The following is a 144,179-nucleotide window of genomic DNA, read 5'->3' as shown; positions in this document are numbered from 1 at the left end:
GCTGGTTTGGGTCCCATTATATCCTATGAGAGAAAAAATAAAAATAATTTTCAAAAATTCATAAAAAAAATCGTACAAGTGTCTGATTGCTTTGGGGTTGGGGTGACAGGTACCCCTGGGTGCCAGCTACCATCCTACCAATTTTTGGGTGTCCGAACCACTCCGAACCTGTTCAAATCCAAACCGAACCAGGGGGTGATTCGAACAAAACCAAAACCGAACCACCCCCTCCTGGTTCAAACCTGGTTCGAATTCGAACCGAACCGGGTGAACTGGGTTTGTGCACATCCCTAGCAGCAAATCTCCTGATGATTTCTCTCAGTGGTTTCATGTAGACTAGCTGGGCCGGGTGCATCCCCTGCCAACCCACATCCCACCTTTTTCTTGACCCCCTCCATCGCTTTCTGGCCAGCCGGGCACCGGCTTCATCTCTCCCCCCCCCTTTCTGGAGGGCAGGAGTGCTTCTTCTCCCTTTGCCCCCCCCCGCCCTGTTTCTGGCTGGCTGGCCTGCGCACTGCTTTGTAGCTCACCAGGCACCAGCTTCTTCTCCCTCCCTGCCCCATACTCTTCTGTTAGAGAGTAGTCTAACAGAACTTCTCAACTAAGTGCACCAGTGCAGTGGGGAAACAGCAATTTCCCCTTCTCTGGGAAGCCCTCTGTGCCATGCCAAAATATGTCCCCTAAGGACTGTCCAGCTCTCAGGGATATATTTTCTAGTGGAACAGATGGCTTCCTTGGAAGGGGAGGGCATCAGAAATTGCAGCTTCCTTGCTGCACTGATGCATCCTTGTTCTGTATGGCAGCTAGTATAGCTACAAACCTTTTAACCTCTATTCACTGTAATACAATAAACTGAATCCTAATAACAACTGCTGCAAATGGAATAAGTTCTGTTCATACAAAGGGAGAAAGGCAGTTTTCACTGATACCCCCACTTACTGCTGCAGCCCCCATGTCCCTCAGGTCTGCTCCTGAAGGTCTGCAAACTCTTCTCCAGAGCAAATTTTCCAGGGCTGAAGAAGGAAGCAACTGATCGTCAAAAATCACCCCTCCCCATTGCATGGACAGAAGCTCTTCTGTTTGTAGAAACCATTCTTAGGATCCAACCCATCACCATACAGTACATATGGTGGCTAGAAACATACTTGTGATGTTATTGTGTGGTTTGGGCAAATCAATGGTCCTTGGCTTCAGATCCCTAGAGACTTATCTCACAAGGTTGTCTCATGGTCATGCATAGCAAAGATATAAAGCACTTACTCAATTAGAACCTTTAGCAACATTAGTAGTGATACAATAGTAGTAGTAGCAGCAGCAGCTAATGTGGGATAGTTTCAGATGATCTCAGGGAAAGGCAAAGCAATATTGGTCAGCTGATGCTATCTGAGATTAGGCCTGTGCAAATTCATATTTGAAAATTTGGATTTTATCCAAAATTGCCCCAAATCAGTAGAAATTGGTAAAATCTGAATCTGATTTTTTTTAAAAAATTGATTGGTAAAGTCAGAATTACTCCCAAAATATCAAAAATAATTTAGGAAATACTTCGGAATGTCAGAATTAGCAAAATTGAGTAGGATTTCCCCCATAGAGGTGAATGGGGAAATTGAAAAAGAAATTCACTAAAAATCACTGGTTGGTTCTAAAGTGTTGATACTTGCCACGCATAAAGGGAATGGGGTCAGGGCCTCAAGTAGTGGATCTCAAGATAATTGGTCACTCTTCTGATTTTTGGTTATTTTTTGGAATTTTTCTTTAAAATGGCTAAAAATGGTGAAATCCAGCTTGTTTCAAGCCAGAACTTTACAAAAACTTAAGACCCTCCTTGGACCATCATTCACCTTTTGCCTTTATAAAAAGGGATAACAGCATGCCCCTTCCCCCTTCATTTATATTTCTAGAATGGATGGGCATACAGTTATGAAATCTGGCACACATGAAGTCTAGACTGGCAGGACACTGTTTTATCCCCCCGCCCCAAGCTATGGGTTAATCCTAATTTTTGGTTATTTTTTTAAAAAAAATCTTTAAAATGGCTATAAATGGTGAAATCTGGCATATTTCAAGCCAGAACTTTTTTTTAACAATTCTGAAACTGAAGAACTTTCTTGGACCATAAATCCACCCCCATGTGCAGGAAACTGCCCTTTGCCTTCATGCTCCTTTTGCTCCCCCTTTCGTATTTCCTGAATGGATTGGCATACAGTCATGAAATTGGCACACATGAAATACACATTGGCAGGACTCTGTGTTATTTTTTCAAGGCTATGGGTAACTCCTCTGATATTTGGGGAATTTGTGGAGGGGGGAATTAAAAATAGGGGAAAGGGCTAAAACTGGCTTGTTTCAAGCCAGAACCTTACAAAAGGTTCCGGATCTGAAACCCTCCCTAGGACCATCATTCCATCCCCATGTGGAGGGGAAAGGACATTCTTTTGATTTTATATTAATTTCTGTTTTCCCAGTATACAAGCACAAAGCCAGTAGAAGTTAAAGTTAAATGAACATTTTTGTTTTTGTGGTCAGAAAGAATTTCTCACTTTCCCTTCTAGCCATTAAGGGATTAAAGGGTGTGAAGTCATTTTAATCCCTTTTAAAATGTCTGCCTGTTTCTGCAAAGGAATATATATATATATATATATATATATATATATATATATATATATATATATATTAAAAAAAATCCAAGGAATGTCCTTTTTCCTCCACATGGAGGTGGAATGATGGTCCAAGGCTGGGCTTCAGATCCCAAACCGTTTGTAAAGTTCTGGCTTGAAACAAGCCAGATTTCACCATTTTTAGCCATTAAAATTTTTTTTTCAAAAAATTCATCAAAAACCAGAGGAGTGATCAATAGCTTTTTAAAAAATTACATAGTTTTCTTCTAATGTGGACTTCATGTGTGACAGATTTCATAACTGTATGCCCATCCATTCAAGGAATATAAAAGGGGGGCGCAAAAGAGGCATACTGTTATCCTTTTCCATAAATGTAAAGGACAGATTCCTGCACATGGGTGTGGAATGATGGTCTATGCAGGCTAAAAACAAGCCAGATTTCACAATTTTTAGCCAATTTTTAACAACTATTTCAAAAATTCACCAAAAAGCAGGGAATTGGCCATAGGGTGAGAACCAGCTCGAGGTTGAGCCAGTTTGCCATCGAACCAGGACTGTCTGATGGCTCACCCTCGAGTGAAACAGGGCCTGGTTTGGTTTGGTTCAGCTCAACTTTGATCCGAACCCCCTGTGCTGGCTCAGGGATTTGAGGAGTTAATTAAAACAACAACAGCTTAGCACCAGGTCCAGCAGCCTCCAGAGAGGGGGTCTTCAATTATCCCTGCTCCCCCGCTGGCCTCCCCCTGATCAGTTCGGCCTGGTTATGGGCCTTTCTGTTCCTCTGCCTGCTTGCGGTGGCTATTCTGAAGGCTGCCGTGCATGGCCATTTGCATGCCCGGGTCATGACTTCTAGAGCTCCCCACCCTTTGAGCTGGGCCCAACCTGGTTTGGCCTTGAGCCAAACTGGGACCTGGCTCAACATGCATGGAACTCAACCGGGCCTTTCTCAGTTCGAGTCCGGTCCTATATGAACCAAACTGGACTTTTTGGTTCCATGCACACCCCTAATTGACCACGTCAGTTATTTTTTGTTATTTTATTTTGATTTCTCCATTGACTGCTATGGGGGGAAATCCAAATTTTTGATTCAAATACTGAATATGATCTGATATCTGGCATCACCAGAACCCATAGAATCCAAAATCAAATTCAGATCAAGTCAAATCTGAATCTGAAATTTCTGAATGTGTACAGGCCTATCTGATATACTATATGCTCATGAAGTCTTTTGTATGCTCTTGTAACTGATTAAGGAAATGCATGTGTAGACAGCATTATCTATACAGTTCCACAAGCTCAGAAAACCTAAATGTTACCTTAAATGGGAATATGTGCTTGAAATAAGGTTCCATGTGCTCAGCCAATGTTGATGCGGATATGGATACTTCTGCATTTCAATGCTCATCAGAGTCTCAAGCTGTGTTTTGTGTTTTGATATGAATTAGTGTTTTGTTACAAATAGAGCTGCATATCCTCACCTGTTGCTAATAAGTGCTCATAGTGGTGCATGACTAGAGCTGGATCAGGGCCATGGCAATTATTGGCTTGAAACCTCATCCAGCCATTTTAAGGCTTAAAACAAAAATATGAAAAATTCAATAGAATGGATGCTCATTTCCATAAGCACTCTTGCTGTAATTGTGGAAAACGCTGAGAAATGAATTCATCATGCTCCGATAAAGATCGTCAGTGCATTACAGTTAAAAGCAGCAAATATGTGTTGCAAAACAGTTTGCCCAAATGTTTAGCTTAGTTCAGAAACAGTAAATGTTAACACGGTAATTGCAAATTGTTAATACTGGCTTGTGTTTTTTCCTATGACCCAAACTGAAATTGATATAAACAAATGCCTCCTGCAATTATTTTTCTTCTTCCTGACTGTCCGCTTTTGGCTAGGAGAACAGTGAAACATGGTGTACTTAATGGAAAGAAGCCGTGGAAAAGAAAAAGAGGAAGAATAGCTTTGTTGCTGAAGCATGGGATGTCATTTTAAAATGCCAAGATTCAACTTTCTGGCATGAGAACTAATGTGATTTAAGTTAATTGTTTTCATTTCCCCCTATATCTCTGCATTTAGCATCTGCAGAAGCAGATGCCTCAAGTTCTGAGGCTTGTAGTAGACAGGTGAGACCATTATCTCTGTACACCTTGCCACACAAAACTACAGCCAGTGTGCCCAAGCAAGGCAAGAACAGGACCGGGACCTCTTCTATAAAGTCAGCCCAATAGAGGTGGACTGGCCATCCAACTCATACACCTCCCATGGATTGGCTGTGCTGAAAGTTCTACTCTGCCCAGCTTCTGTTTGTTCATAGAGAGTTTCTGTCATGAATTTTGGAACTGCTACATGGATACTTGGGTCTTGATGCAGCTTTCCATTGTTTCTGGATCTTTTCCCTCCACGTCAGTAACACACACAGGCAGCCACTACGTGCATTGAAACATCAGGCAAATTCATCCCCCCACATACATGTGAATGCATGCACAATCGCATTGACAATCCTTTTCATTAATGAAAAGCATACATGCATACTAACTATGAATAAACATCACTATCTACAGCCTGAACTGTTTGCTACTGCTCATCTGCTTTCTATTCTAAACCCTCTCTGGCTTTAGGTATGGGTGAACCAGTTCTAGATAGAACCAACCGGGCTCAATGGTTCTAGGTAGAGCCCAAACTTTAAAATAACAATTAGGGCTGGTTCTAGTTCAAACAGGACTGAGCCCGGTTCTAATAAAGCTGGTTCTAACTGGCTTGAGTGGCTCGAGCCTCCATTTTGTATAAGAAAGAGACTGTCATCTATTTTGTGACACTTGTGTCACTTGCAGTGATTGGTTGTGCTGCAGAACCTTATTGGCCAGATTTGTCTGGCCCTTTGAGTGGCTTTGAAAGTGTGTCACTCAGGGACATCTGTCACCCCATTTGCCAGAGGGGAGTGATGGGGGGTGGTGCTCCAAGGAGGGTTAGTCAAAGTATATTTAAAACCGCCTTGTTGCTTGGAATTTCTTTGAATCTGCTGCTTGTGTCTGCTGCTGCTCTTCCTGCTGCCTGAGAGAGACTGAGATGCTACTACTACTCTGGTGGTCTCCAGAGAAAGGTTTTACTGACTCCTGCTTTCCCATGCCACCTCTTTTTAAAAGAAAGAAAGAAATTACAGTATTTAAGTATTTTCTTGTCTGGCTGTAGTGTGCTTAAAATTTGTGTGTGTGTAATGAGTGAGTGTGTGGTGGGGCCCTAATCCTCCCTCCTGCTTGTTGCCCAGCCAGCTAGCCTGCCTGCAGGCCTATGGCCCATTTTTCTGGCCCACTTTTTTCTACGTAATGAATCCATATGTAGAATCTATGTGCCATCAGAGAATCCAACACATATAGATTATCTGATGTCAATAGTGTTGGATTCTCTGGTGGCACATAGATTCTACATAAGGATTCATTATGTAGAATCTATGTGCCATCTGAGAATCCAACAGTATAGACATCAGAGAATCCACATGTGTTGGATTCTCTGATGGCACATAGATTCTACATAGGGATTCATTATGTAGAATCTATGTGACATCAAATAATCTAATCCCCATTATTCTCTATTGGAGAAATAATAAAATTAAAAAATATTTAAACAAAATCACTCCTTTCATCAGTTGCTTTCAGCTTGGGTGGTGGTTGGCACCCAAGGTGGCCTACCATACACCTCACTTTGGCACCCCTGTGTACTACCCATAGGGAGTAATGGGCTGGTTTGAGCTCCATATATTCCCTATGGAGAACCTTTTAGAACCAGTTCTAAGGGGGGTTCTGTTTCAAACCAAACCACGGGCCCGTTCTAACAGTTTAGAACCTAAGCCAGTAGAACTAGTTTGAGTTTGGTTCTAATTAGAACAGGGCCAAGAAAACGTTTGGTAACAACTTTTGGTAACAGGTTTTGTTACCAAAACGTTTAGTAAAAAGAAAACACTGGAGACAAAGAACCTCTCCCATCACCTGTTTCACTGGGATTTGGTAAGAATACTATCAGTGCTGGCTAAAGGGGTTCTGGTGCCCTTGGCCAAAACTGTCCCCTGTGCCCTATGATCTTAATACGCATGCAAAGCATGTAAGTGCTGCCAAGCCCCATCCCTGATGTCAGACACAGGGGGTGGGCCAATACAATGTTCCCCACCCACCCGTGCTGCTAGCAAGTTGGGCAGGACACATGCATGCTGCCACCTCTCCCTCTCCCCCAGGCTGGGCCACCTCCTCCTCGAGCATGGGATCCCTCTTCGCTTTTTCATAAAAGCAGGAAAAGGGCAACAACTGTCCAAATGCTCAGGCAGGACAATGTCAGCCATCGGAAATCTGCTGCACTAGCCACTGCCAATGTGCCCTCTTTTATTCATTCATTTGCAGCTGCTGCCTCCAGCTGCACTGCACTTACACTATCTAGGCTGGATCTCATGACTCAAGCCATCTCTCTTCCCTGCACTTCTGCTATGCCACCTCAACACCTCCAGGGACAAAGAAAGTTCTGGCGGGGGCACCAACCATCCTCTTACGGTGGGGCTCCCTGGGTCCCCGCTCTGAGGCAGCCTGCAGACATCAGGCAGCAACTCCTTCTTTCCCTCTGAAGGGCTTGTCATGGTTGGGCTGGGAGGGGTGTGAAAGGGTGCTCCTCCTCCTTCCTTCCACCCTCCCAGCAATTCTCTGTCCATCTGTAGATCTCATTGGAAGTCTTGCGAGTTCTCTGAAGTCCTCTCTTGGGAGACTGCCAATGAGATCTCAGACAGAGACGGAAGTGGTGGAAGGGAGGAGGAGGAGCTGGCTGGCTGGGGGAAGAGGGAGTGGAAGGGGAAGATTGGGGTGGCAGCAGTGGCGTGTGTGCCAGCTGGGCTTGCCAAGGGCAGATGGGGGGGTGAACCCCAGGTGGTATCAAGTGTGGTGTTACTAGCTGAGCTTATTTCACCCATCTCCCAGAAGCCCTGTTTACAGCTGCATCTCCAGGCTTGGAGATTGCACTTTTGCTATGCTCAGGAGCCGTACCACAGTGTGAGCTCCTAGTTTATGTTATGCATGGGCACAAGTCGCTTTGTTGGCATTGGACTGGTCACCCCTAGATTTGGCTGCAAGCAGCACAAATTGCAATGAGGATTAGCTTCACACCTCCTCGCTTTATTTAGAGGGCCAGGCTTAGCAGACTCCAGAACTAGCTATTGCAAGTTATCTGGCATCCGAGGTCATTTTAGACTTAGGATGAACTCTAAACCTCCCCTCATCCTCTCACAAGAGATATAACACCTGATGCTAAGGAAGCAATTAGGCTAGGAAGGGAAAGCAGATAAGACAAGTGCAGCAGCAGTCTCCATCACAAAAGGGGTGAGTCAGTGACGTAACTTTGAAAGTGTGCCTATTGAAACTTTTGATAGAATTATTGGGAGAGTCACTCCCAGCACAGGATACTCTTTTGATGCACCTGCATACTCTAGTTTTCATTACAATCAGCCTTGCATACAATAGGCTATTCCCAAGTATTGTATTGCATACAATACTGGACTAGGACCGGGGAGACCTGAGTTCAAATCCCCATTCAGCCATGATACTAGCTGGGTGACTCTGGGCCAGTCACTTCTCTCTCAGCCTAACCTACTTCACAGGGTTGTTGTGAGGAGAAACCTAAGTATGTAGTACACCGCTCTGGGCTCCTTGGAGGAAGAGAGGGATATAAAATGTAAATGTAAAACATAAAACATACAGTAGGCTATACCCAAGAAGGATGATCAGACACAATGCATTCCATGCCAGCCTGTCTGGGTTCTTCTATTGAGCAAAGTATGACAAAAGAAATATGTCTCCAAGGCCCGTTTTGGCATATAACTATCCCTGACTCCATGACCTAGTGTGCTCTCCCGTGTCACTGGAGACTCCAGCTGCAAGACATCGCAACAAGTATGTTCCCTCGTGCTCCTCACTTGGGATTACACAGCAACAAGGACTTCAGCAAGACCATCTTCATGCTCCCTTGTATGCTATACTTGGGATCCTGCTGAGGATTCCCTATGCTCTCTTGCAACCTCAAAAGAGCCTGAAATCACCTCCTGGATTCATCCGTGTGCCCTTCCAGCCAATTTTCCTAGCAGGCATAGGGAACTGGGTCCACCAAGACACTTATCTCATGGGTTTCCATCCTTTCACTAACTTTTGCAACCTTCCTGCTTTCCACCTCATGGTCCCTGAAGGACATGAGTCTCCCACTGCTCAAAGCTCTGTTTCCTAGAGACAGGTACAGTCTAGTGATTGTCCGTTTCTCAGGACATCAATCTATCACATTGATTCAAATTTTCCCCTTCTCCCTCTCTTAGCATCTCTCTCTTGCCTGCCTAAGAATTTACACATAATCTGGAATTTAAGCTAAATGTGCCTTACAATAGTTTATTTTTAAACATATTTGTATTGCCTTTACGTTAGTGCCACCTAGTAACTTAGTATTATTGCTTTTATTTGTTTTTCTTACAATAAACTCTTTTGATTTAATTAAAAACTATCTCTCAAGCTGGTTGTCTTGAGTTCAGACGCTTGCACAAATTAAAACTGCTTGGAACAGTCTCCCCTTTTGAGCTAAATCCCTCACATTTGCCCAAACTGGGGGCACTGACCAAACACCCTCAAGGCAGTTCCATCAACAGTGGGGGTGCCCCCAAACCAATTGCGCCTCTCTTCGATGCCCCAAAGGCCAGTGCCTTGATCTGGTCCTGAATAAAGTTTTGCCCTTGAGTCGGTATTGACTCCTGGCGACCACAGAGCTATGTGGTTTCCTTTGGTAGAATACAGGAGGAGTTTACCATTGTCTCCTGCCACACAGTGTGAGATGATGCCTTTCAGCACCTTCCTATATCACTGCTGCCCATTATAGGTGTTTCTCATATTCTGGGAAACATATCAGTGGGGATTCGAACCAGCAACCTCTTGCTCGCTAGGCAAGTCATTTCCCCACTGCACCATTAGGTGGCTGGCCCTGAATACTATAGTCCTATTCACACATTGAGGTCATTCACGCAACCAAAAACTGGGTAGGGCAAGTGTCCTACCTAGGTTTGGGAACTGTGTGTGCTCTCAATTATCAGTTGTATGAGAGCAAACAACTAGGCAGGAGGAAGGAGAAGTGATTGTGCGGAATCAAGGTAGGAGGAAAAGGTGGGTAGGACAGCACTGTCTTACCCAGCTTTCATACCCAGCATTTGACCACGGTAGGAGGAAAAGCTGTCCTACCCAGCTTTTTATTCTACCTTGATTCCACACAATCACTTCTCTCTCCTCCTACTTAGTTATTTGCTCCCACACAACTGAAAATTGATAGCACAGACATTGAATTGGTAGTCATCCCAAGCCTGGGTAGGACACATATCCTATCCAGTTTTCAGTTGTGTGAATGACCTCATTATGTCCAACACACATACAAGCAGTGTGCACAGGTACAGATCTGTACACAAGTACAGTTATTCACACATATTAAACACAGCAAGAGCAGTAAACCTCATATCTCTACCATGCATTTGAAGGGCCTATACGCAGATTCACTTTTAATATGAATGCAGGTTCACTTTTAACATAAATGCCGGTTTAGCCATTCACACAAACAACATATACAAGTATACAGACATCTGTACACTCATAGAAAATAATGTATGAACTTATTTAAAGCTTATTAAAGGGCTTAAGTTGTTAGCAAAAGGGATGTCAGGATTCTCATCTGCCTAGAAATATTAGCCTCTGATTTGGGGCCCTCCCCGTAATCTACATGGCCTCTAACTTAGTGGGGAATCAAATGTACTCTGCACCTGCCCTGGGGCATTTGCATCAGGTCATATATTCAAGAGCTGAATTTGGCATTGAAAACAAATGCCAGATAAGCTTTGGCACAAACTGAGCCCTTTTCGGGATGGGGGTGGATGAGCTACTAACGGTATAGAATGGTAATTTCTCTTCATCAGCAGTCTTCACCTGTTTTTCTGTAGTGGGGATAACAAGTACAGGGACATGAGCAATTACTTCTCCTCCTGGCAAGTACTGCCTAAGGTCTCTTTCAGGTGGAGTGGTTGAGTGGAAGGAGTGACACACTGTTCACAATGCATCAAGAAAGTGTAGGTCATCAGGGTAGGGAGTGTGCCAGTTTGTTGGACAGCAAGTCATCTGTGATAAATATTCCTAGAGGAGTCAGGGGCGGGGGGACTCTTAACTCCAGGAACTGTATTTCCTGGATTGACTGGGTGAATTGAATGGATCTAAACTAAACTGATGTCATACGCTCCTAGAAGATGTCCATTCTGCCAGACTAGTGGAAAAGAACAACTTTTTGGCTGTAGAAAGAGAATTACTCCTGCAAAGAACAGGGATTTCTCCTGGATGTCTCCTTCCCACAAAAGGCATGATGGTGAGTCCAGTTGGGAAGGCTTTGCTATTCCTACCTCTGCACTGGTTTATAAGGAGATGGACACAACCAGACTAATGAAGATAGTTCTTACATTACATTACACTAAATCAAGTAAGGAATATAATATATCTTCTTAAATATATCGCGACTCTAACTTCTTACCAGCGTTCATGCCTTGATACAGTATAAAAACACACCCATACTGAGATATGCTACTTTGTGATCATCTCAGAGGCTGAAACCTGGCACCAGAGACGCACCTACTAGATAACCCCCCCACCCCCACCAGCTGTAAGTTAAGCATCACTCCCCTACACACACACACACACTCACTCACTCAATCTTTATTACAGTCATAGACCAGCATAAACACACACCCACACACCCGTAACACATGCAGTATTTTTAACACATGGATACTTGAAGGCACAAACAGCAACTGAACTCCCAAGAATGTAAGAATATAAAACAGGTATATTTATGCAAATACTCATTAGCAGAAACATTTCAACATGCAACTTAACATATTCCCATCCCATATATTTCTTTCCTCACTCCCCCCAACCCACCTGCCGTCTCTAAAGCAGAGGTCATCCTCGGCCACCTGGCACAGGTTACACTCACGCTTGGCTACCCAGTGCAGCATGGTGACCATGCCACCTGGGACAGACTAAAGCGGATTTGGGGGGCCCCAGGGAGTGTGGAGGCTCTGGACTTCGGCCTAGAAGTCCAGGGGTAAGAGTGCCTCTGTCTGGCAATATAAATTGAGTGGGGTCATTCTTCTTGACAGTTGGCATGCAAGCTTCACCCTAGACAAAAACATGGCTATTTCCCATCAATTGTGACATGTTACTACTTCCTGTTCCCAAGTTCCAACAGAAACATTTACAGCAGCTCAGCAAGCTTTCCACAGTGAGAAAAGCTCCTATAGAAATGGCACCATGGTGGACATTCCATTTGCATACCAGTTAATCTGGCCCTGGTGGTGACAATGCACACCGGCACTTCTTGACATGATGCACACTTCTAATATAGATGGTGGGGGCCTGCAGCACTGCTGCTGCAGACCCAGAAGCAGCGGTGCCACAGTAGAGCTTGGGCAAGTAGCGCTACCAGAATCACCATAGAGTTGCAAATGGGAATAACTGCAGTGATGCTGGTAGAGCTACGGCCCAATCTCTACAGTGGTGCCACTGCTTCTGGGTCTGCAGCAACCGCGATGCAGGTTCCTAACATCTGTGTTAAAACTGAGCATCATGTCAGCCACTGTTAAAAAGAAGATGAGATAACGTTCTTGCTACTACTCCAGCTGCTTGTAGCACCCAGGTGGATATGGGAGTGCAATTTACCCCCTCCGTAGGAATCACTATGTTCTACCATGTTCTTCAGGGTCAAGCACTAGAACCGTGCTAATAGCTAAAGGCGCTTTGTTAATGCTACAGATATTTTGCTGCTGAGTAATCATGCACAGGAATAGCAATGGAGCTATTAATTCTGTCACAAATAGCTCTGTGTATGTGGCCTCTGAGTGTTAAGAACACAGATGAATCATACTGGGACACATAATCTGATAGGCGCGTGGTTTGGCTTTCCAAATAACCTGGGTGTAACATTCTCTTATCCCATCCCCACCCCTGGACCAAGCCATATTTCACAACGTGCCTTTTTCAAAAAATTAAAACTCTAAAAACAAATATAAGAGGCCATCGTTTCAGAGGCTGGAGTGAGTGACAGTTCTAGCAGGCAATTAGTTTTATAATAGCTCAGATAAACAGCTACGGCATGTGCTAAGCAAGGTAATCAAGCAATACGTCTTCTCTTAAATGCCTCTTTTATCTGCCAATGTGCTTTTATGCAACGGCAGTTAGTGTCCCAAAGCTAAAATCCACAGGCCTTAAAAGAAACAGTTTGATACGAGTGCCATATACAGCACAGACAGCAATAACTGTTAACTTCCCCAGTAGTATATCAACTGTTTACAGCCTCGCTCCTATACAGAATGGGTTTCAGCTACAGCAGTGCGTTTGCCTCTCTAACCCTTGTAGCCAGGCAGCAGCAGAGTACATGGGATACCATAGGAGAGGAGAGGATGGGGCTGCTCAAAAGTCACATGTATCATTTGGCTTTGATGGGGGATGGGATTTAAGCAGGCTGTTGTTTGCTATAGCATTGCAAATGGAAAGTGTACAGTTTTTGAAGGGAGAAAACAAGGGAGAGAGGAGGGGAGATGTTAAAATGGGGTGTCACTAAAATGGTGTCAGCTTTCTTAGGTTCTAGAAACTTGATTCATTAATTGTCTAGGAACTTGATTCATTAAGGGCTGTGGTGTCATCACCATCGCCATCCATCCATCCATCCATCTGCAGTCCACCACCTCTATCCATCCATCTGCCTGCCTCTCCTCCTCCTCTGCCATCCTCCCTCCTCCTCCTCCTCCTCCTCCTCTGCCCCTGCCTCTTGTGAGCCTTTCCTGCTTCTGGCTCCCAGTGGAAGCTGCAGCAATGGGTGGCTCCTGATGGGTGGGCAGCTGAATGAGGGGCCATGTGCATCACTGTGGGTGAGCAAGGGCTGTGCATGAGCCACTCAGGGGTGAAAACATAGGTCCCCCTCTCCCTTAGCTATGCTTCTGCTCACAATAATCATGTTGATCAGGAGGGAAAATTACAGATCTGGAATTCAGAGCCTATGTACATGTTATATCCTGAAACGCCCTCTGCCTTCTATTTTTAGGGAAAACCATTCCAGTAGGGGGTGGTTTGGACCATAGGAACATAGGAAACTGCCATATAAAGAGAGCTCCGGCTATAGAGCGGTATATAAATGTAAGTGCTATATACTGAGTCAGACCATTGATCTATCTAGCTCAGTATTGTCTTCACAGACTGGCAGCGGCTTCTCCGAGGTTGCAGGCAGGAATCTCATGCATAGGAATAGGGAGGGAAGACGCGACCAAGAGGTTCACGCAGATGAGACAGTAAATCTCTTCTGGAAAAGTTTGAAGGTTATGTGCAAAAAGACAAGAGTATCTCTTCTAAACAGCAATGGGACAAATTATGGAAATGGACGTTGGACGTAACCCCCGCCCCCGATTACCTGATGTGCCTTGTAATCCTCCACCCCCGAGTTACAGTACTACCTGCATATACCTCATAACCTTGTGGGTTTCCAAATCTTTGTGTGTAAATCTTTGTAGCTATATCATGTACAAACAACCACTTTGTATATAATTGTGCTTTGCAAACGTACTGTATGCTTTGGTAGTTTGTTGGTTCAATAAAAAAATCTTGTCCTATAAAAAATCTTGTCCTATCTTGGAGAAGCCAGAGAGGGAACTTGAAATCTTCTGCTCTTCCCAGAGCGGCTTCATCCCCTGAGGGGAATATCTTGCAGTGCTCATACATCAAGTCTCCCATTCATATGCAACCAGGGCAGACCCTGCTTAGCTATGGGGACAAGTCATGCTTGTGACCAGAAGACCAGCTCTCCTCTGGTCCATAGAAGCAGCTGAGGTGAAGGGACATTTTTACCTTTTCCCACCAAATTGTCTCCCAGCTGTTTTTAGCTGTGCAACCCTTGGCATTACAGTTTTTGTATCTAATAATGTATACCCACCCTTCAAAAGCAAATTGCCCAGGGCTGCTTACAAGACAAATACAAATGAGACAAGTAAAATTAATGTAACACAAATAAAACAGAAAAAGAGCAAAAACAGCAGGTAAAAACAGTAGCGTAAAACCAACCTTAGTAGGGGCTCAAATGCTTAAACAGCCGTGTATGTGTGTATGTCTTACTCTGGCACTGTAAAAACTTCAGAGTAGATGCCAGACAAGTCTCCCTGGAGAGAGCATTCCATAGACAGAAGGCCAGAAACATGGAGGCCCTGTTCCTGGGTACTGTACTGTTGCCACATCTTAGAAAGTGGGGCACTTGAAGGAATGCCTCCATTGAAGATCTCAGTGATGGAACAGGCCTATGTGGAAATTCTCAGTCCTTCAGGCCCATGTCCCAAGACACGTTGGGCTTCAAAGGTAAGCACCAGCACTTTGAATAGTGCCTAGAAATGGGCTGGGAGCTAGTGTCGCTTTTTAATAGGGATGTGCAAAAAATTTCGGGCACAGAACGATCTGTGCCCGAAACGAACAATTTCGGGTGATTCGGGGCCGAACCGAATCACCCCCGATGCCCCCCGAATTTTTTCGGGCACGAGCCGAATCACCCGAATTTCGGGCACAAAAAATTCGGGTGATTCAGTTCATGGTTGATTTTTGGCGATTTTTTAAAGTTTTAGTGACTTTGGGGCAGTTCGGGGGCATAGCATGGGATTTGGGCAAAAGGAGTGGGGTAGGGTGGTAGTGCCTAATGGGTGCAGGCTACCACCCCAATTTCAGGGGGATTGGGCAAAGGGCTGATTTTTGGTAAATTTCTGAAAATTTCATGTCTTTGGGGCAGATTGGGGCATATTGGGGCAGAAAGTGGGGGCTGGGGCAGAATAGTGGGGTGGGGTGGTAGTGCCTCATGGGTGCAGGCTACCACCCCAATTTCAGGGGGTTTGGACAAAGGGGTGATTTTTTGAGAATTTTTGAAGTTTTGGTGACTTTGGGGCAGTTTGGGGGCAGAAAGTGGATCTGCCCCAAAATAGTGGGGTGGGGTGGTAGTGCCTCATGGGTGGAGGCTACCACACCAATTTCAGGGGGATTGGGCAGAGGGCTGATTTTTTGAGAATTTTTGAAGTTTGGGTGTCTTTGGGGCAGATTGGGGGCAGAAAGTGGATCTGCCCCAAAGGAGTGGGGTGGGCTGGTAGATAGTGCCTGATGGCTGGAGGCTACCACCCATCCCCAATTTAAGAGTGATTGGGCAGAGGGGTGAATTATGGTGAATTTATTTGTATGAGGTTTGTCTTCATAAGGTGAAGTGTGCTAAATTGATTACTTCCTCATAATATTCATAGTAAAGGAAAGTGTGAAAAAGTGAAAGTGGGGTCATGAGAGTTGTTTAATTGAAAAAAATCTCATTTGCTATGATAGAATGAGAATTCACACCTCAGAAAAAACTTCGCGACATGGTTTAGTAACTGAGGGGCCTTATAGGCCTCAAAGAGGCAGTGGTGAACATCTGTAGAAGGCTAAACAGTGTCCATAAAGATTCAGATTAGTTCCTGGAGGTGCAGCTGGAAAAGATAAGCTTGCTTCCATTAGAAAACAAGCAGCATGCAGGCACCTGCAGTTGTCTTGTCTCCTGAATTTTTTTTTAATCTAAGCTACAAAGCATTCTTTTAGCACTATGCTTCTGCTAATCAGGGAAATTCACTTTGGGAGTTTCTAATGAAAGAATTTGAATGCGAGTTCAAAAATAGGCAGCTCTTTGGAATGGACTACCTGGTAAATGCCATGAAATGTTTTCTGTAGAAGAGGAGTCAAAGAAGAACTTAGGGATATAGTGACTGATTCTCCTCCTTTTCTGCAACCACCTTGTAGTAGAACTTTATAATCATACTCTGATAATTATGTAGTTTGTCACAACAAAACTCCAAGCCCACACAAACTATTCAGTAATGGTTGCACTGGTGGTGAAAGGTGCATGCAACAAGCAGTAAGCATGGGGTTGCCATTCCTCCAGGACCGGCCTCCCTTGTGTCTCCAGGGAACCAGCATCAATCCCCAGGTAGCTAAACCATCCTGGGGATTTGAATGGCTTGATATGGTGAAAAATGTAAGGAGAAAAATCTCCAGGAATAGCTTACGTCAGAGTTGCCAGAGTTGGGAGCCTGAAGCAGGCACTGTGTAATCTGTTCTGAAAGAAAAAAAAGATATTGTTGTTCCTCCGTTGCCAGTAAGGACCCACCAGGACTGCTGCACAACTTAAAAGGCCGCTCCAATAGTGTAGTGATAGGGTTGCTAGAGAATAAAACTGCTTCTGATTAGCAGCTCAGTGCTCCGTCCTTGGAAACAAAGGAAAGAGTGCTGTGCTGCTGCCCAGAAGTGGTTTTAAATAATGCCATTGCAGTCCCATTGCTACACCATTGGGGTTGCGTCTTAAGTTGGGCAGCACCATGGATGGAGACTGGGGGGAAACCCTACGATCAATGGAGGGTTGCCTGTCATGTCAGCCATTGGGTGACATCTTGACTGACAAAGTGCATGTGTAAAGAGGGGCTGCAGGGATGCAATGGGGGTCCACATGCAACCCCCCCAAGAGGCCAGCAAAGCATCCTCACTGTGCTCAGCAATATGTTCCCTCTCTTCATTTTTCCTCTTCTTTCATTAAGCACTCATTTCTTCAAAACGTGTGTGTAAAAACAAGTAGAAGTTGCCAACATTTCCATTGCCTACTTTGGTCCACACCTGTTTACGCACTGGGAATTTATTTATTTGTTTATTTATTTATTTTTTAACATACCTGTATACTGCTCAAAACACAAGTCTCTGGGCAGTTTACAACAAAACCATAAAAACAAATACAATGGTTAAAACATTACAACAATTACATATTTAAAATGTTAAAAACTATTAAAGTCACAATTAAAGCAGTATCTAATTAAAAACCGGGGTGAACAAATATGTCTTGACTGCCTTTTTAAAAGTTGTAAGAGATGGGGAGGCTCTTATTTCAGCAGGAAGTGTGTTCTAAAGCCTTGGGGAAGCAATGGAGAAGGCCCATCCCTGAGTAGCCACCAGACGAGCTGGTAGCAACTGCAGATGGACCTCTCCTGATGATCTCAATGGGCGGTGTGCTTCATAGTGAAGAAGATGTTCTCTTAAATACCCAGGGCCTAAGCTGTTTAGGGCTTTATAGCTTATAACCTAGGGAATGACCCTAGGAAGGATACTCTCCTTGTTTCACAGCTGCCATTGCTCTATAGATCTCATGTGTTTCAGTATGATTAGTTGTCCTTCTGGATGAGAGACTGGGATTGATAGAAGGACCAGACTTAAGGTAAGCTGCACAAGAAAGACCCAACCGGGACTTGTCCATGTCAAATCCCCTGATATTTTCTCACCATTTGAAGTGAGAAAGACATACACAATGTCCAAATGAGGAAGACAAAGACAAGTCAACTGGATTTCAGGATTTTCTTGATAAAGCTTCCACCTCTGGATGAAAATACAAGAAATAGCACTCAACCAGATATGAGTTCTTTTCCTGGAACTCTTCTATTCCCAGGGAAAGTGCAGGGGGCCTTGTTGGCAAGGATTAGCACAGACTCAGTTCTCTTTGTTGTCTTTCTTGAGCTTCCATTGTATTGTAGTGTAACCCAGCTCATCTTTCAAACAAATTATAGCTTGCTTTTTTAACTTATCTGGATCATCTTACTATATGATATAGTACAGCATTATATAGGCAGCCCTGTGTGTTTGAAACAAATCATAAACACCAACTTAATTTTTTTTTATTAAATTCACTACAGATCCTTTAAAAAAACTGATGTCAAAGCCCAAAGTCCGTTGCAAAAAACACCAAAAATCCACATCAGCGATAAAATCAGAGCTCTTTCAAAGAGAAAAATTGCACTGCTTGTTTATATGGCATTTCTCCACAGACAATCCTATTTTGCTCTGCTCATTCAGTAGAAACAAACAATTGCGCATAGAACTGTCACACTGGGCGAAAGGCAGCTGTTCTGTGTCTTCTCCACCTCTTGCAGCCAAGCAACATGGATTGCTGCCTTCCATCTCCCTTCTCTTTTAGCATTTCAGAGAACTAGAAATGGGACACCTCCCTCTCAAATTAATCATTTTTGTTTTCATCATTCATGAGTATACAGATATATATTTCGGGTAGCAAAACGACTACTGTATAGTAAACATTTTGATGCACAATTTAGTTGCTGGAAATCTTTCTAATGGAGCCATGGCAAGTTTTCGATTGGAGAAGAAAAATCTGTAAAGGCAGAGCAAATGTACAAATGTTTGCAGGCTGAGTCACTCTTATGGAGCCCATTCTGCTTGTCTTTTGAAAGGAGTCTTGTAAATCTACAGAAACAAACAGAACTTCTCTCCCAGGGCCAGTTTAGACATTCTAAAAATCTCTCCAAATGATGTGCCCTGACTGTCCCTGGGGATGCACTGGGGTAGAGAATGTCATGTTTGACCCAGTCTGTTCATCAAGAAAGACACAGCTTTCCAGTGGCAATTTCTCAGATGGCGCTCCAACAAGAAGACATTTCTCAGCTGACGCAGTCCTGGGAATCACTGGCTAGAAGCGACTGCATCCATAGATACTTCAACTGTCACATTACATTTAAGGATGTGCACGGAACTGGCTGGCCTGGTTCGGTTCGAGTCTATACCGGACTCGAACCTGACTGGACCAGTTCGGTCTGGCACCCCTTAGAACCCATTCCCCCCGGTTCGATCCCGTCTGGGCGGGGGTTGTGAAGGTTTTTTTAAAAAAAATTGGGCCTCTGTATGTCGGCGCGGCAGCCCTTTACACCGCCACTGTCAGACATGCACAAATGGCCTCTGCAAGGCCCTGGGCCTTGCCAGGCCTTGCAATTTGTGCATGTGTGGCGGCAGTGAAAAGGGCCACCGCGCCGACATACAGAGGCCCAAATGGGCCAAAAAAGCAGGTTAAATGGGCTCTGGCAGTGCTTACCATGGCTGGTGGGGGGAGGGGGGACGTTCGTGGCACCCCCCGGCAGCCTAGAGGAAGCCCCCCGAAGGAGCTAAAGGTAATTTTTTTTAAAAAAAATCACTAACCCCCCCCCCGAATCATTTGGGGGGAGGTAGGTCCAAGGTCAGACCAAACAGGGTGTGTGTGTTCCAGTTTGACCCTAGAACCATCAAACCGAACCGGTTTGACTTAGAACCGAACTGCTCTCGAACTGTTTGCACATCCCTAATTACATTCTCTCCATGAATGTGTTCTCAGGTTCAATGTTTTTGTGGAGTCTGAAGAACCATCATGTTGAAGAGCCAATATGGTGTAGTGGTTAGAACACTTGTTCTGAAAGTGGGGGAAGCCGGTCAGATGATGCTAGCAAACTATGAGGTTTGCTACATAACTTGAGAGAATTCACATTTATTAGCCCTATCCAGATATATTGAACACTCACAGAATGCGTGTACAGTGTACACAGGTAAAGTTATTCACACATTATGTTGAATGCAGGTACAGCAGTGCACATCCTATCCATACCTTGCATTTGCAGGGCCTGTACCCAGGATCATTTTAAAAATTAATGCAGGTACAGTCATTCACCAAAAAACCAACCAACCATGAATAAGTCTATAGATATGTAAACTCTACAACATATCTAAACAGAGTTGTTGTTTCACAAGGCTTAGGAAGCTAAAATGCCATTCTGAGGGCTGGACTAGAGTGAGATCCATGCTCAGGTCTCCCATCATCTTTTATTTTAGTCAAAAGCAGCTTGCTCGCTTGCTCCCCCCACCCCAGGTGTGTGGAGAGGAAAAATGGGATCAGGACCATGGTGCTGGCAGAAAGAAGAATTACCCTTACCTTTACACCTTCAACAGGGAAAATAGCAGCTTGACAGGACTTTTTTGTAGGGAAAATGGCACATACCAAGTATATACTTCAAGATATTTCATTTCATACTGAAAAGGAAACAGGTGAGTTTATGCACAGATGTCAGTGTCTGTCCTCTGTCCATTCTTGATAACATTTCTTTTATTCCCACTTTTTGTTCAAAAAGAAGTCCAAGAAGTCCAATTTAAATTTGAATTAAGAATGCAGTTTAACATCCATAGAATAAAATGCACACAATAAAAAAATAAAGATACTGGAAGATCATGTTCAGATTTTTTAAAAAAATGCCTGTCTAATTTTTTTTTTTAATTCTGTGCTTAAAAATGTTACAGGTATTTTGAAACTCTAACTGCAGTGAGATGGTAGAGTCGTAAGAAATTAGATAACTAAACGTTTAATTTTTTCCCCTCTTATTGCAGAGGCGTTTTCTCCAGTGTTACCCTATGTTCTCAAAGTCTTGAGGATCTTTTTTTAAGCTTACTTTCCAGTAGGCTTATGAGATCATCTGGCATTCTCTGTGTGTGTCCATATGTCCGTCCATATGTGTGTCCCCAACTATCAATTTCACAAGGCCTGGTAGGGATGTGCATGGAACGGGCTGGCCCGGTTTGGTTCGAGTCTGGACTGGACTCAAACCTGACTGGGCCAGTTCGGTCTGGCACCCCCTAACCCCCCCCCCCCGTTTTGGTTCGGTCTTGGTGGGGTTGCGAATGGTAGATAGATAGATAGATAGATAGATAGATAGATAGATAGATAGATAGATAGCTTACCCCCCTTGGGGGAGTTCCTAGAGGTGGGGGTCCGCGGTGGTTCCCCCTCCCCCACCGTCTCTCTTTATGGTCCCCTCCAGCCAGTTCAGCTGACTCTTCAGCCGCTTTTCAGCCTCTTCCCCTCAGCATGGCCCACAGAGGGCAATTGCACAGGTGCACAGCCTCCAAAATGGCCACTGCACTGAGGGGAGAAGGCGGCTGCCTCCAGGAACTCCCCTGAGGGGAATAAGGTTAAAAAAAAATCTTTTTTGTATTTTCTAAAAAGTTTGTGAACCCACCAAACAGTCGGGGTGTGTGTGTGTCAGTCTGGGGTCGGACCAAACAGGGGATGGTTCGGTTCGACCTCAAACCTTCGAACCAAACAGGTTCAATGTCTAACTTCTCAAACGTCGAACCTGTTTGCACATCGCTAACACCTGGATGAATATGAACCAAATCGGGTACAATTGTAGGGACACATAGGGACTAATCTCAGTGGCATAGTTTGTGATTATGTCATCCACCCCGATCCAAGATGGTGTGTATGTAAACCTTTGAGGTGCAAGTGGGCTAACTTGTGAATCGCCTAACCAATTTCAGCCAAATCTATGTGTCCTCTAGGGACACATAGGCATGCCCAGATGGTGTGGTGTGTGATGATGTCATCCACTCCAATTCAAGATGGTGGCCATGTGAACATCTGAGGTGCAAGTGGGCTAATTTGTGGACTGTCTAACCAATTTAAACCAAATCAGGTACAGTTGCAGTGAGTGACACAAATAGATACCTCAACAGCATAGTTTGTGATGATGTCATCCATGCTGATTTAAGATAGCAGCCACGTAAACTTTTGAGGCATAAGTGGGCTAACTTGTGAACCACTTAACCGATTCGAACCAAAATTGCTGCAGCTGTAGGGACACATAGGGACACCTCAATGGCATCATTTGTGATAATGTCATCCACCCCAATTCAAGATGGCAGACACATACACTTTTGAGGTGCAAGTGGGCTAACTTGTAAACCGCTTAACCAATTTTAACCAAATGTGGTACAGCTGTAGGGACACATAGGGACACCTCAACAACATAGTTTGTGATGATGTCATTCACCCCAATCCAAGATGGTGGTTACATGAATGTCTGAGGAGCAAGCTGGCTAATTTGTGGACTGTCTAACCCATTTGAACCAAATTGGATACAATTGCAGTGAGTGACACACAGGGACACCTCAATGGCATAGTTTGTGATGATGTCATCCAATTTGATTTAAGATGGTGGATGCGTTAACTTTGGAGGCACAAGTGCACTAACTTGTGGGCAGTCTAACCAATTTGAATCAGATTTGCTACAGCTGTATGGACACATAGGGATGCCTCGATGGTGTCCCTTTGTGATGATGTCATCCACCCTGATCCAAGATGGTGGACATGTGAACTTTTGAGGCACAAGTGCACTAACTTGAGGACTGTCTAACAGATTTGAACCAAATTTGGTAAAGTTGTAGTGAGTGTCACACAGGGACACCTCAATGGTGTAGTTAGTAACAATGTCATCAACCCAATCCAAGATTGCAGACACATGAACTTTTGAGGTGCAAGAGATCTAACTTGTGGACCTTGACTGGAATCAAATTTAGTCCAGTTGTAGAGACAGTGAAAGGAAAGTAGGCTGATTAATTCCTACAAGAACAACTTGTTTGTTTTGTTTTTAATACAAGAAGAGACAAGCTTAATCAAAACACAAACCCAGACTCTAAGGGAAAATGCCAAAAATGTTGACTAAGTCTTAATAAATATGATCCAGTTTTGAATGTTCATTTTTTGATACAAGTGATACACCAATGGAGCCACTGAAGCAAATTTATCATTAGTGATGATAAAATGGCCTCTTAATGGCCAGGGGGACAATCAGAAATTGAGCAACATGCTGGGGAGAATAAATTTTTGAAAATATGTCCTACATAACCAACTTTAAATGTGGAGCATATTTTAAAAATTGAATATTAACTTTCAGTTACATAGTTTCTAAAATAAATAAAGTCTAGAGTATATATAGATGACCTAAAATCATGGAAATCTCATTTATAGTGAGGTAAAGCTCAGGTTCACATATTTTCCTGGTTATACCTGGAAAATGTCAGCTGCTCACTGCAGCTTATCTTTAAAGGCAAATTCATGCAAATAATAAAAAGTAAAAGTGAGATTAAGACACAGTGATTTCTCCCTCAAGAAAACATTTAGGATTACAGGCCAGCATGCCGTTATCATCCATGAGACTGGAAACAAAACAGTGATATAAACACAGTATCCAAACCACAGAACATGACTTGTTTAAAAAATTAATGTCTGTGAAGTAAGGCAGGAAACGAGATTTATCCTTCTGGGAATTTTTTGGCATGAATATAGAACTAGGCATGCTCAGAACCTGTCATATCCTTCATCTCTCACGGCACTCTGAAGTAAATCAAATTTTACTCAAGTTAAGGCAAGGGGAGCACAGTCACCATCTGAAACGTGTAGAAATCCTTCTGTTTGACATGGCATTAAACAGAAGAGGGCAAATTACTCTGTGTTGCCTTAAGGATTATTGTTGTACATTTTGTGTCTCCTGCCCGTGACAGTTCATTCCCTCCCTTGCAATGAACTGGATATAAGCCTACATTTAGATAGATAGATAGATAGATAGATAGATAGATAGATAGATAGATAGATAGATAGATAGATAGATAGATATGTATGTTGTAAATGGTATCCAAACTTGTCTCTTGGAGCAAGGTGTAAAGCCTTTTAAGTGACTTCAGACAAAGTGGCAATTTGGGCAGAAAGTCAGCTATTCCTTGTAGCTATACTAACTTACAGCACATTACTTCCATAGAGGTATATCTGGGAGTGAATAGCATGGAGAGACAGAAGGAGAATGAAAATAGAGAGACATTACTTGCTCTTCTAATGTTTGTAGAAGCTTGGCTCATCCAGTGAAATCAATTGAAAGTAGACTGCAGAAGCCTAAGAGGAACCCATTGCTGCTAGATGGCATTGCTTGCAAAGGCCAGTAGCACAGGGAACATTTGGAATAGCTATGAGAGTTCGTAATCAAACACCTTTGTTTCAGTGGCCATATATTTTGGAGTCAGACAGTGCTCAGTCCACTGACTGACCACACACAATGAGGATCTATGCACACATCTTCCCTGCCTCCCTAGTATTTGGGCCGTGCATAAACGAGCTGTTCAGATGAACCACCCTGATTAGGGAAAGTGGCTCATCCTTATCTTATGTAGTCAGCTGATGGACAGGCTTAAAATAATATTCGGGCCCTGTATAGAAGAGAAATTTGGACAAACTGCTATCCCTCCTTCCAGGGGCGTAGCAAGGTTGGAGTGGGCCCAGAGACAAGATTTTAAAATGGGGGCCCCCTCACTGACGCTCAGCTAATGAAGTAAAGAAATCTTAAATTATTTTTTTTAAGGTTTTGTAAATTGTGGATGATGCAAGTGATTTAATAGACATGCTGTTCTGGTAGCTCCAGGTCTTAACACTCCCATCAATTTTGGAGGATGTATACAACTGAAGGAAGACCGGGCAGGTGCGTGGCTGGGGGAGTCAGTCATGTGACTTGCCTCTGGGGGCCCCCCAAGGCAGTGGGCCCCCAGACAACTGTCTCCCCTTGCCCTATTATAGTTAAGCCCCTGCCTCCTTCCCACCAATGATTAGGGAAAAAGACCCTAGTGCACCAGGAGTGGAGGAAGAACATGCACTCATGGCACAATGTGTCCTTATTGTGTGGTTGGCTGGTGAACGAAATGCCAACCAAGCCAGCACTTTGTCACATTCCAGGGAGCAACAACAGGGATATTCTTACCCTCCATTTCCCCTGCTTGTCAATATTGCATGGGGTGGCCACTTTTGGAAAGAGAGTATTCAAACAGATTGGTCTAACTTAGTGTAGCATAACTCTTTAGTCTAACTCAGCATAGCACAGCATAGCATAGCATATGCCCAAATGTTACTGGAAAGAGTTCCATTTATTTCAGTGAAATTTATTTCCCTATAATGCATTTAGAAATAAGTGCAAAGCTTCTTTGACTAGGGTCAAAGAGGAAGTCTGGCTGAAGTGAGGTATCACAATGGCAGATTACTGAGCAGGCCTATTTCCCATCCTCCAGCTTTCATTCTTACAGAGTCACTAAAATGAGTGGGGGACGAGTGACATGTTGAATGTTTGATACAGATGCAAAACTGTCTGAAGGCTGGCCCTGAGATAAAATGAATATTTGTGTCATAGCTGGATGAAACAAATGCTAAAGCTGCTGGCACACACTTTGGATAATCCCATTGGTTCCTCAAAGTATGAGATATCATGGTTGTGTTTAAAATTACTGATCCATTCTGTTCACTTCTTAATATTGTAAGCACATGGAGTGGAAGTAACTGTGTGTTTGTACTTGCAAAGACTTGTATAATGAAGTAGAATGCTGTTGTAGTGTTATTCACAGAAAATCTGGCTATGTAGAAACTATGTTTTCTTAAGAAAGAAGGCACAAAACATTGAATGCTGACATAGGTGGATTTGAAACAGTGGAGTCTTTACTAAGGAAGAAATCACATTGATTCAATGGAATACATCCCACACTCAGACTGCTGGTGCTGCTCTCATCTTTCAGAGGCACAGCAGATTTCTATAATGAACAGCAACCCTCCCTTGCCACTCATTTAATACATGTGTGTTAACCTGCAACATCATCCTGTAAGAATGAGATGGGAGAATATTCCATTTTTTAATCTATTTGCAACAATAAAGTTGGCAACCAGAGCAATGGATGCTGGAAACTGGAATTGTCTGGTAGGAATTACGGAGCATGGAGCAACCAGCAGTTGGTTATTGCATAAACAGGCTTCAAGATGACACTTCTGATAAATATTCACATTGTTGGTAACTGAAATTTTAGAGTATTATTCCTTATTCAACAACATTAAATAGAGTGGCTGACATTCTCTGCAGGGTTATGAAAATGGAAGTTGTGTTGCAGAGATGCAAAGAGACTGGAGCTTAACTGTGCTCCAGTCTTTCCCCACAGTCCCAATAGTGGTGGCGGAGCAGCAGGGAGGGCACAATTTTCACTGCTCTCTCCAGATTGAGTTTTAACTTCTAGAAATCAACCCTTGAGGGTTCCCCATCTGATGAAAGGAAAGTGGGTTTTTGGCTGGTTCTTGCACTCTGAAGGTGAACAGGACATCCATGCCTACCTCCTACACCATCCCAGGTAAGTTCTTCACCAGGTGGCACCAAAAATATATTAAACACTTCACCAAACAAGCCAATCTAGAAAGAACATTCTAGAGTTGGGGTATCACAATGAAAAGGATTCTGTCTCTGGTCACTATCCTCCTCACCTGAAGTTGGGGGACCTGCATAAGGTGGAAAAGGAGCCATGTGTATCAAGCCCCTCGCACCCTGATATATCCTGAGAGTAAACTGTACTTAGGCACCCAGCTCAATTTTGAGGAGGTTTGCAGAATTGGGGCACGAAATGTTAAATAAAGCTTGTACTGTGATATTCCATGGTGTAGTTAGCTCCATCCTCTTTAATTTCAACTGTATCATGCTTTATAATTTGAAGGAGAATCTCCCCTCTTTAATCTGAAGAATGAACATTAACATCATCAACTAAAATTACTCTGTAATTCATTATCTCATAACAATTTAAGTTAGTCCTACTAAGTTTTCAGATGTGGGTTCCATGGCTGTTGAAAAAGAAGATGTCAGAATGTAATAAATAGGAACTCATCTTTCCTCCAAAGACAAAAGAGGAGGGGAGGAAGGAGGGAATATTCCTTGTTTCATTTAGTTGTGCTGATGATGAATAGGAGTAGTAAAATCCCAGTTTGCTGATGTCTTTTGTTTTGGAAAAGGGATAATTTGCAGTAACCTTAGAGGCTCAAGAGACAAAAGCGTTTCCTTCCATTTTTAACTCTCAGTGGCAGGGAGGGAGTGCACTTATGAGCAGCTAAGCATTGAAGAATGTATATCTCTCTGTTTCCCATAGAGGGCTACCCTGATTTGAAATATTTTGTTCAGATATCAGTCTTGATCCATGGTGGCTCTTACATGCATAGTCCTTGGTTTCCAAAGGGAACATTTCAAAAGTCAACTATGCAAGACACCCCATGGTAGCTCTGCAATCAGGCGAGCACAAGGCAGCCTTTTTATTTAAACAGATAACACTTTTTGCTGCACTGAAGAGAAAGGACTTTCCCATTCTGGGTGCCTGGGTGCATATCATTCTACTCCCCTTGAACAGTAGGAGATGGGGAATGGACTGAAGGACTGAACAGCCAAACAGGAGACAAGAGGCCCCAGATCCAGTAGGACGTGGAAGGGGAGGATGTAAAGGGCCCCAGGGTCAGAGGGTATGTTAGGTAAGGCAGGCGGTTACAAGAAGCAGCAGATAATATTGGGGAGCAGAATGGGATAGAGGTGACGAATCAAACTGAGGGTTAATAATCTCAACAGAAGACTAACAAGCCTGGGTATAGTTGTGATCTGTTGAGATATCACACCTATACAGGATCAAGTAGGATAGGTCCAGGAGGGACCACTAAGCCCAAGTTCAGTTTTGTCAAGGGTAGCAAAATGCCTGGGAGTTATCCATACATGGCTTCATGCTTCGGGATAAATGTTGAGTGAAGCCACTTCGAACTACATTCGCGGCATTGAGGGAAGCAGCCTCTCCCCTCTGCTCTCGGGTTTTGTTATGATACAAGTTCACATGGCATGCATCTGTGTTTCCCTTCTAGCCGATGGGCGGGGGAGGGGGAGCTTCCTAAAGAGATATATCTGCCTTTCTAAAGAGAGCATCCTTCTTATCATGCTAATGATTCTATATCAGTGCCTTTCCATATTTGCTCTGGTGTTTTCAGAAAAAGTAGCTTAAAACCAGCATTTTAAAACCCGGAAATATGTCGAGATAAGCTAGAATTCGCATCTCAAAGCCCAATGTATATGTGTGAAGGATCTCGAAGGGACTTCGGGGTAAGATTGACTGGTGTGTGAACACACACACTCTCTTCTGAAGGAGATTCGGGGTAAAAGTCCCACCTGTAAAGCCTCCTGGGTGACCTATAAAACGCAATATCCGGACGCTATATCCATAAGAAGCCCACCGCAGTGAGATACTGACTCTTTTGATATTATCATTGTATTGCTATAAATATCGATAAGAAATGAATGTATGTATTGTTTTTGCTTTCTTTAAACATATTCCCTCTTTTAAATTCAGCACATCCATCCATCTGTCCCTGTATAACATTTCCTGTTCAATAAATCTGGGAGGAAAGAGAAAGAGGGAGAAGGAAAACAAAACAAAACACTTCTTCATTTTATTCTGATTTATTTTAAAAGATTCACATCCTGCCTTACTAGTAAAGAGGCGGCTCATAAACCAATGCAATGCATGGCATTGATTTGTCCTCCTGATTGCAAGCCTGCACAAGTACAGCTGTACGCACATAAGCTCCCCTTTCACATGTGCCTCCAAAGGCACAGATAGGCAGGTGGGCAGGCGAAGTCCCCTCCACACACTCACTGTATGCATGGAAGAGAATGAGTGAAAGGCACAGCCGTGAGGCATAAGGTCCGCTCCGCAACATTTTGGGAGTGATGAACTGCACCATACTCCCATTCTGATAGTATGTATGCCCAGAAAACACATGGGTGATTCATTAGGTATCGCATTTGCGAGGCATATGTGACACCTAATGTGCAAATCCAAGTGCGAAACAGAAAATTTAGGCTTGCTGCAGATGCTGTGAAGCCTGTGAAAAAACAAGCAAATGAAAGAGGGCAGTAGAGAATAATTCCATACTCTTGCTCGCCTTTGGGTTTGATTCCCACCAGTTACAATTTGTTTGCTTCCAAATACTGTCGGTGGCCTGATTTTGTATATAATCAAGCAAGTTATACAAAAAACATTTGCGGTGATATTGGAGCTATAAAAATTAACTTGTGAAGAATTCAATACTGCTAATGAAAATACAGACCAATCTGAATAATTTTTCAAAATGACAGCTGTTTTGCTAATGAATCAGTGAAATATTTCTCATTGAGTCAAACAATATTGGAGAAATTGTGGTATAGGGAAAGGATATCCCTTGCTGTGCAGCGTAATATAATATGTGCTCCATGGAGTAGGAAACTTTAATGATATATGCAGTTTTGTTATTAAAAGTGAGTTATATATTTTGCTGTGCAGCGGAAAATTGTGACCCAGTATAACATATCTTCACATTGTTTATAACTTGAGGAAAACCAACATTCAAGGTTCCCAGTTCACACAGTAGGAATTACATTTATGTTGGCCAAAAGTAATTTATATAACTGCAAGGAACAATAAAACATGAACTTTATAGTGTTTTTTTACGTAAAAATAATACAGAGCTTGTAAAATTGAAGAGATTATTATTGCAGAGAAAAGGACAGTAACTTAAATTTGAAGCTCATTTTACAGAGATGATAACAAATTTTAAAATGCAGATTTTGCATTCTCTTTTAAACCTTCAGGTCTCCATGTTTGCTATTTTTTTCCCTTTTCATTTTTGTGGAGTAGACTTGGTAAACCTTGCTTCTTTAGGAACAATAAATAGTATTTACATCACAGATGAACTTCATTTTATACAAGACCGTAAACTCCCAACTAGCAAACACCTAATTGTCACAGAACATTGAAACGGGTCAGATTACTTCCTTCCTGATTGAGGTACATTTGACTTTTATAAAATATTTTTGCTGATTAGAAAGGCATGAACAATAACATGGAAATTAGCAAAGGAAGAAAACTCAGGAAATGGCATCTTTGTTTTGGAGGTTTCCTGTATATTCTGTATGAATTTAAGGGGCTATAGATAACTGCTATTGCTTTTTGTGTTGGATGCTTAAATGAAGAACATCTACCAATTTACTTGTCTGCAAAAGAGCTCTCTGGGCAGTGCATGTGACCAAACAGAAGGGGTACAGTACTTATGACAGAAAAAGCTGAACTAAATTTGACTCTGAGCACGGCATTCCCATGATTCAAATGTCACATGAAAGACATTTTACACAATCAAGTTGTCACATGAAAACTGTTGGAAACCTATTGCTTTGCTTGTGATACTCTTCTTAATCTGTGATTATCATTTCAGGTAATTAAAATAAGAAGTCAAGACAGCTCTAGAAACGTGTATTGTAATAACAGATCCACAGATGCATCAGGCTGCATGTAGTTATACAATGACAGCAAGAGCCAATGCGGTGTAATGTCAGACTCGGACTGGGGAGACCCATATTGAAGTCCCCACTCAGCCATGAAGCTGACTGGGTGCCCTTGGGCCAGTCATTACATCTTACCCTCACAGCACTATTATGTCGATGATAGAGGTGGGCCGGGAGCACTGTTATGACAATGATAGAGGTGGGCCGAGAGGAACCATGTATGCCATCCAGAGCTCCTTGGTAGATGATAAATGTAATAAATAACATGTTTCCAACTGTTGGCAATACAGCTCATCAGAATCTTGAATGAGCAATGGGGATATCGAATTCACCTTTGTGTCAAAATCATATGAATTAGGTCTTGGCAAAACAAACATATTTTAGGTCAAGTGACAAAGCATTAACATTTACAAACATGTTTTCATAAGTCAGGGTGCATGGCAAAAAAAAGTTTGATCTTATCTGACCGAGAAATTGTCAGGAGAGCCAACAAGCTGTCCCCCCCCACCCCCCGGCAACTGACAAAGTCAGATTGGATTGGACTCAACATTTTCCCAACATTTTGTCAGGCCACTCCCCTCCTCCCCAACTGCCCTCTCCCCATTTTCCTCCCTTTCTGTGTCTCTCTCCCCCTTCCTGTTCCCCTCCCTTGCTTGGACCAGCACAATGTCTTTTTCTGGAGGCTGGAGCCAGCTGCCTAGCCACTTGCTTCTTGCCACAGCTTCTGTTTTAAAAGGGATTTCCTCTGCCACCCCCCACTTTAAGGTCCCGAAGAGTGGATTGTAGGAACTGCAGTTCTTTTCATGGATGCAGCTATCGCTGCAAACAAACAAAAAGGTTCTCAAAACAGTTTACAGAGAAAAAGAATTATAAGATGGTTCCGTGTTCCCAAAGAGCTCACAGTCTAAAACTCCCCCTCTTTCACACATACACCTGTAGACCCCAGCAAAAACCACTGGATGGACACTGTGCTGGGACCTTGCTAAACATAAGAAAATCACCATGACAAAAGATGTCACTTTGCCCAGTTAGCAGGGACTACATCACAATCTCAGTGTTCAGTGCACTTGGTATTACTTCCATTACCTTACAATTACAGCATATTATCTTTAAGAAGCCTCATAACAGATCTATCAGGAAAGACAATGTTATCATTATTAAGTATTATTATTCCTAAATTGCAGAGGGAAGATTGAGGCTGAAAGAGAGTGGCTTTCCCACTGAATTGTTTACTGAGGTGAGATTTGGATGAGGGACTTCCTGGCTGTCTGTGGTACAGCCAGCACATGGTTTGCTCCTGTCGGCAACATTCCCTTCACTTGATAGAGTCCTAGCACATGGATAAAGCAGACCCATAGTCAACAGAAGGAGTTCAAAACAGAGCGGTGTGTTTGCTTTGGTCGCAGGCAGAGTGGATGCAAACATGAGCTCTCCGTTCCCAGGAGGCAAGTGGTTCACAGAGGAATCCCATGGCTTTGGCGACATCCACAGAGGGTTCGTTCTTTTATCTTAAATGCTTTGCTCTGGCTCTGCTGGGTTTTTTTTCCCCCCTGACAGCCGGAGTGTTATGGAAAGTACAGTAAACATGCAGGAATGTAAAGTTATGCTTTCCATATGAACTTAATAAAAACACTGAAATTTCTCATTGAAATCCTGAGATAGCCTTCAAATGCTGTATATAAAACAGTGGTGGGGGTTGGGGTGGGGGAAGTGCAGTCCATAAAATATACTTACTTCAGGATGGTGATAAGGCAAGACACCATTTGGACACTGCCCACGTTACTGCAGTGTGAACCTCGCATCTTGTGCGCACACAGCACTGGTGTTCACACTCACCTTTATCTATCTTCGGTTTTGTTGTTTTGTCCTCCCTCACATTTTAAATTATGCAGGAAATGCTCTGTCAGGCAATCAGGCTGCAATCCTACACATATTTTAGGCATCTGTGTAACATTATACACATGAGTTAATGTGAGTAAAGATTATGCAGAGGCACAGCCACAGTGCAAGAGCTGGAAAGAGTGCAGAAGAGTTTCATTTTCCGCCATGCAATGTTTGGAACCTGACAGCTCTGTGGCTAGTTGTGGATATGCCATGCATAACAAGGTGCACGCTGTCCCTTCCTTTGCATACATTCTGAAGCATGGGAAACGTAATTCTTTTGTTCGTCAGCGCTCTGGGTGGGGAAGCTGTGGAAGCAGCAAAAACAAAAAAACAAACCCCAAACCTTTCATTGCAAAGCAGGAGAATAATTCTTCAGCCTGAGAGCCTGCAGTCATCCTAATACAAGATAGCTGGTCCTTGGGCATTATCTATTCTAGCTCACCCAAGATAACTAAGAACCAAAATATAACTACAACCACCACCACCAACAACAACAAGTAACTGGGCTGGGTGCAGATCATCTGCACCTCTAATTGGCTCAGGCGTTTTCTCTCACTTGCCGCCGCTGCTGTTGGGTTTTTTTGCTGGCCGCCTGCCAGTGCCTAACTTCCCACCCACCCACCTGCCAGCCCGCCACCACTTCCTCCAGTCAGCTGGCTGCCTCCTTGGCTCCTCCTGCTGGCGTGGCTCCGCTGGCTGGCCTCCTCCTCCTCCCTCCGACGTGGCTTTGCCCACCAGCCGGCCACCTCCTCCTGCCAGTGTGGCTTTGCCCACCAGCACGGCTCCACTGGCTGGCCGCCACCTCCTGCCAGCGCAGCTCCACCAGCAGGTGCAGCTCCGCCAGCCGCCATGGCTATTTCTCCCCCCATCCCCGTCGCTTATCCCCTGGCAGCTGCTTGCAAACTTTCGCAAGAGCTGCCACACATGGGATTAGCAACGGGGACATTTAAGAGAATTATATATAAAGATAATAACAATAACGATAGTGGGCAGCTGCAGAAAAATGTGTTCATTACAAAACCCCAATGCATTATCGAGACAGAAAATACTCAGAAGACTATCAGTGGTCCAACAAGATTTGATTGCTAAAGTAAGAAGTATCTCTTTGGAGCACTGACATTTTTTTAAGTCTTTCCCCTTGGGATTTTGTAATACATTTTTCTGCACCTATGCACTATTTTGTTTTTTGGCTCAGTTTCTGGTGTTGCCCTCTGTTTTCCCTATGATAACGATGAACCTTTCCTGGACAATCTGTAAATTCAACTGTTCGAGCTGTTTGATAGCTGACCAATCTCTCTCTCTCTGTTGTCATTCCTCTCCTGACTTCCTTCTATCATGGAAATCAAGGTAGCATAGATGCAGTCGTCCCTAGGCAATCAGCCAGGCACTGGCAAGAACCAGACCTGCTTAGCTTCAGCAAGGTGGTTCATCATGTGCTCTCAAATCATGTTCTGGGTGGGAAGTGGGAAATGCCAGATGGAGTTAGACAATGACAGACGAGCGCCCGCAGAGCCCTGGGTGGAGGGATCAGCCGCCCACACAACTGCCAGCTCTGTCACGGAGCTGATGGGGGCTGTGCAGATCGGAAACCCACTGAGCTGGGAGGCTGCTTTTTAGGTCTACTCATGAGTTGCCATGGCCCAAAGCCGCGCTGCGGCAACACATGATCTGGAAGCCCGGGTTAGTGGAGCGTTCACTCCACTAACCTCGGCTTAGGGGAGGGTCACCCTAGCAGGTTACCCACTTTGGTGAGACTGGGCTCAGCTGCGAACCCCGTGGTTCTCATGCGTGGGCAAAATCAGGCTAGGCTCCCTTAGCCCAATTCCGCCTGATTGTGAGAATCGCCTCATTATCTGAAGGCATGTGATGTGACTAAATTACTCCTGAGAAGTCCCACTGGAATTAAGTAGTCCTATAGGATAATTCCTGAGCAGAACTATTGAATAACTTTGTCTGGATGCTGCTCAGTCATCTTTACTTTGTCATAAGCTTTGGGGGGTCAGAGCTTACTTTGCTGGATACAACTGACAAAGAATACATTACTGAAGGATACATGATAAACTAGAGCAGGGGTAGGCAACCCTCGCTGTTGCTGAATTACAACTACCATCATCCTCAGCCACAATTTATTGGATTGCCAAGGTCACCTAATCCTGAATTAGAGCATGATACCCTTTAAAAACCACATGTTTATTCCAAGTACTACTAATATAGCACTTGGAGATTTCAGTTTCCAAAGACGTAATGGATGGTATACAAATATGGGCAGTATACAGATATTTTGCGCAGAAAATAGATAAACAGACAGACAGACAGATAGATAGATAGATAGATAGATAGATGTCATCTGCAAGTACCTCTGTATGTGAACCTAACTTGCTACTGCTACTATCAACTTGCACTGCTCAAAGGTAGAAGCACAAAGCACAGTATTTCGTCCCTCATCTTGAAGCTGAGAACAGTTTCCCAAACCTGCTCATAAAAATGAAGCGATGGATCTGACCAGATCCCACATATTTTTAGAATCGGTTGCACACCGTTGTTCGTGGAGGAAGACAGGATGCATGATTTTCACATATACACTTCTATATTCTCATCTTGCTCCAGCAGCCAAATATCTGGTATAGATCAGAACAACAATGTGATGCAGTGAATTCATGTGAAAAATATTTGCACATATTGAGAACATTTGGGTGATTTAGCGAAGGAGGGAGTAAGACCAGTTTGTAGAATTTTATTACTCTAACTACTTCCTGTCCATCATTGTAAACAAAAGACTCATCAGCTGGTTTATGCAATGTATCTGCAGTTGACAAAACGACTAGCTTCCAAGGGGAGAACAAATATCTCCATCAATTAGTCATTTCTTTTATGAAGCAATTACAAGGTAAAGGAATTTATGTGAAAATAAATGTGGTTAAAATGAGAGGAACATTAGACATTTACTAGTGTGGATGATAAGAGCTATTGCACCATCCTGGATTAGTCCTTTGCTTATCTTTATTGCCATATTTTTGCAACATGCTGTAAGCAGTAGGCTGAACTCATAAATATTCTTTTCATTTCATAGGGTTGCAGTACATCTCCCCACTACCAATGCATAGCATTTTGCATCAACCCCACCGAAAGATAGGATATTCTTGAGGCCCGAGTTGACACATTCTTACAATGCTTTAGAGCAAGGGTTGGCAAGCTTTCAGAAGTGGTGAGCCAAGTCTTCGCATGCTAGTAATACATTTTAACATTATCTCTGATTTGGCTCGGGTGGTGATTTAGAGGGGCTGTGAGCAAGGCAACACCCCACAGAGGACCCACATGATCAGAGGGTTCCCTGCAAGGGGTTGCCCTTCTCTCCTCCCTACCCAGTTTCATCATACTGCCCTGAAAACCACCCCCAGAGCTGAGTCAAAGAATACAGTACCTTTGCAGGATAAGTAAATGACTCTCTCTCTTTTTTCCCTTTCATGCCATTAACTGGACTAGCAGTGTGAGTGCCACTCAAAATCATTTTGTGTGCTACTTAGGAACATAGGAACATAGGAAACTGCCATATACCGAGTCAGACCATTGGTCTATCTAGCTCAGTATTCACAGACTGGCAGTGGTTTCTCCAAGGTTGCAGGCAGGAATCTCTCTCAGCCCTATCTTGGAGAAGCCAGGGAGGGAACTTGGAATCTTCTGCTCTGAGGGGAATATCTTGCAGTGCTCACACATCAAGTCTCCCATTGATATGCAACCAGGGCTGACCCTGCTTAGCTATGGGGACAAGTCATGCTTGCTACCACAAGACCAGCTCTCCTCTCCTGGGGCATAGGTTGCCTACTCCTGTTTTAGTCTATAGCTTCCCACTTGGTTACTAACATAAGGAGATTGCCAGGTTCTTATGCTTTTTGTCAAGGACCTCATACTATATCCATTATGCAGCTCCTGCTGCAATGGGAGAGATGGTCTTGGCTAAGGACTGGATGCTCGATGATGTGCATTGCTAGGCGAATGGTCTGTGAGGAAAGTTCATTGCTAGCAAAGCACCTTGTTGGCACACTCAATTATGTAGAAAAATTAATTTGGACACGCACAGTTTTTTGGTACATTTGATATAACTATTTCCTTCCATCTGCAAACTGTGTAAAAATGTACACGTTTCACCACAATGGTGAACATGGCACGTGCATTAAAGTCACCGCCATTCCTTGTCCCCAGACCCAAGCCCAAGAAGACACAGACACCAAGTGTTGGGATAATGGGCCACAACTTTATTGAAATTAATTAGTTGAGTAGCAGACAGAAGGAGGGAAACGCTCCACCCCCCTTGACAGTGTGGGCATAACAAAGACCAGGTTCAGACTTCACAGTCCTAGCCCGTGTCCTAATTGGGCAACACACCCTGACTCAGAAAAGAAGCAGGTAAGTGAGCTGCTCCTATCCCTTCATAGTCAACCCCACAGGGGTCTGGACACTTCCAGTCCTTTGCAGCTCCCGGACTGCTGAGCCCTAAGATTTGCGAAGTCCTGAAGCAAGTCTCATGGCCAACCAGCATCCCTGGGCCACAAAAACCACAAGGGAGTGTTTGACCAATCCACCAAATTAAATTACCAAGGGTGCTCACCGATGTTCAGTCCCAATTCCCGACAACCCAGCTCGCACTGCCCCTGCCCCGTTGTGACCATGAACTAACTAGAAACCAGGTAAGCAGGGCGAAGTAGGCGGAAAACCCCCCAACACAAGCCAATCTTGTGAGGCCAAAAATTCCTACTCGGCCCCCAAAAGGACGGCCGGCATAAGCCCGCTCTGCGCCTAGAGACGGGAGGGAGGGGAAAGCCTGTTTTCAACTCAAAGTTTGGGGCGGGGAGCAGCAGTAGCTGCCGCTCAAACCCCGCCCCTTCAATACAAGCCCATCAATGGGCAGTCTCTTGGGCTCGTGCAGAGGCAGGGCTGGGACAAATCACCCTCCCTGCTGCACGAGGCCTTGGGAGGGGCATTCTGACAAAATAAAAGAGGCCAAACCATTTCCCGATTACTGCTGACAAAAGCAGCGATTTCAATACACATTGCCACCCATATGAGGGTCTCAGATGTAGTCTTATACCAGTATACAAAAAGAAGTTGCTCTCTCCCAGTCATTATTCTTTCAGTCATAACTCTGTGTCTAAAGTGTTGTGACCAGGCTAAGTATCTTCTATTCTTTTTTGACATGACAGTATACATTTACTGAATGTATGGGGGGTGGCAGGGCGGGGTTGCATCTGCATCCACACATGGTACAATCTGAGATTGTTCCTATCCTGGTGAACTATGAGAAGATAAAGTTTATTCAGGGTGGGGCAAATTTCAGGTATGTGGAATCACACTGAGTAGCAGGTTGTAACATCCAATGTGACCACTTGGGGGGCACATTTGGTAGCATCCAGAATACCACTGGCTTTATCTGCATCAGTGCAGAGCCATGACAAAGCCATTGCTAAGGGTCAGGGACTGTTGATAGTTGCATGGAATTATCAACACAGGGAGCTGCAGGGGAAGGGGGCAATATCTGGAAATGGTGAGTGAAGAAGTGCCTCTGTTAATGGTTCCTATCGTGGTATCCTCCTTCCCTCTTCAGTGCGCCCCCCCCCATGTACTGAAGGTCCCCTGATCCTTAGCAATGGCTTAACACAGCAACACCTTATCAGTGCAGTGTCATTAGATTCTTATACCAGCCTTGAATTTTAGTGGTGTGAGAGGTAGCTCTCTAGCTATACCAGTACATGTATGGACAACAATAGTGTAATAATGTGGTTTTGCAAATTAAAATGTCTCTCCTCTCATTCTTAAGGCAGGAAGGCTTGATCATTGTTCTTTTAAGTTTTGTTGTGTGTGAGCTTTTCTGTTACAATCTGTAGACGTAACTGAAGTGATGGTGGTGGTGGGAGTCCAGTTCAGAAGTGATCAGCATGAAGTGCTCTCCTTTGGAACACAATGTTTTGCTTTGAGTGCCTTGACTGGACCTTGCACAGCTTGCAAACATTGCCTGCTGTCTCCGAGACTCCAGTTTCAAGATTGTCTTCAGGAGGACCACTTTTCATGTGAAATCTAACAGATACGTTTACAACATTAAGGAAAGGAGGTATACATAGTGCAGTTTGGAAATCACACACTTCGCTATTGGAAGACTGATAGATACTGTGATATCTATATTGTGTGTATACATATAGTGCTCAAAGCATTTTACATAGAAAGATAAAGAAGGAACATTCTCTCATAATGCACATATAACCATCTTGAATTGAATTCTAAAGACTATACTGTATAGTATATTTTATGAGAGAAAGTTCTTTATTATTTAGTTTTTGATGTAAATTGCTTTGAGCACTTTTGTTGAAAAGCTGTGTATAAATTGTTGTTGTTGGAGGAGGAGGTGGGCAGCAGTTTTTCCAATCAGATAAGCACCCAAATGAAATTAAGCAATTTGCCTTTATATTAAGAACAGTCTTCTACAATTTTCCAGGAGCTCTGTGAGTGAGTGAGAGTGTGTGTGTGTGTGTGTGTGTGTGTGTGTGTGTGTGTGTACAAACATATGTGTACACACATGCAATGCCCAAGTGCAGTTTATCAGGGCTTAGTAAAATCTTGTAATGTGGACCCTCTTTCCCCCATCATGAAAAGCCATGTTTTTTCTCTAAATTCCAGGACAGCATCAGAGGATTACTAGGTCAGACACTAGCTGAGGGCTCATGCCAATCGGAAGACCTGCCTGATCAATTCCTGGACCTCCAGTACCCACCTCAGAATCCAAAAGAAGTGGTGATGTGTGTTGACCAACAGACTCACACAGCTCCTGCCTTTGCCTGGCACACCCTTCAGTCATTGGGACAGAGGCCGCTGCAGTTTTATGGGGCCCCTGGGGGATATTCTGATGGCCAATGGGAAGGGCAGAAGAAGGAAGAACTTGGGGATAGTCCAGTGCTGTAACCACTACAGTGGGTCTTGACCAAGAGACTAGCATGGCAGACACTCCTTCTCCTCTCTTCCCATAGGCCAATGAAAGTTCCAAAGCCTTCTGCATCATAATTGCCCAAGAAACATGTACAGCAGCTTGTTTTCCCATCCTCAGCAGTGAATGGTGAGGATGCAGTGGAGGCTCCTCTTCTTCCTATCCTCCAAGGGCAAGGTGGTGAGGGAGAAATTGCTGATGATAAAGATACATCCCCTCCATCTCTGAGGGAGGGCAGGATGCCTCCTTGTCTTAAGAAGGCAATTATTAGACCGCTTCTGAAGAAGCCTGCCTTAGATCCCTCAGAGTTGAACAACTACAGGTATTTAAGAGAACTAGCTGAACCCGCACAGAGCTTCTGTGCGGTAGTTTACTTACTTTTTGGAGTTGTGTTGTGAGAATTTGGCTGGTTGTGAGAATTTCGCCTTCTGCCCCTCTGCCCGGCCTGCCATCTCCCCGCCTTCTGCCCCACTGTCCCGCCTGCCATCTCCCCACCTTCTGCCCCACTGTCCCGCCTGCCATCTCCCTGCCTTCTGCCCCACTGTCCCGCCTGCCATCTCCCCGCCTTCTGCCCCACTGTCCCGCCTGCCATCTCCCCGCCTTCTGCCCCACTGTCCCGCCTGCCATCTCCCCACCTTCTGCCCCACTGTCCCGCCTGCCATCTCCCCACCTTCTGCCCCACTGTCCCGCCTGCCATCTCCCTGCCTTCTGCCCCACTGTCCCGCCTGCCATCTCCCCGCCTTCTGCCCCACTGTCTCGCCTGCCATCTCCCCGCCTTCTGCCCCTCTGTCTCGCCTGCCATCTCCCTCACCTCTTTCCCCAGTGTTGTCTCTAAAAGCCCCCAGGTTTTTGTGTTTGTTTCTTTGAATGTTTTTATGGAATCACACAGAACATCTTTCTCCTCCCTAGCTCTTACCCCTGTGTTTGCCCTAGAAGTCCTTGGGGGTTTTGTTTTTGTTTTTAGTGTTGAGTGTGGCTACTGTTGGACCGATGTTTTTCAAGGTAGTACTTGGGCAGGGCGGGGGGAGAGATCTGGTGTTTGCTTCTCCTCACAGTCTGGCTCTCCGTGGCTTCCCCCCCCCCCACCAGCCCTTCAGTTTTCTCCCCCGCCGATACAGTGTGGGAGACTAAGCTGAGTCTCGCCTGTCAACCGTCTCCTCTGTCCCCGCTTGCCCCTACAGCCGGGCCCCTTGCAATCTTTGGCCTCCCAGACATGCCCGCGGATGCTGTCTCCACGGCCGCCAGGTCCTCCGCCGCCACTTGCCCTCAGGCTGTGCCTCTTGCAATCTTTGGCCATGCCCCCCAATGCTGCCTCTTGTTTGCTGCCGGCCAGGCCTGCCGCCGCCGCTTGGCTCCACGGCTGCCGGGCCCGCCTGCCACCTCTGGCGTCCTCGGCCATGCCTGTGGGGCCACCAGCCAGGCCCGCTGCTGCTGCCGCCGCTTGCCTGCGCGGCCGCTGAATCCTCCACCGCCGCTTGCCCCCGTGTCCGGGCCCACCTGCTGCATGTCTCCCCGGCCATGGCCTCCTCCTCCCTCCACACACCCCTTTTCCTCCTGGCGGCGGCGGCGGCGCTCCGCCCGCCAGCCCAACCTGCTCCTGTTTCCTCCGCCGGCCCCAACCTGCTTCCTCCGCCAGCCCAACCTCCACCGGCCCAACCTGCGGCCCAACCTGTTTCCTCCGCCGGCCCAACCTGCTCCTCTTTCCTCCGGCGGCCGGCCCCAGGGTGCCGCCGCCAGGCCCGCCACCTCGCCTCCATGGCCGGGCCCAGCCCACCCCAACTCTGCAGCTAGGACTGCCTGGCTCCCCGGCCATGGCCGCCGCCGCCTCGCATAATTCTCCTGGGTGTGCCACCAGGACCAATCAGGTGCCCCCTGCAGCCCAGCCAATCAGCTGGGCTGCCGGGACGCATTTTTCCTGGGCACACCCAGGAGAATTATATATATAGATGTTTTCTTCATTATGAACCCCACTGCCCATTGAGATCATTAGGAGAGGTCTGTCTGCAGTTGCCACTGGCTCATCTGGTGTCTACTCAGGAACAAGCCCTCTCTGCTGCTGCCCCAGAGCTTTGGAACGTGCACCCTGCTGAAATAAGAGCCTCCCCATCTCTGACAACTTTTAAAAAGTCTTTAAAGATGCACCTATTCACCCAGGCCTTTTATTAAAGATTGTTTTAATGGTTTTATCATCATTTTAAAATGTTGTTTTAAAATTTTAAATTGTTGTAATGTTTTAACTTTTACTATGCCATTTATTTTGTTTTAACTACTATTTTATGTTTTGGGTTTTTTTACTCATTTATTTTTCTAATGTTTTAACTTTTTGTCTGCTTATTATAATCCACCCAGAGACGTGAGTTTTGGGTGGTATAGAAGTGTGCTTAAGATAAGATAAGATAATATAAATGTAGTTTCTGGACATAATACAAAGTGCTGGTTATTACCTTAAAAGCCCTGAACAGCTTAGGTCCGAGTTATTTTAGAGAGCGCCTTCTTCTGCATGATCCCCACCACACGTTAAGGTCATCTGAGGAGGTCCATCTTCAGTTACCATCAGCATGTCTGGTGGCGACTCAGAGGCGGGCCTTCTCTGTAGCTGCTCCTGGGCTGTGGAATACACTCCTGGCAGAAATCCGTAATCTGAGTTCATTATTGGCCTTCAGGAGATCCCTTAAAACCTATCTGTTTGACCTGGCCTTCCAGGGTTTTTTTTAACTGTAAAGATTTGGCCTTGTTTTCCAGGGTTTAAAAAACTATTTTAATTATTCTAATAATAGTTTTATGTTTTTACAGTTTTTGATTTTAACAGTTAATTGATTTTAGTTTTATTTTAATGTAAAGTTCCCCAAGCTATTTTTGGAAGGGTGGTATATAACCCAGAGAGAGAGAGAGAGAGAGAGAGAGAGAGAGAATCTCTGGTAAGCTGGGGGCAGAGGGCACGCAGCAACAAGATAAAATTAGAAACCCCAGAATCCAAAGAACTGAGTGACTACTGCAATGTACCTGAGAGAGCCTTGAATACGTGTTCATCAAATATCAGACTTCTCCATGTCCACATGGCAATAGATAGCGTTTTATTGTTTATGTCAGCATACACGTTATCCAAATGATTTTTTGTGTTCATCTAACATTTTGATCATCTAACATTTTGTTTGTAAAAGTAAGTGGGAACACGGTCCCCTACATGCGATGAAAGTGGTCACCTCTGCTAACTGGGCAAAGAGGCACCTTTTTAACATGGTGATTCTCTTTATTTAGCAGGGGGAGAGTAACTGGCCCTCTCCACCCCCAGCACAATACCTCCAGTGACTGTGGCTGGTGCCTTATGTTTCCTTTTAGATTGTTAGCCCTTTGGAGACAGGGATCCATCTTTCTTTCTTTCTTTCTTTCTTTCTTTCTTTCTTTCTTTCTTTCTTTCTTTCTTTCTTTATGTGAACCGCTTTGGAAATGTTTGTTGAAAAGTAGTATATAAATATTTGGGGGGGGGGTGGCACTCAGAATGCACCTCCTCTGATGTCTTTGAAGAACACATCAACACATTCTCAGCATGTCCTTTAATCATGTGTGAGGGGCATTCATCCGAAACTCCCCTCTTCACGCAATCCAAAACTCTAGGCAGGACCTGGGTGGCTGTGATTGCCATTGGTTTTATTTCCCCTCACAAGACAATCAAATCAGTTCAATGATTCCTGCCTGAAAACGGAATCATGACGTAGACAAGGATATTTTGCATGGAAAGGAAGCGAGATGCTCACAAAAATATTTTCCTCCACTGAGGAAAAACCTTAAGCTCAGATGACCTCTGTATCCACATGAGAGCATATATGAGGTGCTAGACTGAGGGCATGGATGTGGATTTACAATTGGCAAGGATTACATCTTTTTTCTAAAACCAAGAAGCAAAGAATTTAGCTTCATTACCAAAAAAGGGTTTTACATTCGCTTCATGACGATGTTAATATAAAACAATGAACTGAAATTCTTTTATCTTTGCCACTGAGGTATTTGAGTACTGCATATGTGATTTATCACAGCTCTGCAGAGATAGTTATCAAAAAGGCTCTTAAGGAATGTGCATGGAAGCACAACATTATCTGAACGGATGCTATTCTTGGTGACTTGAAAGGACAATGAAACAGTGAAAGGTTCCTCAGAAAGCATGTTCTGGGAGTTAGGTTGCTGCTATGTACATTCATGAAAATAAAAGAGAATATCAATAAGCCATTAAAGATTCAGGAAGTGAGGTGAGGAAGTCGTGTGAAGGGACAAGGAGAGCTGAGTTATATTCCAAATTCATTCTCAGGTATCCTGTTTGAGCATGTGGACAATTCACTCACTCAGCTGGGGAAGCATTACCGGTAAACGTTCTACAAGGCTTGACAAGAAGATTCGCACAAAAAGGAACAGATCCAATTGTTAAAAAACAAACAGCTACAAGGTAAGATATAAATTGTGCAATCATAGGCTTACATTCTTCCCAGGGCTAGGACAACATAAAGACAATGGACATAGCCCTGCAGAGATGCAAAAGGCCTGGAGCGTAAATGTTTCAAACTTCCATCTCAGTCCATACACAGAATTACACTGCATATCTCCTAAACTGTAAGGCATCTGAATAATGTAGTTGTTAAATTCAAGACATTGGACCATTCACATTTGCATTTTTAGTGGTGCACCAAAAAAAAAAGTATCAACACATTCTAAAAATGTCTGTCCTACAAACATGCAGGCAATAACAGTAACAACTAGCTACTGTTCAAATACAATAACCACATATTAAATGGAACAATAACAACCACCAAGCCATGTATACCTGTAAAGTCATAGCATGTACACACCACAAACAACTATTTCCAGCCATAGGTCTCATGCAGCCAAGACTGCAGGTGGCTCCCTGCTAGAGGGACAAGACAAGTACTGCCATATTGCACAGAATTGCTTATTGAAACATGCCTCGACCATCAACGTTGGGTCTCCAGATGTTATTGGACTTCAGCTGCCATAAACCCCAACCAAAGGCCACTGGGGCTGGGGATTATGGGAGTTGAATTCCAGTAACATCTAGGGACCCAGCGTAGAGAATCCCTGGACTAGGCAATCACAAGGTTTGTTCCCATGACTGTTAAATGGACACTTGCCCTGCCCACCTTTGAGAGCTGTGCACACTCCTGATTTTTGGTCACCAGAGCCCCTGGTGGCACAGTGGTAAAACTGCCGCCCTGTAACCAGAAGGTTACAAGTTCTATCCTGACCAGGGTCTCAAGGTTGACTCAGCCTTCCATCCTTCCGAGGTCGGTAAAATGAGTACCCAGAATGTTGGGGGCAATATGCTAAATCATTGTAAACCGCTTAGAGAGCTCCGGCTATAGAGCGGTATATAAATGTAAGTGCTATTGCTATTGCTATGTGTGAGCTAAAAGCTAGGTTGCAGAAGGGGGAAATGATCATGTGGGAGGTGGGTGCAGGCTCCGATGGCATCATCCTACCCAGCACTTTTACTAGCATGTTACCAATGTAGATGGCAATTGCCAACCAGGAGGCCAATTCATGTTTTTCTCACGTCTGTTCACCAGGCCGTGTTTGAATCCTAAGACTTACAGTTAGGGATGTGCGAATCGATTCAGATACAAATCGATTTGTACCCGAATCTAGCTGATTTGGGTGATTCGGAGACAAAACGAATCACCCCTGTGGTCCATTGGCTAGATTCGGGTACAAATCGAATCGCAGCTGATTTGATTCGAATCGATTTGGGTTTTGGATCTGTCCTATTAATTTCACCTGATTCCCAGCTTTCATTAAAAAAAAAAAAGCTAAGCTCTAGCCCTTATAGAAGTGGAGTTATGGAGCAAAATGTGTGGTCACTATTTTTCAAGTGTTTGGATTCTTTGGTGTATAATAACTTTCACTCAATGAATCCTTATGAGGATTCCTGCCTTGTGGGTGGGAGTGTAGTGTAGTTGGCACATGGCAGTTGACAATTGGCATTGTCTAAAAGTCAGTCCAAATGAATAGAAGAAATGAAGGTGTGTAATGAATCCTCATAAGGATTCATTGAGTGAAAGTTATTATACACCAAAGAATCTGAACACTTAAAAAAGAGTGACCACACATTTTGCTCCATAACTCCACTTCTGTAAGGGCTAGAGCTTAGCTTTTTTTTTTAATGAAAGCTGGGAATCTGGGGAAATTAATAGGACAGATCCGAAACCTGAATCAATTCGATTCGGATCAGCCGCGATTCGGATCCGAATCGAATTTGGGGTGATTCGGATGGGTCAGATTCAGATCCAAATCGAATCAGGGTTGTTTCAATTCAGTTACAAATCGAAACACAGAAAATCCGAATTGCACACCCCTACTTACAGTATCCTAAGCCCACTTGATTCCAATCAGCAGGTCTCCCTTTCTCATAAATATGTTTAGGATCAGGTGCAGATCTAACATGAAGATACTTTATTGCTGTTCCAAGATAGACATAAGAAATGCCCTTCTTAAAATTCTGTCTGGAGACAGCAATCCATTTCAGTGCTGAGCTCATGATCCATTTTAAGTCTATTCAGCTCTACTAAACTCTTATCCGATGAAGTCAGTGGCTCACAGTATGCATTAAACATGCAACTCATCTTCAAAGCTGTGGTCATTTGGCATGTTAACCTGATCACTGCAGGACAGCCCTTATTCCTACATCAAAGAAAGAATAATTTTAGAAGATCCCTCCACTCTCTCACATAAATAATAATTGCCTAAACATGCACTTTTACATTCAGCATGGAATGGGAAAAACAGTTCTCAGTGAAGGCTTATATAACACAGCTGCCTTTTCATATTTTAAAGTGTATGCAAGCGCATCCTATGACATAAAGATCATGCATTTATGACCACTTGTAATCTACGGGCCTGCCCAGATCATAGCTAGCTGTGCTCCTGCTTGAGTGCACCACAGGAAGCATGGGAAGGATGCTAGGAAAAGGGAGCTACCTTTTTCCTGAAGCTCCCCCACTCTCACAGCAAGAAAGCAGCTGTGTAGACTGCTCCAAACAGTCTGGTCCTGCAGGATTCCACGTCATCCCAGTAGGCTGGTGAGGAATCAGCACAGTTTGTAGGCTCTTGGTGCACAAAATGGAAGCAATGAAACAGTCCAGTTGGGTTCACATCAACCTTTTTCCACTAAAGGTGAAAAAGGCCCCCTTGGTCAGGTTCTTCCTCCTTATCTCCTTATGCTCCCAAAGCAGTGCTAGGCATTCACATTTCTAAAGAGCCTGATCAGGATGGTGCCACCTTGGACATGGCACTGATGTGCTAGAGCAGCTGCTCTCAGAAGCATGCATGGAAAGCTTGTTCCAGGTGCCATCACTGAGGTGCTGGGCCTCACTTGTTTGCTGAGCTCCCCCTCATGGATGCAAGCAGGGGCGTAGCAAGGTTGGAGTGAGCCCAGAGACAAGATTTTAAAATGCCCACCCACACACACTGAAACAGCTCATGAAGTAAAGAAATCTTAAATGAGGCAAGCATGCATATATAAATATAAATATAAATATAAATATAAATATAAATATAAATATAAATATAAATATAAATAAATAAATATATATATATATATATATATATATATATATATATATATATATATATAAATTAGAGAAAGACATGCTGTTCTGGTCGCTCCCGGTCTTAACACTCACATCAGTTTCAGAGGATGAATACAACTGAAGGAAGCCCGGGCGGGTGTGCGGCTGGGGGAGTCAGTCATGTGACTTGCCTCTAGAGGCCCCCTCGAGGCAGTGGGCCCCCAGACAACTGTCTCCCCTTGCCCTATTATAGTTACGCCTCTGGATGCAAGCTATGCCCCTCCCCAATGGTTGGGGCAGCTGGGCAATGCTTTGTTATGGTTGTCAGTGCTTCCTTAGGGTGGCCACCTGAGTGGAATTTAACCAGTCTGGATAGTTTTAAGGCTTATTGGTCTCTCCTACAGGAAAGAAAAGTTAATTTCCTTGCCCCCATTATCCCATTTTAATTTTTTTTTTGCGGGGGGGGGAGATAAATTAGTGTTTTATCTATTTTTTATAGTGGCTAGTGAATCACATCTAGACATTGTGTACCTTGGCCTCCAGGTCTCACCTTTTTAAATTTTGAGATGGATTTTTAAATCAGTTATAAGTGCTGAAAAACAGAGAAAATGTCAAGAAAAGAGAAAGGGAATAATTTTCTTTGTAACAATTAAATGTGTATCACATTTGCATAACAAAAAAGATAGACATTCATAGTTAGCCCCAGTTAGCAGCCCCTGCTAACTGGGCAAAGAGGCACCTTTTACCGTGGTGATTCTCTTTATTTAGCAGAGGGAGAGTAACTGGCCCTATCCACCCCCAGCACAGTACCTCCAGTGACTGTTGCTGGTTTGTGTTCTATGTTTCTTTTTAGAATGTGAGCCCTTTGGGGACAGGGAGCCATCTTATTTATTTATTATTTTTTGTGTAAATTGCCCTGAGCCATATTTGGAAGGGCGGTATAGAAATTGAATTAATAATAATATATTATTATTATTATTATTATTATTATTATTATTATTATTATTAATTATTAATAATAATAGTTTTATGGAAAGTCCCAGAGAGAAATCAAATCACTGCTAAACACTGTCCGTATATTCAGTAGCGATATAGCAATGGAGTTTGGACTAGACAAGTGTGCTGCATTAATAATGAACAGAGGGAAAATAACAAAAACAGAAGGAACAGAACTGCCCAATGAAAGCAACATCAAGAATCTTGAAGAGAAAGGACATTACAAATACTTGGGCATTCTCCAGGCTGATAACATCGCAGACACTGAAGTTAAAAGAAAAATGGGAAGTGAATACATCAGGAGAGTTAGAAAAATCCTCAAGTCCAAACTCAATGGCGGGAACACCATACAAGCCATAAACACCTGGGCTATACCTGTTATCAGATACACTGCAGGAATAATAGACTGGACCCAGGCAGAGCTAGAGACGCTAGATCGTAAGACCAGGAAAATCATGACCACCAATCATGCTCTGCACCCCCGCAGTGATGTCGATAGGCTATACCTCCCTCACAGCTCAGGTGGAAGAGGAATGCTGCAAGTCCATCAAACAGTAGAGGAGGAGAAAAGAGGCCTTGAAGAATATATAAGGGACAGTGAAGAAGATGCACTTCAAATGGTCAAGAACGAGAAACTATTTAACACCAATGAAACAAGGCAGGCCTACAAGAAAGAACAAGTCAAGAACCGAGCAGCAAAGTGGAAAAATAAGCCACTGCATGGTCAATATTTGCACAATATAAGTGGAAAATCAGACATCGCCAAGACCTGGCAATGGCTTAAGAATGGCAACTTGAAGAAAGAAACAGAGGGTTTAATACTGGCTGCACAAGAACAGGCACTAAGAACAAATGCAATAAGAGCAAAAGTAGAAAAGTCAACAACAAACAGCAAGTGCCGCCTTTGTAAAGAAGCAGACGAAACCGTGGACCACCTAATCAGCTGTTGTAAAAAGATCGCACAGACTGACTACAAACAAAGGCATGACAAGGTAGCAGGGATGGTACACTGGAACATCTGCAAAAAATACAGGCTACCTGTAGCCAAAAATTGGTGGGACCATACAATTGAAAAAGTTGTTGAAAATGAAGATGCAGAAATATTATGGGACTTCCGACTACAAACAAACAAACATCTGCCACACAATACACCAGATATAACTGTAGTTATATCTACATGTTGCTATGTCAATTATTTTAACTTGTTTTTCTTTCTTCTCAACTTAAAATAATTGACACAGCAATACCAGGGGATAGCAGAATAGAAGAAAAAGAAATAGAAAGAATCACCAAATACAAAGATCTACAAATTGAAATTGAAAGGCTGTGGCAGAAAAAGACCAAAATAATCCCAGTGGTAATTGGCACTCTGGGTGCAGTTCCAAAAGACCTTGAAGAGCACTTCCGCACCATAGGGGCCACAGAAATCACCATCAGCCAATTACAAAAAGCAACTTTACTGGGAACAGCCTATATTCTGCAATGATATCTATAACAGCAACAACATTGACAAAAAATCCAGCCATCCCAGGTCCTTGGGAAGGACTCGATGTTTGGATAAAACAAACCAGTCAATAACACCTTCTGACTGTGTAAATAAATAGTAATAATAAGTAATAAGATTAAATCAAATTCAGATTTGTCAATGAAAGTCAATTCTGAGTGAGGGCAAGCAGCACCTAATGCATGAACACTTTTTTCCTGTTTCACGGCTCGCCAACCTGCAAAAAATGTCAAAAAAGAGACTTTTGGATGTACCCTTTCAGAACTTACTTACAGCCCAACCTTTGAAGTGATATGCCTGTCCACAGCTCATGGAAATGATTAGGACTGGCATCAGCTGTGCACTTGAAGTCATGGGTTGCTTAAAAACAAATCAGAATTTACACTTGCCTATTAAAACATACAGTTCCACCTTATCTTTGTGGTCTGAGCTTTATGCATATAACTTGCAAAGAAAATCAATTCAGAGTTAAGGTTGCTATATGTATTTTTTGAAATGCATGTCCCCAAAAGCAAGAGAATGCAAGCTAAGTAAAGAAATATGGTTCATGTCATGAGCCCTGAGCATTATAAACCTCGCTGCAGTTTAGGCATGGTTTTCTTGGTTGGAGAGCTAATAAAGGCACAACAGCAAGTTAAGATTACCTCCAGATACAAGACACCACAAACAATTAGTTCAGGTAACTTTAGCCTCAAGGATCTTTGCTACTCATATAGAGAATACTTAAGGAAACAATACAGAGCAGTTAATTGCGATGCATCTTGGTGATGTATATTGCAAACCAACATTTTGTTTAAGACTAATTGGATTCAACTCGGTTGTAATATCTGAAAGCTTAATAGTTATTGCATTAAATTCCCAAGTGGCTAAGATTGTGAACAAAGGCTGTGTATCAAACTACAAGTTAGTACAATTGTGCTGCCAAATCCAATGACCTTACACTAACTCAAAACTTAGATCATAAAATTTTATTCTATCCTGTGTTTTGGCTACAAACACTCTTCATTAGCATAGGCTTGGAAATAAAAAATGTGGTTGTAAAATACTGGAAAGGAACATGAAATTTGAGTCTCAACACTATATATATATATATTCATGCCAGCTTTCATGCATGAACATTGATTTATTATTGATAATGCATTACTATAAGATGCAATAATCAAAAACACTGGCATCCATGGATATATATACAGTATCTATCTCCATAGATGCTAGTGTTTTAGATTACTGCATCTTTTAGTAATGCATTAGCAATTAATAACTCAAGGTTCATGCATGAAAGCTGGCACAAAACAAAGCAGAATATATTTGAAGCTTATGTGGCATCTCAAAAATCAATTGATGTTTCAGCAGTATGCAGCTGACATATACTTCAGCAGTATTTCCAACCATATTATATCTCAGAATACAAATGAGCAGGGGCATTTCATCAATTCATGTCCTTTTTCACATTTCCAAATCACAGATCAGACCATCATTATGGCAAGTTCACAAGTATCTACTATCTGTATGTATGCTTCAATGCACATAGGGAAGTGAAGCCCATTTGTGCATTTAATCCCTAGGAACGTAGGGAGCTGCCTTATAACAGGTAGGGCCATTGGTTCATCTAGCTCAGTGTTGTTTACACTGACTGGCAGCAGCTCTCCAGTGCTTCAGCTCTATCTAGAGATGCCAGGGATTGAACCTGGGGCCTTGTACTTGCAAAACACATGTTCTGCCACTGAGCTATGCCCTGCTCCCTCAAAATTACTATGACAGTGCTCCTGGAAAGGCCATCAGTGGCATGGTGGAGGGTATGAAACATATGGAAGGATGGGTGCTGAATATAATACAAGCACAAGCTCAATTGCTACATCCTGCTTCTTGACCTGTATTTCAGAATGGTAACTTGTGTGCTCATGAGTGATTAGGCAACCCATTCGCCATGAGCATCATTTGCCATGAAGAAGGGAAGAAGCAACCAGCCATCAATGTAAATGGCTCTTCACGTTTAGCATTGTGCTGTAACTGAATTTTGGTTCAAGTGTTTAGGCTTAAGAGCTTTATGAACAGGGCTGACCTTTTATTTTTTGGAGAGTTTTTATTTATGTATGTATTTATTTATTGCCATAATAGACAACATCTTGAATGTGGGCTCATGTATGGGCAGCTTTATATTTGTTTTATAATTAAGTCCATATTTCATCATTTGAAGAAATCAGGCCTTTCAGCTGTGCCATGTAAGCTGTAGGTGGGCTTGGAGTGTATATGTTTTTTCCCCTTTATCATGTGTTTATTAGCTCCCACTTGGAACACATATCACATCAAGAATAAAGGCACAGCTAACCAAAAATGGATTGTATAAAACAGGTTTAGTTGGTTTGCCATAAACATCTTCTACTAATATAACCAACAATATTAGAAAACTGACACATATATGCAGAAAGAGAAGGGGTCAGCCCACTAAGGCAGATTCAAGTCTTATACAAAATGAATATGTAATTAATTACTCAATGTCCAAAACTAACACACTTGCCGGCAGTAAAAGCAGTTATCCTAACATAGTGTAGGACAAAGTTCATACAAGTTATCCTTCTTTTTTAACTGATTTGATTGGGGCATATCTGCAGTCTGTTCTTCTTAAAGTGCAGTTCTTGGAATGGTTTAATTCCAGGTAAGGAGATGGTATAGTGTCATATAACACTTTCAAATACTCCATTGACATGAAATGAACTTTTGATATGTTTGAACACTCTGGCTGACATGTGTGCTGCATATATGCAGGCATCCAGCGAGGCCAGCTGTCCTTACCGCCGAGGGCGGGGTGGTGAGGGGACCCAAGGTGACAGGGATGGATGGTGGTCGGGGAGAAGCAGAGGAAAGACTGCCAATGGGCAGGGACTCATCTCCAGTGGAGGAGCAGAGCCCTGAAAAGGCCGAAGGAGAGATGTGCAATGATAATATCAACAGCATGCCTCCCGAAGGGATGGGGTCTGAGCAGGAGGAGGGAGAAGGTGGTGAGGCATTGGCAATAGCTGTAAAAAGTAGTCAATTACAGGGAATAAAGGGGGGCATTGGCCTCGTAAGTGGGGGAGGGTGATGCATAGCCTGTGAGGAGGCATATAAGGAGCTGGCCGAGGATGAGAGGCTGGCTGGTGGAGAGTGTCAAGGCCCCCCCCCCCGGTGAGGGGCAGACACAAGAAGCAAGCAGCCTGGGACAGAGGAGGCACAGGATGCTGCTCAACCCCCTCCCTGTCCCTGCTCTGATAAGCCTAGCCAGGCTTGGTAAAGGGAACAGGGACGCGTAGCCGGACAGCAGCCTAATAAAGTCTACTAGCAGCAGCTGCATGCCTGCTTCCGATGGTGGTGGTGGGTAACAACTGATCTTCTCTTCCCCTGGAAGCACTCCGTGCAATGTGCAATTATATTCCTGATGGTTGCGTGTGTACATCTGTATGTTTCCCATGCAGTTCTATGTCTCTTTGCAAAGGCTCCTAGTTATTAAAAACCCAGATTGCTCAGATTATCTGGATACCATTGAGATGAAGAATATACCATGCTGTATATGTTTGTGATAGTTTACACATGTAGATTTCATTTGGATTTAATAACACTCACTCAGTCTGGAGGTCTTTATGGACAACAGTGCAAACTTTCGTTAACATCATAGAAACATTCATTTCCTTTGCTACATTTTCCTACATGCATTTTAAAAATGTGTATGGGAAAATTATCAGAAAATGGCTGCAGATATATCTCTTTGTGATGTCACAATGCCCATGATGCATAAGATGCAAATTATTGTGAAATCCTTTGGTGTATCTCTGTACTCTGTGCCACCCCCAATTTTCACATTAGCTTTTTGGACTTAACAATGAGCTCCATCTTTAGTTATTCTCTTTGACCATTCTCTGACCTCTTTTCAAAATGCATGTAAGGAAATGTAATGGTGAATACAGTCCTCATGGACTTGGATTGTGTAGTTTTGTTGTTATTTTTAGAATATCCTTAATGCATTGTATGGCTCACCAGCAAACTCATAGTTTAAGAAAGAGTGTCTCTCAGAACAGATATATATATATATATATGGAAAATAAATAATTTAGACTATGAATATCCACTTCACACTTTTGCGTGGTCAATTTGAAGAAGAAAAATAATTGAGCCCTACATTAAGAGAGTCTCCTCATTCTGCAAAGAAGCTGCTTCTTTATAACATGACCTTCAAATGACCCATAAAATCCCAGCTTGTGGTGTCTATAATAAACAGAATGATAGTGAATGCTAGCAAAAGCTGTGCCATATCACTGCTGGCTGAGAGACACTACATTGTGCAGATTATGCTGAATCTTGCTTCATATTGCTATACTTGGCAAGTGTTCCCCGTTGAAGGCTCTAGAACTGTGTTTTGCTGGCTCTGAGCCACAGCTAGAGTATGCTCTAGGATACCAAAGAACTGTACAGTGTTTATTCATTATTTAAAGAAGCCGAGACTAGAACAATGGTTACTTTCTAAAGATAATAAAGTACTTTTAATCATTCAGTTTACTTGGGAGGGGCAGGATTTTCTCACTGATGGTACTGAAGGTTATCATTATTCATCGGGCAAGTTTTTATATCAGTGTAGCATGTACTGTAGCATGTACTTCAGCTACAGCTTAGGGCCTCACCTTATGAGGGGGCTCTGAATGTATTTTTAAAAACCCTAAATTTCAAGTTTTGCATAAAGTATTTTGCATGTAGGCATATTGCAAGATAGGTTTTTGTTAGATTATTAGCTTTCCATTACATATTTGGCAAGTAAAAATAAAGCTTTATTTTCATTTTCATTTTCCTTTGATTAGAATATATTTATATATACACTCTGGGGCCTTTTAAGCTTGACATATATCAGGACCTCGGCATGCAATACTCCAGCCCCAACAATATATATGGTTGTGAGTTTGGGGTAGTTCGCCAGTTGACTATTCTATTGTAAACTAATCAGACATCTGTACACTCATACAGCATAATATCTGAATGGGTTTCTCACTCAGACTAATTCGAATGAGCTATGGCATGACAGGTCTGGGGGAACCATGTAGGACCCAGCTGAAAAGAGGGGCTGAAGGTGACACCACTCTATCCCCTTGCAATGTCAAGTCAGTGTGAAAAGAGCAAGCCAGCTGCTGTGACGTGGAGAGGCCAGAGATTTTAGGCTGGAATGGAAGTGGCTGGGCAGGAGCTGGCACATTAGGATGCAAGATCCGCTCTGTGGGAAACTGATGCAATCTGTTGCTGACATCTATGAATGATCTGCTATCTTTCAACTTCATCCAGTGCTCCAGCACTGAGTGCTGGACCTGTATATTTGTGCAAAGAAACCAAATATTAGAAAGACACTGTCTGCAATGACTCTCCTTCCATAGTTGTCATACTATGGAACATAATATACATAAACGGTTTGGGCCCTGGGTATTTAAGAGAACGTCTTCTTCGTTATGAACCCCACCCCTTCGTTATGAACATTGAGATAATCAGGAGAGGTCCTTCTGCATTTGCCACTGGCTCGTCTGGTGGCTACTCAGGGACGGGCCTTCTCTGTTGCTGCCCGAGGCTTTGGAATGCGCTCCCTAGTGCAATAAGAGCCTCCTCATCTCTTACAGTTTTTTAAAAGTCCTTAAAGATGCATCTGTTCACCCAGGCTTTTAACTGATACTGTTTTGATTGTTTTTAATGTTGTTTTTAGAGCATTGTTTTTTTTAAAAAATTAATTGTTGTGTTTTAAATTTCTTGTTTTGTTTTTAACTAATGTTTTAATGTTGTTTTTATCTGTTGTAAACTGCCCAGAGATGTAAGTTTTGGGCAGTATAAAAATAAAATAAAATAAAATAAAATACATACTGCATGAGTGATTAACAGACCATTTGATTAACAGATGAGAGTGATTAACAGGCCATTCATACAGGGGCGTAACTACTCTTAGGCAAGGGGAGGCGGCTGCCTGGGGGCCCCCACGCCTCGAGGGGCCCCCCAGAGGCAAGTCACGTGACTATATTGTGACGTGTGTGTGTTTGTATCAGCAAGGGGCCCATCTTAAAATTTTGTCTCTGGGCCCACTCCAGCCTTGTTACGCCCCTGCATTCATAGAGCTAGATTCTAGGGAAGTGCACGGAACAACATCTGCATTCAATAACAAGCTTGGAACTGAAAGCAAATACCCAGAAGATTCCGTCAGAACAATTGGTTGAGCCGGTTGTTCCAGCAGAATGAGTTTGGAACATTCCAAGCACCATTTTGGATTCCAAAATGGTGCTCTTCTGGTCTCTGAGCATGTGCAGCAGCCATTTGCGTGGTGGTGCTGACCATGCAAATGGCCACTGCAAATGCACAGAGGCCAGAAGAGTACTCCTTTGGAGTCCAAAATGGTGCTTGAAATGCTCGTAATGTCCCAACTCAGAATAGGGTTGTTCCATTCTGAGCTCGGGAAAAGGCTCTTCATTTGAAGGGCATTCAGTTCCAAGCTTGGTACACTTGAAACAGCCCATTTCAAGTTAGAATGTTCCGCCAACAGAATGTTCTGTACATTCATACTAGATTCTATTCCTGGATACTTCTTGTCTCTTTCATGATTGCACCTTGTGTGCTACTCCCATTGGAAATAATGGAAGTAGCTTGCAATGTGTGATAGTGGAAGAATCAGCAGTGCCAGTAGTGTCCTCATGCTGAGCATGATACATCACTGATGTATATCTCTATGTTTAAAAGTTTAAAAACCGATATAAAACAGTAACACAAAAAACACAAAGCAGCAACAGTAAAAACTGTACTCTCATATAAAAGCCTGGGTGAAGAACCATGTCTTTACTTGTTTACTGTGATGATGGCTGAAGAGCGGATACCAGCTGGGAGAGCATTCCAAAGCCTGGGGGGCAAGGACTGAGAATGAGTGATAGCCGAGCCTCTCTCATTGTCGGCATGTGGGACAGAACCCCCTCTGATGATCTTGTCAAGTGGGCAGTGCCAGAAACCCTTGGGAGCAGGTGGTCCTTCAGATATCCAGGGCCCAAACCGTTAAGGGCTTTAAAGGTCAAAATCAGCACCTTGAATTGGACCTGGAAACAAATTGGTAGCCAGAGCAGCTCTTTCAGAACGGGTGTAAGATGATCCCAACAGGTAGCTCCAGATAAAATCCTAGCTGCCGCATTTTGCACTAGCTGCAGTTTCTGATGGGCAGCCCCACGTAGAATGTGTTACAGTATCCAGCTGTGACATGACTAAGGTGTGGGTAACTGTAGTCAGATATGTCTTCTTGAGAAAGGGACGTGCTGGTGAACTAGCCAAAGCTGTGCAAAAGTACCTCTGGCCACTGCCTTCACCTGAGCATCCAAAAGCAGAGCTAGGTCCAGCAATATCCCCAAGCTGCATACCTGCTTTTTCAAGGGGAATGCAACCCCATCCAAAACCCTTCATCCTGATTGGTTCTCCAGCTGACCAACAGCACCTCCATCTTTTCTGGAGCCAATCTCAGTTTACTAGTCTACATCCCGCCCATCTTGGCCTCCAGTGCTCGATTCAAGTCATCCACCGCCTTCCTAGGATCAGGTGATAAGGAGAGATAGAGCTCAGTGTTATCTGCGTATTGCTGACAACTCAGCCCAAGTCCCTGGATGACCTCTCCCAGCGGTTTCATGTAGATGTTGTGCAGGACAAAACCAAACCCCGAGCAACCCCACAACCCAATGGCCAAGGAGCTAAACAGTAGTCCCCCAGTACCACCTTCTGGACCCTCCCCCCCAAGAAAGAACCACGCCAAAACCACGCCACGCCAAAACAGTGCCTCCAATCCCCATATTCAAGAGGCTGTCTAGAAGGATATGATGGTCATAAAAACATAAGAACAGCTCTGCTGGATCAGGCCCAAGGCCTATCTAATCCAGCATCCTGTGGAAGCCCACATGCAAGAGGTGAAGGCATGCCCTCTCTTCTGCTGTTGCTCTCCTGCAACTGGTATTGAGAGGCATCTTGCCTCTGAGGTTGGAGGTGGCCCACGGCCACCAGACTAGTAGCCATTGATAGACCTGTTCTCCAAGAATTTGTTTAAGCCCCTTTTAAAGTCATCCAAGCTGGTGGCCATCACCACATCCCATGGCAGAGAATTCCATAGATTAATTTTGCGCTGTGTGAAAAAGTGCTTCCTTTTGTTTATTTATTCATCTATGTAATACATTTCTATACTGCCCAAAATGCAAGTTCTTGGGGTGGTTTACAAACAATAAAAACAGCCAATAAAAGATTAAAACATTTCAGCAATTAAAATTTAAAAAGTTAAAACTATTAAAACACAATTAAAAGAATATCTAATTAAAAGCCTGGGTGAACAAATGTGTCTTGACAGCGCTTTTAAAAGTTGTAAGAGATGGGGAGGCTCTTATTTCAGCAGGAAGTGTGTTCCAAAGCCTCGGGGCAGAAATGGAGAAGGCCTGTCCCTGAGTAGCCACCAGACAAGCTGGTGGCAACTGCAGACGAACCTCTCCAGATGATCTCAATGGGTGGTGCGGTTCATAGTGAAGAAAATGTTCTCTTAAATACCCAGGGCCCAAGCTGTTTAGGGCTTTATAGGTTATAACCAAAACCTTGTACTCTGCCCGGAAACTTACTGGTGGCCATTGTAGATGTTTTACGATAGTGGTGATATGGTCTCTCCGAGATGACCCAGAGATCAATCTGGCTGTTGCATTCTGGACTAGCTGCAGTTTCTGGACTACGTACAAAGGCAGCCCCACATAGAGCACATTGCAGTAGTCCAGTCTGGAGGTGACCAGCAGATGTACTACTGTTCTGAGGTCATTTATTTCAAGAAGTGGACGCAGCTGCCATATCAGCCAAAGCTGGTAAAAGGCACCTCTGGCCACTGCCTCACTGGGACACCAGGGAGAGTTTTGTGTCCAGAAGCACCCCCAGACTGCATACCATATTTTACGGAGTATAAGACGCACTTTTTTCCTCGAAAAATATCCGCCCAAATTCAGGTGCGTCTTATACTCGTAACTGCGTCTTATACTCATAAGCCTGCCCAACAGGTTCAAGGGGGGGGGGCTATCCCCGGCAAAGCCTGTACCGATGCTAAAGGAGCGGGTTGGGGGAGACCCTCTATTGCCACCTGGGGACTGCCGCCTGGGGACTGCCGCTCCAGCTCACCCTCCACCACTTGGGCCGTGGACTTCTCCTCCTCCCCCAAAGAGCCGGTGGCCTCCAAGGATCGTGCCGCCACAAAAGCTTCCAGCACCTGAGCCCTCCTGTGCTGCTGCTGGGCCGTCGCCTGGTCCACATTGGCCTTGAAGGCTGATTCAAAGTGGTGGCCGTCGCTGTGCGTGCCCACACGCGCCACAGCGACCCTTCTTCGAGGCGCCCGCTGAAGCAAGGCTGAGAGTCCTTTCCTGGAGCTAGCAGGACTTTTTGGTACAGTGATTGCACCCTCGTGTTACCGATCATGGAGAAAACAAAAAGGCATTAATACAATGCAGGATTTAAACTCAATGTGATTAAATACGCTGAAGAACATGGGAACAGGGCAGCAGAGCGACACTTCAGCCCTCCACCGACAGAAAAAACCATTCGCGATTGGCGGGCTGCTAAGGATGAACTAGAAAAAATGAAGAAGACAAAATGTGCAAATAGAGGACTAACTGCAAAATGGCCTAAACTAGAAGATGACGTTCTGAAATGGATTCAAGGACACCGTGAAAATGGCATTGGAATTACAACAAAGATGATTCAAATACATGCACGTAAGCTTGCGCAAAAGTGTAACCTAACAGATTTTCAAGGTGGAGTAGGTTGGTGTTATAGGTTTATGAAGCGCCATGGGCTTAGCATGCGAAGCAAAACCAAAATATCGCAGAAAATGCCACAAGAGTATGAAGAGAAAATGTTATCTTTCCATCGCTTTATCATTCTTCATCGAAAGAAAACCAGTGTGGAACTAGGACAAATCGTAAATATGGATGAAACTCCTTTGACATTTGATGTACCGAGTAACAGAACCATTGCCACGAAAGGTGATAAAACTGTAACGATTAAAATGAGTGGGCATGAAAAAATGCACTACACTGTTGTCCTTTCATGTTGTGCAGATGGCACTAAACTTATTCCAATGACAATTTTCAAGCGCAAAACAATGCCGAAACCATCTGAGATACCGCCGGGCATAGTTGTTCACGTACATCAAAAGGGTTGGATGGATGAGACTGGTATGGATTACCAAAGTGTGGGAAAGAAGAAAAGGTGCTTTATTGAAGAAGAGTTCACTGCTTGTACTAGATCAGTTTAGTAGCCATTTGAAAGATTCCGTGAAAGAGAAATTAAGGGAAGGAAATACAGAGCTGGCTGTTATTCCTGGAAGACTTGCATCACAACTGCAACCTCTTGATGTCTCAATAACTAAACCCTTTAAAGTGTATATGAGAGAAGAATGGAATAAATGGATGATGGATGAAAATCAACATCAATTTACTCCAAAGGGCGCTTTAAAACGGCCTTCAATCAAACAAGTATGTGAGTGGATTAAACAGTCGTGGTCAAGAGTGAGTGATGCCATTATTGTTAAATCTTTCAAGAAGTGCGGTATAAGTAACAGTCTCGATGGCAGTGAAGATCATTTTCTATATGAAGAGGAGGAGGAGGACGATGATGAAGAAGAAGAAGAAGTGGGAGGGGAGGAGGAGAAGGAAAGTTCAGATGAAAGTTTTCTGGGAATTTAAAGGTCTGGTTTTTATAAATAATGGCAAATGTTATTTTTTTAGTTTGGCTTTGTAAACTATTGATAACAGTTTAATATGTTAAAACTCTGAAAAACTGGATTAAAATTAAGGTGCGTCTTATAGTCCATAGCGTCTTATAGTCCATAAAATACGGTACCTGTTCCTTCTTGGGAAGTGTGACCCCATCCAGAACAGGCAGATCAAAATCATCTCCCGAGTTCCAACCCCACACATTAAGTACCTCTGTCTTATCAGGATTCTGTCTCAGCTTCTTACCTCTCATCCAGCCCATCACTGCCTCCAGGCAGGTATTTAGGGAGGTTATGCCTTCTCCTGATGACATAGACATGGAGAAATATATTTGAGTGTCATCTGCTGGAACTGCCAAAACACTGGTCTAGAGTACACAACACTTCCTGCACACTGCCCAGGATCTTGTCCACATCCTCAGGCTGAACCAACTGAAAAGATTCCAACACAGTGGGGCCAGATGGTACCCAAGGCACATCTGCTGCAACTGCCACAATCCTGGCATCCAAATCAGCACTGATGTGAGTGACTTTATCTGCAAAGTGGCATGCAAAATGGTCTCAGAGGGCTATAAATGGTTCATTCCCCTTTACACGGGGCAATGTGTGAAACAACTTTGCTACATGAAAAAGCTCTGCTGGCCTACACTGAGCAGACACATTGAAGGCAGCAGGGGAAGGTTTCTGTGCCACCTCTACCGCCACAGAGTAATCCTGAAAATGGGTTCTAATCCATGTCCAGTCAGATTCGCCACATCTCTTCCTCCAGCATGGTTCCAGCCATCGTCCAAGTTGTTTTATTGCCCTATGCTCCTCGGAAAACCAAGGAGCAGAACGGGCTCAACCAAGACAGAGAGGCCATTAGGAGTAACCGTGTCAACAGCCTGGGCTGTCTCCAGGTTTCAGAGATTCACCAGGGCCTTGACAAAGTCGCCAGCTCTGGATCCTGGAAAATCCAAGAGGGCTGTTTGGAAACTGTTTGGAGCCATAAACCTCCAGGGGCGGACCATTCTAATTGGTTCACCACTCCTGAAGAGGGTAGATGGAGCAGTCAAACTAAACCCCACCAGATAATGATCTGTCCTGGACAAGGAGTTTATCTCAAACTCCAGATCATTCATTCCCTGGTCAGCAAAAACCAGATCCAAAGTATGTCCTGCCATATGGGTAGGGCCCAATACCAATTGAGAGAAGTCCATGGTTGCCACAGCAGCCATGAAGTCTTGAGCCGCCCCTGCTAGGACATTGAAGTCAGCATGGACATTGAAGTCCTCCAAGACAATAAGTCTAGGGGGACCCAATACCACCTCTGATACCATCCCTGTCAGCTCAAGTAGGGAGACAAGTGCAGTGTGGTCAGTACACCAACAGAATCCCCAGTCTATTTTGAAGGCCCAACCTCAAGGAAAAACACTTAAAATTGCTTAAGTCACAAAGGCTATGTAAACTGCTTTGGGAACTTTTGTTGAAAAGCAGTATATAAATATCCATCATATTCGTATCCATACCCAGGCTTGGGCAGCCCTACCTGGTAGGGCTGCTCATGTTGAAGTGCCAAAATTGAGGTCAATCCCAGAGCTACCCTCCGCCCAGTAGCCTGAGTTTTAAGCCCAGGTTTTTACCTAGGTTAAAGGGCGTGAGCGCATCCTTTACCCCAGATCTGGGATTGTGTGAATGCTTGGGCTGCAGGCATCCCAAGGAGTCATGGAGCTGGGTGCCTAGAGCACTCAGCCAGAGGGGGAATCCCTCACTGCACTGCACTGATCTCATTTTCTTGGCCTCCAGAGATCCACGCTACCCAATGGAACTGGAAAGATCACCTGGGAAGAAGGTAGGTTCATCCCTGCCTGATTGCTTAACCAGGCACCTCGAAAGGGGAAAGGTCTCATGATAGATTACTACAATGTCCCTTCCCTGACCCTAAAGGTGGGGCTGCTGTAGGATCAGGAAACCTGGAGGCCAAAGCTGAGAGAGACCAACCCCACCCAGCTCATCCAACCAGGTCTCTGCCACACATACGAGCCGAGGTCAGCATACTCATCCACAATCAATTAATGGATGAGAAATATTTTACCATTTACTAGGGATGTGCAAAACCTTTCGGGCACAGATCGATCTGTGGATTCATTAGAGTGGATTCATGGTGTTTCATTGAAAATCTCATTTGCTATCATAGAATCCACAGAAACAACAGAACCCTGTACCCCATGGGTTAGAAACCCATGGGGGTGGTTGGCACCCTATGTGCACTAAAAAACCACTCGCTCTGGGCCACCCCAGCACCCCCCAAATGCACTTATGGGGCTGCTGAAAGCTCCATGTATACCTTATGAGGAAAAAACTTAAAGACGCATAATCTTCAACAATTTACCAAAAATCAGCCCTCTGCCCAAATCCTTTGAAAAAATTCAGGTAGCTTCCTTTCCCCTACCTGGCACTACCACCAACCCCACACTGCTCTAGGCCACCCCTTTGCCCCCGACATGAAGCTATACATTTGCTGACACCTCCATGCTTCATTATGGAGAAAAACCTTAAAGATGCGTAAACTTCAACAATTCCCCAAAAATCAACCCTCTGCCCAATCAGTCTGAAATTGGGGTGGTAGCCTCCACCCATTAGGCACTACCACCCCACACCACTCATTTTGCCCAGATCCCACACTATGCCCCCGAACTGCCCCAAAGACACTAAAACTTCAAAAATTCCCCCAAAATCAGCCCTTTGCCCAATCCCCCTGAAATTTGGGTGGTAGCCTCCACCCATTGGGAAATACCACCCCACACCACTATTTTGCCCCTGGTACCCGTTTTTCTAACCCGAATCAATTCAGATTTGGATTTAATCCGAACCCGAACCGAATCAGGGGTGATTCGGGTAGCCCATATTTGGGCACAGAACAGAACGGGGGTGATTCGGTTCAGGTCCTGAACCGAATCACCGAAAACCCGAATTGCACACCCCTACCATTTACTGACCTGGCATTTAGCAGCAGCACCCTAATCCTTGAGAGAGTGTTTCCAGAGCTCCCTGGGGCTGCAGTGCAGGATTGGGAAAAGAGCTGGAAAATGAACAGACCTCAGTTGTCTAGACTGTTTTCCTCTATATTGAGCTGCCCAGCTCCCACCATCATATCTCTCTCGGCCTGCTACCTGAGAAATCAGCCACCCCCAGACCCTCTTCAATCCTTCGCTCTCCCAGACACATCCTTCAAACCAACTACCTCAGCTTCTATGGTGTCTTCAGCACCAAGCCCCAAATCCCTTTATCATGCTCGAAACCACAGCCATGCAGCAAGCCACTCCCTATGTCTCCAAATGCTCACACTAATCCTGGGCCTGGTGAAGCACTACAACTATCCCAACTATCTCTCTGAGTTGGAGATAATTTAAATAAGGCTTCCCAGATGAAGCAAGCCCAGAGCGAGAACTACTATCAACAATTCTCACTCTGCCCTCTCCCCACACCTGAAGTGAACATAAGACAACCCCACAGACAATCTAGAGGGGATGGCCCCACAGATAGGGTTGCCATATTCAAGCTCTCCAAATCCGGGCACCCTAATGTGCATGTTATGCAAATTAGCTTGTAAATAATTTGCATGTTATGCAAATTATGCAACTTAACTGATGCACTGTCCGTGTGACTTGTATTTGCTCTTATACAAATTATCCTACAGAGCAGAATAAAGAAAATACCATGAAAATAAATGAAGACTACTTTGAGATATTATCAATAGGACAAAAAATACACTGAGCTTTTCAGTTAGTCTGCAGTCCTATACACGCTTACTTGGGAGAAAATCTCATTGAAACTAGTGGTACTTCCAAGTAGGCATAAATAGAACGGATTGCACTATAAAGCCAAAAACCTTAAACATTACAATACACAGGTAGGCAGTGATTTACATCAAAATCAAGCTATCCTCTCAGCTGCCCTATAGAGATCCCTTGCTGACAAAGAACAAAGGCAACATTCCTCAGAGGATTACTTATTGTGAATCTCTCCCAGACCGCTTCCTGTGCTTTACCTGCCTCAGTTGAAGTCCAGTGGCTGAGCAGAATAGTGACTGCATGTTTTGTTCCATAACTCCATTTCTACAAGGGCTAGAGCTTAGCTTTTTTTAAAGAAAAAGAAAAAAAGAAAGCTGGGAATCCAGGCAAATTTGGGCAGGCTAAGCAATCTGGGTGACTTGCCTAAAATCCGGGCACTACCTAGAATTCCAGGGGAGATGGCATCCTTACCCACAGATCTTAAACAAACCACTGAGAACAATCCTGACCACACATTTCAAAATAGCCAACCCCGAGGAAAGAGCCCCTCTGGGTAGCTTGGCTTAAGGTCCTTACAAACAGGCTAGTGCTGTTATACCAGGCTGCTGCTGTTGTCTGCTGTGGATAAACTGCAGACAACTGTGGATAAACTGTGGATAAACTGGATAAACTAAACTGCTGTGGATAATTTAATGATCTGTGTGAGTTAGCCCATGTTGTCAAACCCTCAGGAAATATCCAAATGATCTTCCTGCTGGCGGGGCCTCAATCATCACACCTCAAGGCCGGGAGCCACAAGGACGAGAGCTCTTGTGCTCTTGCGCTTAGGCTCACAACAGGTGGCTTGCTCCTCTGGCATGAGCAGCTCTTTTCTAATAATCACCTGGAGCGGATAGGAACAGAGACAAACAGTCAGGTCCCCACCCAGCAGAACATCTTCCTTCCCTTCCCACAGGCTCTGGCACAAATGATGAAGACGACAATGATGATGATGATGGTTCATATCATGGTTATAAGATCTCAGCTATCACAGCTAAAAGACCATTGCCATCACCTCACAGTACAAACTGTGTGTGGCCCTCCAACTTTTCCAAAGAAATCTTTACAAGCAAATAATCATGGCTGGCTTTAACCATGATATCAAATGAGTATTCCAGATCCTAGGTTTCACATTTGTTTCCTAATAAACAAAAAAGCAAATGAAAACTTGGTTACTGTGCGTGCTCAATGCATTTTCCTCAGATTTCACAAACAGTTCATAAAGTTCATAGCCAACATCCCCCCTTCTGCATTGTTGGCTATGAATGATAGTTCCTATGAAATATGAAGGTGACTAGGCAGAGTGATCTGTTCCTACTCATGCAGTCTGAATGATCAAACGCGACCTTTTAGCTTACAACATGAAACTATAAATATTTTATTAAAAAAATAAAATAAAAGATGTCCCTCCAACAAAAAGATCTCTTACACAGAACTTTCTGCTTAAGTAGTTTGTTTCATTATTTTATGTAATATTTAACTTGTTTGATGATATGTCTAATCTAGTTACCTCTGGCAGAAAGATGGTCCATGCCTTATGAAATGGGCAATATTTTCAGCACTAATTCATGACATTTCCTTGCCGAAAGCAGAGAATGAAATGTTGCCCTCCCCTCCCCTTTCTCTTTAACAGAGAAATTCACATCCCTAATTCTTTGCTTCTTTTAAATGTTTCCTGCTTTCCCGCCTTCTTTCCTTTTCTATCGGGAAGAGAAGAGGGAAAGCAGTGTGGAGTTGTTTCACCTCCCTTCCTCTGGGGCGGGGGCCATGAATATTGTTCACATAAAGTTTGAACAGCCTGTGTTGTTGCTGTGAGACTGAAAGGTGGTCCTCACAATTGTTACTGGGGCAAGGAAGGCAGGTGGGGTGGAAGGAGGCAGGGTTGAACCTACCTTCTTCCCAGGTGATCTTTCCAGTTCCATTGGGTAGCGTGGATCTCTGGAGGCCAGGAAAATGAGATCAGTGCCGTTCAGTGAGGGATTCCCCCTCTGGCTGGGTGCTCTAGGCACCCAGTTCTGTGACTCCTTGGGCTGCCTGCAGCCCAAGCATTCACACAATCCCAGATCTGGGGTAAAGGATGCGCTCACGCCCTTTAACCTAGGTAAAAACCTGGGCTAAAAACTCAGGCTACTGGGGGAAGCAGCTCTGGGATTGACCTCAATTTTGGCACTTCAACATGAGCAGCCCTACCAGGTAGGGCTGCCCAAGCCTGGGTATGGATACGAATACGATGGATATTTATATACTGCTTTTCAACAAAAGTTCCCAAAGCAGTTCACACAGCCTTTGTGACTTATTTTGCAACAATATTGAAAATGGACTTGTCTCATTGCACTTCCTGGAGAAGAAGCCTAGTATGACCAAATATGTTTATTTAGGGAGACAGCAGATACTCATCTCTATTTTAATGCATTGTTATTAAAATGTTGACTTATTTCAATGTGCTTAATTGATAATGTTAGTAATTAAGTTCAACACAACCTTCAAGGCCATCTTGGGAGCTGCACATATCTCACAATCAGATCCATTCTCATTCATTCATTCATTGAATATACTGCCTGACTCCAAATTTCTAGGTGGTTCAAAACAAGAAATGCTACTGGGGTTGACCCAGTGAGGGTTCTTCTCTCTCAATTTTATTGTTTCCCATATTGTATAATGTTACTTTTTCCATCCCATTCCCTCCTCTTTGTATTTCTCATATTTTAATTAGACTATGTGACCACAGACCTTATTATTGGTTTTAACTGGTGTGCCACCACACTGCTACGTCTTAGGTGGTACAAAAAAAGGACAGATGAAGGTGGGCTTCACCCTGCATTTGAGGGGAGCCCATACCCAGGTTCACATTTAAAATGTATGCATGTACAGTCATCCACACAAAGACATGTACTTGTGTACAGGTACATGTACTCACATACAACATAGTTTAGTCATTTACACAACCTAATGGTGTGGGGCTGGGGAGGGCAGTAGGGAAGACATGATTGCACATACCTTCCCCTCAGATGATTCTTGTCTCTCTTTGGCTGCATCACTCACACACCCACACAAGCCACACTACCAGGAGTGGCACGACCACCTGGAGGATGGGGCAATGAAGCGTGGCCTCCAGAAATCCCACAATGCACCATGTGAGGGGAAATCCCTGCATTGGGGAAATCCCCACATTGGGGGATTTCCCCACTGCCGGGAACTCTAGGCCCCCGGCTCTGTGTCTGCTTTGGCTGAAGGCACCCCAAACAACCACATGACGGGACTGGAGTAAAAGAGTATGCTTGCACCTTTCTACCTCAGTAAAAGCCTGGGATAGAAAATCGGGCTACCTGGTATGACTGATCCTGGAGCTCCACACAAGCAGCCCTACCAGGGTAGGGCTGTGCAAGCCTGGCTGGGCTGCTCGTGTGCATGCCCTCAGTGTCTGAATAGAGTGAGTGATTCCATCATGTGTAGTGGTGGCACCAGAACACTTTTTTAGGGAGGCACGAGACAAAATGAGGGGGCGTAGAAGGGGGAAAGTACATTAATGGGTGGGTGAGCTGTGCCTCATATATTAGATTTCTGAAACAGAAATGGGGAGGCAGGTGGGGGAACAGATTGTCTCAGGGGTCATTTGCCCTGCTCTGGAGCTGCCCCATACCTAGCAAGAGAGTAGACCAGGGCAGTTCAACTTTGGCCCTCCTGGCTACTGGCCACTGTGGCTGGGGATTATGGGAGTTGTAGTACAAAAACTGCTGGGGGGCCAAAGCTGAGCAGGCCTGGAGTAGACAGACATGATGGCAAACTGCACAGATATGATATTCTAGAAAATGGCTTGTCTTTTTCTTTATGACTGGTCTTGCCTTTATGACTTGTCTTGTGCTTCCCTATGCTTCTAACTCAAAGAATAATAGACAGTGAAATGGCAATACTTTAACCAATCAACCAAACAAAAATGTTATCCCTGGGGTCCAGCTAATTGGGCTTCCACTCCGTAGCTTTGATTACGCCTCTGCTTTACTAAAGGACTGGTGAGTTTAGACTTGGTTATTCATGGGCTAGTGTGTGTGATATTGTTGAGATGCAGAAGGTCTGTCTGAGGTTAAACTTCCCAACTTAGAACAACTGTAAAAGGAGCTAAATAAAATAAAGTTAGTGAAAGCATTACAAGCTGTAACATTGTAAAGGGCTGTGTGCCGTCTCCAGAATATTTTTATGGTTGGGATTAAATAACCAAGTCCTCCTGAAAATATTCTCAGCACTTTATCTTAACAGAAACATTTCCAGCACAAAGTACAAAAGTCATCTGTGGGCTTGCAACAAAAAGGCAAATCAATATGGGGACCGTTGTGTTTATACTAGATGACAATTTTAAAATAGATTGCCAACAACTCTAGCATGATTTTCTAATGGGTGGTATACAATAATAAAGCTTCTGATTGCAGCATCCATTGAAGGCTCTTCTTCAGTGATATAAGATGTATCTGTGGTGTAGGAATCTAGTGCTAACTGTACTCTTTACACACTTTTAAAAGGCTAGATATAGTTTGGAATAAATGTTATAATTACACAGAACGTTCTCTCTTAGTTTGTAAGTCAAGGCCAACGAAGCAATTACTGCCCTACGGCCATTAATTTTTATATCTCTGAATGTAGATTTTTAGAGCCAAAGCCCACACAAGTATAATGGCAGATTTACATCTGGGAAGAGAGAGAGAGGAATTTGAGCAAGGTTGGCTAACTTTGAAAACTGTGACGAAAGATGGTGTTTTGTGATCATGCTAAATGTTCCCAAGAAGTCTGTGGAATTCTCGTTTTTAGGTGTTCACTTGCTATAAGTGAGTAACTTGGAATGGGGCTTCCAAGTTGGGAGGAGGGGGGAAGTGTAAGTAGTTTATGAGATCTATATGCACAGCTCTGACCAGACCAGACTCTATCTAACAACTATATCTACAGTATTTCCATCCAGATATTCCACAGTCCTGTCCCAGCATCCATACTCTGCATCTATTCATTGCCCTGCTAACTGGGCAAAGAGGCACCTTTTACTTTGGTGATTCTCTTTATTTTACAGGGGGAGAGTAACTGGCCCTATCCACCCCCAGCACAGTACCTCCAGTGACTGTTGCTCTTGTCTATCTTGTGTTTCTTTTTAGAATGTGAGCCCTTTCGGGACAGGGAGCCATCTTATTTATTTATTATTTCTCTGTGTAAAGCGCCCTGAGCCATTTTTGGAAGGGCGGTATAGAAATCAAATTAATAATAATAAATAATAATACATTTCAGCCACAGCAGCAGCCAAACACAAGGGACTTCAATGTAAACTTCATCACATTGTTCCTTCCCTGTTAGCAAGCAGGCTGCATATGAAGTTTCCAAAAATATGATGAGATGGAGAAGAGCAACAGCCATCAATCACAGCACATGTGCAGCACCACCAAGTTGAACAGCCATTCCCCACACGTCCTGCTTCTTAGAGAGGCTTATGCATGCTCCAGATTCAAGAGCACACAAATAGTTGTGCATATTCTATTGGTCAGTTTCATGGCATCTCCGTTTCAAGGAAACCGTGGACCCATTAATTCAATGACACATTGGCCACTCATAATTTAACACTGCAAACACCCTTGCATGTCCCCTTGATGTGATGTTTCATTTGCCAGTTGAAGTATGATTATCAGTGACAGGAACCAGTGCATATTGGACTAGGACCTGGGAGATTCAGGTTCTCCACATCAACCATGAATCTCACTGGTTGATCATTCAGAAACCCACCCTGATGCCCCTCCCAAGACCAGGGAGATGATTTGTTTAATGATTTTATATCAATTCTGTCACCACGTTCATGGAATTTAATAAGTTATTACTTTATTTCGCTGCCACCATATGATTGTCTATTACCCTGTTCTCAATAGATAACCTCCTGGTCACATAGCCTCATGAGCTCAGGATAGACATAGATGTTCAGCACATCAAAAAAGAATCAAAGCTTAAAGTGTAAAAACAAATAAGAAAAAGTTCATTATTTACAAAAGATGGAAATAAGGATCTCTACAAAGCAGGGCACAGAAACATCACTACAAATGTCAGTTGCTAGACTCAACACAGTGGGGCTATTCTCATGATTAACAAAAATCAGGCTAGGAGAGCCTAGCCCGATTTTTGTTAATCGTAAGACCCAATGGGCTTGCAAGTGAGCCCGGTGGTTCTTGAGCAGCTAACCCGCTCAAGTAGCCCGCCCCTTAGCTCGGGTTTGCGGAGCGAGCACTCCGCAAACCCGGGCTATCTGCTCGTGAGTAGCCACGGCGCGGCTCCGCACCACAGCTACTTGCGAGTAGACCCCCAACCGGGAGGCGAAAAGCCGCCTCCCGGCTCCAGGGGTCTCCCCAATATGCCCCTGCACACTCACGCAGGGCATACTGGGTCTTCCTGGGCTGCATGGCCCCCGCTCCCCCCAGCCCTGCCAGCTCCGTCACAGAGCCGGCAATCATGTGGGCGGCCGATCCGGCCACCAAAGCTCCCTGCTCGGTCATCTGCGGGGAGAGCGGGCTTAGCCCGCTCTCCCCACAGTTTTGCAGAAAGTGGGTCTCACAGACCCACCTCAGTGTATCTTGACCTTCTTTCTAAGTATATCTCTTAGGTATGAGCTAGAGTTTTCTGTTCCCCATTCCTACTCAGTACCTCACCTAACTAACTCTCCAACTACCACCAACTGACTCTTAGTCAAACCCTCCTCCCAACATTCCATGCATGGTTGCTGTGGCAACTCTTGCCTTCTCTCTCTCCCGCCAGAATTTTGCATGTACATTTCTTCACATTGACTCTCTGAGCTGGTCATCAGCTCTGAGTCTTAGCCTAGCCTACCTCACAGGGTTGCTCTACATATCAAATGGATAGAGGGAGAACCTTGTCTGCCTCTCTGAGCTCCTTCAGAGATGGTGGGGATGCACATGTTACTAATAATATTAGCTGGCTTTCATGTGTGCAGCAACCCCAGAGGTTCAGAAATGCCAGCGTTGCCTTGCACAATATGAGGCACTATCACGATAAGTCAATGCTCAACTTCACATAAAAAGAAAGGGAACCAATGGGTTTAAGTTATGAGAGGAAAAACATTGGCAAGCATTAGGAAAAGCCTCCAGAACAGAAGATCAACTTATATCAGGATGCTGGGGGGATTTTTTTTTTTTTTTTAATTGCCATTTCCAGGAACTTTTCAGTCACTCAGTCACCAGGATGAATCTATTAACGAGAACATCACCTGTGCATTTGGCTAAACATATAGGCAAATGCACAGCCACTTCCAGGCTTGGATGGCTGTGAAGGATCAATACATCTAGAGTAATTTTCATTAGATCTACGATGGGGTGTTTGGTTGAACATTCTAGTAATTATATGCCATGTATTGCAGGCTATGGAGTGGAGACTGCCTTGGTCGGCCTGATGGATGATCTCCAGTTGGGAATTGACAGAGGGAGTGTGACTCTGTTGGTCCTTTTGGCTCTCTCGGTGGCTTTTGATACTATCGACCATAGTATCCTTCTGGAATGTCTGAGGGGATTGGAGGTGGGAGGCACTGCTTTGCAGTGGTTCTGCTCCTACCTCACGGGCAGATTCCAGATGGTGTCCCTTGGCGACAGTTCTTAAAAATCAGAGCTTTCCTATGATGTCCCTCAGGGCTCCATATCGTCTCCTATGCTGTTTGACATCTACATGAAACTGCTGGGAGAGATCATCAGGAGATTTGGTGCAGGGTGTTATCAGTATGATGAGGACACCCAAATCTACTTCTCAGTGCCAACCTCATTGGGAAAAGGCATAACCTCCCTAAATGCCTGCCTCAAGGCAGTAATGGGCTGGATGAGGTATAACAAACTGAGACTGAATCCAGATAAGGTGGAGGTACTTATTGTGCGGGGTCAGAACTCGGGAGACGATATTGATCTCCTGGTTCTGGATGGGGTCACGCTCCCCCAGAAGGAACAGGTACTCAGTCTAGTGGTGCTTCTGGATCTGAACCTCCTAGGTTGAGGCGGTGGCCAGATGTGCTTTTTTATCAGCTTTGGCTGATACGCCAGCTGTGTCCGTTTCTTGAGATGAACAACTTCAAAATGGTGGTACATATGTTGGTAACCTCTAGGCTAGATTATTGCAATGCACTCTATCTGGGGCTGCCTTTGTACGTAGTCCAGAAACTGCAGTTGGTCCAGAATGCAGTGGCCAGGTTGGTCTCTTGATCATCTAGGAGAGACCATATCACTCCTGTGCTGAAAGAATTGCACTGGCTGCCAATACGAGAATGTCGTCTTCACCATGAGCCACACCAATTGTTGAGATCACCTAGAGAGGTTTGCCTACAGTTGCCGCCAACTTGTTTGCTGCCCCTGGACTCTGGAATATGCTTCCTGTTGAAATAAGAGGCTCCCCATCTCTCACAACTTTTAAAAAGGTAGTGAAGACACATTTATTCACCCAGGCTTTTAATTAGATTTATGGTTTAAATTTTTAATAATGGTTTTAAATTATTTTAATGTTAATGCTTTTAATGTTTAAATGATTTTACTTGTTTAATTAATTTAGTTTTGATTTTAACTGTTAAATTGATTTTAATTGTTTTTATTTGTTGTAAACCGCCCTGAGCTATTTTGGAGGGGTGGAGTATAAATCAAATAAATAAATAATAAATATATCACTCAGGTCCTGCTGTGCTGTAATACTGTTACTTCTTCCATAACAATACAATGTTATAACAAAAACATTCAAATTATTTTACTTAATATCCCTCCTCTTTTTAAAGATGATTTTATAACTAGTGTAGGTCAAAAAAAATTTTTTTAAGCTTCATCTTGTGTAATGTAAGAGGTCAATTTGAGGACTTACTCTGTGAAATCAGAGCTACCATAGAAATGTGAGAGGCTATTAATTTGATCTTGATATTCCAGATCAAACACATCTTTGGTTTATTGACCAGGGGGGAAAGCATGGGGCTTTTTTGAAAATCAATTTGCTTACCTTGCGTCATACATGGACCATTATGAATCGTTAATTCATTGTGAATTCATTCAGTCTTTACCAGAGGTACTGAACATGGTAACACTAACAGGGGCATACCTGGACTCTATTTTCCTCATTCTTTAACATAACTTCAACCTCACATTTCCTCCTTACCAGCATACACAATCCACAGTTGATGTGAGTTAAAGGCTAGTTTTCTCTGGATAAGCAATTGTGTCAACAAGTCCTAAATGACCACAGTTGGGACATAAATTCTAGGACTGTGAATTCTGCATGATTGCATGGTGTTCCATAAGTGTCATATCTACCAGATGCGTTTTGGTTTCCCGAGCCAGTGCTTTCCAGCAGCTCCCATTCTCCCCCAAGTAGATTTTGTTTCATTTCCACGGAGAGGAGAGGGAGTTATCACCTATGCTGGGCTAAAATAATAACTTTGGTTGACCTTGTCTCTCCCATTTAAAGTTTTAAGTGCTGCAGCTGCATACTTTCTGATCCGTCAACCTCCAGGCTACAGATACGTTTTTGTTATATCCTGTCGTCATCGCCAGAACTGTAGCCAGAAGTGTTCAGTTAGGAGAAGGGGGCCCATAAACAGGATCAGACCTCTTGGGTATTGGGAGAAATGACAAGAGTTATGTAGCCTATTTCATGTCAAAGAAAATAAAATGTGGCTTAGCGTGGGAAGGTGGGGATGGAGAGTGGGGGTGAAGAGAATAAACAGAACTGCCAGTGGACTCTCTGTGTTTGGCTAATGGCCCAGTTATCCCTCAACCTTTTGCTCCTCAGAGGTGCCTTGTTTCTTCTTGATTATTTTTTTGCTTCCAATCAGTTTTCTCCCATCCTGCCTTTCTTTTAAGAATGCCTTGCATTTAAAATGTAAAAGGTAGCATAAACTAGGGAGCAGACCACCTATCTACAAAAGCAGAATCACGTTACACAAATGCAAAAGAAGAACCAACTGGCTAAGCAGCAACACTTTAGGTAAAGATGTAGGTGTTGCAATAGAAAACATTACTGAACAAGAGCCAGCAAGTTGGTGTTCTGACTCAAAGGGTCAATGTCATTGTTGAGCGAGTTAACAGGAAAATGATATTTTCTAGAATAAAGAACAGAAGCAACTGGGCCATTCTGCTCAGGACTCAAAAGACCTGATTTAAATTTTTTTTAAAAAACAACCCCAAACACCCCACATTAGTGTTTTAAAGATCATACCACATTCACTCATGCTCCAAAATGCCAGGATGTTACATGTGTTGCCATGGTCTTAACAGATGAATTATTTCAGCAATAGATACACTCTGTGTGTGGTATCCTATGCTGTGGTTAGTTCAGCTTCACCACTACCTTGGAGCTAGACAGCTGGCAGTGACAGAGTGGTGGAGCTGAAGTCCAAGATTTTTTATTGCAATATACACATGTAGTTCATTCATTCATTCATTCATTCATTCATTCATTCATTCATTCATTCATTCATTTAATAAGCCACCTTAACACCTGAATCACAAGGCGGTATATGCAATATTACAAGTATTTACCTGGAAACTGATATCATCCACATAGAATGATAACAATGGAGCATACCTGGAAGGTCCTTGAAGGTCATCTAGTCTAACCCATTGCTCAGTGCAGGATACCCACAGTTAAGCATTCAGTCACATTGCCTCTCCATTTCTAGCATTGTGTTTATCAATGGCTGACAAGCAGACTAAATTAGTCATTTCAGTGAGACTGCTGAGGAGTAATTTAGTTTGCATGTCAGCCATTATTTTTGTAACTGTGAAACAACAATATTGCAAATAGGCCAGTATTATACTGTAGAGGGGGCAACAGAACTGAGAGAGTGCTTTCTCTATAGCCACCTTGCGACTTTATGGCAGAGGAGGGATTTGAGCTTTGGACTTACTGACTCATAGGTCAGTGTATAACATTGCAGTCATATGTACATTTGCCATTGGAGACTGATGGGTTCAGAGAAGAGTACATCTCTACAATATGGCGTTGTTAGACTCTGTGCTACACCAGTTAGTAACAAGTCTTCCTTTTTAACTATGTTGGCTGATATGATAAGGAAAATTACTCATAGTCATCCCACTGGAGGTAGGCAATGCCTAACCTGTCTTTTTAAAATTTCAGTGGGACTACTCTGAGTAATTTTCCTCATGTCAGCCAATGTATATAAAGCACTTTCAATACTTGGAAATATGGCATTAAAAGACTAAGCAATTTTATTCCTGCACTTTCATTGTCATGGTGATCACTGGCAAACTATCAGCCCTGAATGGGGTTAGAGAAAAATTGAACTTCTGTAAGGGGGGCATTTTTGTAAATTGCTCAGACGGCAGCCTGCATGCTGCATATGTTGTGCAGAATGGGTTCCCAGTGCGGGTGTGGTATTTGAAGTAGTTTGTGCTTTTATGCAAAAAGGCAGCATTGCCAGCACTTCACTATGAGTTAGTAGCAGCACTGATGGATCAGCACCAGCCATTAGGAGTTTGGGTTAGAACCGGTTCAAATTCCAACTGGTTTGGTTCGAAGGTTCTAAGTCAAACTGAACTGCCATTGAAAATGGAAGTGTTGGTCTGAACTAGAACCCAACCAAACCTGGTTTGATTCAAAGTGGTTTGAACTGCTTCAGTGGTTCTAGCCTCCATTTTAGGGACTGGTGGCCATTTTGTGAAGCAAGAGACAAGAAAAATGATTGGCCAAGCTTCTGATTGGCCACATGTGTCTGGCCCTTTGGTAGGTGTGGGAATGCTGCCAGTCATGGCGAACTATCACCCAATTGCCAGGGGGAAGGGACAAGGAGGGGCTCCAAAGGAGGGAGTTTCAACTAGTATTTAAAAGCAAGCCCAGTAGCGGCTGGTGGCCCATGTTCCTTCCGCTGCATCCTCCCATTTGCAGTGTGGCTGGGACTTGCTCTCCCTGCCTTTAAAGAAAGGGAGAGCATTCCTGGCTGCACTGTGAATGCGGTGTTGGTTGGTATTTGCTCCCAAATTGGGCATGCAGCCCTGTTTGTCAGCAAAGCTGCTCTCCCCTGTGTCCATCTGGCCCGGGAGGAGCGGCTTCGCTCACAAACGGGGCCGTGTGCCCCATTTGGGAGCAAATACCAGCCAGTGCCGCATTCATAGTGCGGCCAGGAATGCTCTCCCTCCCTTTAAAGACAGGGAGAACAGGTCTTACCCACACTGTGAGTGCAGCACTGACTGGTATTTGCTTTCAAATGGGGAACGCAGCCCCGTTTGCGAGTGAAGCTGCACAGCCAGGGTTCTTTGAACCCGTTCACTCAATTTATGATTTGTTTGTTTGTTTGACACATTTTTATATCTCCTAAAAAGGAGGTTCTCTGGGTGGTTTACAACAAAGTAAAAACAACCAATAAAAGGATTAATACATTTCAACAATTAAAATTTAAAATGTTAAAACTATTGAAACACAATTAAAACACAATTAAAACAATATCTAATTAAAAGCCTGGGTGAACAAATGCATCTTGACTGCCTTTTTTGAAGTTGTAAGAGATGGGGAGGCTCTTATTTCAGCAGGGAGTGTGTTCCAAAGCCTTGGGGCAGCAATGGAGAAGGCCCTTCTCTGAGTAGCCACCAGACGAGCCAGTGGCAACTGCAGATTAACCTCTCCAGATGATCTCAATGGGTGGTGTGGTACATAGCAATGAAGACGTTATCTTAAATGGTGGCTCCACCCCAGGCAAGCCCTGGCCGTGAAAAATCACTCTGCATCTCTTGACTGGAGAGACACAGAGAGAGCTACTGTTGCCTTCATTGCTGGCTGTGGAGAGTCTGTCTCTGTTGCTTTTCCAGGTCTGTCCTGCTACCATTTTTCTTCAGGGTCTTCCTGGGCTGAGATAGATTTTGAGGAAGGGCCTGCTGCTGTGAAGGAGGAGCCCCCTCAACCTCAGCCGGGCCCTTCTGGCATGAAGGGGGGGGGTGGCGGGGGCAGCCAACAGCCCCAGTAGAGCCATCATCATGAAAGCAACCTAAGACAATGTCCAGGACATCTGAGGCCACCACAAGCAATGTTTGGAGACACTTTGATGTTCCTGAAAGTGCCCCAACCAGTGCTTGTGTCCACTGGTGGGCACAGGTTAGTAGGGAGAAGTATGTAAAGCATCTGGAGATGACAGCCATGCGGGGACATATGCACCACCAACACCCAGATCTCCTTTCTGCTGCTGACAGTGCTAGTGCACCTAATGTGCTTGCAGGTAGCGCTGACAAGGGCCATGCTCCAGCTTCTGAAGCAGGGTACACTTCCAGTCAAGTGGTGGACACAGGCATCAGGTGGCAAGAAGCATCCAGGTCAGATGGACCCACATCTCCCCAACCATATCTTAGGGGAGATGATGACCACTGACAATCAACCATTTCAGGTGGTTGAGAACTCCGGCTTCTGCCGGATACTCCAGATGCTTGCCCCCAACTGCACCATCCCCTCAAGGACCACCAGTTGGATGGTGGTCTCCTCCCTGTATAGGCAATGCAGGAAGCCCGTGACGGGCATGCAGCATACAGCATGGCCTGGCACCAGTGTGCATTTCACCACTGATTTGTGGAACAGTGTGAGTGGAATAAACACTGCTTCCCTGTCCCTCACTGCTCACTGGTGGGGTCAGAGAGAGAGGGGACCTCTGGTGCTGCCTCTGAGTCAAGCCTGCCCCATAGTGCATTTTGACACAGGTGGGTTGTCTTGCATGTGGAGGCAATGGACGTCAAGCACACCAAGGAGGAGGTGGTGGCTGTCATTGACCGCCAAATTGAGGAGTGGCTAATCAGGTTGCCAACCTCAGCCAGGGGTTCATTGTAACAGACAATGCTTCCAATGTCACAGCAGCAGCAGAGCAGCTAATGAAGTGTATGAACATCTGGTGCATGTGTTGGATGCCATTGGCCTCAAGGCCAAGGCATCCAAGGAGCAGGCCCACTGCCACTAGAGTTGCCACAGCACAACCCCACCCTGCCCAAGCCACACATTTACAAATTTACACATTTACACACTTACATCTTTATATATTATCTTTATATATTTTCATATATTTACACAATACCACATGGCACAACCACCATCCCCAGCCTACTGTTTCGTGTGTGTGCCCACAGCCCCCCAAGTGCTGCTGACCTGGTGTACTGACCGTTAAGTTCAGCATCATCGGTGTTACCAGTGTGTGTGTGTGTGTGTGCAGTTGTGTCACACTAGTGGCATGCTGTGACATGTCTTGGCTTCGGAAACAGGAAGGGAGGGTTAGGGTTGAGTGGAAGTCTGTTGCCAGGCAGGTGACCAACACCATGGGCCAATCATTCACCCAGCTCAACTTCCAGCTTGGGGTGGCCTAGCAGGGGCAGATTGACCTTGAGGAAAACCAACTGCTCCACCAAGGTAGGGTACAGCCGTGAGTGGTGGGGTGTTACCACGTCACCAGCACATGAGAACACCCATTCACTCTGCACACTAGTTGGGCAGCAGGAGAGGAGGCATGCCTCAACCACCGCCAGGTCCGGCCAAAACTGCATGCGGTCCATCTTGGAGTCTTCCTCCAATGGCTCCCACAGGCACTGATCAACAGACTGCTCTGCACTCGTGCAGGGCCTGGCCAGATGAGCCTCCCACACCCCGGGGAAAAGCACCAAGGCACACTCGCTTGAACCACTGGGTGCAACAAGTGAGAGGAACTGCCTGCTGCATTGGCGCTGCATGGGATACCGTACTGCTAGTTTAGGAAGGGGGGAGAGGAAGGCCTCCCCAGACTTCTGCTAGGTGTGGACTGCACACTCTTAGAGTGTGCACCATCACCCTTCTCCTTGTCTTTGCTCCTCCTGACCTCCTCTCTAACTCCTCTACCTGGGCAAATCACCAGCACAAATGACATTACCCTTGATAGTCGGGTTACATAGACAAGAAAGGACATACTCCTCTTTGTGACCCAACTTACCAACCAGCCAATCAACAACCCCAGACCTCAGCTGGCTGGCTAGGGCATGCCATGTGGCCCTCAGACATGGTGAGGGAGGTCTTGAGTTCACCCATGAGTTTTTCAAGGAGAAGCACAGTGGGCGGGGCCTGGCTCAGAAGAGTGGCATCGGCATACAAGCTCTTCATGACAAACAAGAAGGGCTTATGTGCCAGTACCATCTCAGACATGAGCTTCCACTCTGTTTTAGGGAGGTCACACATGCCCAAGGCCTCGTTCCTCACCAGGTCGTCGAGGGCCACCTCCTGCTCGAGCAGACACTGGAGCAAGAGCAAGTTCCACTGGGTATCTACATCTCCAGAAATGAAATGATGAGGGAGCCGCATGCTCATGCTGCTGCTTATGGAACAAGCACCTGAACCTCCCATCCAGTGGAAATGGGCTGCAATCTTGTGGGACTTCACAAGCACAGCCGTGACAACAGTAGGACCTAGTGGTGAGCGGGTCTGTTCCTTGGACTATATAGCATCCAACAATCCAAATTCAAAGTGGATTCTCGGATGTGATTAATTGAAAGAACTGTCAAACCAGCCAGAAACAAAACAATTCCTTTTTAAAAAAGCCATACACCCCACTGGCTTGGGTTTTGAGGGGGGAGTTGTTGCCCAATGTGCCTTACCCCAAAACCCACTTTGGAGCATCTGTGCACCCTCCCAAGGGGGAAATGGGGCCACCTCAAATCCCCAATATTCCCTATGTCAGAAATGAAAATTGAAAAATCTTTTTAAAATCATTACATATTGCACAAGTGCCCAATTGCTTTGGGGTTTGGGTTGTAGTTGGCACCCATGGGTGCCTACCACCCAACCTGGTTTTGTGCCCCTGGGTGCTCTGAATAGGGAATAATGGGCCAGTTTGAGTCCCCATTATACCCTATGTAGAACTTTTCAGAACTGGTTCAAGTTGCGTTTGAATTAGAACCGAACCACGGGGGGTTCTAATGAATCTGAACCCAGGCCCTGGTTCAAGTTCAGTTCGAATTCAAACTGAACCACCGAAACCGGTTTTGTGCACAACCCTACCAGCCATGTCATACTGTACAACACCTGAGCCAACTTTAAAAAAATAAATAAATTGGAGATGTATCAATTTTCGAAATAGTTTGCACAGAACTTTTTGGAAACTGCTTATATGGAACTTCTGGAAATTGCTGATACACCACTTTTAGGAATTGCTCACACAGAACTTCTGGGAAATGCTGATGTGGCACTTTGTGAAACAGCTGACAATGTATCCTTAAAAATTGTTGACACAGCACTTTTTGAAATTATTGACTGGGTGCTTTTGCAAATTGCTGATGTGGCAGATCTCAAAATCACTGATGGTTATGCAAATTCTGACATGGTATTTATGGGAATTGCTGATGTGGCAGATTTAGGAATTGATGACACAGCACGTGAAAAGTACTTATAGGGCACTTCTATAAATTGCCAACACAGTACTTTTACAAGCTGGTATCATGGCATTTTTTGGAAATGGCTAACACGGCACATTTAGAAATTGCTGGCCAACTCTTTTTGGAAATGATTAAGGAAGTACATTTTGAAATCACTGACATGGCACTCTTGGAAACTGCTAACACAGCAAGCATGGGAGTAGACATCAGTGACACATTTCCTACACATGATACATGCGGCTTGCTTGATCTCAAACATGGAGGAATGACAGGGTTTTTCTAGATCTACATGGCAGGCATTTCCCAGTGCACAGCAGCACTTCTGTGGTCTCAAATATGTAAGAGATGCATCTCTAGTGTTCCATAATTGAATACTCCACATTTCCATATGTGTTTTATATGTTTTACTTTGATCAGTTATTAGCTCTTAAATTTCTTCCCTATTTCAAAATTCAACTGTATACATTACCATAAACCCATTAACTATACTGAATGTTGGCTGGTTCAGATGAAACTCCTGGTTGGTTCAGAATGTTGGCTGGTTCAGAATGTTGTCTGCTTTCAATCACATGAGAGAAGGGTGGAGAGCACACATCTGGTGTGCCATCCTGCCTTCACCTAATCATGTGGAGGACAGCTCATCTGAACCACCAATCAGCATGTGGATTAAATATGGTTATATGCCCTGCTCCCCACTTCTTCAAGCAGGAAAAAGTTCTCAGGGTGCAGATTACTCGATTTCCATTGGAGGGGGGCCTGGAGGCAGACTTATAATATCTTTGTAATATTTGGTTTATTTGAAGATATAAAGGTTGAACATTAAATGAATCTGAAATAGCAGAGCACTCCTACAAGCAGCTACAGGTTACATCATATCCTGAGAGGGAAAACCTGTACCCCAAGTTGCTTCAGCTTTCCTCCATGCCTCCCAAAACTTTGTTTGGGTCCCTCCCTTTCACACCTGGCTTGTCAGCTATCTCTTTCCACTGACTAGTCAGATACTTTGCTGGAAGGGACACAGAGGAGAAGGAAAGAGTCACCTCCCATCAGTTGATGTAACTTTCAAGACTCTGCTTATGATCTCCCTCCGGGGTGATCTTGCAAGCATTAATGGTCATAAATCTGGTGACAATTTCCTTGAATTATTGCTAGAATAGAAACCCCTCTGATCCACCCACACCTACCAGTGCAATGGTGAGTATCCCTTCATCTCTCTCCCCTGCTTCTGCTTTCTTTCTCCCTCTTGCTCTTTCCTTCTCTCCTTTCTTCCCTCTTCTCCTCCCCAACCAGTGCCAAGGGGGGTAAGGGAGGGCTGAGCTCGGGGGTGGGGGTGGGGGAACTGGGAAAGGCTTTGTAAAACACAATTTCAAAAAACATTAATTTTTTTTAAAAAAAGAAGCCACTTAAGAAGCATTAAGTTTACCTGCAGAACAATGAGCTAATAATCTGCCTAATAAAGTAGTTGGCCAGCTATCTAAGGGCTGCAAACTCACCACAATGGTAACATTATCTGCATTTTGAGGCTGCCAGATGATGATATGATGGTACTGGATGTGGATGAGACATGCACACCCCCAATCATCTCCTACACAATTGAGAGGGCCAATCAGAATGAAATTATATGGGCCTATCCCAAGTGGTCTCGGGGCCGATGCACATTGCTGGTCACACGCTTGATTTGGTCTTTCACTCTGATCAGGGTGGTGTTCCATGGGTGAGGAATCCTGTGATTTCCCCATTGTCATGGACGGACCACCATCTGGTTAAGTTCGGACTCACAATCACTTCCCACCTTCACAGGGGCGAGGGACCTATTAGGATGATCAGCCCGAAAAGGTTATTGGATCCAATAGGATTTCAAGAAGCCTTGGAGGGATTTAGTGTTGGCTCTGCTGGTGATCCTGTTGATGCCCTGGTGGAGAATTGGAACAGCAAACTCACTGGGGGAGTAGAAATGATTGCTCCTAAGCGTCCTCTATGACCTGCTTCAGAATTGGCCCCTTGGTATACAGAAGAACTACGGGGGCTGAAGTGGTGAGGTAGATGACTGGAGTGCAAGTGGAGAAAGACTCGGCTTGAATCCGACAGATTGCAACATAGAGCTCATTTGAAGACCTATGCTCAGGCCATACGTGCGGCAAAGAAGCAATTCTTTTCTGCCCGTATTGCATCCGCAAGTTCACGTCCGGCGGAATCGTTCAGGGTTGTTAGAGGGCTAGTGAGTGCCCCTCCTCCCTTGAATCAGAATCTGGAACCATCAATAACCTGCTGTGATGTGTTTAATGAATTCTTTGTGGGGAAAATCTCCCTTATTCGGGTCGACTTAGACTCCATCTCCACAATTACCTCAGTGTCTGATGTGGTGGTGTCCAGCGACTCCTCTTGTGTGATTAGGTTGGATCGGTTCCAGTTTGTGACTCCTGAGGATGTGGACAAGCTGATTGGAATGGTGTAGCCTACCACCTGTTATCTTGACCCTTGTCCGACATGGCTTATATTATTTGGCAGGGGGGTTGTTGTAGAAGGCTTGGTAGAGATTATAAATGCGTCTCTGAGGGAAGGTAGGATGCCTCCTTGTCTTGCACCCTGAGAACTTTTTCCTGCTTGAAGAAGTGGGGAGCAATTATTAATGGGATGCAATTATTAGACCGCTTCTGAAGAAGCCTACCTTGGATTCCTCGGACCTGAACAACTACAGGCCTGTCTCCAACCTTCCGTGGCTGGGCAAGGTAATTGAGAGGGTGGTAGCCTCACAGCTCCAGACAGTCTTGGATGAAACTGATTATCCTGACCCATTTCAAACTGGCTTTTGGGCTGGCTATGTGGTGGAGACTGCTTTGGTTGGCCTGATGGATGATCTCCAATTGGCAATTGACAGAGGAAGTGTGACTCTGTTGGTCCTTCTGGACCTCTCAGTGGCTTTCAGTACTATCAACCATAGTATCCTTCTGGGGCGTCTGAGGGGGTTGGGAGTTGGAGGCACTGCTTTGCAGTGGTTCCACTCCTACCTCTCAGGCAGGTTCCAGATGGTGTCCCTTGGAGACTGCTGTTCTTCAAAATCTGAACTTTTGTATGGTGTTTTCCAGGGCTCCATATTGTCTCCAATGTTGTTTAATATCTGCATGAAACTGCTGGGAGAGATCATCAGGAGATTTGGTGCTGGGTGCTACCAGTATGCTGATGACACCCAAATCTATTTCTCCATGTCAGCATCATCGGGAGAGGGCATAACCTCCCTAAATGCCTGCCTGGAGTCGGTGATGGGCTGGATGAGGGATAACAAACTGAGACTGAATCCAGCTAAGACGGAGGTGCTCATTGTGTGGGGTCGGAACTCGAGAGATTATTTTTATCTGCCTGTTCTGGATAGGGTCACACTAACCCAGAAGGAACAGGTATGCAGTCTAGGGATGCTTCTGGATCCGAGCCTCTCCCTAGTGTTCCAGGTTGAGGCGGTGGCCAGAAGTGCCTTCTATCAGCTTCGGCTGATACGTCAGCTGCGTCCGTTTCTTGAGGTGATTGACCTCAAAACAGTGGTACATCTGCTGGTAACCTCCTGACTGGATTACTGTAATGTGCTCTATGTGGGGCTGCACTTGTATGTAGTCTGGAAACTACAGCTGGTCCAGAATGCGGCAGCCAGGCTGGTCTCTGGGTCATCTCGGAGAGACCATATTACTCCTGTATTGAAGAAGCTACACTGGCTGCTGATATGTTTCTGGGCAAAATACAAGGTGCTGGTTATAACCTATAAAGCCCTAAACAGTTTGGGCCCTGGGTATGTAAGGGAACACCTTCTTCTGCATGAACCCCACCGCCCACTGAGATCTGCTGGAGAGGTCCGTCTGCAGCTGCCACTGGCTCATCTGGTGGCCACTCAGGGCCGGGCCTTCTCCGCTGCTGCCCCGAGGCTTTAGAATGCGCTCCCTAGTGAAATAAGAGCCTCCCCATCTCTGAAAGCTTTAAAAAAGTCTTTAAAAACACATCTCTTCACCCAGGCTTTTAATTAATGTTGTTTTAATGGTTTTAATGCTGTTTTAAAATGTTATTTTAAGATTTTTAAATTGTTGTAATGTGCATGTTCCTCCCCCCTCCATTTTTGTCTTAACGGATTTTTTTTTTATTCTGTTGTAAACCGCCCAGAGATGCAAGTTTTGGGCGGTATTAAAATGTTTAAATAAATAAATAAACGATCACAGGGCCAGTTTGGATGAACTGGCCAGGTGATAGATTATAAAATTAGTATTTGCCCATTAAATAAGCAGATGTAAAAACACACTTGAAAAGTAGACAACATACATCACGACCAAATACTGTCATGGTCTGCCTTCACTACACATTGTCTTGAGTGGAGAAGAGCACATACGTAGCTGGAATGAATATGTAAAGCTTAGCTGATCTACATATGAAGGATAAATGTTTGTTCTGTTCTGAAGTTTTCTTCCACATTCATGACAAATGCAAAGGTAAAGGGTCATACAAAGAATAATGAGATTATTCGTGCGGGAGTAGGGCAAGTTCGGTATTGCTGTAAACCTAAGCTTACACTCTGGCTGTACTTTTGATCTGTTTTTCATAGCCAGTTTTTTAAAACTGCTTTTCAAAACAGCCTCTACCATGATAATGTGACATTTTTAAAAAATAGGAAAGTCTGATCATGTGATTTTTAAAATTTATCTGTGTCTAGAGCAAGACAATCCTCCTCTCACAAAGTGAAAAGCATACTCTAAGGGGTCTGATTTTTTTTTAAAAAAGAACAAGTTATCTGGCAGATGTTCACATGTAGTGAGCGAGCTGTGAGACTTCCAGCCATACCGAAAATGGCTACTGCCTACTCCCACCTTCCTGACTCTGTACTTCCCATGGCTTCCTCACTTGTCCCTGGCCAACATTCAGCTGCTGTAGGTTTTAATTGGAACCATATTTGATTCCCTCACTGAACCTGGCTTGGTTAAAAATCCGTATTATGAATCTTTTTCAGCTCCTCATGCCCAGTAAAAACATTATGAGATAGCACTTGATGGTCTTTCTAAAGATAGAGTTTTCACAATGGTTTTCATAATGGAGGTAGGTAGGAAGTGGGGTCCCCCAGGGATAGGTACTGGGACCCGTGCTTTTAAACTTGTTCATGAATGATCTAGAAATTGGAGTAAGCAGCGAAGTGGCCAAATTTGCAGATGGCACTAAACTATTTATGATAGTCAAATCCACAACAGATTGTGAGGAGCTGCAAAACAATCTCTCCAAATGGGAGGAGTGGGCAACAAAAAGGCAAATGTGGTTCAATGTAAGCAAGTGTAAAGTGATGCACATTGGGGCAAAAAAAAAGCCCAGCTTGACATATATGCTGATGGGTTCTGAGCTGTCGGTGACTTACCAGGAGAGAGATTTTGGGGTTGTGGTGGCCAGCTCACTAAAAGTGTTGGCTCAATGTGTGGCAGCTGTGAAAAAGGCGAATTTTAATTTTGGTTCAAGATCTCTTGTGGGTGTGTAAGGTGGGTGGGTATTTTAACTCGGCTTCCTTTTGACATCCTGGGTGTGCAGAGTTAATGTGACTGGTGTGTCTGGAGATGGAGAGATGGGGGTGTATCCACTGATTATGGGGCAGTTATTCCAGTGGTGGTGGTGAATAGAAGAAGTAACATTGACAGGTCAGCAGGCTGTTGCAGCGGAAGGGAAATCAGAAACCTAATTGCTGTCTCCCCTTCTGGCTGTCCTGCCAGCTCTTTGACTTTGGAAAGCAATGCCAATAACCCAGAGAGCCTTGTCTTGCTCCTTTGTAATGCCAGGTCAGTCTAGAATAAACCTGAAATCATCCATGATTTGATTCTGGATGAAGGGGCTGATCTAGTATGCATTACAGAGACTTTGTTGGGGGAAGCTGGTGGCCTTGTCTGGTCCCAGCTTCTCCCTCCAGGGTACTCTGCTTAGGAGAAGGGGAGGGGAAGTGGGCGGGGAGGTGGAATGGCTGTGGTCTACAAGAACAATATCTCCCTTGCCAGGATCCCTGTCGAAGTGTCTGACCATATTGAATGTGTGTACCTAAGTTTGGGGACCAGGGATAGCATGGGACTTCTGCTGGATTACCGATCGCCTCACTGCCCAACGGAGTCCTTAACTGAGCTGATAGACTTGGTCTTGGGCTTGGCGTTGGAGTCTCCCAGGCTTGTGGTGCTGGGGGACTTCAATGTTCACTTTGGGACCAATTTGTCCAGGGCAGCTCAGGAATTCATAGCAGCCATGACAACTATGGGCCTATCCCAAGTGGTCTTGGGACTGACTCATATTGTTGGTCACATGCTTGATCTGGTCTTTCACTCTGAACAGGGTGGTGTTCTGTGGGTGGGTACTCCTGTGATTTCCCCATTGTCATGGATGGACCACTATCTGGTTAAGGTTGGACTCATGACCACACCCCACCTCCGCAGAGGCAGCGAGCCCATTAGGATGGTCTGCCTGAGAAGGTTACTGGATCCAATAGGATTCCAAGAAGCCTTGGAGGGATTTAGTGTTGGCTCTGCTGGTGACCCTATCAACACTCTGATGGAGAATTGGAATAATCAACTCACCAAGGCAGTGGACACAATCACTCCTAAGCATCCTCTCCGACCCGCTTTGAAACTGGCCCCTTGGTATACGGAAGAACTACGGGGGCTGAAGCAGCAAGGCAGATGACTAGAGTGCAAGTGGAGGATATCATGTCTGCAAGTTCACGTCCAGCGGAGTTGTTCAGGGTTGTGAAGGGGCTAATGTGCACCCCTTCCGCCTTGAATCAGTACCTAGAACCAGCAATTACTCACTGTTATGTTTTTAATGAGTTCCTTGTGGACAAAATATCTCATATTCAGGCCGACTTAGATTAAAACTCCACAATTGTTTTAGAGTCTGATGCCGAAGTGTCCAGCAGCTCCTCTTATGTTATGACTCTGGATGAGTTTCAGTTCATGACTCCTGAGGATGTGGACAAGTTGCTCGGAATGGTGTAGCCTACAACCTGAGCTCTTGATCCTTGCCCGACATGGCTTATACTATTTGGCAGGGCGGCTGTTTTAGAGGGCCTGGTAGAGATTATAAATGTTTGTCTGAGGGAGAGCAGGATGCCTCCTTGTCTTAAGGAGGCAATCATTAGACCGCTTCAGAAGCAGCCTGCCTTGGATCAATCAGAGTTAAACAATTACAGGCCTGTCTCCAACTTTCCATGGTTGGGCAAGGTGATTGAGAAGTTGGTGGCCTCCCAGCTCCAGGCAGTCTTGGAGGAAACTGATCATCTAGACCCATTTCAAACTGACTTTCAGGTGGGCTATGGGGTGGAGACTGCCTTGGTTGTCCTGATGGATGATCTCCAATTGGGTATTGACAGAGGGAGTGTGAGTCTGTTGGTCCTTTTGGATCTCGGCGGCTTTTGATACTATTGACCATAGTATCCTTCTGAAACGTCTGAGGAGATTGGGGGTGGGAGGAACTGTTTTTCAGTGGTTCCGCTCAAACCTCATGAGCAGACTCCAGATGGTGCCTCTTGGAGACTATTGTTCTTGCAAATCTGATCTTCTGTATGGTGTTCCTCAAAGCTCCGTTTTGTCTCCGATGTTGTATAACATCTAAATGAAACCGCTGGGAGAGATCATCAGGAGATTTTGTGCAGGGTGCTATAATATGCTGATGACACCCAAATCTACTTCTCAATGTCAACCTTATTGGGAGAAGGCATAACTTCCCTAAACGCCTGCCTGGAGGCAGTAATGGTCTGGATGAGGGATAACAAACTGAGATTGAATCCAGATAAGACAGAGGTACTTATTGTGTGGGATTGAAACTCAGGAGACAATTTTGATCTTCCGGTCTGGATGAGGTCATGGTCCCCTAAAAGGAACAGGTACGCAGTCTGGGGGTGCTTCTGGATCTGAACCTCTCCCTAGTGTCCCAGGTTGAGGCAGTGGCCAGAAATGCCTTCTATCAGCTTTGGCTGATATGCCAGCTGTGTCCATTTCTTGAGATGAATGACCTAAAAACAGTGGTACATATGCTGGTATCATCTAGGCTGGATTACTGTAATGAGCTCTATGTAGGGCTGCCTTTGTACGTGATCCAGAAACTACAGTTGGTTCAGAACGTGGCAGCCAGGTTGGTCTCTGGGTCATCTAGGAGAGACCATATTACTCCTATGTTGAAGGAATTGCACTGGCCACCAATACATTTCTTTGCAAAATACAAGGTGCTGGTTATTACCTATAAAGCCCTAAACAGATTAGGCCCTGGGTATTTACGAGAACATTTTCTTTGCCATGAGCCTCACCACCAGCTAAGATCATCTGGAGAGGTTCTCCTGCGGCTGCCACAAACCGATTTGGTGGCTACTTGGGTACGGGCCTTCTCTGTTGTAGGCCCTGGACTTTGGAATGCGCTCCCTATTGCAATAAGAGCCTCTCCATCTCTGGTAACTTTTTAAAAGGCACTGGAGACACATTTATTCACCCAGGCTTTTAATCAGATTTGTAGTTTTAAATTTAATATGAGTTTTTAAATGTTTTAAAATCTTTTAAATGATTTTAACTGTTAAATTGATTTAATGTTTTAAAGATTTTAATTATAAATCACCCAGAGATGCAAGTTTTGGGTGGTATAGAAATATTTTAAATAAATAAATAATAATAAATAATTCCATGCTAGGAATCATTAGGAAGCAGCTTGAAAATAAAACTGCTAATATTATAATGCCCTTATACAAATCTATGGTGCGGCCACATCTGGAGTACTACGTACAGCTTTTGTCACCGTATCCTAAGAAGGATATTGTAGATCAGGAAAAGGCGCAGAAGAGGGCAACCAAGATGACCAGGGACCTGGAGCACCTTCCTTAAGAGGCTAGGATACAGCATCAAGGGCTCTTTACCTTAGAGAAGAGGCAACTATGGGGAGACATGATTGAGGTGTATAAAATTATTCATGGAGTGGAAAGGGTGGACAAAGATAAATTTTTCTCCCTCTCTCACAACACTAGAACCAGGGGACACCCCATGAAATGGAAGGTTAGGAAATTTAGGACCAACAAGAGGAAGTACTTTTTCACACAGCATATAACTAATCTATGGAATTCTTTGCCATGGGATGTGGTGAAGGCCACCAGCTTGGATGGTTTTCAAAGGGGCTTAGACAAATTCATGGAGGACACGTCTATCAATGGCTACTAGTCTGGTGGCTGTGGGCCACCTCCAGCCTCAGAGGCAAATTGCAGGGGAGCAACAGCAGGAGAGAGGGCATGCACATATCTCTTGCCTGTGGGCTCCCCAGAGGTATCTGGTGGGCCACTGTGTGAAACAGGATGCTGGACTAGATAGGACTTGGGTGTGATCCAGCAGGGCTGTGTTCTTATAGAAAGAAGAAGAACCATGCAACTTTGAAATTTGTAAACAAAGACATGTAATACAGTATTTCAAGGAAATGTTAACTCAGTTTTGAGCTGTGTTATAAACCCAATGCTGCAGATGGGCAGATAGATAGATAGATAGATAGATAGATAGATAGATAGATAGACTGTTCTACCATCATTCTTTGACTTCAGTGGTGCAGCCAGTTAAATATGAATGTGCACTCTATACAAATAAGAAAGTTCTTCCATGTGTAGTGTAAAATTGTTTTTCCCCCCTTTGCACTGGTCCCCTGAATCAGCATAGCTGATTCATTTTAAAAGTCTTGATATGCAATTGTGGGAGACAATATTGCACTGCATTTTGCAAAGTTGCATCCAGTGACCCAGGCCTGCTCTCTGCTACTTGTACTGTACTCCTGTAAATCATACCCAATATATCAAGAGTGAGCGAATAACAAGCGGAACAATCTCCTCTGCTTCCTGTGCTTTTTGGCAGGACCACTAAATATGTGAAGTGTATGAGAATAAATGTGCATTTGTTTCCTATTTGTTGTGCATGGTCTATATCTCTTCCCTCCAAGGTGACACCATTGTTGTGAGGGAAAGTGTATTGTCTGAGAACTAAAACAACAACAACAACAGAGAGAGAGAGAGAGAGAGAGAGAGAGAGAGAGAGAGAGAGAGAGAGAGCCCAATATAATGTATCAGGAGAATCCAGCATTTTATCCAGATATCTCTTGTGACTGTGGTAGCTTGTGAAATGTGGCTATGTCAATGTCATTGGGACCTAACACAAGCAGGGCCAGTGTCAAGGGCCAAATGGGGAATGGGCATGGCTCACTCAACCGGGCCCAGCCAACCCCTGTGCTAAGGCAGGAGTGGTGTGAACTGGTCAGCTTATGCCATCTCTTTGTCACTAGGCACTTCCATTGCCCCAAAAGGGCTTTCTTCCAGACCTCTGCATCCTTGAAGAAAACCCACTGACTGACGAGAGTGGGAACGAGTTGCTGGCAAAGACCATGGCAGTGCCTTCTCTTTGTTACCAGCCTCTGGAGGGAAGACGTGGAGTACGGCGGGGTCACCTCTGAAGGTAATTTTCATTGTCTGAGCTGCTAATGTCTGGCTCTGTTTCCTAGATGCCGCTACAAAATAGCTACTGTGTTGGTGTACACTGTATGACTAAATTCTTCTCTGACTGTAGTACTATTGGTTTGCTTGTACAACTGATAATTGCTAGTAATAAAGCTATTCATTCATTCATTCATTCATTCTCTGAGAGGAGGAGCTGCTGTTGCCACCTGCTCGACCAAAAGGCTATGGGACAACTAAAACAATTTGTTTTAGCTCAGACCTAGCTTTCCCCTAGGACCCAGCACAACCTGGCACTGGTCCTGAACACAAGTCTCACATCCTGCAGCCTACCATTTTGTGAAATGATGGGTTTCAGGGGTCTAAAAAAGTCGTGTCTTCTCCTCTGCTCAAATCATGGACATCTAGGTTTAAAGTGGCTAACAGTTGCAAGGCTGTTTGTGCAAGCAACACTCTGACACTTGCCCCATATTATGTCAGCTTTTACTCAATTGTTATTGAAAAGCCAGGAGAATCCGGCAATGGCTAAATTACTCTGCTGGCATTAGTGATTGAGCCAAAATCCCTAGCGCTAACCTTACATGGATATGAGTCCATTCTCTGTACAGATTTGGACAATATTTTTGACTTCTAGCCTGATCACGTGTGATATGGATATGTACATGCCACAAGCACATGCATCCGTCCCCCTCACTCATTAATCAAGGAGGGTGATTCATCCAAACCACTTTTCTATGTGTGCTACAATACTAGTTTCAGCCAATATTGGTAGCACATGTAGAGGAGTGATTTGGTTGATCTGCACTCCACCAATTAAGGACCCTGGCATGCTAAGAGTGGCGAGGAGGACAAGTGTTCTCATGGTGCATGCAGATCCTTATTGCATATGGTTGGGTCAGTGAATAAAGCCCCGTCCAAACCAACCACTGATAATCATAACAATTGTCAATGGGTTAGTTTGTCCTACTGCTAAATTGATGGGGAAAATTATTCAAAGTAGTCCCACTGAAATTAAAAGGACAAATTAGGAATTGAGATTGTCAGCCATTGTTCCAAAACAGATGGGGGTTGCGGGTTGGAAGATTATTTCTCTTAGTACTGACTGATGTGCAAGGTCAGGTCGGGTGTCAGGGATAAGCCAACCCCGACATAGGGAAGCCTATGTCAGGTCAGAGACCCTGACTCCGTTTGGGACTTCCCAACACATTTTGGAACTCCAAATGGTGCTGGGAGCCCACTTTATTTTTCACTGATCATGGTTGGTGGAGGGGGCGGGATGCTCATCTACTGACATCTCTCTTCCAACCTGCCCACTTGCCTGCACACCCTAATCCCCTGCTAGCTGGGCAAAGAGGCACCGTTTGCCATGGTGATTCTCTTTATTTGGCAGGGGGAGAGTAACTGGCCCTATCCCCCCCCCCCAGCACAGTACCTCCAATTACTGTTGCTGGTGTCTATCTTAAGTTTCTTTTTAGATTGTGAGCCCTTTGGGGACAGGGAGCCATCTTATTTATTTATTATTTCTCTGCGTAAACCACCCTGAGCCATTTTTGGAAGGGAGGTATAGAAATTGAATTATTATTATTATTATTATTATTATTATTATTATTATTATTATTATTATTATTATTATCTTAATTTTTAAACTTGGGTGTTGTTTTTTTTTTGGCCTTTCATTTTACTCACAATTTGAAAAAGAAAGCAGAGGATTTTCCAGGATTTACATCACTTCCCCTGAGATTCTTGGATGTCACATCACTTTCTTCCACATTCTCTCTGTGAGCACAATTTCCAGGTTTCTTTTTTTAAAAAGGGTTTAAAACAATTGATGGTCAGATTCAGTTTTGATTATATACACAGAGTCTGACCATCCTTACCTACTTGCATGCAACTTTCAGGGTTCCCAGGCTTGCCATTTCCCCCTGTCAGCAAACAGATGGTTGTAGTCAGTTTTAATTAAATACAAAGAGTCCAGCCATCCTTACCTACTTGTGTGCCCATTTTCAGAGCTCCTGAGCTAGCTGGGTTTTATTTATTTTGGGGGGCAATTTTTTTCCTTTCCCCATAGACTTCTATGGGGATTCCCACTGATCAAAAAATCCACCACTGATTTCTGACCCTGACCTTCTGAAGGGTCCAAAAGGTCCAATGTGATCTACCCAATATTTGCAGTTGTGCACAGCCCTAATTATTTCTATCATATACTTCCACTTTGTAATCAGCTTGAGTTAGGCTACTGTGTTCTAGATAATACTTTAGGTTTTTTTTCTTCCTTTTAAGAATCACATTGCTTCAAATATGGAAAGTTTTGCAGCTAGACATTCCATCATATATTCATGCTTGCAAATTCACCCCATGCTTAGAAATACAGCTGAGAAATTCACCTAAGCTTTACTTAAGGGCCGTGTTGGATAGCTGGCACTCTCTCAGCTGGCCCACTTACAAGTCATTGATTATTGCTCTCTGGACAAGGAAAAGAAATCAGATTAAGCAAAAATCAAAATCCAAACAAAAATTCTGGCTTTTTCATGTTCTACATTTGTAGACACATGGCTCATTCAGCATTGTACTGTCAGCAGGTTTTACTAGCCTATATCATTTTTATAGATCGTGAATAGTATCTAGCTAAAATGTTGACCCCTATTGGGCCCCTGTAAATCTGGCTTTCTACAATCTAGCATAGTTACTCTGGTTCCTCCCACCTACCCACTGCCCAGCTGCCTTTTTCCATCATCACTTTATTTACTCCCTTGCAGTTTCCTAGTTCCTGGCAACTTGAGCTTAAATGGAGACCAGTAGTATGGAACATGGTCAAAATGTTCTGAAAATCCAAATAAATTATGTCTAATTTTTATCAGCTTTGTCTGTAACCTCCTGAAGCATCTAGTTAGCCAAGACCTTCCCTTTCTAAATCATTCTCGTTATCTCTTGTTAGTTTAGCACTATGTATTTACTTGTATAACATGTCCTTTTTACTGTAGTTCATACTAAATACCAAAGCGATGGAACCACAGTTCCTCGAGAATGGCCTTTTCAACTCTGAGCATAACGGCACTGAATGACTCATGGATTTCAGTCTTGTATCTTAGCAGAACAGCACAATTTTTCCATAGATACTACAGCTGCCTTCATACACCAAAGCTGTGATCTCTTTCAAAATTCTGCCTAAGAAGAGCACATTTTCCCCCCAAACTAATTACAGCTGTCTCCGCAAACCTGATCAATTGCCTCTACAGAATTATAACTCAATGTTCTTAGGTCTCTTAATGGAAACTAAAGTTATTATTCGTATATTTTCACATTTGTATCCTGCCCTTCCTCAAAGGAGTGCAAGATAGCATATAAGGACTTACTTCTCAAAATCCTCACAACAACCCTATGAGATCGATAGTGACTTCCCCTTCACCACCAACAGAGCTTCACAGCTGGCCAGAAATTTGTCCCAAAGTCTATCTGATATAAGTCGTTTTCAAAGGACAGCGTCACATGATGCACCAAAGTAAGGAAGGTGGGAACCTCTTGGTTCTTGGTGAGTGGACTTGAACCCACCCAAGTCCAGTTCCTAAGTCATCTGCCTGTCATTGTACTGACTTTCTTCACCCAACTTCAGGTCCTGATTCTAAATGGGTGGAGAATGTTGTGTGAAAGTTGGTAGAATGTCAGGCAGATGGCTTAGGAACCAGACTTGGGTAGGTTCGCATGACAGGTCCATTAGAGTATGTGCTCACCAGACCTTCCTTAACCTTTGGTGGATCATATGAAGCTGCCCATTGTATCACAATAGTTATTTACACCAATGATACACAGATTTCAGTACATTTAGATCCTCTTATGAATTGCCTCAAGACACATCTGTATTCCAGGCCTTCCCTAATTTGCTGAGATTTTAATCTTATGTCTTTCCTCTTCCATTGTCTTTTCCTACCTACTTTTCTTTATGTGTCTGGGTTTTAAAAATTTTTTTAGATAATAAGCTTGTGGACAGAGCTTTGTCATGGTTAATCTTATGTCTTGTACAGCACCTTGTTTCTTAGGGGTGGAATTGTCATCATTATTATATATATTAAATTAAATTTGCATGCAGAGTTGGCTTTTTTCTACCTACTGTTTCTGCAATGCTGCCATCACAAGCTGGTTTTGGATTGTCCTCCAAGTTTTTAGCATCTCATAATAGCATCGGTAAAACCTCCTGGGCTGGAGATGGCAAATGAAGCTCAATGAATGCATTAGATCCACACCCCTTTTATGCATGACAACAAGGGTTTCCAGTGTATTTGTGACTCTGAAACTTGGAGTCGCTTCACACTTTTTGTGTTTCACTGGTGCTTGAGGGGTTAACACATGGAAGGTGACAGGGGTGTAGCAAGGTTGGAGTGGGCCCAGAGACAAGATTTTAAAATGGCCCCCACCCTTACTGAAGCTCAGCTCATGAAGAAAAGAAATCTTAAATGAGACTGAATAGTGGTAACAAAACGCATAGATAGAGATAGAGATAGAGATAGAGATAGAGATAGAGATAGAGATAGAGATAGAGATAGAGATCTCACACCTATGTGCCATGACAGAACATCATCCTAAATTATTTTTTTTAAGGTTTTGTAAATTGTGGACGATGCAAGTCATTTAATGGTACATGCTGTTCTGGTAGCTCCAGGTCTTAACACTCACATCAATTTTGGAGGATGAATACAACTGAAGGAAGCTCGGGTGGGTGCGCGGCTGGGGGAGTCAATCATGTGACTTGCCTCGGGGGGGGCCAAGGCAGTGGGCCCCCAGACAACTGTCTCCCCTTGCCTTATTATAGTTATGCCCCTGGAGGGTGATCCTAGTTCCCCATGCATGATCAGGAAGTGTTTCCACTCATAAAAGGAGAGGGCAATTTTTTCTTCAAATAGCAGCCTGTTGTGCCTTATAGATGCAACTCCAGCAGTCCACTGATCTTGGGAGTGGGCTTTTTAAGGTATGGAGTACTGCCTCTTGAAGGGAGCTGAAGGGGAACTCTGCATGAGCAGAGCAGCTGCTTGTGCTGGTGTGAATCCTGGGAGATTCATATCCATAAACAAGCAGTGGGTATGCAATCATGGCTTTCCTGCATGTGTACGTGTCTTTTCTTCACACTTTATGGTTTCTACCTCAGTGAACAATGTGAACAAACCCAGCTGCTGCATAAGGTGTGCATGCTTCCAATATGAATTATTTATTTATTTATTCATTCATTCATTCATTCATTCATTCAATTTTTATACTGCCCTTCCAAAAAGGCTCAGGGCAGTTTAAAATTAAAACAGAAACCATTAAAACCAACAACAATTAAAACAGAGATATAAATATAAACACCAATTAACAATTAAAACATCTTAAAAAACAATTAAACAATAAGAACAATTAAAACCCTGAAAACCAGGTTAGAGCATTAAAACAATTAAAACTAATTAAAAACCCTGGAAGGCCAGGCCAAACAGGGCTCTCCTGAAGGTCAATAAAGAATTAAGATTGTGGATTTCTGCTGGAAGTGAATTCCACAGCCCAGGGGCAGCTACAGAGAAGGCCCGCCTCTGAGTCACCACCAAACGAACCGGTGGTAACTGGAGACGGAACTCCTCAGATGACCTTAACAAGTGGTGGGGATCATGTAGAAGAAGGCACTCTCTAAGATAACTCAGACCCAAGCCATTCAGGGCTTTAAAGGTAATAACCAGCACTTTGTATTTTGCCCAGAAACATATCGGCAGCCAGTGTAACTGTTTCAAAACAGGCATAATATGGTCTCTCCGGGTTGCCCCAGAGACCAATCTGGCTGCTGCATTCTGGACTAACTGAAGTTTCCGGACTACATACAAAGGCAGCCCCATGTAGAGCGCATTGCAATAGTCAAGGCAGGAGGTTACCAGTGTATGCACCACTGTTTTGAGGTCATCCTTTTCAAGGAATGGGCGCAACTGTTGAATCAGCCAAAGCTGATAGAAAGCACTCCTGGCCGTGGCCTCCACCTGAGATACCAGGGTGAGGCCTGGGTCCAGAAGTAATCCAAAGCTGCACACCTGCTCCTTCTGGGGGAGTGTAACCCCATCCAGCACAGGGAGATCTAACACACACCTCAGATTCTGAGCCCCCATAATGAGCACCTCCATCTTGCTTGGATTCAGCTTCAATTTGTTATCCCTCATCCAGCCCATTACTGCCTGTAGGCAGGCATTTAGAGAATGAGTGCCATTTCCTGAAGACGAAAAGGAGAAGTAGATTTGGGTGTTATCAGCATACTGATAACATCCAGCACCAAACCTCCTGATGACCTCACCCAGCGGTTTCATGTAGATTTTAAAAAGCATTGGTGGCAGAATGGAGCCTTGAGGGACTCCATATGACAGCTCCCATTTTGAGGAGCAACTGTCACCAAGCTCCACCATCTGGAATTTACCCGAGAGATAGGAGCGGAACCACTGCAAGGCTGTGCCCCCTATCCCCAACTCCCCCAGGTGATCCAGAAGGATACCATGGTTGATGATATCAAATGCAGATGAGAGATCCAGAAGAACCAGCAGAGTCACACTCCCTCTGTCATTGCCCAGTAAAGGCTATCCATCAGGCCGACCAAGGCTGTCTTAACCCCATAGCCTGCTCTAAAGCCAGTTTGAAATGGGTCTAGATAATCAGTTTCCTCCAAGACTGCCTAGAGCTGGTCTGCCACCACCCTCTCAATCACTTTGCCCAACCAAGGGAGACTGGAGATTGAATGTTGGCAGTCTTTAGAATACAACATAAAATACAAGTCGTCAATTGCCCCTAGACCCCAAAGAAGACAGGACGCACATGTATGGGTTGAACTACGGTCACACTTTGTTAACTGAACAATTTAAGGGAAATGCAACAAGATAAACTAGACCGCAGGCAACTCCAACCCCTAACAGGGGCCTTCAGCCTCCTATCAAGGGCTGTCAGGCCCCACACTCTGTTGGGCGAAGAAACCGGGCCAGGAAATGACCCAAAATGTGCATACGTAAAGAAGGTGAAATGGGAAACCGAGCATCTGCCTGAGTGGGAGGATGCCTCTTCCACCCCTCTAAGATGTCCCTAATCTGGAAGTCCCCTGTAGTATCCGCAAGGCACTTTCTCTGAGATGCAAATGCAAGAACAGAGTTCCGTCCTGGATTAGTGAACCAATAGCCACTGTGAATGACACAAAACTGCATGAGCTGCTCCACTGAAATAGGCCCTTCTGCAACTAACCCAGTAGCAGCCCTGAACTGACTAAACTCACAGTCTGCCACCTCATAGCAAGATATTGTGCTGGGTGCTAGTGGCAACTCTAACACCCAGTCAACTTCATGCCTCCAAGCATCCAAATGTGTTTGGGTGAAACCTTGGGCAGCAGAGAGAAGTCCAGTGCCAGTTGCTGAAAACGCTCCATCTGCATCCATGATAAGGCATCAGCTATGATATTATCCAAGCCTGGCACACAAGGCGGGCTACAAAATGCATATTAAAGTACAGGCATTGTAAAGTGAACTGTTGGACCAGGTGCATGATGTGTACACTATGGCACGTACGGGAATTAATGATCTGAACCGTGGCTGCATTGTCACACCAGAAGTGAACAGTTTTGTTGGTAAACTCAGCTGTCCAGATGTGTACTGTGACCACGATAGGGAAAAACCTCAAGAAAGGTCAAGTCATGCATCACACCTAAAGCCCTCCAAACATCAGGCCAACATGCAGTGCACCAACAGCCTCTGAAAAACAGCCCAAAGCCCATAGCCCCAGATGCGTCAGAGTGCACCTGCATTTTTGCCTCCAGCAACAATTCTGCTCTCCTAAAGGAAACACCATCTAAACCTTGCAAGAAAGCACGCCAAATCCACAAGTCTTCTCTAATATTCTTCATGACCCAGATGCGCTGGTGAGGCAATCAAACACCCTTTATTGCATCACATAAAAATGCTGCAAAAAATCCCTCCCTGGTGCAACCACCCATCAGAATCATACATAAATGCATATGTCAGAATCATGCATAAAGACTGTTCTGAAGCAATTCAGCTTCAAAATTTCAGTGTAAACAAATTGATTAAAATTTGATCTCAGTAAAAGATTGTATTATTTCTGTCTACACCATCATAATCTCTATTTTGTTAGGCGTAAGGCTTGTGTTGCACTATCCGGCCAAAATTTTACTTTCTCAGTGTGAAAAGTAGACCATAGTGTATTACTGTTGTTGATGTTGTGCCTGACACAAGGTCAGATCATTTAACAAGATCTGAACCTTTATCATCTGAGAGAGCATTATGCATTGCCTTGTTAGGATAACCACCCAGAGAATAAAGTTTGGGGCAGTGTACAAATCTGATAAATAAAAATAAATAAAATAAAATAAAGAATAAAAATTAAGGTGACCGATCAGGGACTAAAAGTCACGCAGGGTAGCCTTTCAAGAAACTAAAAAGCCCTGCAAGTGAGAGATGAGGTCCTGCACCTTTGCAGCCAGCAATCAATCTAGTCCTGAATCCAGTTTGATATCAAGGAAGGACAACACTTTAGATGGTCCTTCCATCTGTTCATGCTTCAGAGGCACACCCAGCTCACCAGCAATCGCGCCAAAAGCCGCCATCAAGCAGCCAGAAAGCAGTGACGCAACAAGTCCTGGGAAAAGAAGGTCATCCAAAAAATGAGTCACACAAGTGGAACCTGAGTGCTCTCTCTCTCTCTCTCTCTCTCTCTCTCTCTCTCTCTCTCTCTCTCTCTCTCTCTCTCTCACACACACACACACACACACACACACACACACACACCCACCCCATTCTAAAAATGTGCTAAAATGCTCAAAGGCCGAACAGGAGATAGATCATCCCATGGGACAGCCCAGTCCATGTAAAACCAACCCTCAAATTGGAAACCCATCAACTCAAAGTCTGCTGGATGGACTGGGAGCAGGCAAAACACTGACTTAATATCATACTTGCGAATAAGAGCTCCAGCCCCAAGACCATCCCAACAGCAGCATCAAACGAAGTGTATTTAACAGAGCAAATCTCCTGCAGGATGGTGTCATTCTGAATCACACCGAGGAGAAGAGAGATGATAAATTAATCTGAACTCCCCAGGTGCCTTCTTGGGCACCACTCCGAGCAGAGAGACCTGCAATGTAGTTGTGGTGGGGAGGGTTCCTCAAGCAGACCTATAACCTATAGCCCTGCCTTCCAAGACCTCCTTCCCTATCTTTGCCTATACTATGTGTTCCAGACCCCAAACAGATTTAAGATTACCAGCAACAAAGGAAGAATGAACACCCTCAAACAGAATCCTAATAAATAAATAAATAAGGAAGGAAGGAAGGAAGGAAGGAAGGAAGGAAGGAAGGAAGGAAGGAAGGAAGGAAGGAAGGAAGTTGTCCACTAAATAACATGCATCTGCCCTAATACATTAGAAAGCTGTCCACTAAATAACATGCAACCCCTGTTGGCAGGGGTAGCCTGCCAACAGGGAAAGTAACACTCCCAATTTAACTTGACTAGGGCCCTTTTCCCACTGATCCAGCTGTCTGATTACTTCAGGCTTCATAGAGGGTTGCTCCTCCTCCTCTGCCTCCCCACCTCTGTTGCAAGAACTGGAAGGATTAGGTCCTCCGCAGACTGTGCAAGCTTGAAAAAAGTGACATTGCCTCCTGGAGCAAGCCCCAGATGAACCATATTCCCAACAGAGCAAACAGGGTTGAATCCTCTGGCCGGAGCCAGCCCCACAGGGTGACTGTGCCAGTGACTTTGTGAGCAAGAGACCACTGTCCGAATACTCCCCCTGCACAGGTCTAGACAGATATATGCAGCCATATCTGTGGGTGGTGTTGAGCCCATGGGAGGGTGGGGTTTAAGGCAAAATGCATATGGAAAGATTCATCATAATGGGCCAATGCGGGGCCGCTAAATTCTGAGAATGCATGAAAGATGATGTCCAGGTACTTAACCATGGATGCCGCCTGGCAATGTTGCTTCTGAAGTACCATGCCCATATAAATCATATAACCCACCAACCAGTTAGACCAATTGCAATCAACAGGTTTCTTCTTAATAGTCTCATCCTCCTTACACACAGTCTTATCAGTATCCTTGTACTCGTGCTCCTGGAAAAAAAAGCCAATGTATTTGTTACATCGAATCCGCTCCTTGGTGGCCGTGAGTAAATGATCGCCCTCTCCATAAGGGGAGGTATCCTGGGCACTGACTGCACAGTATCCTGATTGAAATGCTCAGAACCAGTGGGTGATAGCGCTTCCACCACTCCCTGTCAGGAACTACCCTAATCAGCATCCTGCCACCTGACCTCCCATGGAATAAGCTGTTTCTTCTTTTCAGGCCCAGGTGCCAAAGCCACCCCAGCAGGTGTTGCTGTGGAAGTGGGTTTAATAGCCAGTGGCACTGCAACAGACCAATACCCAGGAGTGTAACCTCTGTAACCCCAACCCCCCACACACACACCTTGAATGACCCCACCAAAGTACACAATTGCCCCATGGTCCATACTTACCAGCAGGCCCCATGTCCTCATTCGGTGCATTCAGCTGTGGAATCTCAACAGGGTCATTCTGTGGACGAATTGGATTCTCGTTCCCTTCAGGATCCTCCAAAGTAGCCAAGTGTAATGCCATCTCTTTAATTAAATGAGATCTGGATTTTTTCTGGCTCCATAACCGTATTGCTCATCCCCAGTAGGAGGTGCTGCCTTTTGTTCCTCCAATTCTTTAATCCATGACAGCATGGTGGCTAAGGCCAAATCCCCACGAGGAATCTTTCCTAGCCCTACCTGGAAATGCTGGGGTTTGAACCTAGGATCTTCTGCATGCAAACTAGATGTTCTACCACTGAGCATATATGGCATATATAGGTCTCCCATCCAGACACTGACCACATGAAGACCTGCTTAGCTTTAGCAAGATGGTTGCATTGTATGTCCCTTAGACCATGCTTTGGGCTCCTTTGCCCAATGCTCAGGATATTCCCTGAGCTGAACCCATGAAAATAATGGGTAAGTTATTTCAATAGGAGGAAAAAGAGAAAGTGGATAGAGGTGTGCACAAAACTGGCTTAGTCTGTTTGGTTTGAATTCAAACCATGGTGGTTAAGTTGGGTTTTGGTTTTGCTCAAAACTCGCCCCCACTTGCCCTGGTTCAGTTCAAATTTGAACCCAACTCAAACCCGTTCTAAGAGGTTATAATGGGGATTCAAACTGGCCCATTATTCCCTATGCATAGCACCTAGGGGCACCAAACTGGGGTGGGTGGTAGGCACCAAGGGGTGCCTACCACCCACTGAACATCAAAGTAATTGGACACTCCTGCAATTTTTAAAGTTATTTTTAAGGTGTTTACATTTTTTGCATTTTCCCCATAGGGAAAAATGGGGACTCAAACTGGACCATCAATACCTATGCAGAGCACCCAAGAGAACAAAACCAGGGTGCCAACTACTACCCTTATCCCAAACAATCAGACACTGCTGCGATTTTTAATGTTTTTGGGGGGGGGGAGATTTTTCAATTTTTTGCATTTTCCCCATAGGGTATAATGGGGACTCAAACTGGCCCATTATTCCCTGTGATTAGCACCTAGGGACACAAATCCAGGGTGGGTGGTAGGCACCCAGGGGTGCCTACCACCCACCAAACTCCTAAGCAATCGGACATTGTGATATTTAATGGGTTTTTTAAAAAAAGACTTTTACATTTTTTGCATTTTCCCATAGGTGGTACCTACCACCCCAACCCAGTTTTGGAGGCTCGACCCTTCAAACCAGTTCGAACTGGTTTGAATAGAACCAGGCTCTGTTTGGTTCAACCTCGGACCGGCACTGCCAATTCAATGCCCTGTTTGGTTTGAGTTTGAACCTTTGAACCAAACTGGTTCAAATTTGAATCAGTTTGAATTCAAACCTATTTTCACATCCCTAAAAGTGGAGGGGAATGTTCATTGTCACCCCACTTCAGTCAGGCAAATGCCATGGGCTGGCAGCAAGTTTTCTGATTACTCACAAAGAACATTAAGTATCAGACAGCTTGATTTCTTAAAGTCCTTTGAATTTAAAATGGTTGCAACCCAGCATAACTTGCAGCCTTCACATATAAAATGTTATGTTCTTTTTAATATGAAACCATGAGATCTTAGGCTCAAGCCTCTTCCCTTTGTGCTTAAGGCAGTGAAAACCTTCCTCTTCCAAAAAATTCTTAATTGCTGATAATTAGCCAGTGTTTTATCTGACCGATATTTTTGTTTGTTTGTTTGTTTGTTTAATATTGTGATTATTTATGTCTCTAGTTTTCCTCTGATTGTTGTTAGCCACCCACAGAGGACTTGTGGTAAAGCACGAGGCTACTGGTTTTAAATAAGTTAAATTATAATGTTAAATCCCCAGTTTTTTGTTTTATTTTTAAGGTGAACAAGTCAAGAGTGGGAAAAGAAGGAGGGGGGTATGGACTCTGCTCAGCAATCCCAGATGGCCAATTGCTAGAACGTTTTTGGCCTGTTTGTGTGTGTGTGAAAGAGAGAGAGAGCATAATAAGTCTGCACTGATCTATGGACTTTATTCTTTGGGGAAATATGAGTCAGAGATGCATATTTTGGAGCCACTCTTAAAAATATTATCTCTCAAGTGTTGTGTGAAGCTTTACAGCCTTCTTTCTGCAAATCTTCCATGTCGCTGTTCGAACGGAGTCCAAACTATTTGTACTGAAACATCTGATGGCATCTGTCAATAAAAAGGCAGCCTGTTTCTCATTTGAATTCCCTCCCCCTCTCCAAAGTGCAACTTTTAAAAAGTGCATAAACAGGAGTGAACTAGTAGCAGTCTAAAGTTGTCATCATTGACAGTTATGATTTATCTTAACTCTCCCTAGCCATTTGGCTAAAGTTTTAAGTAAACACTTTCAGTCTTCCTCATGTTCTCTTTACTGCCACCTCCCACTAATAAGAGAGGTTGCCAAGAAAAGCAGCCAGACAGTTCATTTACCTCCCAAATTTGCCTGAAAGTAGCTTGCCTGGTTTAGACAAGGGTCGAAACTACTACTGCACATTTTCAACAGATGGAACAATGCTTCAAAAATGTATTTACATTAAAAAGTTATTTGCTTTCAGGATGTGTGCTTAACAAATGGTTAGAGTTGAATGAAATATTATGACTGAGACAGAAAACACACAGAATTTGAGGAAGGCATTTATGGTGACAGATGTTGCCGTGATCCTTAGTGCCACTAACCCCTGGATTCCCAAAGGTGTGCTGCTGGACCATGCTAGCATGCTGCAAGAAATGTACCTTGAGCAACTAAACCATCCACCACCCTAGGCCCTTCAAACTCATTGGTCCCACTTTTCTCCACCAAACGGTGAGCAAAGCTATCACCTCAAGGAAGGGAAGGAGGGAGAGGGGGCCAGCTGGGATTCCTTTATGCAGCACAGATCCCCAAAGTATTATTGCTGTCCAGATAACACAGTCCCACACAAATATTATATTGCCTTTAGGTTAAGTGTACACATGCTGGGATACCATGGCCAATTGTAATATCATAGCATGTATGCACACAGCAAGATACATACAAGTGAGTTCACCACCTAAAGCAGGGATTCTCAACCTTGGGTCCCCAGATGTTACTGGACTTCGACTCCCATAACCTCCAGCCCCAATGGCCTTTGGCTGGGGATTATGGGAGTTGAAGTCCATCAACATCTGGGGACCCAAGGTTGAGAACCCCGGACCTAAAGCAGTCTATATAGAAGTTGAACACAATCCTCCACATAGACTGATGTTCTGTTTAGGAATAAAAATAAGGCGGAGGCAGGCAACAAATTGACAGGGGCCCCGGGGGGGGGGGTTCTGCCACCTTTTGGGGTGGGAGAGATATAAGGTTTGGGAAGCTTGCTTACCCATGGTGATGACAGTGTTGGTGGTTCATTTTCCTTCTTTTAAATGTTTTCTTATGTAAACTGGCTACCATGCTAATGAAGCACATGGCTAATGAGGCACTGCAGGGATGCAACGGGGGCTTGTGTGTAACCTCCCTGCATGTATGCTGTTGTGCAAGTGGATGAAATGTCCCACTTGTGCAACAGTTAGTGTGTAGAGGGACTAGAGGAATTGCTTGCAAGGCCTAGTTGTGTCCCCACAGTCCCTAATTACCTGTGCGCTTTGTTAGTCAGGATGTCTATTTGGTGGTCTAAAACCAACCTACCACTATTTGTTTTCCACCACCTGTGGTAGTGGTGGTAGCTGACTGCCTCTTAGAAGCTGACAGCTCTCTTTCCCTCCAGAATTCCTTAGATGCTGCACTTTTCCAGGCCATTACTTAAAAGAAAACAGAAAAGTTCAAAAGAATCTACAAAAATTGCCGCTACCACCACCACCACCACCACCACTACAACCAATCTCTCTCTCTCTTTCTTTCTTTCTGTCTTTCTTTCTTTCTTTCTTTCTTTCTTTTTTATATTACATTTCTTACATTTTTATACTGCCCCAAACAAAAACGTCCCTGGGGGTTTCACAATCTAAAAACCATTAAAACATAGAAACAATTAAAACAATTTTAAAAATACAAATAAAACTTTAGCTTTAAAATTACAGTATAAGCTTTAATGCTTATAGCTTTAAAACTATAAACCCAAAGCCTGGCTAAACAGGTATGTTTTCAGGTCCTTCTTAAAAACACTTAGAGAAGGGGAAACTCTAATTTCATTAGGAAGCGTGTTCTGGAGTTCCGGAGCAACACTAGAAAAGGCAAGCAATTGTAAGCAATCATACAAAGGTTTAGCTTGACCCCCTGGTTGTCAAAAGAAAAGTCAAAAGTTGTCAAAAGGAAGCTTTCAGCTTGGCTCTAGGAAAAAAACATACATGCATGAAGCATGTGCGGCCTGTAAGAACCATACATAGTATCAGGAGAAATGAATAGTTTCCTGAAATATGCTAAAAACTCAGTTGGGTGTCTCATCAACCTTACACATAGTTCAGCATATCAGGGAGTGCAGACTTCTAAAGAAGAACCTAGAGAGAAGTTCTAAATATACATAAAAGCATACAATGAAATACTGGAACTAAAGAATACTGAAGAGACAAAACATAGAACATCCCTCAGCCCCATGGATGAATGACTATTCAATAAAACCAATAGAGATATTATTGACACAGCAAATATCCACTCATATTACTTGATTTAGACAATAAAGTTAAGCTAGAGTACTTTGCCTGAACATAATCTTAGAGGCTGTTCTTATGAACAGCCAAGCCCAGGCTGGGCTTGGCTGCCCATGAGAACAGCTGGGTTCCATGTGGATCCGGGCAGTGCTGCAGTGCTAAACCCAGCATCGAAGTCCAGCTCTTAGCCAAGGTTAAGGGTGGAAACACACCTTTAACCTGCCTCACAGGATCATGTGTCAGCGCAAGCTGCTTGTTGGTGGCTGGTGGCACAGAGTGCTGAAATAAACAAATATGGAGTCATTAATAACTAAGGATGGTGTCATTGATCTGGCTGCCCCATGAGGATTTTAATGCAATGTAGGATGCTCGCACCGACACAGAGATGGGTGTCTGCCTAGAGCATCGTTCTCTGGGGGATTCCCCCAGTGCACTGAGCTCGGCACACAGTGCACTCACTGGTGGATTAAAGGAGAGGCAGTAGAGGCAACTGCCTATGGTGGCAAAATTCCCCCAGAGGCAAATTTTGGTTTTGTGGGATTTTGTGGGGAAAAAACACTTTAAAGGGGACGGGGGCAGTTCAAATCTATTTTTTAACTTTAAAACACCTTCTGCACATGTGCACAGAAAGGCCCAAAATCTGGAGATAGCTATCTTTTAGGAGGTAGGCGGGCTTGGGTTAGGAGGGGTATCGCCACCCTCTCTGCTACCACACCACCATGCTGAAGTGCGGTGGCAGTTTTAAAGTTTTAAAAAAAATTGAACTCCCCCTGCTCCTTCCTCCCTTGCCGCTGGGACAGCAAATCTTTGGCCGCCTACGAACGTCAAAGAGCGTAATCCGCCCCTGAGTGCACTGCCAGATTTGCGGCGGCTGGGACAAGTCCCTACTTCTGGTTACTCATGCTGCCGGGAGCAGTGCTGGGCATGTGGGCATGTGGCTTGCACACCGCTGGGGCTCGGAGCAGTTGTCTGGGGGAAGGTAGGTTGATGCTGCCTCCCCCCCCCCGCCACCCACCTGACCAACCGTATGTGTGCGGGGTAATGTGAATTGCCCCTTAGTCTGTAGGCCTATGAACTTACCTGCAAGTGAGGCCCAGTGAAATATAAACCTCACTCAGATGTTCTGACAGGAGGCTGTACTCCAGTTCAACCTCCAAAACTGAGTGGAAGTTCCGCCCAGCGTGTCAACCACTCTGCCCTGCTGAGCGGGTCAGTCATGCCTACAGCCTTCATCTGAAGAGGCAAAGACTATAAGCACGATGGAGGGCACTTCCGTGATTGGGAGATGTGTGTGTTGCAGCCTCCCAGTCACGAAAGCACCTCCTAATCACCTTTACAGCCTTTGTACTCAAGTACAGCCTTTGTATTCAGAATGTCCTAATGAGGTGAGAGTTGCACTTACTCCCAAGTATACACACATCACACACAGGATCAGGCTTTACGTCTGATTTATTTTAAAATGAGACTTAAAGCCTGAACCAATTTCCCATCTCTGCCATTTCAAAGAGTTTATATGTAGAAACTGACTTTTCCACCTCTGCCTCTTCTCTGTAATTAATTACACAGCTTGCTGTTCAAGAAGCCGGTATCAAGAGACCCCACTGCTTTTCAGCAGTTTGTGTTGTGCATAGGCACAACATTAATTTTCTCTGGGTAAAATGGCTGTTATTTCAATCCTTTTCAGTGCAGTGCGCTGAAATAGATGGCTGGTGGCACAGAGTGCTGAAATAAACAAATATGGAGCCATTAATAATGAAGGATGATGTCATTGATCTGGCCACCCCATGAGGATTTTAATGCAATGTGGGATGCAGACGGCCTCCATTTGGGTTTCTTCTTCCTCCATTGACTCTGCTTCTGGCCTCACTTATAGGACATGTTTGGCAGCTGCTGCATACACATGTGAGCTCTGGAATGAAAATTTCTAGCAGTTGGAAAATGAGAGTTGGCACATGCTTCTGGCAGCATCTGATATACCTGCTTCTGGGCCAGCTCTCGGACAACCTGTGGGACTGTTTCCATAGCTAGGCTGCTGGTGGGCTACTTGGCTTTATTTTGTGTTAACATGCCCATTATATTATGAAAGAATTTGCCTCAGGGTAGTATATCAAAGAAAAAGACCCAAGAGAAAGGCAAGAAGTCCACAGTGATTGAAAGCCTCAGGTGCCTTTCATGAAAAGAGAAACTCTTCCATACATATGAAGGCCAGAGTCTCTTGCGGGGAGAAAATCAGAGTTCAGTAGTGCAGGAAAGCCGTTCTGAATGTGCTTAAAAAGAATCTCTTAATGGTTAGTACTTTTCACATTCAGTGTCTCAGCTTAGCTTTTAGAGACACTGAGAAGGCATGAATCATCTATGGATTCAAAAGAGAGAGAAAACAGGTTGGTTGATAGACAGACACACAGACAGTCAGTTTTATACTAAAATTTCCAAAGTAGGAGGAACAGAAAGCCTAATCCAACAAGGAGGAATGTGTACAAGCAAGAAGTATTGTGTGTCAATTTCCACAAATTCAAAAATAATATGCGTCCTCCTTTATTAACAGTCAACAGACCTTCAAAATTGCAGCATAAACAGAAAAGTTAAAACAAATATCCAAAAAGTTGAAATAAAACCAAAGCTAAATTTTAAAAAGTTAAGAGTTCTAATGGGTGAATGTACAAACTTAGCCATTGACTCAATTACATATGGACTAGAATCCAATATTTAAATGGTAAATCTATCCCATAGTTCTCCCAGGAAAGGGAGTAATTAAAGAAGTAACAAACCTAGCTTGTAAGTCCCTATAAAAACTGCATAGGAGTAATACACGGGCAACAGTTTCAATTTCTCCACTTCCACAGGGACACAGACATTCTTCACATGGTGTGCCATTAAATCTTCCATCCAGGAGGGCCGCTAATGTAAAGCAGTGAAAACGCCTTCCTATATTTGAGGATATATAGCCAGTGTAGTGTAGTGGTGATAGAGTACTGGACTAGGACTGGGGAGACCTGAATTCTAACCACCATCCCCCATTCATCCTTGAAACTCACGGGGTGACTCTGGGCCAGTCACATATCTCTCAGCCTAACCTACCTCACAGGGTTGTTGTGAGGATGAACAAAACCATGTACAAGGCTCTGCTGTGGAAGAGCAGGATACAAATGTAAAAGCTAGATAGATAGATAGATAGATAGATAGATCGTAAGTAGTCAGAAGCAACCCCCTGTGAGTCTATGATAGGTGAAGTGGGAAGCAAATCCCCCTAGCAGCAACCCAAGATCTTTGATGGTCAACATCTACAGTTGTTGAAGCAAAAGATATTTGGCTTTATTACTGTTCCCAAAAAGAACATAAGGCATGAACAGACAATTAAAACCATGTTTACTTTCCAGAAATTTCCTCAAGAGACTTACATAGAACTCTGCTCTCATAAATTAGACTGTATTTCCAGTATCTTCAAGGAATAAATAAACACAGCCCATAGGATTCAGCTAAAGACCAAGCGCTACCCTCACTTGAAACAGAACCAGCTTCAGTCCCAAGAGCCACGGAGGAAATACATTTAGGAGCCCCAAACACTACCCTCACACAGAAGATCTGAGAGAACCATTTCAGTTTAGAATCCACTCTTCTGAGCCATACCTGTACACCAAATAAACCTTTGGCCATAGATTTGTCATAGTATACATGGAATGCTGCAGGGATGCAGCAATCTCATCCAAGTATTGGATTCTCAGTAGTGCAGATTATCTGTTCAATGGGATTCAAAGAGAGTGGATCAGGGCTGGATTTAGTCATCCACCCTCCCAAGGACAGACAATTTACACTATTGAAGAACATCTGATTAGGGCTATTATGTGCACAGCTTTGAGTCCTGGACTGGGATTTTGAGCCCAGGGAAACATATGCACAGGATACAACTTTCCTCTCTGGGCTTAAGTGTTTTATATATTAAGATTCCTGGGAATTTTTTTTTAAATGGAAAAGTTAAATGCAAACAGTGCTGCTAACGTTTTTCTGTTTTTAAACATGGAATCCTATGCTTACTCAGAAGTAAATCCAATTGTGTTCAATGGGGCAGAAGAAGTACACATGTACATGTTACTCCCAAGTACATGTGCATAGGATGACAGCCTGAAAAAAGCATTCAAGACCTTTTTCTTCATTGTGGGACATTTTGGATCATATGCAGTTTCCTATGGGGAGTGTTCATAAAACGGGGTGGGGGCAATTTTCATTAGTTACAAATTTTCATTAGTTTTCATTCGTCCTCCCACGGTAGTCTTTAGGAATGCTGGAGATCTTTCCCAGCCTTTAGTGTTGAAAACAATATGTATTATTAGAATGCTGAAACAAAATATGGTGGGCTGAAAAAGCCAAATCTATTTACAGATGTTGGAATAAGTTAGATTCTACAACTATGCTAGGTTTAATTTGAAATAAAGAGATCTAAACATAGAAGGAGGTGAAAATGGTGCTTCCCTATCTTCTCAATTATTTTTTCCTAGGATACTGCCAGCTTCAAGAAAGCATCAGCTTCTCAAATATAAACAGAGGCCCTATTCTGAGTAAAGATAACTCTTCTATCTAGAGGTTTTCGCTTTTTACAATATCCCTTTTGGCAGGCCTTTAATTCTCTCTGCTAGCATTACTACAGTACAGGAGAGGAAAATTCACTCCTCCTCATTCTGCAATGCCTTTTAACTCTGCTGCTAGGATAGACTTGGTTCTCTTGCCCTCCATTTCTGTCTTCGTGCCTGTCCTATTCATTTATTTTCAGCCAGGTTTGTGTTGCTGCATTTTCTAGTTTCTATTACTCTCCCAGAAAATAAAGAACCTCCATATGCTGGAGAAAAAATTTATATACTGCCTGACTCCAAAGGCTCTAGGCGGTTTACACAAAGAAACACAATAAAAACAGAATAAAACCAACTATTAAGCAGTTAGAATTTAACACATTCAAAGATTGCCACAATCAAAATATTTAAACAGCAATTCAAAATTTAGAACATGAATAATTGACTCTGAAAAGGAGGCATACTCAGTGGGCAGGTTCACATGACTGCCTGAAAGTCAGTATGCCAGGAACCAGAGATTCCCATTGAATGCATGCTCCCAGCCCCACTGTCATCTGAAACGGTCCAAGTTCAGTTCCTATGTCGTGTTACTACGACTCTATTTTCTTCCATCCAGCTTCAAATCTTGGTGACAGAAGTTGGTAGAATCCCGGGATAAATGGGGCAGGAACAAGACTTGGGTGGGTTCAGATGCCACACCCAATAGGAGTGTTTGCTCTCACCTCCTAACATTTCCCCCACTTCAAGCCCAAGCTGGAATTACAGAGCTCTTCTTAAGCACTAGAGAGTGATAGAAAAGGTTGAACAGATGTGCAGTGACCGAGAAAACCATTTCTAAGAAGGAATGGTGGGAATTTAAGGTCAAGATGCCAAAATGCCAATCCATTGTATGGAGAACAATGTGGGTCAGTTCAATCACATGTCTGCTGGCTCATCCTAACTGCATGGGGGAGGAGTCTAGGGGCATGCAAGCCCCCGCCCCTGCCACTCAGCACCGTACTGCCTAACTGCATGGGGGATAGTTGTCCGAATTTCCCTTTGCCATGTGATTTAAATATTACAAACAATATTTAATGAAAGCATTGAGGGGTGCTTTGGCTGAACCACACACCCTCTCCCATGTGATTAGGTGGCAACAAAAAGGTGAATCAGATGGGTGCTGTTTATGTCTTTTTGAGCATAATTTTCTAATTATTTTGATTCAAAGTTATGAACTGTTAAAAATGTTCCTCACAGACTGCTACCTGGAACTAACTAATCAATTGTCACGAATTCATGCACCTTAATAGGCTCTAGATCAGGCCTGCTCAACTTTGGCCCTCCTGCAGATGTTGGCCTACAACTCCCATAATCCCTGGCTATTGGCTACAGTGGCTGGGAATTATGGGAGTTGTAGTCCAAAAACAGCTGGGGGGCCTAAGTTGAGCAGGCCTGCTCTAGATCATCATCATCATCACCAACACCATCTTTATTTGCTAGCCACCTCATAACAAATTGTTCTCTGGGCGGTTCACAACATAGCATTAAAACATCGAATAAAAACACATAACAATGAAATCACAACACAAGGGGAAAATACAAAATACAATACAAAACAATATAAAAACATTTTTTAAAAATGGGTTTTAAAAATCAAATTTAAAAATCAAAATTAAAAAGGCCAGAGTGAACTAAAAGGTGATGAAGTCAGGTGAACTTCACTGGGGAGGCTATTCCATAAATGGGGTGCTACTATCGACAAGGCCCTCTCCCTAGTAGCCACCCACTTCACCTTGTTTGGCAGGGGCACTCAGAGCAGGGCCTCCGAAGAAGATCTTAAGGTCTGAGTCAGGACATATGCGGCAAGGCACTCTCTCAAATAACCCAGTCCAAAGCCATTTAGGGCTTGAGAGAAGGGTTTCTTAACCTTGGACCCCCAGATGTTGTTGGACTACAACTCCCATCATCCTCAGCCACAAAGGCCATATCTGGGGATGATGGGAGTTGTAGTCCAACAACATCTGGGGGCCCAAGGTTAAGAAACACTGCTTTAGAAGTTAAAACCAGCACTCTGAATTGGGCCCAGAAATGGACTGGGAGCCAGTGCAGCTGACAAAGTAGTGGCATGATATGATCGAAGCACACAGTTCCATTTAATAATCTTACAACCCTATTTTGTATCAGCTACAGTTTCCGGACCATTTTCAAAGGCAGCCCCACATACAACTCATTGCAGTAATCTAAGTGAGAGGTTGCCAGAGCATGAATAACTGTGGCCAAGCTATCTCTATCCAGGTACAGTCGCAGTTGGTGAATCAGCCGAAGCTGATAAAAGGTGCTTCGAGTCACAGAGGCCACTTGAGCCTCGAGAGACAGTGCTGGATCAATGAGCACCCTCAGACTGCGAACCTGGCCCTGCAGGGGGAGTGCAACCCCATCTAGAACAGGCTGAACATCATTCACCTGGGCAGAGGAACCACCGACCAACAGAACTTCTGACTTGTCTGGATTGAGTCTCAACTTTTCCAGTTTCATCCAGACCATGACTGCTTCCAGGCACTGATTCAGGACAGTCACCACTTCACCTGCATCTAATGAAAAAAGAGAGATACAACTGAGTGTTGTCTGCATACTGATGACACCTCAGGCCAAAGTTTAAAAAAAAAACAAATTTAAATTTTGTCTCTGACCTCTCCCAGCGGTTTTATGTAGATGTTAAACAGCATAGGGGAAAGAATGGAACCCTGCAGAACCCCAAAGCATAACTGCCAGGGGTTAAGCAGTAATCCCTCAGCACCACCTTCTGGGAAAGGACCTGAATGTAGCAGTGGAACCATCCCCAAGCAGTGCCTCCCACACCCAACTTGGCCAGCCTATCCAAAAGAATATCATGGCCAATGGTATCGAAAGCCGCTGAGAGATCCAAGAGAATGAACAGGGTTGCACTTCCCCTGTCTCTGAGCCCATTCTCATGGTCCCATGAGCGGGATTGAAGGTGGGAGGTGGGGAAGGCTTCAGCAGCTTACTTTTCCTGCAGACTCCTAGAAGTGTTACTGGGCTTGCGGATCACATGCCCAGATGAGCTGCTGCTGCTGCAGGCAGCACAGAGGTTCGGGAATGGAGACATGCCATCCCATCCCCTGGAAATCCCACAATGCACTGTGCAACTACAATGGCCCTGTGCAATGGCTCCACCTAGCAATTAGGGATGTGCGAACAGGTTCAGGACCGAACCTGTTTGACATCGAACTGCTTTGGTTCAATGGCTCAATGCCAAACCGAATGCCCCCTCCCCCCTGTTCGACCTGTTCGGGGGGTTTGAAGTTGTTGGTTTTTTTAAAAAATTGTACTCACCCCCTCCTGGGGGCTTCTCTGAGGCCACAGGAGGTTTCCGTACATGGGCGTAATTGGGGGGGCAGCAGGGCACATGCCTTAGGTGCCACTGAAGGGGGGGGTGCCATGCCAGTGCCTGCCCCCTCAACCCACTGCACATCTGCCCAGCTCCAGGGTCCCTCAGCCACTTGCCGTCCTGCTTGCCTTGCCCTCTGGCCTAGGATCGGCCTGCAAACTGCAGAGCTCTTCTCTCCCTGCCTCTCAGCTGATCGGCAGGTGGGCAGGGCTTACAAAGAGGCCTCTGGGCAGGCCTCCCTGAAGCCTGAACTCGGCAGGCCCCAAGCAAGCAAGGAGGCAGGCAGGCAGGCAGAGTTCTCTGCAGCAGAAGACCCTCTGCCCAGATCATCCAGCACAGCTTTTGCCAGGTAGAATGGGAATTTCTTTTTGTGGTTACCAAACTTCCCTGCCCCCGGCCATATATAGGGATCTGCTTGCCATAGGGCTTTGATATGGGGTGTGTGGGGGAGACTGAGTGTGGGGGAGACTGAGACTCTGAATATTTAATTTAAAACAGATTGGAAAATTTGCTGGCTTTAAAAACAATAACTGACTAAAAAGGCATATAATTGGCTTGTTTCATGGCAGAAAATTACAAAAACTTCTGGAACAATATTATATTTATTTTTTCATTTATTCATTCATTCATTTATAAATGCACTTATGTTCAAGTTGTTTTGCAACCCAGAAGGTCTAAGTGAGAACTGTGAAGCATGTGTTGTGCTTTTATTTTATTTTATTTTTCTTGTGTGTGAACTGCTCTCCAATAACTTGCAGGGACTTCAGGGTAAATCTGGCCAACATGTGAATGCAGCACCTCCATTCCAGAGGAGATGTGTGTTAAAAGGCTTTAAAACCCTCGTGTGAAAAACCTCCTGGAATCAAACTTTACTGAATTTGTTCAGAATTCTGAGAAAACATACATAGGCTCACCCTGCATGGTTGAAAGTCTCCTTTGCTAATCTGCAGCGAGGGGGCCATTTTAATAATTAGTGTTTCTAGTGCGTTCTAGGCATTAAAAGTAGCACAAATATATAGTACTCAATGTATATCACTATATATTGTGAAGTGTGCATGTGTACATTCAGTGAAATGTATTTCCAGGCAGCATACTTATTTTGAAATATCAGACTTAAATCCTTGGGGGCCTGGGGTGTGTGGAGGCCCTGGACTTTGAGGGGTTGGGGGCCCATTTTTAAATCTCATCTCTGGGCCCATTCCAACCTTGCTATGTCCCTGGCAGAATAGATACATATGTATTGATCACTACACATGGGTTTCTGCACAACACTAGCACAGAAGAAACTTCCATGTAGAAAATGTGTCTCTTGTAAATTGACCCTGAATTTTCCATCCATGACTGGGATATCTGAGAGTTAGAGTCAATAATAAAAGCATGGCACACTGCTTCTGACAGGAAGGGGAAAATTACAATGATTTCTTAGTCTGGGGCTGGTTTTGGCCCTGGCAGAACTTGGCTGTCTGCTCCTGTTGCAAATTCCTCTGTCTAGTGTGGCAAACCCATGTATCCTCCTCCCTCCTGGTGTCAAAGTAAGCACTAGAATGGTGAATGCACATATACCCCATCATGAGCCAACAGTCATCACAAGACAAAGGCTGGCAGGAATCATTCATTGGTTTATAGACTCCTTCCGCCCCACCACCTTCTTCTTCCCCTATTTTGCTAGTGGCTATTTGAGCAGGTGATCCTCTAGGACAAAGTCATGTTTTTTAAAAAGCATGAGATGAGACAGAGAAAATGACACTTGGAATCCTCATATAACTCCTGACTGTTGTTCTAAGTCTTTAACAGAGATGGCTCATGTTTTCAGGTTTTGATCAACAACCACGTCTAGATGGTACAGTGTTTCTTTTTAACAGGGATTTCCAGATATTGTTGACTACAAGTCCCATCATCCCTGTTTGGATAGGGGCGCAATTTCAGTGCTTGCCCTAGGCGCTATTTTCCCTAGATATGCCTCTGTCTCCGTAGCTTCCCCCTCCCCCTGCCAGCCTCAATTACTGCCAAAATCACCCTGTTCAGGTGGTCTTCAGCCCATTCTGGGCCTCACCCATGGTGGCAGCCATTTTGGAGGCTGCCGTGCATGCCCAACGGGCCTCTGCATGACCAGGTCATGATCCAGACCATGCAGAGCCCCATTGGGCATGCATGGCAGCCTCCAAAATGGCTGCCGCCATGGGGTGAGGCCCAGGACAGGCCAAAGACTGCCTGAACAGGGTGATTTTGGCACTATTTATTTACTGAATTTCTATACTGCCTGATATAAAAATCTCCAGGCGGTGTATATGTTAAGACATAATATAAAAACAATATAAAACAATTAAAATTCATAAAAACAGATACAAATCTCAATAAATAAAAACACATTAACATTTCAATTTCAATTGAAAGCCTGGGAAAACAGGTGCGTCTTCAGGGTCCTCCTAAAAATAAACAGAGAAGGAGATGCTCTTATTTCAGTGCATTCCAAAGCCCCAGGGCAACCACAGAGAAGGCCCAATCCCATTGGCAGACATGCACCCTTAACCTCAACAAGCTGGTGGGCTGCCTAGGCGGATTTGCCGCCAAGGCACCACCAGGAGTCATGCAGGTCTCAGCGGTTCTCATGGGCAGCCAAGCCTGGGCTGCCCTAGCCCAGTCTTGGCTGCTCGTGAGGCTGCCTGGTCAGCCTCTCACTTTCTGCACAGGTCATTCCACAGGGCAACCAAAGCGGTTTCTGTTCTAAAGCCAGGCCTGAAACCTGATTGAAATGGATCTAGATAATCCGTTTCCTCCAAGAGTGTCTGGAGCTGATCAGTCAATATGCGCTCATGCACCTTGCTCAGGAATATTGGCCACAGGCCTATAGTTGTTTACATCCACTGTGTCCAGACTAGGGTGTTTTGTTTTTTTAAGGAGTGGTTGAATAGCACTTCCTTCAGTGGAGCTGGGACCACTCCCTCTCTCAATGAGGCATTTAGAACTTGACAGGCCCAGCTAAAAATTCTCTCCTTACTACATTTAATAAGCCATGAAGGACAAGCAGAGGTGCACCTAGGTGATTTTGGAGCCTGGACCTAAAGGTCTTTGGAGCCCCCCACTCCCCACAAATTAAGAATCATCATGTTTTGCCGGGCGACCATACCACCCAGGACAGACTAAAGAGGATTTGGGGGGCCTCAGGGGCTGTGGAGGCCCTGGACTTCAGCCTGGAAGTCCAGGGGTAAGAGCACCACTGAGGACAAGGGTCAAACAAGCATGTGGTTGGCTGAACTCAACTAAACATCCACAGCTTCGGGCACCAATAATTGAAACTCCTCCAGCACAACTGGACCAGGTGTTACTCTGGACACCTCTCCCAATGACACTGCTTCAGCCGTGGAGTCCAACTCATGGCAAATGAGTAGGAAAACCTGGCTCGAATTTGACAGGACATAGCATAGAGTCCATTTGAAGGCATATACGTCTGGTCTGTGCGCATTGCGACTGCAGGTTCGCATTCAGCAGAATTATCCCAGGTTGTGAGGAGCTTAATTTATGCTCCTTCTGCTTTGAATCTACCTCCAGTGACTATATCCTGCTGTTACACTTTTAGTGGGTTCTTTGCAGATAAAATATCCTGCATCTTGGCTGACCTGGGCTCTACAATTTTTGCAGAGTCTATTAAGGAGGTGTCCAGCAGTCCTATCTGCAGTATTAGATTGGATCAGTTTCAATCTGTGACTCCTGGGGATGCGGACAAACTGCTTGAGGCAGTGCGGCCTAGCACTTATTCTTTGGATCCTTGCCCAACTTGGTTGCTTTCATCTTGTAGGGAAATTGTTGGAGGCGGCCTAATTGACATCATTAATGCATTGCTGAGGGAGGGCCGAATGCTCCCTTGTTTGAAGGAGAAGAAGCCTGTGATGGATAGCTAAGGCACATAAACTGCTCCCAGCAAGCAAAGTCATGGATCCCAAGGGGGCAACCCCCTTTGGAGCCGCCCCTTTGGTGGTGATCTCGCCGGTGGCAAGCTCACCTCCCAGGGCAATGTGCTGCTTTATACTGCCAGCCCAGGAAATGATGCAGGACTCAGCAGAGTCTGCTGAGTCCGCGCTCTGGGCCCTCCTCCTGGGAGCTACAGCAATGCCACCAACAGAGGCTTGCAGCCATGTTGCTCCCATAGAGAGAAACAGAGAGAGCCTCAGGAGAAAGGGGAGTCAGCTGCTGGTACTTATCACAAGCTCTACTCACCATCGTCCAGCACAGCATGGCAGATGATACACTTTCTTCCTTTTTCTCCTCCCCTCTGCTGAAGCTGGTGTTCAGTTATGCTTCCAGTTACTTTGGAATTCAATGCAGTAGATTCAATTATCCTTCCAGTTACTATGCTTTAAACTATCTTTCTGTAAAGACATACATTTAGATGATAACTTTTATAATTAATTTATAATTAAGAAACATAACTCATGGATGACATCCATATATAAGTATTTAAACACTGAGATCAGGGGTGACCAACTTGAGGTTCTTCAGCTGTTATTGGACTACAACTCCCATCATACCTAGCTGCAATAAATTGAGGCTGGAAATGATGGGACGTGTTGGAGAGCCTCCGGGTGTCCCACCCTGATTTAAATATTTAAGTCAGGTTCAATTTTATTTCCATATCAAGCATTGGCCATTACAAAACTGCAACTTTCAATTCATAAAATGGTAACAGATGTCATATGTTTAAAGATTATACACTTAGGCCCTACAAACAGTGATGGTGTGGTACTTAAGAATATCCTTAGGGACAAGTACATGCAACTGTCCATTCATCTTGCTGTACTGATAGCTTTATTCAGACCTTAGGCTCTTTCACACAACCATATAGGAGTAGGCTGGAGGGGGAGACATGCTCATACCCCCTGCCTTCCAGATGACCCAAACCTTTCTTTGGGTTTATTTATCCAACCCTCACACGATAAGGCTGCTGTGCACTCTGGGGTGGGGGGACCTGAGCTGGGTCCTCCAGTATCCCACAATGCATTGCACAAGCAGCAGGGAGGCAGCCCTCAATACAGCAACAGCTCTCCTCTCCATGACCCAACTTGCAACACAACTTTATGATAAACATGGCCACCAGCTCCTGGGAACAGTTTAAAATGTGGCAGTGGCACAGATGACCAAAACAAAAAGGTCGGATGCCTTTTTGTCCTGGGTAGCGATTCATGGGCAGCAAATCTGGGTTACCCAGGTTCAGAACTGGTGGGTTGAGAGGATTCCCTTCTCATGACCGGCACTTCTCATGACTGGGCTAGCACCGTCCTACCCAGGTAGGGCTGGTCATGAGAACAGCCTCATTGACTTGAATGGATGCTACCTTACTCACCAACGGGGCTAAGTTCAGGTTACAGGGGCTTGGCAAACTGAGATCCATTGCTCTGTTGCCACCACACAAAACCTATGGATACAAAGATGATCTCCGGGATCAGCAGTGGGCCCTTCTGAGGGCACTGGTCTCTTGGTAGCTGCCCAATGCAGCTGATTCTTGGTGCTGGCTAGGCCTAGCTCACCAGGAAGCAACTGTTACTCTCCGAAGCTAAATAGCTAACAACAAGGCTACTGAGGAAAACTAAAGAACAAGAAACAATGAAAAAGCCATGTTGAAATGCAAAGAATCAGCTTGTTAGTAAAGCAAAAGGAAACAATAGGTGGAACCATTTCCAAATAAGCTTCTTATGTAAGACTCGGTGCCATTTGCAATCTGTTGCCACATCTATTATCAAGAGTTTCCTCTAAGTGACATGGACGTTTCCAGATACAGTGTGTCCCTGGAACAAAATGTGCATCCAAGAAAATGGCAGGCATCCAGCCTTGGGACTGAGTGAGCGTGTGCCACACGCTATGCTCGGCAGAAACCCATTGATGTTTCACTCAAAGGGGGACCCCAGAGGAGCGTGTAGAATCTGTGGCACCCCAGAATCAAGAATGTATTTATTAAACATAAGCAACATTCTTCTTTATTCAACCACTCTCACCACAAAGTTCCTGATTACTTCATTTAACAGCATATTTAATGACAGATTTTCAATGAAAAGCTAATTAATCCCAGAACTGCTTCTCCTCCATACTTCATTCTCTTGCATGACTCATGTTCAGATCGGAGAGATCACATCAGGGCATTCTGGTGAAAATGCTCTACAGCAGGGCCTTTCTCCTGGAGGTAAATCAGGAGCAGCCACATGTATCACACTGAGCCTCATAACAAGACGAACTCACTCCACAGAACCTAAATCAATGTTCTTGCTGAACATCAAACCAGAAGGATGTGAGCAGATTTTTTTCTCCAATTTAGAATGGAGGGTAGCACTGGCTGTGCTTGGAAATCCATTGCCAAAAGGGAGGTGTGTCCAGAGTTTATGTCTGTCCAGAGGCCATGTGTGCTAACTTGCAGGATGTGTATTCTTGACCCCAATGTGTGGAGCTGCCTGTGATAATTCAGGGGGAGGAAAAGTCATTCTGCACATAGCGGGCAGGGGTGGGGTGTGTGTGCTGCTGAGGGACTCACTTGGGATGGACACCAGTGCAGGAGGAAGAGTGCCAGAGTGGGGTAGGGAGGAACAAGGTCCCCAGGGAGATTTGACTCCTTTGTTAGGGAAGCGGGATCGGAATTTGAACCTCAGCCTTTGGACCACATGAGTCTATAACACCCAAGGTGTGCTGTTTTGGGGGAGCTGCTATGCTTTATGCAAAAGGAAGTGAAGATTGCCCTTTCTATCTAGGGTTTTGGCCAAGGAGGTGTCCTTTGCTCTTTTCAACCTTTTGATTGTATTTGTTCTGTTTTTATGTTTTTATTGAATAGTTTTTATCTTGTTGTTAACTGCCCTTGGGGGCAGCATAGAAATATAAATAAATAAATAAAATAAGAAGAGACACTCCCAAATGTTATAGTGTCACACGTTCCAAGGCTGAGCACTTGCATCCAAGACAGGTTTGGGAGCTGAGACCTGACATGGAATTCAGGAGATCTGTGACACAATCTCACCAGATTTTCCCACACTTTTAAGCAGGTGGTGCTGCTGGAGCGGAGGAGTCTTCCAGGAGCTGTGAGCTAACATTTATCTACCTCTTCTGGAGGAAGAATCAAAGACTCCATCACCGTGAGACCCTGGACTGAGTTCATCCCATTCTGCAGGACCTCTTCAATAAACAGGCATTCCGCAGGTGATGGCATACACACAGCAATGTCCTCTAGATGGCTTTTTGGACTGGCCATTTATGGTGTGGGATCTCTGTTTCATTATTTTGTTTGGTTTCTGAATAAATTTTGGCTGACCTCTAAATGAACAAAGTGTGGATGCTTCATGGGAAGTGCTAGTGCTGCTAATAGGTTTGACTAATACCACAGCAGCAATTGCACAGGGGGATGCATTTTGACAAACTCCACCCCCACCCCCCGGAGTGCTATGTGCCATCTGATAATATGTCCCCAAGGGTCGCACATGTGAGTACTGGTGCCACGTTAGTTGGGAACTCAGCAGGAACACTGGTGCTTCTCATGGAGAGGAGAGCTGATCTTGTGGTAGCAAACATGACTTGTCCCCATAGCTAAGCAGGGTCTGCCCTGGTTGCATATGAATTATTGTTGTTGTTGTTGTTATTATTACATTTATATCCCACTCTTCCTCCAAGGAGCCCAGAGTGGTGTACTACATACTTAAGTTTCTCTTTCACAACAACCTTGTGAAGTAGGCTAGGCTGAGAGAGAAGTGACAGGCCCAGGGTCACCCAGCTAGTATTATGGCTGAATGGGGATGAGCACTGCAAGATATTCCCCTCAGGGGATGAAGCCGCTCTGAGAAGAGCAGAAGGTTTCAAGTTCCCTCCCTGGCAGCATCTCCAAGATAGGGCTGAGAGAGATTCCTGCCTGCAACCTTGGAGAAGCCGCTGCCAGTCTGTGAAGACAATACTGAGCTAGATAGACCAATGGTCTGACTCAGTATATGGCAGGTCCCTATGTTCCTATGTTCATGTAGCACTCACACTTTGTGGGTCTGGATGCCAGCCAGTATGTTTGCAATGGGTAACATCCACAGTTATCCTTAGTCTGGAACAAGAATGGTTGCTCCAGACAAAGAGTGCTATGAAGAAGATATCATATTCCAGACAACGAAATGGGGGTGCTAATCAAGGTAGTTTTATATCATTTGCTATTCTTTGAGCCATTTCTCACAAGCAGTGAAAAAGGGCTACAGGAGTAGCGGGGAGGAAGCCTTGAAATGCTTACCTCCTCGCAAATGATCCAGGCTGCTGGTTTGGGCGTGGACATCATGTTCCCAAACGTGCAGCTGCCCCCTTAGGCAGCGCAGAGGGTCAGAAGCTGGGGTGCATTGCCCCGCCCTCCAGATCTCCCATTATGCACCGTGCGAGTGTGTGTGGTGCATTATGGGGATGTCTCCAAGGGCAGCTGGGAACCCTGCAGTCCCCCAGCCCCGGCTGCAAGCAGCTGGGGCTGGCAGACAATCCTAAAAATGAGGCTAAGGGAGTGCTTGCTCCCTGAATCTCATTTTGGAGGTGGGCTCTACAGAGGCAGGCTTGCTGCTGCAGTGCCGCCGGGAGCCAAGAGGTTCTCTCATGCAGCGGAAACCAGGCTGGGCTTCCTTCGCCCCGTTTCCCCTGCACAGGCGAACAGCCTCATTATCTCCCAAATCATTACTCTTTTTAAAATTGTGGCCTCATGGGAACAGAACTATAAATATTTAGGAAAAAACTGCTGTAAGCTTTCTTTGAGCCTAGAGATAGATCTGGGAGAGAATTGTATATCAACCAATCAATCAAACACGTTCAATTAAATTTCAATTTTTAAATAATATATAACACTGGGTTGCACCCAAGTAAATGTGAGAAGGGAAATAGGTGCTAGTGCTGCTCTGTGTAAATAAATCCTCTTGTGCAAAACTTCACTCAGTGCTATAATAAAAAGTGTCTTGTGCTTCTGCTTGTGCAAGTAGCTGAATCTTTGTGTTTAGCTTTTCTTTTACTATACAAGATTCTAGCGCCAAGTAAAAAAAGAAACATCCTTGTTGTGAGCAAAAGGTCAGTCTAGCATGCAAAAGGGCCCTTTTGGATCCATCCCAATAGGTTAGGTCCCAAATTACTGCTGTATTCATTGAAGCTTTGTCCATAAACAGGAGGACGATTACACTCTATCAGGGGAAACAGTCCTCGCACGACTGCAACTCTTCTGTTTTTGGAAGGCGCTTCTGCAGCTGCAGTGGTAAGTTAGGATCCAACTCAACATCTGAGGCAAACGAGCCGCATAGCCTAGAGCGGCTGCGATCGGCTTGCTTTTCCCCCTTTCCAAATTGTACAATATGAAAAGCATTGTTTTAAAATGCCACATTAGAATACAAGCTGGGCTTCTGAGCAGAGGAAGAGAAGAAGAAATTGTATTCCAGTTCAGCCACAACATTTGAAGCCTGGAGATGTTAGTTTTTGCAAGAGTTATATGACAATAGGAAGTCATATAATGCCTTTGCAATGTCTTTGTTTTCCTCCCTGTTAAGAGTACAGAGGGTAATGCTAAAGTACCTCACGGGGGAGGGGGGGTTATACAGCTATAACATTTGCTAGCATGCCCAAATCATTACTTTGGAAAGAAAAGAAAGCACCGACAGATGTGGGTGAAGGTTGACAATTTCATACCTGGTATGCCAACTACTCATGAAAATATTTGAGCTGTAATGTTTTACAGGGGACTGGAATTTTTTGTTTGTTTTGTTGAGGAGAATAAAAATTTTACAGCACTTTTCTGTTTTCAGAAACAACAGTCTCCTCATATTTCTCAGGCTCCAGTATTGACCAGGATGTGACTTACCCAGTTGCACCACATTTCACAACATGAACACAGGAGCCCAAAAGATGTCAGTGCTTCAATAAAAATGGGGGACTAAGAGGTCCTGGACTTTGCGGTTGTTCCGGTTTCCAGGATGAATGATTTATGGCTCCTTATGATATAGCAAGTCCCTTTCAACATTTACATGCTCTTATAATACCCATAAATCATATAACTCGCCATCAAATGCAGAACACTGACATTCCATCATTGTTTCCCCTTTATTGTTTTTTTTTAATTATTATTATTATTATAGCTTAGGACCTTGGAAGGTTGGCCAAGCTCCACATTAAAATGAAACCCAAATTCCCAGGCCATCAGTGTGCCTCCTAATTAAAGCCAGTAATAATCTTTCCTGCTATAACATGCAGCCTCAAATTGTGCATAATAATATTTCACATTTTAAAAAGTGAGTTAGGATTTATAGTTGGCATGTGTTCTGCACATTTTGGTGCTGGTCAGTCTATTATATGAGTTCCTTTATCAGGTTTTCCAGTACAGAGAATAAAGTCTCAGAGTTCGTAAGGTCAGCTTCTGACCAAGCAAAGGTACTTGAGACAACTCATACAGCAATCCTGTCATTCTCTTCCCCCTTCCTTCATTTTTTTAAAACTTCCTGATAAGTTCACATTCCTCTAATTATAGCTCTATTTTCTGTTACATAACAATATTTCATAATGTTAATTGCCTACTTATACCTGAGCTGGTTGTGAGTCACAGTACAAATGGTTTTAAAGATCTGAAGGACTAGTTTAATTCAGAAAATCCCTATGAGGCATGAATGAAACTCTCAATGGTCACAATTGTCCAGTCACACAGAGGGAAACAAAAGGCATTATAAATGCACTAACTCAGATTAAACAGGAAAACATATTGTATTTCAATTTATAGAATACAGGGTCAGTGGAACAAATTGCCCAGGGAATGTCTAGAAGGTCCTAATCTAGTTGTTTGCTTTAGGAGAGGTTAGATTGCATTATGTTTTTAGAGAGACATTACTTGACCGTGTATACATGGGGTACACCTGCTAAATTAACATGGGAATAAGTTTTAAAAGCAACAAGCACTGGTGGGAAATACATATTCACTGTGCGGGTCTATAGAAGACACACATCTCCCTCAGGGTGTGTAAAGTAGCCCTGTGCATAACACTTACTCAGTAAGATAACATGTATCAATGCAAACACGCAAAATACAAAAGATGGCTATAGCTGCCTAAGCTGTGGCTTTGCTGAACAAGGATTCAGTACATAAACTAAAATGAATCAGGGCTGTGATATGGTGATGCGAAAAGCCAGTGATTTTGAATGTGCCATATCCTAGACTGGTATAGTAGTAATGCTTATTTATTTTTTATTTTTTATTTATTTAAATTTTCTAATCTGCCTTTCTAGCTGAAAAAGCATTCAAGACAGTGTCCAGTCATAAAACAACATTGCAATCTATTAACTTCCTTTAAAACAACAACCATAAGTAATGCAATACAGATCAGCAGTCGAGAAACACTGTCAAATCCATAAAATTGTTTCACAAAGCCAGGGCATGGTGTAAATGAACAGTCTTAACAACTCTGCAAAACACAGACTGGGCAAGCCAAATGGACCTCACGGAGGAGAGACTTCCATAACCCGGACACAACTATTGAGAAGGCCCTCTCTCATTTTCAAGAAGCCATACTGGAAGCGCCAAAGATGACTGTAATTATGATAGAAATTATGGAAGAAAAACCAAACGAGGCAAGGTAGAAGGAACTGGATATTTTTAGCTTGGAGGATACACAACTGAGGTCTATGAACTAAATATAAACAAATTATTATTTAAAATATCAATGCAGTATATTGTTAGTATTATGAAGAAGAAACAAAATAAATGGTAACTTAATTTAAAATATCATTAAGTTAAAATATTTTTAATTTTAAAATTCCAATTTAAATTATAGAAGAGCAACAAATTATATCTGATAAATTTTAGCCCACATCCAGAAATGCTGGTGCACATATACAAATCACTGTACTTAAATATGCTTAACTCTGTACTGGATTGTGGTCACCATGTGTTAGGATAAATACAAAAGTGCACCAATACCATTAGGATAGAAGCTTTTTTTCAAACAAAAAATGTTAAGCTGCTTAAAAACAAAACCTGCTTTAAGAAAAACAGTTTTAAATTAATGGTTATTTGAAAAATATTCAGCATTAGTATTCCTCACTGACATTACTCAGTTTCCTTTCCTTCAGAATAAAGTGCCCCCATATTGTAATGTCTTTCCTATGGATAAATTTAGGCCTAATCAACTCCGGTACTGTCTGCTGAGAAACAAGTGTGCTATTATGAGGTAAAAATGACTCAGCTTACAAAATTACCAGTCACTGTCATTGTTTATCTTGACAGTCATCTTTGGCTTCCAGGCTCTCATTGAAGGAGGGATAGTTTAAACCTGCCCTATCACTTGCCTGCTGTTTGGCAAGTCCAGCTATAGTGCAAAGCTACACAGGCATCACAATTAATCCCACATAGCAAACAATGCATACTTGCATAGAAACCGCCAGTTCAACATCTGTATTTTAAGGGAGGTTGGAGAAGGATCTGAGGTTTAGTCACATGGGCATGTCTCCAGTGAGACCTTTCTGTGGCTGTGACCTGAATTCAAGGGAAATCAGAACTGAGTGCTAGGCACAAAGCTGAGGAGGACTCCTTTGAAGCTGCCTTTCTGGGTGTTCCTCAAGCTTCTTCTTATTTATTAAATAAAAACAGCTATTGGTAACTGAAGTTACTCCTATAAACGCTAAACTATTTGGTTCAATGCAAACCTTTCCCTGCTTATCTTATTAACAGCACACCACCGTCAGCAGCTAAAAGAAGAGCTTTTTTCCCATGCCAATGCAGTGAGGAGAATTTTCCGCTTTACTGACTAACTGGCAGCAGAAGAGCCCTGGACTGCTCTTTTAAGAGCTTTGGATATACTAACTAGAATTATCCTGTCCAAATGGCATTAGCGCTTTGTTAACACTCACTTATACCATACTGCATATTCAGGAAGGTTTCTTGCAACAGTGCGGTGGCCTCATTGCACCAGAGATATAAATAGTCCAATAGGCCTTGAACTGTAAAAGTGAATGGAAATCCGATATAAAGCCACACCCATTTTAGGGAGGAAAATATCTTTATTGTGAGATTTCCCCCCCTGCTTTTATGCTGACATTCAGCATGTCTGTTCTGAGAGGGTTGGATGTCCTCAAACTCATGGATTTCCAACTATGAATACACAGGCGTGAAATCTGGCACCTCCTGAGGTGTACATTGCGCTTACAAATTTTCTAAAGATTTACAGCCATGAATAGGAGATGATGTCATAAGCCCAAGCATTTATTCCCTACCTTGTTTTCCCAAGGACGGGTTTACATTGTTTACTGAATTCTATGCTGCCAACAGCCTGTGTGGATAATAAGCAAGAAAAAGTCAAGCAAAGTGTCATGTTATATTTGTAGTGCTGGGCCCCTCTTCCATTGGGATTAATATGCTGAAAAATGTTAATGCATCAGCAACTTTTTATGATATCAAATATATTTCCCACTTTATTAGCAAAGGCTGGAGAACTGGGGTCAGACTGCCTGTAACTTGAACACTGCAAAAGCAAGGGTTAACTTGCATAGGAGATAATCCAGAGTGGGCTCTGAATAAGGAAGCCTGCTTCTGAATCTTACTGTTTATAAATAGAAAATATATAGCTTTTCAACAAAAAAGTTCTCAACATGGTTTACATTGCAAAGCATATGCTTCTAGTCCCAAAAAAGCTCCGAAAGAATCAACAGCAATAGCCATAGAGACACTATTTTGGACTCAATAGGGATAGTTGCTCCTCCACGCCTCAATATAAGATAGCCATCATTTTCATAGGATAGAAAGATACCTTTACAATTTGTGTTTAACTCTGTGGGTCTTTGTATGTGTTAAACTTCTATTGGTTTTACATCAGTTTAATTGGCAGAACTTACCCCATAGAATCCTGGGATAAGAATGATGATAATTCTGTCACAGCTTTCTGACACAATTTCTTCCCTCTTGTCAAAAAACAGAAGTACAACTTCTGGGAGAAATAGAAATACTGTTAAACCAGGACAAGCTTGCAATGAATATATGCTTTAAATTATGGACCAGACCTGGTCCTGCATGATGTCCATACTCCTTGGCAGCATTTGATTCTTTGCTTATGTATTTACTTACTAGTACTACTACTATTACTACTGTTGCTACTACTATGAATAATCTAAATAATTCTGATTTATGTTAGGAAGAACCAAGATCAGTTGTGACATCCCAACCAACCAATCTTCGTTTATGCCAACCTACTTACTTGAAATAAATTATGATTTCTAACCAAGATTTATTTCAAGGAAGGAGGTTAGGACAAATCAAGATTGGTTGGTTGAGATGTCACAACTGATCTTGGTTTATTTTAACCTAAATTGGAAACAGAAACTTGCCGCACAGGCAGGGAGAGAGAGTTGCATGTTGCCAAGGCTCACAGCTGTCATGCGGGATCAGGCTTCAACTGTGGTTCCACTTGAAGCCTGAACTGACCCTATATATTAAAAAATGATCTAACTTTGTTTACTTACAGACAAGGTGCATTATGTGTAAGACTGTTTTTTAAAAAATACAGTTTTTGGTGGAACATTTCTTACAGTAAATGCCAATTTGATTGATTGATTAAGTGCCGTCAAGTTGGTGTTGACTCTTAACAACCACATAGATAGATTCTCTCCAGGATGATCTGTCTTCAACTTGGCCTTTAAGGTCTCTCAGTGTTGCATTCATTGCTGTTATAATCGAGTCCATCCACCTTGGTGCTGGTTGTCCTCTTCTCTTTCCTTCAACTTTTCCTAGCATTATGGACTTCTCAAGGGACCTGGGTTTTCTCATAATGTGTCCAAAGTATCTTAGTTAGTTAGTTGTTTATTTACGATCTTAGATCAAGCATTAATAGACACAGAATATATACAGTAAAGAGAGAAAACAAAAATGGAAACAAAATCTAAAATGTTATCAAATAACGTATGATAGTTTCAGCCTGGTGCCTCGAGTGAAAATTCTGGATTGATTTATTCTATGATCCATTTGTTTGTTTTCCTGGCTGCCCATGGTATCCTCAAAATTCTTCTCCGGCACCAAAGTTCAAAAGCATCAATACTTTTTTTATCTTGCTTCTTCAAAGTCCAGCTTTCGCATCCATAGAGTGTCATGGGAAAAACCATTGTCTGAACGATTCTAATCTTTGTAGGCATAGACACATCGAGTCATCTATATATCCTTTCCAATGCCAACTTACATTAAAGGAAAGCCATTTCAAAATATTCAATTAGCTATCCATGGTCAGCAAGAGTTCTGTGAGAATAGGCCCACCTCTGTGTTTTGAAATAAGTCCCCACCAATCTCAGACAAAACTGGCACTGACATTTTTCTAGGGAATGTTGAGCTGGCAAGAGCACTGATAATGAGCAACAAATAGCAGGGACAGTGTCAAACTATTTTTAACACCAGCACATTTAACGCAGCACACAATTCCTGTGTGGCTAGTAATGCACTGCAAAATTTTAATGCCTCAGCAACTCTGGGATTGTGTAAATAAATGTGTTTCCCATAGTACTGGCAAGCTAACAGAACTGATTCTAAATTAGGACTTTGTTCAGTGCATTATATGTTAGGCTGCACAAGGACAGGCACACCAGTCTCTGCCTCCAAGAGTGGAACAGCATTAGAGGAGTCAGGGGACATTTTAAGACTAGCCACGCCAAAAGGTCGAAATGCTGTTCTTCAGGGAAGGTCCAGAGAGGAGAGTTGGTCTAAGACTTGTCCCCTTAGCTTAGCAGGGTCCGCCCTGGTTGCATTTGAATGGGAGACTTGATGTGTGAGACTTGTAAGATATTGCCCTCATGGGATAGAGCCACTCTGGGAAGAACAAGTTCCCTCCCTGGCTTCTCCAAGAAAGGGCTGAGAGAGATTCTTGCCTTCAGCCTTGGAGAAGCTTCTGCTAGTCTGTGTAGACAATACTGAGCTAGATAGACCAATGGTCTGACTCAGTATACGGCACCTTCCTATGTTCCTACGTTCCTAAATGCAATGGATTATATTTTACATAATTGTGTCCTAACATTTTGGGTTCCTACCGCCTTGGATTAGGTGGTATAAAAATCTAACAAATAAATAATAACACAAATAAATAAATAAATAAATAAATAAATAAATAAATAAAGGATAATAATGGTTTTCTCTGATATTTTCCCAACTCTTTCTTACACACACACACACAGAGAGAGAGAGAGAGAGAGAGAGAGAGAGAGAGAGAGAGAATATTCATGGGCTAAGCCAGGCAGAATGTATTACCAACCCCTTTGGACAGCTTCACAAATTATACAGGAGTGGGTACAAAGAGAATATGAACAGATTCATGTGCTGTAATCAACTTCTAGTTTTAGTTTGCTGTTTTTGTACTCTGCCACAAAAGACATATTCCCAAACAAAAATCCAAACAAATGCAGGCAAGCTAATATAAGACTAATATGAATTCAATGAATATTTATACACCACTTTTCAACACAAGTTCCCAAAGTGGTTCACATAGATATAAACAAATAAATGAAATGGCTTCCTGTCCCCAAAGGGCTCACAATCTAAAAAAGAAACATGATATAGACACCAGCAACAGCCACTGGAGTGTTGCTGTGTTGAAGATGGATAGGGCCAGTTTATCTCCCCCTGCTAACTAAAGAGAATCACCACTTTTAAAAGGTGCCTCTTTGCTTAGTTCATGCTGTTAGTACCGTACCTGCCCTCTCTGAGGCCTAGAGACATCTTAACTGCTATGAACTAGATTAACAGGGTCTTTTCAGTAGTGGCCCTTCTATCTTTGAAATGATTTCAGAGGAGCTTCACCACTCTCCTTCCCTGATGAATATTTTTAACAGAGTTTGAAAACCCTCCTCTTCTAAGAAATTTAAACTTAGAATTTAAATTCAATCTGTTTTCCAGTTTTAAATTATTTTAGCATTTATACAATTGCTTTTAAATTATGTCATTGTTTGTTTTAAGTGTTGATTTTTATTCTCTTTTCTTGTTTTTATGTTATGTAAGCTACCTCAAACATCAGTTGGTTGGAAGGGCATGTAGAAATAATTTAAACAAACAAACAAACAAATAAGACCAGCTCATTTTACATACCCCCTTCAGAAGCCAACATGAAAAAAGCTTCATTAGGGCTCAATTATGTGGGTGGTCAAAGGTAGATTTTTGCTTGTGCAACCTTAATGCTGTTTGTGAGACAGTTATGCACTATATGAGTGTGGGATATTGGAGAGGAATGCAGAATAGATCCTAATCTTTTCTGAGCTTCCAGAGAGATTTGTAAAAAGAGACATTTACGACCATTTTTATGGACTTTGAAACATCCCAGCAAAAACGGAAAGCAATAAAAACTTCACCAGCCATTCTCCTGATAACTTACCAGCACAGGCATAGCTGCGTATTAATTGATAACTTTAGCTATGCCATATTCCCACTGTTAATGTGTGTGCCAGAGAACACTATGCTATGATACCAATTATGAGAAATGGACTGAGAAGAGTGATGAAGGAGGGTCAGGAATGGAAAAGCAGTGAAGTGGAGAATGGGTCACTAAAAAGAAAGAAAGATATGCTGTGTTGTAAAAAAAATAAAAATAGCCCATAATGTAATTTTCCATGTGCCCCTCTACAATAAAGATGTTACCTGCCTTAACACAATCTTCAAGCCTGGCCTATGACAATGAGGTCAATGTTCCATATGTAAAGTTCTCATGTTTTGCTTTAAATGCCAACAGCTGTGCTCCTCCGCCCCCGCACAAATATTCACCTTTTGACAAGCAGGCTTGCTCTTTCGCACCCCCACCCCCCGCCAAAAAAAGAAAAAAAGGAAGGAGCTGGGGAGTTTGCAGCTCAGAAAGGATTAAGACTGGAAAGGTACATTTCTTGTCCACTTGATCCAATTCTCTTAACACTTGGCAGGAAGAGGTTGTCTTTTAGCAAGGATACTTGCTTATTGGCTACTAAGCCCAAGAATGTGAACAAGGCTAAGTGAAATGGCACTGCAGAAGCTCACATAAAGTCATTCGCAGATTGTGGAGAGAAGAGCTACATGGGATTTGGTGTCAACTTAGCTCTTCAGCAGAGGATGTCAGAAGGGACTGAACCTTCCTGTTTACCATCATATATGCGTATGATGACAATGAAATGGAACAAGGAGGCAGCAGTTCAGGACAGAATGGCTATGGCATTTCCTGCTATGGCACATAGAAACAATAGGCATGCTCTAACCAGACTGAGCCACTTCATGGCATTTATTTCAATGGAAGATTAAAGAAAATTGGGTCTCAAAGTATGTGTGTGTGTTGTGGGGCTTGATTTGGCTGGATTGCACTGAATTCTTTTTGCTTATATTTCCATCCAAGGGATGTCCTGTCATTTTAAAATAGCATGAAAATATTGATGACATATATCATTTTATTTCATTTGCCATCAGAAAAGACAGAGAAACCTAACAACATTTTTGTTTTGGTTCATTTGTGTCATTTCATTGAATGGGTAGTAGGAGCTTTGTAGAACTGAGACTATACCTACTGTTCAATATGAGAGTGATCAATTGTGTGTGTGGCTGTTGTTTTTGTTAGTACTTTTCTTTCCCCAAATTAATATTACCTAGTCTTCATTTTAGTGTGTAATTTTTTAAAAGCTTGAGGAGGCAGTGGGGGTGGGGGAGAGAGATGTGTGGTGTGTGTGTGGAGAGAGAGAGAGAGAGAGAGAGAGAGAGAGAGAGAGAGAGAGACCAATCAGTCCAATCCATTTCCTTCTTTCTTCATTTCCAGTGCTATCTGGTTTCCACCCTTTGATTTTAAAAGCCCTTTCTTTTACACATTTTGGGTTTTTTTAACTTTCTGCTATAAACATTTATATCCTGATTTTCAACAAAAGCTCTCAAAGCAGTTTACCTATGATTCCTTGTCCCCAAAGGGATCGAAATCTAAAAAGAAATGTAAGATAGACACCAGCAACAGCCACTGTAGAGATGCTATGCTAGAGCTGAAGAGAGCACTTGCTCTGCTCCAACTCTTTGCTCAGTTAGCAGGGACATCATTATCATTTATTACTCATCATTTATTACTTTCCCTTCCTTATCATTTATTGAATACACATTTTTTATTTTGTTAGTTCACCCAACTATTGCATTTTAAAACTTGCTTTGATTCATTTTCATATAATCTTCCTTCCTTCCTTCCTTCCGCATTTTACTGCTCATCGCTCACACAAGGGAATGACTTTTAACTGCCTTTTAATTCACATTTTTAATTTTTGGATTTAAATCTAGTGCTTACTTTTTATTCTGTGGGATTGTATCTTCTTCTTCTTCTTCTTCTTCTTCTTCTTCTTCTTCTTCTTCTTCTTCTTCTTCTTCTTCTTCTTCATGATCGTTAAGTGCTACTCTGTTTGGCTGTGTTTTCCTGGCACAAGTCAAGCACTACTGCCTTCACATTAAAGGGCCTGACTGTCTTGTACTGTGCGCAAGCAGACACTACATATACTAAATAAATAAATAATAGCCCCACAGCCCCTGTGACAGCCATCCTTCCTTCCCTAAAAAAAAAAAAGTGTTTTGATCATGCCAAGAGGCTGGCAGCAGGCATGGCAGAGTCAGAGATGAGAAGTGTGGAAGCACTGTGGAAATAGGCAGCAGTGACATTCCCACTCCAACGAAAATTTGACATAACGACAGAATGATTCAAAACCTTTATTTTTCCATGCACATTTCTAATCTATCCTGTCCTTTGAGCAAGGAATGCAGAGTGGTATGTTACAACAGCCTTGTGAGGTAGGCTAGTGAATCTAGCAAGTTTCCATAAGTGCAGCTGAAGCAGTTGACAAAGTGCCTCTGAATGCACATTCCCAACCACCTTGAATTCCCACTGAACAACCTGGATATGTCTTTTGATGTGAATGGATATTAATATCTCAGTTTGGGTCACTGCTTGTTGTCTATGATTAGAACCACTGACATTCCCAACTTCATAACTCAGCAGAGATTTGAAGCTGAGTTTCCTATAATACAGACCAAATTCTCTAGCCACTACACTACACTACACTATCTCTAAGAATATTCTGCCTGCAATCTGTCACAAATTATGTAAACCTCAATCAATTCAGTGATGGACATCCCAAATAACATGGCACTTGTGGGAGGATATTGGGCTAACTACTTGTGCTAGTTAGCCACCTAATGGCACAATGGGAAATGACTTTTCTAGCAAGCCAGAGGTTGCCAGTTCAGATCCCTGCTGGTATGTTTCCCAGACTAAGGGAAACACCTATATCCGGCAGCAGCGATATAGCAAGATGCTGAAAGGCATCATCTCATACTGCGCGGGAGATGGCAATGGTCAACCCCTCCTGTATTCTACCAAAGACAACCACCGGGCTCTGTGGTCGCCAGGAGTTGACACCGACCCGACAGCACACTTTACTTACTGGTACTAAGTTTGCATTCCAGATTAATGTTGCACTCTACTGCAGGCATGCTTGTGCCTGTGCAAGAGTTTCACAACCTATGGCCAGAGGCGTAGCTGGGGAAAACGGCGCCCAGGGCAAGCTCTGCCCCTGAAATTGCGCCCCCCGCCCCCCCCCACATACCTGCGCCCTGGCCGGAATGAGCGCAGCAGTGGTGGGCGGCGGCCGATCACGCGGCGGCAGCGGGTGGCGGCGGATCGTCATCGTGTGCCCCTGGGATCATGGCTTGTGGTGGATCGCGCGGCGGATCATGCAGTGATGGGCGGCGGCGGCGGGAGTGAGCGCGGCGGTGGCGGGTGGCGGCGGATTGCCGAGTGCAGCAGAGCGACGCCGAGGCCTGCCGTCTGGCCCGGCGTCGCTTCCTAACTGCGAGGCACGCCTGCGCAGTTCATTCTATGAAGTTGGGAAGCGACACCGGGCCAGACAGCAGGCCTCAGCATCGCTCTGCTGCACTCGGCGATCTGCCGCCGCCCGCCACCGCTGCGCTCACTCCCGCCGCCGCCGCGCAATCCGCCGCTGCCCGCCGCCGCGTGATCCGCCACAAGCCATGATCCCAGGGGCACATGATGATGATCCGCCGCTGCCCCCCACCGCTGTGCGATCCAGGGGGGATCGGGGGGGTCGTGGCACTTTTTGGCGCCCCCCACTTGACCCACCAAAGTGGCACCCAGGGCACGTGCCCTGCCTGCCCCCCCCTATCGTTACGCCCCTGCCTATGGCATACCTCATTTGTTTTAATGGGAACTTTTTTGTGCAAGAGCACTATAGCACAAGAGTGCAATAGTGTAATTCCACAAATCCCAATTTCTTATTGCATCTGTGCAAAATTCTTGTGCTGGTGCAACTTTGTTCATTAGACAAGCACTTCACTCTTCAGGATGTCAGTCACTGGTTCCTATGGCCATAGAATGACCTGTCTTTTGTAGCCCTGGGGACAATTGGGGGCGGGGTGGTAAATGTGGTAACATTTGCATCTATGGAGCATGATAGATAGGAAACCTTAATATGCTTAAATGCATCTACCTAGTTATTACAATTTCTGTCCATTATATAGTGAAGATTTTGAATGTATGACAACATGCTTAATTTTAAAAAAAAGTTTAACATGCAAAAAAAATGGAAAAAAATCCCATGCTTTTTTAGCCCCATGCAAAATCACCATCACCATCACTATCACCATCAAAGAATAAGTAAGCCTTCCACTGCCTCTACGAGCCTACTAAGACTTTTGCAGAGCTAGTAGTTCAAGTTCTACACCTGTTGATCAAACATTGCATTTCTGCACTTTTTAAAAAAGTAACTAGCATAGGAACATATGAAGCTGCCTTATGCCGAGTCAGACCATTAGTCTCTCTAGCTCTGTATTGTCTATACTGACTGGCAATGTCTCTCCAAGGTTTCAGGCAGAAGACTCCAGTCCTACCTTGAGGTGCCAGGGATCGAACCTGGTATCAGCTGCATGCAAGCAAGCAGATGCTCTTTCACTGAACTACACAAATAAAGCTTTTACTCTACTGGAGAGAGGGGGAGTTGTATGACACAAAAAAAGAGCATATGTATGCAGGCCCTAAACCATTTAGGCCTAAAAGGAAAAAGAAACCAAAACAGCACTTTATATATGTTCGCAAAGTTCTACAAAGTCAGTGCTAATTCTGGAGTACTAGTATAATATGGTCTTGGTAGATTACACCTATAATAAAGAGTGCTTCCATATGGAGTGTTTTGCAGCTGATCTGGAGTGTTGGTCACTCACAGCTCACTTATTACACCACGCTTCAACAAAAAAAAAAAAAAACACCCTCAAAGTATTTTACAAAGCAAAAAAAATAAGAAAATAGATGGGTGTGTGAATCCCTGTCCCAAAGGGGCTCACCTAGGAGCATGGGAAGCTGTGTTACTGGCAGATGACCATTGGCCCATTGGACAGCTCAGTACTGTCTACACTGAATGTCAGTGGCACTCCAAGGTTCCAGGCAGGAGTTTATCCCAGCCCCACTTGGAGATGCCAGGGATTGAACCTGAGACCTTCTGTATGCAAGCAAGTAGATGCTCCCCTGAGCTATGACTACATCCCCTAAGGGGAATATCTTAGAGTTCACATGTAGTCACCCATCCAGATGCAAACCATGATAGACCCTGTTTAACAAAGGAGACATTTCATGCTAGCTATCACAAGACCAAGTCTCCTCACAAACTAACACAAAAAATGAATCACAATATTTGCAGAAAAGCAAACATTGTGATTCATTTTATCTCTCCAAGAATTGCCTCTGAAGAAGAGCACTGCCTCGAAATGCATAAGGCAACACTAAACCAATTTTATGAAAGTATACCAATAAAAACATTGAATAAATCTACCAGCACTTGGGAGTTCTTCCCCACTTTTTTGCTGTCAATTCGTTGGTGCTGTGTCATTTCTTTCTCCCCCCTCCCCCGCCTTTCCTTCTTTGGATTTTAAAAATAATCCCACACATATATGCTTCAAATCTTTTTTACTAATTTGCATAGTAAAAATCTGGATTGTACAAAGCATAAATGAGGATTGCTAGCTCTCATCCTGAGCCGAAAGACTCTGGCCTTAGATCCCATTGCTTCATCTCCTACCAAGGCAAGGCAAGTTTATTTCTATATGAGTTCCTAGGAAATAATACCTGAATATTCAGTGGCTTCTGAAAATGGGATGACTTTTGGGCATAGGTGGTCATGTTTCCACATACAATAAGGCTCTGTGGAACCAGGTATCCAAAAGACCATTTGCACTGAATCTGAGCTCGTGGAGTAAAGCCTGCTGAAAGTCTTGTTGTCATTTTTTAAAGCTAAAATGTACTGGCAGCGATAAAGATATCAAGAGTTCTGTGACATCTGTTAATACATTGATCACTGATTGGAGCAAAGTTGACTAGCTTTCTTGGGTTAGTCGAATGTCCTTCTACCTCATAACTTGAGCAATTCATAAATCTTCCACAGCTGGATAAATCGTAAGGTTATGGAACATGGTGGAATATGAATATAGTGCTGTTAATCTTCTCCCTCCTTTATTCTCTGAATAGAAGATACTGTATCCATTAAAATGTCTCATTTGTGCTTCTGCCACTGAAAATAATTCCATCACTTCCATCAACAAGCCACTTCCAAACCTATGTTGTAAATGTGTACCTGCCTCTGTGGAACCTGTTTTCAAGGGAACATTTGAAAAAGCAATTTTAAGAAACTTGCTCCAACAGATTTGTACTCTGAATTTGATTCAACACCAAGGAGAGTATCCATTTCACAAGCTGGGCTATTTTTGCTGAATGCAAAGAACATCCAAAATTAAAGGGACAGCTGAAACCCTTGAACACAATATCCCTGACATGTGGGAATCTTTGAAAATCAAACCATGACTGCATATTGGAAAAATTGCTAAATGATGTAGGCTTTCAAGGGGCAATTCCCCCCCACCTTCTCCTGCCCCAGATGCAGATTATTCAATGTTCACATCCAGATGTTTGCAGCATAGATGAAAGATAGTCCGTATGGCCTTTTAGTTTCCGATACTTTTGAAACCATGTTTGACTAGATTCTATCTCAATTGACTCTGCTGCAGGGCTTAAAATAGCATTCAGCCTATGTAGCACAGTGGTAGGTTTGTTAATAATAATTAAAATGAATCTTGCCATTCTGTTCTTATGAATTTCTTAAACTCATAAACACCAAGACTCATGTTAAAATTGCCTTGGTGTTTATGTTTTCACATTTCCAACAGCTCTAGGCTGAGCAGAAAAATCTGGTAATGGAATCTTACAAGCCTAGGCACTCACAACCAAAAGATGACAAATTTGTTTCTATTTGTGTGGGTAGAAAGGCAGAATATAAAAAACATTGGATTTCTAGGATAAACTCAGCAGTTTAGAAAGGTGAGGAAGGACTCTCAGATCAAGTCTCCTAAGTTGGGAGGGTTCAATGGCCATTCTAATTGGAACCTATCTAGAGGACAGCTCAGCCATTAGCCAAGATATGTGCAAATGGGTATTCACTGGAAATGGGGAAATATGCAACAAAAGTCTGAAATCCTCATGCTGGCTGACAACCAGAGCAAGGAAACACCGGCGGAATGACTTTGCACTAGCACAGAACTGTTATAGCTAGTAGTGTTAAATCTGGAGAGAGCGTTCCAGACTAATGTTGTGCTACAACAACCATACTTGCTGTTGCTCAACTGCAGCATGCCTCATTTATTTCAACGGGGACACTTGTACATGAGCGCTATAGCACAATCATCATTTTTAGCACAACAGTGAGGCTCATTCCTCATATGGTTCCTTGCTCTGAATATTATCATGCCCAGCCTGTTGCTGTAGTGGAGGTGGAGGGGTGGGATCGGCGCCAGCCACTCTGTATCCTCCCAAAGTAGTGGAGAGCGAGGAGGTGGAGCCAATGCTAGCTCTTATGGAGACACTCAGATGCTAGCCCAAATCAGAACTGCAGTCTCCACACCCATACAGTCTGTTTATGACTGCCAGTTGCTGAAGATAGAAAACGAGAATAGATCTCACCATCTGTGTTTGAAAAAGTTGGGTTAATTTCATCACGAACTGGGCAAAGAGACATCTTTTACAGCTGGGCTGCACAACTTCAACCCTCCAGCTGTTGATGGATTACAGTTCCCATAATCCCTGGCTATTGGTCACTGTAGCTGGGGACAGAAGTGCACCTAGATAATTTTGGACCTAAAGGCCTTTGGGCAACCCCCCCCCCCAGCTGCAAGTTAAGCATCATCTTGTAACACATAGGTTCTTGAGGGCACAAACCAAACCACCCAGGACAGACTAAAGATGCTTTGTGGGCCCCCAGGGGGTGTGGAGGCCCTGGACTTCAGCCCCAAAGTCCAGGGGTAAGAGCGCCTCTGGCTGGGGGTGATGGGAGCTGTAGTCCAACAGCAGCTGGTGAGCCTAAGTTGTGCAGTCCCATTTTAGGGCAATGACTCTCCTACGTTTAGCAGAGGGATAGTAATTGTACCAATACAACTCAGTGTAGCACCCCTTCCAGTGGCTGTTGTTGGTGTCCCCTTCTGTTCCTCTTCAGACTATGAGTTCTTTTGAGATAGGGAACCATCTTCTCTTCCTTTCCAAATTGTTTAGTGATTTTTGTTGTTGTTGGAAACATAATAATGATAACAGTGGCTGACATGTCCTACAACTAATGTGGGTGGTGCAAAGCTGCCGATGCTGTTGCGGGGCCCTAAGTTACCTGTACTGTGGACTCTTGAGCAATCACACGTGTCACACTATTTCCTTTGGGAATAATGGAAGCGGCACATGACACGTAATTGCGCAAAAGACAGCAGTACCTGTACTGACCTCTTGTGCAGCAGTGTTGCTGGGCTTTTCAGAGCCCTGCAGCAGCATGGGAGGTTCTGTACCATCCACAGTGGGACATGTCAGCCAATAATAATATTGATAATGATAATGATAACAACAATAATTCCAGGTTACTATCCAGTTAACTCTGAAAAAGTAATGTTTTACCATTTACTAAGGATTTTCACCACTCTTGTCCAGAATGTGAAAGTTATCACTGTCCTATGAACAAAAAGAAAATATGGAGGGCGGAGTTGGGTGTGGGGGACAAGGTAAATCAAGGGATCAAGATGTGCATGTTTATATGCACAGGTCTGCCATTTCTGCATGCTTGACAGGTGCTTGTCATGTGCCACAATATGGCTCTTCAGATGACTGCAACTACACGCTCTGAAAGGAGAAGCAGATACCCTGTCTAATCACGAGCATTACTAACTTTGGAACTGAGTAACATTACATGGTATTCTGCTGGGACCATTTGTTCCAGAAGGAAAGAAACAATAATATCTCCCTGTTTCCTGCTTTTCATTAACATCATCAGTAGAGGAATTACTGGCCTTGGCCCATCATAATCTTTACAAGGCCAATAACAGAATCTGGAGATGGGGAGAGCCACCCATCACAGCCTTGCTTTTGTCAAGTATGTGCTGTGTGTATCCTCACAAAGACAGTGCAAGAGACAAAAATTCTTCCTTACTGCACAGTCTTCATTACTGCCTGCAACAGTCTTCGACTTGCGTTGAAGCAGGGAGTGTCAGGGGCTGGTAGAGTACAGCAATATAGATAGATCCAATCTAACTACTGTCTTCTGTCTTCTTTATATATATTGAGGAGATCTGGACAGGGGATTGAACTCTGGTTGATCTCTCTTTGGATAAAGACCCTTTTAGGCTTTCCCCTAGGGATGTGCAGAAAACTGGTATGCCTCGTTTGGTTCAAGTCCAAACTGGACTCGAACCGGACTGGGCATGTTTGGTTTTGTGCAGCCCCAACACCCCAGAACAACCCACAGTTTGGTTCAAGTTTGGAGATTCTACTCTTTTTTTTAAAAAAAAATTAAACTGAAATTCACTGCCTCTGTGACCGCAAGGGTAGGGGGTTTTCAGAGGTTCCCCTCTCCCACCAGTCTCCCCGGTGTCATTTACAGCCTGGTTCAGGTGGTTTTTGGCCCATTCTGGGCCTCTGTGTAGTTCCAACGGTCATTTTGGAGGCTGCTGCACATGTGTGATGCCTCTGAGGAGCATGTTCCTCCCCTGCTACCGGTATTTGGAGGCATCATGTCCCTTAGGCTGGAGGTGGCCTATAGACACCAAACTAGTAACCACTCATAGACCTGTCCTCCATGAATTTCTCCAACCCCCTTTTAAAGCTATCTTAAGTTAGTGGCCATCACCACATCCCATGGCAAAGAATTCCATAATTATGTGCTGTGTGAAAAAGTACTTTCTCTTGTTGGTCCTAAATTTCCTGGCATTCAGTTTCACGGAATGACCCCTGGTTCTAGTGTTGTGAGAGAGGAAGATAAATTTCTATCTGTCTACTCTCTCCACTCCATGCATAATTTTATATACCTCGATCATGTCTCCCCGTAGTTGACTCTATTCCGAACTAAAAAGCCCCAGATTCTGTAGCCTTACCTCATAAGGAAGGTGCTCCAGGCCCCTGATCATCTTGTTGCCCTCTTCTGCACCTTTCCCAGTTCTACAATGTCCTTCTTAAGATATGGTAACCAGAACTGTACGCAGTACTCCAAATGTGGCCACACCATAGATTTGTATAAGGGCATCATAATATTTGCATTTTCATTTTCAACCCCCTTCCTAATGATCCCTAGCACAGAATTTGTGTGTTTCACAGCTGCCATGCACTGAGTCAATACTTATAATGAGCTGTCGACCATGACCCCAAGATCTCTCTCCTGGTCAGTCACTAACAGCTCAGACCCCATCAGTGTATATGTGAAGTTGGGGGTTTTTTTTGACCCAGTATGCTTCTCTTTCTTTCTTTCTTTCTTTCTTTCTTTCTTTCTTTCTTTCTTTCTACTGAATTTATATACCATCTAATAGAGAAATCTCAAGGTGGTGTACAGAATTAAAACATAATATAAAATATTAAACATTTAAAATTCATAAAAAGATAACAATTGTGATAAAAGTACATTAAAGTTTTAAAATTTTGTCTTGAAGGCCTGGAAAAATAGGTTCATCTTCAGGGTCCTCCTAAAAACAAACAGAGAAGGAGATGCTCTTATTTCAGCAGGGAGTGCATTCCAGAGCACTGGAGCAGCCACAGAGAAGGCCCAGTCCCGAGTAGCCCCCAAACGAGATGGTGGTAACCATAAATGGACTTCTCCACATGATATTAATAGGCGACAGGGTTCACAACAGAGAAGGCACTCTCTTAAGTACCCTGGACCTAAGCCATTAAGGACTTTATAGGTAATAACCAATACTTCGTATTTCATTTGGAAACGTATTGGCAGCCAGCGCAGTTCTTTTAGAATTGGTGTTATATGGTCCTTTCGGGTAAACCCAGAGACCAGTCTGGCTGCCATATTCTGTACCAATTATAGTTTCCGAACTATGTACAAAGGCAGCTCCATACAGAGTGCATTACAGCAGTCAAGCCTAGAGGTTACCAGCATATGTGCCACTGTTTTAAGGGAATGGACATATCTGACGTGTCAGCCAAAGCTGATAAAAAGCACTCCTGGCCACAGCCTCAACCTGAGAAACCAGGGAGAGTTTGGGATCCAGGAGCACTCCCAGACTATGAACCTGATCTTTCAGGGGGAGTGTGACCCCATCCAGAACAGGCAGATCTAAACCATCTCTCAGATCTCAACCCCCTACAGACAGTACCTCCATCTTGTTTGGATTTGACTTTAGCCTGTTATCCCTCATCCAGTGCAATATTGCCTCCAGGCAGGCACTTAGGGGGTTATGCCATTTCCTGATCAAGTTGGTATGAAGAAATAGATCTGGATGTCATCAGCATATTGATATCATCTTCCTGACAATCTCTGGTTTCATGAAGATGTTAAAAAGCATTGGAAACAGTATGGAACTGTGTGGAACACCACACTTTAGCTCTCACTTTTCAGAGCAACAGTCTCCAAGCAGTCTCCAACCATCTGGAATCTGCCAGAAAGGTAGGAACGGAACCACTGTAAGACAGTGCCACCCAATCCCACCTCCTTCAAGCAACCGAGCAGGATACCATGGTCAATGGTATTGAAAGCTGCCGAGAGATCCAAAAGGATCAGCAGAGTCACACTCCCTCTGTCGATCACCAATTGGAGATCATCCATCAAGCCGACCAAGGCAGTCTCAACCCCATAGCCTACCCAAAAGCTAGTCTGAAAAGGATCTAAATAATCCATGTCATCCAAAACTGCCTTTACACTTCCTAACACTGAACCACATTTGCCATTTTGTCACCCACTCACCCAGTTTGGGGAGATCGTTTTGGAGCTCCTCAGAATCTGTTTTCAATCAATCAGTCAATCAATCAATCAATCAATCAATCTTTATTTTGGTCTTTGACAAGCATAAAGCAACCAGAACACAGAAACTTTAAGCACTATAAATCAGCTATTTCAGAATAAAACTATGTAAAATTAAAAGGTCTTATAGTTAAATAAGATTACAACTATAGTAGTTACAAAGGGCTATAGAAATAAGCTATAGGATACTAAACACTTCTATAGTTAAAAGGGATTAAAACTATAAAAATTACTAAAAGCTATAGAGGTACAAGATGTAGGTTTTTTTTAAAAATTGCTATAGGACTAAAATCTATATGGATAGAGCTGTAGAGAGCTATACTGTAGAATTAATTTAAAGGTTTTAAGATAAGTCTGTGAAGTATCAGGCGTTGTTAACACTTGCTTATGGTCAAATCCTAGTGAATTTTGCAGCTGCGCAAAACTTGGTAACATGCGATGTGGAAGCTTGCAGTCAGAGAACAGTAGGGAGGCCAGGCACCCTAATGAGATGTGTGAGAATAAGAGTCTTGCGGATGTCTCTATAGAATAGGCAGTGGAGAAGGATGTGTTCTGTGGTTTCAACTTGCCCGGAGTCACATGGGCACAGATATTCCAAGGAGGGGGTCTTCCAGTAGTGCCATCTGCAAATTTGGCCAGTCTGTGCTTACCCCAACTTCTAGATCATTTATGAACAAGTTAAAGAGCATTGGTCCAAGTACAGATCCCTGGGGGACTCCACTTCTTTCCCCCCTCCATTGTGAAAACTGTCCGTTTATTCTTACCCTCTGTTTCTTGTCCTTCAACCAGTTATCAATCCACATTGAATCTGTCCCTAAGTTTACTCAAGAGCCTTCAGTGAGGAACTTTGTCAAAAGCTTTTTGGAAGCCCAAGTATACTATGTCAATCAGATCACCTTCATCCAGATGCCTCTTGACACTCAAAAGGTTAGTGAGGCAAGACTTGCCCTTGCAGAAGTCATGC

At 43.8% G+C, this 144,179-nt stretch overlaps 2 long non-coding RNA genes across 4 annotated transcripts; one reads left to right on the top strand and one right to left on the bottom strand.

The window, feature by feature from the left end:
• The first annotated feature begins 39,497 nt into the window (after positions 1 to 39,497).
• Positions 39,498 to 123,615, top strand: LOC128339939 (uncharacterized). Of its 2 annotated transcripts, XR_008313346.1 has the most exons (5): positions 39,498 to 39,687; positions 43,669 to 43,803; positions 90,662 to 90,831; positions 120,958 to 121,111; positions 123,079 to 123,615. It is a non-coding gene; the product is annotated as an uncharacterized LOC128339939 (long non-coding RNA). The 2 variants fall into 2 exon arrangements; XR_008313345.1 differs by lacking the exon at positions 123,079 to 123,615 and having other exon boundaries at positions 120,958 to 121,219.
• Positions 103,423 to 118,286, bottom strand: LOC128339940 (uncharacterized). Of its 2 annotated transcripts, none has more exons than XR_008313348.1 (3): positions 113,884 to 114,110; positions 112,993 to 113,120; positions 103,423 to 103,555 (listed from the first exon to the last, which is right to left on the bottom strand). It is a non-coding gene; the product is annotated as an uncharacterized LOC128339940 (long non-coding RNA). The 2 variants fall into 2 exon arrangements; XR_008313347.1 differs by lacking the exons at positions 103,423 to 103,555; positions 113,884 to 114,110 and adding exons at positions 110,494 to 111,330; positions 118,154 to 118,286.
• Positions 123,616 to 144,179: the final 20,564 nt, after the last annotated feature.

This window comes from Hemicordylus capensis, chromosome 1, assembly GCF_027244095.1.
Source record: "Hemicordylus capensis ecotype Gifberg chromosome 1, rHemCap1.1.pri, whole genome shotgun sequence".
Lineage (NCBI taxonomy): Eukaryota > Metazoa > Chordata > Lepidosauria > Squamata > Cordylidae > Hemicordylus > Hemicordylus capensis.
The sequence above is the reverse complement of the archived record's forward strand: the minus strand, read 5'-3'. Positions and strand labels throughout refer to the sequence as shown.